Here is a 128,405-nt window from a genome sequence, read left to right as displayed (position 1 = left end):
GAGAGGTGGGGGAAGTAGGAATGGATATGGTGAAAGATGGGTGGAGGGGGTTGAGAGATGGGCAGTGCCGACGGTTCTCACAAAAGCAGCACCAGCACTACGCCCCTTAAGTGGCAAGACTGGTTCACACAAGCTCTTCTCCGCCTTTTACTGCTTCCTTTGTGTCATTCTCTTTCTCTTGCTTTCTCCCACTTGTTCACTAATTAGATGTTGATGTTTTTCATAGTTTAACATAAGTCGGATAATTTCGACTGATAGAAAAAGCTGACAATTCAGTGAAATCTGGTGATCCCCTGATATTCATTTCATTCAGCACCATTAGGTTAACATTGGCTGTTTTAAGTGAATTGTTACGACAACTATTGTATGGATTACCATACAGTCCAGTATTACTAATGATATTCTTAACAGCCATCAAATTTACTTTGTGTTTAGAGCAAAATGAATAGCAAATGTTAGCATGCTAACACGCTAAACTAAGATGATCAACCTGGTAAATATTACCTGCTTAATTCATGCAAACATGCTCACAATAACAATGTAATAGGGCTGTAATGGTTTGTGTATTAAACAGTCACGGTCAGATGCATGCAGCTAAACCCAGAATACATGGTATGTAGATTTATATGCAAATGTGGAACCAAAGTACACAAATAAAGCTTGAATTCCACCTGGAAACTTTTGCCTTTTGGGAAATTGTTAGTTTTGTGTTCGAACAGTGTACTACAGAAGTGTTTGAAATGTTCCCTGTTTTTTTTTTATAATGAAAATAGTTTACCAAAGTTGCCAGTGAGCTAAACACTCGCTCAGTCCCCAGCAAGATGATTTTGTCCCTTTGACACTTGTACTACTATCTGTTCAATAATAAATTAAAAGAAACGTATCCTTATGAATTTTGTTGAACTAAACGCACACAGAACCATGACTCCTAAACCGGGGTATGAACCGAACCGTGACTTTTGTATATCATTACACCCCTACAATGTAAACATGTTGTTGTTAGCATTTAGTGTACAGTCTCACAGAGCTGCTAGCATGGCTGTAGTCTTGTTTATATTCTACTAATATTTTGAGCGGGAAAGACATTCCTAAAATGAGATAAATCCTGCCTGAGATGAGAATAGGGATGTCACGAGAACCGATACTTGCGATACCATTTTTTTAACCACCGTAGGCACTGTTAGCGGCGATGCCAGTTTATGCTATGAGTAATGGTGTGTTTGCCCCTCAAATATTTTAATAAAGAAGTTCACGTTTCAAGTTAAAGTGCATGGAATCTTAGAATCTTAGAAAATCCTTTTTTTAACGTGGTATCGAAATCGGCATCGAGAATTGTGTTATTTTACTGGTATTGACACCGACTACTGAATTTTTGGTATCGTGACACCTCTAGTTGAGAATGGATACAAATTTGTCCGTAACTAAATGTCTAAGCTTCTTTATTAAAGTAAGCCTGCAGTAAAAACTGCTATATTTTGCTGTGAAATATATCTGCATTTGCTACATTTGGTGTGCTTGGCAGGATATATGCAGTCACTGTGTGGAGGGTTGCCAGTGCAGTGTCAGATTTTATATGAAGGCTTTGGTACAGCAAATGGTAATCCACACCGAAGATAGAGGAAGCCTACCACTCGCAGTCCATGAGCTGAAGGATAAAGAAGCCACAAATCCAGCATTTCACCGCCATTATTTTGTTGTGTTAATTTATTTTAGACTTAGTCTCTGTTATAAGGGCTGTATATAGAATATAAATGTTAAGAGAGCAGATACAGCCCCTGTAAGATGAACATCATCAGTATATTTAGCCAGGGTTGATAGAATTATAGCCTGATGGATGGAAATGCCCCAATTTTCCATCTATCTCTACAATGATGTAGAGACAAAAAAAGCTACAGTAGTACCTAGACATTATAAAGATAAAGATAATTATCTTCCTGCACAAGTCAAACCAGGACAGAGAGAATCCCTAATATAGCGTCATCATATCGAAACATCGAAATGAAAATGCACCAGTTCTGACCATTTATTCATGCTGGTTCCAATGTTATCCAACTGGTTTAAAAGGTAATAGCAACTCACAATCTTGTTGGAACAAGATCAGGTTGCACATTACCTCCCTCCGTCACTTAGCCTTAACGGCATTGATTAAAGCAGGAAATGTGGAAAGCCAGTAGTTCCAGTAGTTGATGTGTTCAATACAGTTGTCTACCTTCAGCCAGTGCATACTGATGATACCCCAGTTCATATTCAACCATGAGCTGAATTCCCAAGGACAGTAACATCCTCTCTGACTTTTGCTGAGGGTACTCTGAGTCCGATTTGGCAATACTTACAATTGGGACAATAACATGGAGTGTACACCTTTAAATAAACGACACATTCCAGTTGTGACTGATTATACAATTTCATATTAGCCAGTTTTTAAATACCCAAGTCATCATATGGGAGATCTGTAGCCTCTTTGCAGCTCCTTTACAGCTGGCTATGAATGTGTGTTATATGCATAGACTGTATAAAACAGGTTTAATGCAAACTGTTTAATGCCAACAAATGCAAATATACCTAACCCTTGTCCCGGATAAAGGAATGCTTTGCCAGGAGCCAAGTGGTCATCCACACTGGATGTAGCCAGCGGGTATAATTAATGGCAGAAGCACAAGAACATACAACAGCCTGATGTACTGTTGATTATTTGAACTTAACATAATAGTTTGACATTTTCAGAAATACACTTATTCGCTTTCTTGTTGAGAGTTAGATGAGAAGACTGATGCGACTCAATAGTGACAGTGGTAACAATCTTCTCATCTGATTTAGTATCAGATACGAACATTCTTCCAATTGTAATACAGATACCTTGTCCAGGCAGTCTCCATGGTGACCATGGCCACCGAGAGGTTGAGTCAACAGCCCACCTATTCAACAAAAGGTTCCAATACTACCTTTAAAGCTGGATTTCTTTCCCCTTTCGAGGTCAGGGAATTCAAAGACTTGAAATAGTTACTGCCGTACTATTAAGTGCAAAGTAGCAAGTAGTAAATATTACCATAAAAAACAAAGCAGTGTTTGACGAGTGCCCGGTTATGCTCTGGAAACATAATGTTCACTTTTTCTTTTGTTTGTGTTGCCGCAATTATGTGCCATGATCTTTTCCTTTGGCAAAATGTAATGATGAAGAATCTGTGCAACCTTCTGCAACTTTCTGTTCGTCACAGTAAGTCAGTCCAGTGTAGACTGTGTTTATTAGTTGAGCTCTTTAAATCTCTCTTTTATCTTCGCCTTTCCCTTTCTCTGTCTTCACCTCTTTCTTTAGAGTAATGCTGGCTTCCTCCCCATTTCTGTTTCGGTAAGACATGTTAAACTGGTTCTATGATTATCATAGTGGCCGATTTATGGTTGCATCTATAGGAAGGTTTCTTGGTGAGATGTTTTGAATAGGTGATGAGTAATGGTGTTAGCCCCTAAACCAACGTATATACCTGTCCTAACTACTCCCACCTCGTCCCAAACACTCACACCCCTGGGTGTTTATCATCTGCTGAGACCACAAATGGATAGTTTGGATATTTAGCACACCTTCAAAAGGAGCAACCAAAGCCTACACCTATCTAATATCAAAATAAAGTAAATCCAGGTAGTCTGATAACCGCATGAAGAGAAAGAGCAACGCCAAATATAGTTTTTTTCTTGGGTCCCCCAGAAGGTAACGGGCGACCTTGGAATGACAATTTAGGTCACTTAAATGTCTGGTGAAGTTTCTGCATGGAGTACATTGCCATGGCGGGACGTAGCCTACTGTAACGCCAGGCAAGACAAAGGCTGAAAACTGGGACCTATTGAGGATCATTCATTTTGTACACCCCCACTCACAGAGGAGGTGTAAGAGGTCAAAAAGGTGGTAGATGTTTGTATCTCGGGCATCAGGCCACATATGTTTGAACCTTTAAAAGCAAAGAGAGCTGCCAATATAGTTGGAGATGTTGTTGCAAACTGACACCTCCCACACACACACACACACACACACACACACACACACACACACACACACACACACACACACACACACACCTACACACCTCTGACCCACACTATTGTCTCTAGTTCTAGTTAGCTTGATGGATCAATTTTCACTCCTAACAGGAAGAGGTGGACATACTGTATATTTAACATGTAAGAATGAACATGAAGAACAATAGACTATTAAATTCCATGGGACCTTTAATAATTACAAATGTATCATGTTTTGTGGTAGTGGGGTTCAGTCTCTGTTGATCTGTTCATTTTTGTACTCTGTTCTGACAATCTGCCGCTGTCAAACAATCAATCTGTGGATAAAAGAAGAGCTGCAAAGATGAATTGATAAGTTGTCAACTATTAAATTAATCAGCAACCATTTTGATTATCGATTTATCGGTTTGAGTCATAAAAAAATAAGTTATCTGATTCCAGCTTCTTAAATGTGAATATTTTCTAGTTTCTTAACTCCTCTATGACAGTAAAATGAAAATCTTTGAGTTCTGAACAAAACAAGACATTTGAGGACGTCATCTTGAAATCTTGAAAACACTGATTGACATTTTTCACCATTTTCTTACATTTTCTAGATCAAACAACTGAACTGATTAATCGAGAAAAGAATCTACAGATTAATCGCTAATCAAAATAATCGTTAGTTGCAGCCCTAAATAAAAGCAGTGGCTTTACAGCTTTATAGCAATTTATATGGTTTAAAATGACTTAATATATTTCAAGGTAATTCACCCTCATTATCAACACAATTACACAATTTTAGTGTCATGTTTCTCTGTGTTTTGTTTTACCTGTTTCTATACTTCCTGTTGACATATTTAGCACCACATTTATATGTTTCTTTGTGACATTTTTCTTTTTCTTGATTTTTCTATGATATCTGAGCCACTGTGACATATGCTATTTAACATGATAACCCTTTAGTTGGATGCCAGAAGAATGAACTATTTTATTCTAAGAAATAAAAAAAGACCAGGACAGAACTTCACCGATCTTAGTCAAAATAACATATAAAACATGCTTTTTTCTGCTTTTAATCTATAAGCATCATGAACTTACCTTTAACATGTCTCTGTCAGAGCACAGTAAATGACCACCACTTAATGATTGTTCATATAACTATATTTACTGTTTTTTATCATTGTGTGGGGAGAGGAGAAGAGCCTACAGCATAACACAAAATCACGCAACACAACAAAAGCTATTCATAAAACAGATTCCATCACCCAAAACATTGCCCGCAAGCAGAAACAGGTCTCTCTGACAGATTTAGTGGATTGGATGGTCACACCCACTCCACAGGTGGCAGGATGAAAGCAACAGAAGCATGTGGGTGTACCTTAGAGTTGTTGCTCTGTGTACTGTAAGCCTTTTTCTTTATTTTATTCAAAGGGGGTATAGTCTTGTACACTGGACCCCAGCGTCATGTAAAAAAAAAAAAGAAAAAAACACCAGGTTTGCAAACACACTCAGAGACATAATTAAAAACCATGAGTCAAATCAGTGTTGGAGTTAATATTAATGCTTGCCGTAGAGAAAACTTGTTTATAGAAAATCAGAATTTGCACAAGATGATCAACTTTTAATTTGGCGAGTAATTCTAAATTCTCAAAAGTCTGCCTCTGTTTAGCAGCACTGCCCTTGATGTGTCTCCTCTTGCTTAAGTTTCTGAGAAGCCCCAGTAATTAACAGGGTGGTAAACCTTGCCAATGGATTTATGCTAATGACCGTGGACCACTGCATCATGTTGTTCTAAGCAGGTACAGTATGAGAAGAAGTTAAAGAGAATCTCAAAGATGTATGATTGGAGTTTGTGTGAACTTTATACTGATTAAAACCTCCGGTGCTAAGGCCTATAGGCCTGTATACGTTCTTATTTTATAGATTGTTATTACTGGGGTACTCAGTTTACAATGTACAGCTGTCATCCAAAAAATTATGTGAAACTGAAAAAAAACTTCAACATTTTGAGAAATGCAACACATTCTCATATACAGTATTGTATGAAAACGTATGCACAACAATTTGCATGATATCCTACAAAATTACGGCTGTTACTTTTTCTTTTCTACCTTTGTCATATTGTCATTTGATGAATTGTTCTAAAATATTGATCAAAGATGCTTTGAATGAGATTTTACAAGCATTCATTTTCCATAATTCAATTTTAAAATGGAAAAAAATCATCCAACCTTTATACACTAACACTGCTAAAGAATACAGTAGATATTGTCACTATTATGTATTTTTCTTTACTGGCCAAAAGTCACAAAATCACAACTTTTGTCTGGGTTATTAGACCCCATGGTGTCTACTGCTCTCGTATCACCTGATATGACACTTTCAGCAACATTTACATAACTGATTACACCCTCTTATTATATTCCCATTACGCTGCATTATGGGCTTCAGAGCAGCACAATGGTTCTTACGTCTTGCCACGTACGAGCTGGTACAGTAAAGCACACACCCAAATACACTCTCTATCAGAAAACCTTTCTTCGACTCTTTTAATTTCTACCCTGATATTTCTTTTGTTCGATACCTGATATGAACCCCTCTAGCTCCTGTTTGGCACAAGCAAAGACCCGCCCACTGGTTCAACCCTGCATTATACTGCAACAACCTCTTCCCCACTCGTCCCTCTACCCTGTTTGAAATCGTTCATCAGCCTCAGTTTGGCTGTTTTATTACCAGTCTCAGTGTTTCCAGCTCTTGCTCCTGACTTGGCCTTTGCCCGAGCTCTGTAGCCTCATCTCTGGTTTCAGAGCTTCAGGCCCTGTTCAGGCCAACCAGCAGCCTTTCAACCCTCCACCCCCTCTGTCCTCCAGCCCCAGCACCAAGGCTCAGCTCTGCCTATTCCCAGCCATAACCATACTACCCAGTCCAAGCTTGCAAGCAGGTTTTCAGGCTTGGCCCAGTGAGTGTGAGTGCGTGTCACTCCCCTCCCCTAAGCACAGGTGGACGTTGTAGGGAAAGCTGCCAAATACTTTTGGTTTAGTGGGAGGGAGGGGTGTTGGCTGAGGCTGGTGGGTGTAGCAGTTTTTGTTTTGTTGTGTTTCTTAGATAACCGTTTCGTGGAACAGTACCTTTACACTCCTCAAAATCACTGACACACCTTCAGAGCAAATTTGAGTCTCTGTCTCGCCTGCTCTCACTTTCACAAGTTTGCCAGTGCTGAGACAGTGTTGAGTTTCCTGACAGGGACTGAGTGAATGAGAGAGGAACTGAAATCAAAACTTCACTTCTTAAAAGGTCAGTTACATCTTACTGTCTTTTTTACTTTCCTTTCTTTTGTTTTTTTCTTCTTCGTTGTACTATTTCAATCATAATGAGAGGTTCATATTTTCTGTGTGTTGTGGCAAAATTTCAAAGCAAAGAGCTGTCGGCTACTCACTGAGCGCCAGAATCAGACTAAAAGATAGCTGACCTTTTGTAGAATCAGGTTCCCCTGTGTTCCCATTCTAAGTTGCAAATTGCTCCACGTCTCAAACTTTTTATAATAGGACATAGAGTAAAAAAAGGGATGTTCAGGGATGTTCAGCTATTCTCAGTGCTGTACAGAAACTTTCCTGTGTGTGTCTTGCAACAGATGTGCTCGCAATGAATGCCTCCCCCTTCACATAACAGCAAGCGAAAGCTGCAACAGATTTTAAAGACTGATATATATATATATATATATATATATTTTTTTTTTTTTTTACTTTTACTTTTTATCGCAGGATCAGCTTGTATAACTAATGATTTATTGTGCATTATCTAGATCTCTAAATTATATTTGTCTTCGTTATCATCACGATTCTGTCACCAAGAAGCTGCCTGAGTGGTTATAAGATTAAATGTCTCTTAATTGACATGGCAGTATTAAACTATCTGACAAACGGGATGACATCTGTCCTCCGGGAAACTATCTTGAAATTCACTTTTATTTTCAAATGAGAAAATCATAATCAGTTAGTGATTAATTTTATACTTCAGATTCAGTTTACATGTGGGGGTAGAGGTGTGACATTCAAGATTATTTCACTCTTCCTGTCTGTGACCCCCCCCCCACCACCACCAGCAACTAGCATGAGTAAATGTTAACCTTTAACAGTATAATAAAAGGATGATCATGTACCAGCTATTGCATTGTTCCATCTTCAAATCTGAGATATTATACTTGAATGGTTAGTAAAATTATCAAATTATCAATTATCAATCTTTTAGTGAGAATGACATTGTCTTGGAGCTTTAGTGCTGCATTTCAAAGAATCTGCCGATGACTACACATTTAAACTTTTATATAAAACAAATTTTAGTTCATGTAAATCATTTCAGTCCGCAGTTGTGGTCTAAAAACAGATACAAATCTGATAACACAGCTAAAAGGACTTTTACAGGACACTACATGTATAGAACAGACATGCTTCAGCCTGAAACCTTTATCAGCCTTTATCATTAATGAAAACACACACACACACACACACACACACACACAAGCAGAACCTACAGAGCTCTCTTCCTGTCACAGTGGCGGTTAGATGGGGATAAAGTGTAGAAGACACTACCACACCTACTCTCGCCACACACCCTCCTGACTACAGCCCTATGTCTGCCTCTATCTCTTTCCAGGATTGAACCTGTTCCTTGCAGGTCTTTTGTTACAGGGCTTCTCTTACATCAGTGCGTTCAACAAACATTACCTTCATGTTTGTACAATCTCACCTATAGTATACTGTATATGATAAGCCAATATTCAATATAAAGAAAACTATCTTTTCTATCTATCTCTAAATGCATCCTATAGTGTGTATAAATGTGTATGGAAGTGCAAAAGTACTTGATTGATAACACTTGAATGTGTCAATTAAATGAGGACGTAGCTTAATAATTGCAAAATGGTGCAATGTGTTCATTATGAGACTGACAGAGTGAATGAGTCCACCCGCCTTCTTCCCACCTGACAGCGTGTGGGCATGCCCATGTAACAGCATTTACACAGCAATACACAATCTGATTTTAACCCCCCATGACACAGAGTCATCTTGTCATAGTTCTCTGTAATCAGTCTCAAATGCCCTGCTTAAGTTCAGGTTAATGCAACGCATGCAAGTTTGTATGTATACAATGGCCAAGTAGCTGTTTTTTGTGTGCATGTGTGCGTGTCCACCCTCCTCCGTAGGATCGAGGTCCAGGTTTTGTGTGTGTGTGTGTGTGTGTGTGTGTGGAGTTGGGCTGGGTGAGTAAGCCGCCCCTCACAGATGAATAGAGGATGGGAGGAGGCTTGAAGAGGCTGCCGTGGGTGGGAGGCCTGAGCCCTGCCAAAAAAGCTCCTTCTGTGGGATTTGTGGACTTTTGCGTTCCTCACGAAACACAGCGCCTGGCTCAAACGACAAAGCCGCCAGGGAGGCAGGCACTCGCACTCCCAGAGGTCGGCTCGATCTCACTCTCTCTGCTTTTCAAGCTATATTCTTTCTTTCCATTTACAATTTCTCCATTTCCTCAATTCTCCTCTTTTTTTCCTCCCCCTGTCCCTGCTGCTGCTTTTCATCACGCGTCAGTAGTTTTATTTAATAACGTGATTGATTACATTCACATACTTTAACAGGTACGTCACCTGGGAGCAACATCCTGCTCCCAACTAACTCTTTAGCAGTTTTGAGAAACTACAGCCTGACTTTTGTAATATTAGACATATTATTAATGCATCAGTTTATAACAGAATCTTTACTAAATCACAGTGGATATGTCTTTTGCAGTGGTTTTTGTGTACGCTAACAGTGTCAAAGTCATCAGAAAAATATTTATTTGTGATGCATTTCAACAGCTAAAATGTCAGCGGCGACCACAATTTGTATTGTGCAATGAAGCATTTTACATATACAATGTGGGTGTTTCCTGAATGTTACCTAGATAATAGAAAATAGGCCTCTGTGTCCAATGGCAACCCACCTAGCCTCAGACGAGTGACAGTATAGAGAGACATGATTCTCAGCTTTGCAATCAGGCAAAATTATCACCTAGTAAATAAAAAAGAAAATGTAAGCTCTACTTTGTAGAACAGATCTGCAGGAGACAGAGTTGAATGTCATTCAGCATCAGGGTGTTAGATGAAGCAAAGAAGAAAGGGAAAAAAAAGAGAGCACGATTTCATAATGTCTAAAAGAAAGATATGGGTTGAATAAGTGGGTCCACCCACCTGTGTGTGAGAGGCAGCGAAAGAGAAAGCGGGGCTGGATGGCAGTTTTAGAGACATGAGTGTGTGGGTTAGGCTAGCTGGCCTGCTTATGCTATCTAATCACTGGGAGAGAAAGGAGAGCAGCATGCCTTGATCCACCCACCCACCCCAGACAAACAGCAGTTAGCCTGCTAAGTACTATATGTGGTCGCCCGCAGCTCTGGGCTGTACATGGGGGAACAGAGATAAAATGTGACAGACTCTGTAGGTAACAGACATTCAGCACAATTGTGTCTCATTCTGTGCTGGGGAGAAAGAGAGATGTGTCAATCTGGAAGCTACTATGGGTCACGACTGCATGTGAGAGACTGCATGTGAGTGAGTGTGAGACTCTTGGTATGTGTCGCTGGTGAACAAGTTGGCCATACTCCAGCAGGTTTCAGATAAGAATACAACTAATGATTGCGTTCATTCACTGATTTTGAACCCAAATTAGCCAAATTAGTTTGAACCCAACCGCTGAAAATAAGCAATGGATTAATTAATGAAACTCAAATATACACCAGTCAGGTAGCAAAAGGATACATGCATGTAAAAATGTTCTTTGTCTAGGGTTATTAGCAGCCTTGTTAACCTGAATTATGTTACTGCTTTGTTGATTTCATGGCTTCTCTTTTGTCATTTGGCACAGATACAGATTAGTTACCTGTGTGATACCCGAGTGGGTGGGATAAGATTGGGTGTGAGTCCAAAAATAGTTGACCTGCGCATCACACTTGTGTATTTGTCAGTATGCATGTGGTAGAATGTGGTCCGCCACCTTGTGTGTGTGTGTGTGTGTGTGTGTGTGTGTGTGTGTGTGTGTGTGTGTGTGTGTGTGTCATGACAGGCATCTGTCTCTCCTGCCCTGCAGCCTGACTGGTTTTAATTAGGAGGTGCCAGAGTGCCCGAGGGCTCTCCTGCTGATACACACACATACACATGCGCACACACACACACAAACATGCATGCACACACACACACACACACTACCTGAGGGCAGACAGAGGCTGTCCCGCCAAGGCTGTCCCGCCAAGGCTGGCCTCCTTCTCGTTATCACCATAAGGAGTTGTCCTCATTCACCCCACGACCCTCCCAACACGCAGACACGCACACACACAAATATTCACACCACGCAAATCAAATGAACACAACACAATACTGAGATTTATTCAGAAGCAGCAACGTGGAAGTGGTGGTTGGATGGTTTGACTCCTTTTACATTTAGTTTGTAGTTTCGCATTCAGAATACATTTTAACGTAGTAAACGTGGCCTTAAACATAAAGAATAATCATATTTGTCTTCAACAAACATCACCACAGACATTTGAGATATCCTCTCACACGGCAATGTTATGGCCACCTGTGAAACACTGTAACTCTGACTCTTTCAGTACTCGCAGCTCTAAATATGCAGATTGTGTACTTTTCCTCCCTTCTGGCAAAGCTTCCAATAATGATTAGGATGTTTGAAAAAAAGAGAAAATAGTAGATGGTTAAAGCACAAACAGACAGGTCAGCAGAAAGGAAACGCCCTCACCTCACTCATCCGAATGGCATGCTCCAAGGTGAGTTCTAATGACCTGACAGATAGGTGTGTGTCTTTGTGATTGAGAGAGGCAGAGTGTACAGTAGGTTGCACACAAGCCTGCCTCCCTCTCTTTGTGTTTGAGCAACATTGCATCTGTGTGTGTGTGTGTCTGTCTCCGTCCTTGGATTGGAGACAGGGGGTGTAGACCTGGGAGGCTGCTGCGATGCTCTATCTCTAGACTGTGGGGGGATGATTGCCTCCCTTTCCTGCTTCTCTCCCACACCAGGCCACAGCTGGCCACCGACACATCAGGGTAAAGGGCATAATTCGGGCTGGTTGTGTTTGTTTGTCTCTACTGTTATTAATCCAGGGAAGGTCTGGTATGAACTATTTTTTTCACGTTATTTTGCTATGTACACATTGCTACATAACTTGAAACCTGTTGTGAACTTCTCTCTCTAGTTTTTATTTTCATTACGGACACAGTTTCTGCTGCTATGGATGTGTACAAACAGAGTGCAGGAATACGAAAGCCTTCCAAGAGAGAATGTGTGAAAATATGTGCAGTTATCCCAACAAGTCCTTCAAATTAAACCACCAAATACAGTACGTAATTTGTCCATGTTGTAAAATACACCATATTTATAAAGTGCTATGGTTAAGCTTTGGTTAGGTTTAGGCACTAAAACGTTAAGGAAAGATCATGTCTGCCATATTAAAGTGTATGTTTTATTGACCTATCCATCAACCACTGACCTCCTATACGTAGACTTTGTCGCTTTATAAGCAAGTCACCTGACTTCCTTTGCTCTCGACAGACAAGACTCATAGTTACTACGGCCACTAGAGGGCTTTGTCACTTGAGAGTATGATGTAGCCTGTAGTGTGTATTCTCTGTACCCGAATCATAACATTTGATGCCTTAACTCCTTTGTGGATTTGCCTGCCCAGGGACTGCTGATGAAATTTAGCTATTGAGCTAATTCTTGGACAGTCAATTGTCCCAATAAACAAATACATTTTAAAATATAAAATAAACATATGTTGTTTTGGGGCAGTTCCTGAAATGCGATTCAAGCTCTACCGATTCCAAATAAATTCATAGAATTCCAAAAATCAATTCATTTTTTTTTTTATTGTATGTCTACTGCAATCACATGGGAAAAGTAACTACATTTACATACTGTGAATCGTTTTTGAATCAAAAATCGATTTTGAATCGAATCTTGAGCGAAAAAATCGATATTGAATCGAATCGTGACATTTTCTGAATTGTGCACCCCTAGAAACAACTGATGCTTTTTGGGAGGAAAGTCTCCATTAGCCCCAAATTTAAACAGTTATAGCTTCCCCCTTATAGAGTAGGTAGAGAAGGGAAAACCTTTTTCTAATAATATTACCAGCATTAAGAGATCAGCATTCAGGGATACTAGGTCTCTTAACCATCAAGGAACTGAATTCATAATACGACAAGCCTGTGAGTGCGTCCTTTTGTTTTACCGACACATAGTGCTTTATGGTATGTGGCTGTATTGCTGCTACAGTTCAGTTTGAGATATTCTAATCAGTTCTTTTCTGAGAGAAATCTTGCTGTTTGTTATATTGTACAGCATCAAAGTCTCCATGATATCAACTTCACGTAATGATGCTTCACACCCCATCCCCCCTCCAAAGTGTCAATCTGGTGTCCTGGAACGTGTATCCTGCTGGGCGAAGCAGGTGGCAGTAAACAGGTACGTTGAGATGCCAGACAGACAGACAAAACAGATGACTCTTACTCAGCCCCTTGAGTCCTCGTGTTTTGCGACTGTTGGCACTCAGACTGAGCGACAAGACACACCACGTCTTGGTGTAGCCTAAGACTCACAACAGACTAAGGGGGGAAAGGAAACAACATTTCGCTTGATGATTATATACTACAGAATGATAAAACACTGAAGCACCAAGATCATTTTTCTTGCTCCTTAGATAATAATGTAATGGATTTCATGGTTGTGTTACAATATATAAAACTGTTGCAAGCATAATCATCATGTAAATCTGCCCTATTAGCCATAAGGCATGCTGTACTGTGTGCACATTGCAGTTGGGCTGAATCACTTATGAATTTACACCCCAAAATGAGCTGCAGAGCAAATCAGTGTCTTTTACACATTGCATGTCTGTACCGTTACCACTGGTTTGTGCCTATCATGGCATAAGGCAGTTTGCAGTACAAGAGCCTGCAGTTTTAGAGTTAGCAACAAAGTAGTCCACACAGGTACCACTTACAGTGTGCTGCTATGACGGCAACGGCGTGTTTAGAATAGATAGCCAATCTTATAAGATGGCAAATGTTTTTCTGGCCGTCTGGCTGGCCTGCTAGCAGTTAGTGGCTAACCCTGTTTATATATACTAGATGCCAATGTGAGCTGGCCTCGGCTCTCACCCTGTACAAAACAGTGTAAACCACCAGGGCATGAACTGTGGTTTGCTTTAGTCCATGTTTTCCTCAAGGGGAAGTGGGCATAGCAGTCTGATGTACACTCTGATGTCTACTTGTTTGTAGAGGTTAACTCAACACAATTTGACTGCTTTCACAGTCATTATGATTTATGGATGGTTAGAAATATTTTAGTAGATTTGAAGGTCCCGTAACCACTAAGATAACAATGGCTGACTTCATAGTCTACCTATATGAATGAAATGAATGAATTGTTTGTTAGATTATTAAATTTAAATGTATTGTCTGTACCACATTTTATTTAGGTCTGTCAAACAAAACACAGTAATCTTTAAGTGTAAATGATATATAACTCAGAAGTTGAAACCTTCCTATTATTGAACGGATCAGCCCCAGCTTACATCCAGGACATGGTCAAACCATATACCCCAACCTGCCCACTTCGCTCTGCATCAGCCAAACTGCTTGCTGCCCCCCCACAGCGAGGGAGAACTAATCACTCAACCAAATCCAGACTGTTCACTGTCCTGGCTCCCAAATGGTGGAATGAGCTCCCCACCGACATCAGGATGGCTGAAAGCCTACACATCTTCCTTCGAAGGCTAAAAACACATCTCTTCCGACTACACCTCGGTTAAAAAAAAAAAAAAAAAAAAACTCTTTAACCTGCACTTTTGTTTATTTGTAGCTTAGCTTATTTAAAGCTAATGTACTTGCACTTACTACTTGTTGTCTAGAGTTTGGACCTTCTCAGTTGAATGCACTTAATTGTAAGTCGCTTTGGATAAAAGCGTCAGCTAAATGACATGTAATGTAATGTAATTATTCCTTAATTTAAATTAAGTATTACAAAGGGCGTGGTTTATTAATGTCACACAGGAAAGCCCAATGGCTGTGTCAGATACTGTGAATGCGCTAAGTCATAACATTTGGCCTGTCTGTGAAAGCAAAGGAAACACTCTCTCTTTCAGTTCTTTTGCTGTGTCACACACACACACACACACACACACACACACACACACACACACACACACACACACACACACACACACACACACACACACACACACACACACACACACACACACACACACTTGACACACAACCTGAGGAAGCAGTTTTGTAAGGCATGCTCTGTACCATTAGGTTTTGTTGCCACTCTCTCCACATTTTCTTGACGTTCAATATCTCCTCAAACACCTGCTAAACAGGCTTCCTCTTCTACACTGAAGTCTATACTGAATGGCTTATTTCTACACCTTTCTGCATTAACTTCCTCCTACTCTAGATAGAGGTAGTGGTGTGCTCACCAACTGTTACCCTACTTTGGTGGCTTTCTGACTCAAAATGAAGCTTCTGCTCTCTTCAACCTGGTTTTTGAAACCTTGGTTAAAAAAGAAAGAAAGAATAAAAAAACGTTTCAACAAAAAGGAAATTAAGTCTGCACACAGTCAGTCGCTTGTGGTATTTTTCAGCATTTGTGGTTCAATTCTGTCTCAGATATCGTCAGCTTTTAAGTAATATTTCCTTTCAAATTAACACCACTTACTGAATCAGCCAGTTTTAAAGGGTTCTGACTATAGGTGTTAATGTGTTTTCAGTAATTAGTCTGTTGTGTTTATGGAGGCTACACTTGCCCAGCGTGCGCCTCTTTGCCTATTTTTTACCCTATGTTGTCTGAACACACGCACAGATGTCTCAAAGACCTTGTTCAATGTTAGTTTTGATTATAGAATATACTTTTGGGTGCAACTGTATTTAAGAGAAAAGAGAATAGCAGGGCTCCATTTTAAACAGGTACAAAACTGAAACTAACTGGCTTTAAGTTGCAGTTCTTTTTCAGCTTCTGTGTGACTACTTTTAAGTCATGTATATCTCTTCATCTTAGCTTGAAACTAACCAACAGAGGTGCACAAAATAGTTTTTCAACTTTTCTCTCTCATTCTCCTTTCCTTTTTTACCCTGCCTCAGTCTCCCCAAACAACCCCTTCGAGTTTCTCTGCCCCGGTCCCTTTATACCAAAAATCCACTCTAACACAACTAAAAATTCATTTTGTCTGACCTAAATCAGAGGGTGTCTGCGCCATGGGCTTATTACACAGTGCGCTTAAACTTGTGTTGTGGAGGAGGATGGGGTATTATTATCTTTCAGCTACCCACCCTGCTATAAAAACTAGTGGTGCGACATCTCCTCAGCGCAGTGCTGCTGCCCTCCCTCCCTTCCTCTCACTCTCTCGCTCGTCCTATGAGCCACACACAACAGTGAGCCTGACTCTTAACTCCACACTGCTACACAGACAGACCCAAGAATCACACTCTGCTCTCCTCTGTTGCGCTGCTTTTGCTCCTCTCCATTGGATATTCCTCCTTGGGTGTTTTTTTTTTGTTTAAATGTATTTTTGTGAATGGGCATCCGTGGCCGGTGTGAGGAGCTTGTGAATGGACTGACTGCCTGGCTGACTGATTGACAGACTGGCAAAGAGAGAGGCAGCTGCGTTTCAATTAAAAAGGGCAATGCTGAGAGGTCAAGTGAGGAGCAAGAGAGCCTCTTAGTAGTCTGGAAATACATGTGACACGTGAGGGGAATCAAGAAACTGAAGGCACGGTAGGTGATGGGTGCTGAGAGCTGTGGAATGCTGGGGAACGTATCAAGACATGTGTGAATTTATGTGGAAGCCAGAGTTTTGGAGTATGCACCTGGGTGTGTGTGTATATGCGTATATGTCTATAATAATTTGTCACATTGTTTCAGAGTGTGGGAACAAGCTTGCACTTGTGCGTTATGTTAGAGTGAGCACACATGCAAGGCTTTGTGTCCTTTTTTGTGTTTAGAAGTGTTTATATGAGTGTTGTAGCCTACTGCTGTAGATCATAAAGGTCTTACAAGGTGCAAACAGGTCAATAAAGTCGCCTAATGACTCATGTAATTATTTACGCTGTAGTGTAAATATTGTGCTGTAAAATTCTGGAAATAGCATGAGCGTTTATAGCTTCACAGCACATCTTGGAAATGTCAAACATAGTAGTTTAAGTGGGCTTAAGTATGTGTTGAGTCTCCAACAGTAATTATACGCTGCAGTTTTAGATATTCCATATCTATACGACATTCTCCTTCAAATCCAAAACAAATACTCAGGTAATTTATAAAGATAAATGGGATGTTTGTGAGTTGGGACAAAATAAAAACATGTTATGGATTTGAGGCTGAGCTGTAAATTACTGTTTACAACAGGCTTTTTGTCAGCCAGCTTATAGACCTATTACCTCATGTAGTTACAAAATTCAATGACCAGTATTACCATTAAAATTGTTTACCAGTAGTTGTTTGTCATTCACGTATAAAGATTAGTTCGTACTCACTAAATTCTAAACTTACTAAATTAAAACAGTTGTTAAAAATGCAGGATACAATTCAGTGTAAGTGGGAAATAAAATACAGAAAATCAGCTGCATTTACAAATGTAAAATAAGGGTATACTTTATGTTGTATTGTATCGCTGCTTTATCAGATACTGGAACGTTTGTTAAGTTACTTCAAAAGAGTACCTGTAGTTAAACACCTACTCAACAGGCTCACAAACTGTGACAGGAAATTCATTAAAGATCAATGTCATACTAATAACGGGTTTGCTTAATCACACATTGTAACTCTGATTATATCTCATTAGCTGCAGTCAGTTTTCAACCTGCACCTGCCAATGTGTAGTGTACTAAAGGCTTTCAACTTTTTAATCTTCAACATCGTAATTCATGGAGCCATTTTAAAATATCAGAAAAATATAGATGGATACATTTTTTATCAAGGCTTAATTATAAAATTGCAATAATACTGTATTCCTCTTTCAAAAAAATATAATTTACTTTATATTATACCATTCTCGAATACAATTTTTTCTGTTCATTTGGGCGTCTTTACTCGGACCAAGCAGAGATGTAGAGACATATAAGTATGTAGAATAAAAAAAGAATCTGTCCGTTGGATGCAACTAGAAGCAACATTCTTTATCACTGAGCCGATATTCAGCAGTGAACCATAAACTTTTGTTTACTTTGGGGGTGAGAGAGATAATGGTGTGTAGCTGTGGGCCCCCCTGAAGGCTGGAGAGATGACACTTAGTGCCAACGGGCTCTTTAAGGAGCCGCGCGACTTAAATTGGTCTCCAGATCTCTTAAGACCAGACCCAGTGTTTTCTTCAAATATTTATCATACTTATAATACATATAAGTATTAATTAAAGGCATACATTATTGATTACCTTCTGAGGCAATTGTAGTGAACAATTTCATTGGTACACCTGTTGAAACATTTCCACAAGAATCCCTCTTAAAGTGAGGCTAATGGTGCTAGATTTTACGAAATGTATTGAACTCGCAGGCAGATTTTCTACCAAAATGATAATAACATTTAATATAAGTCAGTCTGTACTTACATTAATACCGTTGTTTTATAACAGTGTAAATGTGGAATAAATGTGCACCAACTCCGTGTAAACTTCCCATAAATAAGTTCCAAGCAACCCTGAACTTTTAAGCAAAACTTGTGCAATTAAATGCTCAAATTTGGCCTTGACATTTCATCATTACTGTAAAGATAAAAAAACAAAAAAACACAGCCCATTTTGTGTAACTGGCATTATATACGGTTCACCTGCTCAAGTTGACAGCAATTAAGATTAAAAACTTGCCCTCTGCGGCCTATAGGCTCCAGACAATTGTCATTTAAAACTCCAACCAAGGAAGTGTCTCCTGGAGAAACAGTGTTTTACTGGTGATAATGGACTAGCTTACACAGTAGGTCAAATGAATGTCTACTCCTAATAAGGGGGTGAATTTTGGCTGTCAATACTATGAATGATTGGCCTTGCAATTGTCCGTCTGTGACAGTTGTTTAGCAGGTGTTTGCTATGGGCAGTTGGTGACAGGGGTAAACTTTTGGCTGCTGGTGATTTAGCATGTGGGTCAGGTGGATGCACTGGCCTGACAGGGATAAACTAGGCTTTGGGTGTTGTAGCTTACAGGCCAAATGAGTGTCTGCCTGTGACAAGGGTTGAGATGGACATTAGCTGCTGATTTGTGGCCTGAGCGGTCAGGGCTGGGGACAAGTTAGCCACTCTACTTGGGGCATAATGATGATACAGCTGCAACAGGGACAGAGAGAGGAGGAGGAGGAGGAGAGGAGGAAGAGGAGACTGATTAGGTGGAGGAGGAGGTGGTGGTGGTCAGAGCCCAGAAAGCAGATGAAGTTCCTGGGAGAAAAATGACACTGAATGAAGGTGACACATAATTTGGGGTGGGAGTGCTGAGTTGAAAGTGTTAGTGACTAAGTGAGGAGAAGCAGGAGAGGAGACGTGGCCGGTACAGGCAACCCGAAAGAGAGACAGACAGAACGGCAAGACTGTCCATTAGAGGTCAGCTTAATAATTTAGCCGATATTGATCCCGGTATGAATAGTTTTTACGCATGGAACTGAAATGCTTGTTCAGTAAATTAATTCAGTGATGCATGTGTGATGAACAGAAATAGGTGCTATAGCTTATGATTGCAACAAAATATGATTTTCCATACGTATTTATTGAAAAATCGTGTCACCTAATAATGGCAGATTGTTATAGGCTGACAATCATTTACTGAATCTGAGTTTTATCAATAATAAGAAAAAAGTTGGGTTGTCCTTCCATGACTTTACTGGAACAGTAAGATGGATAAAGAGCCAAATGACTTAAACAGTAATTATCAGAGCCCTTTCACAAGGCGTCCCCACCCTGGCTGCTCAGATGGGTGGAGGGGGTCGGGGGTGGGGTGTAAAGGGTTAAGACTGTTTGGCTGATGAAATGTCGCTCCAGGACCTTGTGGTGGGAAAGCTGTGCCCTCCTCCCCTCCCTGTCTATGTGGCACATCCTCCTTAGATCCTCTCCACATTGTAATTAGGGGCCGGCCGCTAAGAGCTAGCGTTAGCTCGTGGCAGGCAAACAGTGGGACCAGAGGGGAGTGGTGCTCGCTGGGGCACCAGGAGAACAAACAGCAACAGCAGCACGTGTTTCATAGTTCCAGGAGTGGGTGGGATGGATCGAGAGCAAACGAATGACACTGGGTTCACCAAGCCCTCCCAGTCAGACTCTTTTTCTCTTCCTTTTATCCACTCTGTGTTGTTCCAAGCTCTGCACTATTGTTTGCCTTGGCAGGCTGTTACAGGGAGGGGCCCCTCCGCTGGTGTTTGTGCAACCTGTTAGGGAACTTTTAGGGCCATCTGATCGCTCCCTTGCTCTATCACTGGAGATTCTCTCACCTTCTACCCAGGCTATTACTTTTTATGGATGTTGTATACATGGCACATAATAGAAAAAGGATATTGTTCTGTCTTTGTAGAGGCAACATTTTTCCGCATAACAAAATCATTGAAAGAGGTTATAATGCGGTATGTGTTACCTGAGCTTATAGTACAGGATTTACATTACACTGTAGGGTTTGTATGAAATTCAGTACAGATAAAATCCCTTTTTCCATTCATTATTTCTGTTTTAAATATACAATTTCATCAGCAACTTTCTCTGTGGCTCTTTTGTTCCAGTGTTCCCATCAGGGTAGGTTGAGTTCTGTGTAGTAGGTCTGTGGGCCTATATCCTATACCACCACCCCCTCTATAGACATCTTAATTATGACCACACTGTATCAATGGCATGAACATAGCAACAGTTACCTAGCAACAAGATCGACAAGAATAAACTACATGTAAGATTGGTGTCCAAGTTGTATACCTGCAGGTGAACTAAAAGATTTTCTGAAATAGTTTTTTTCTCCTCTGGTGTAATCCCCTGCAGCACAAAAGCAAGACACTCGATGCGTGTGTGTGTGTGTGTGTGTGTGTGTGTGTGTGTGTGTGTGTGTGTGTGTGTGTGTGTGTGGCTTTAGCCCTGGCCCATTTAGAGCCAGTCAACAATGCAGCTGTGGTTAGTGGGCCCGCTTCAAAGTATTTATCTACACATGCCTCCAGTGACCACCAAGTGTGGACGGCTAAGTTTAAGCTCTATTCATAGATGTGAATGAATGAGCACCCTGCCAGAGGAAGTTTTATCACTGTAACTGTAAACAGCAGCACAGTGAATCAACAGGTAGGAACTCAGGCAGCTGGGGAATGAAGGTTTCAAGAAAAGTGAACAGAGACGTGTGTGTGAAACAATATCGAGCTCTTAAGTCACCGTGCTGTAAATCAAATGAGTGCAGAGAGGATAGACTGCATACGTAAGCGTTTTGACAGGATACAGTATCTAGAGTACAATCTGACCTCTTTTGTCGTGCTCTTCATTTCTCACCACATCCCAATCACACATCGTATTGTTCGAATGAAGGTATCAGCTTGCTCCGTGCTCATATCTGGTAGAGACAGACAAGAGGGATGGACGTCATCCCAGAAACTCTCACACTTATCACCAAGTGTCAAACAGAAAAAGGAAAATATTATTTCAAGAAAAGCCTGTTTGAAGTCTTATCAAGATGATGGGTTTCCCTAACTCACACAGTTGCAACACGATCCTACAAGAATTTGTGATGGCACATTTACAGTAAGACAAATATTACCCAATATAATGTTTGCTCAAAATGAGACATGCTGTATTTACCACTTGTTGCCTTTGGTGCACAGATGGCACACAAACAAGCATGCCTAGAGTATATTTCAATAAAGCGAGACTCACTCATTATTGTTAACAATATCTGCTTCGGTTAAGAGCCTCTATCTACTAAAATATCACCGCTTTATGAAAATACTTTATCTAGTGAATGCTGCTTGTTATCAGTGACACCGAGCTCTGGTGTCACTTCTAATGCACTCTTTAAATCAATGTTTTACATTAATGAACAGTTTCATTATTTGCTTTAAAACACCCCCATCACCTTCCTGTTGGCACTTCCTCCTCAGGAGAATCCCTGTTGCAAAATCAAGTGCAGCTTCATCCCTGCGATAACTAAAGTATTTATGATGCTGGCTCTTCATTTGCTGAGGGAGTGAGAAACCAACTATGTGGATTTGCTTTGTGAAAATTACTGAGACCAGCGATCATCCAATAGCAACAGGAAATCATAGAGAACATGTTCAAACGAATCACTGTAAAACATTCTGCAGGTATTTTCAGATTTCTCAAAGACTCATCTGTCCATGTGACAAAAAATACTCAATCAGCTGCACTTTTATTTAAGAACTTTTATTTTTCATCTAAACCGAGATGGTACCTTTTGACAAATGTCCTTGTTAATTAGTTAGGCTTTATTTATTCATGAAGTCTCATAGACAGACCGGAGAACAAATTTTATAACATCAACATTCTTTTCATATTTTTGTGTGCTGTACAAAATGTAGGAAATTAGGAAATAGTGTTGAAACTCTGGAAATGTGTTAAAAATATTTTTCAGTGTGTGACAGACTGAATACTCTTTTATCCTGACGGACTGAAGAGTCTGAAAGGATTTTCAAAATACCTTCAATACTGTTGTAAGTGTTAATGACGAGAGGCACAACACCAAAGACAAGACTGTTAGTAAAACAATACAAGTGAGGATTAATGGAGGCTTTGAGAGCAAAACGTGGGTCCCACAGAATGATGTATTTTTCAGTTTGACCTTATTTCACAGTTCACTGTTATTTCCTTCCATCTAGATAAGCAACAGAGTCAGAGAGAGGAGCATGGTTCATCACAGAGAAGAGGACCTGATCGGGATCCCCTTCCCAAATCACAGCAGTGATGTCCTCTGCAGCCTCAACGAGCAGCGTCGTGAAGGGCTGCTCTGTGATGTCATCCTCATCGTCCGCGACCAGGAGTACCGCACTCACCGCTCCGTTCTGGCCGCCTGCAGCCAGTACTTCAAGAAACTCTTCACAGTGGCCAACGCTGACGGCGGGGATCACCATCACACGGCGGCCGTGTACGAAATTGACTTTGTGGCTCCGGACTCTCTCACAGCCATCCTGGAGTTTGCCTACACCTCCACTCTGACCGTGACGGCGTCCAACGTTAAAGAGATCCTGAACGCAGCTCAGATGCTGGAGATTCCCTGCATCATCAACGTTTGCCTGGAGATCATGGACAGCGGGGGTGGAGGCGGCGGAGGGAGAGGGGAGGAGGGAGAAGAGGAAGAGGAGGATGCGGAGGAAGATGAGGAGGAGGAAGAAGAGGAGGATGAAGAGGAGGATGAGGGGTCGAGGAAGGACGAGCAGGAGGATGAGGAAGACAATGTCAGCGAGAGGTCTCTGCAGTCCTCGGAGAGCAGGGGGGGGCAGACAACTCCGGGGACGGAGGACTCGCTGCCTCCCAGCACCTCCACCTACCACCAGCAGTTTGACCTGCTCAGAGAGTCCTCGCAGTCACAGTCTCCAGACACCGGGAGAGGAAAACAGGTAGGTCACTGGATATTTTCTTATTTCTATTACTGATATTGTATTTTCAAGGCAAAAAAAAAATCTGACTTTAAAGGTACTCTAAGCGATGTCACGCGTTTTTTTAGGCTACAAGATTTTTTGTCACATACAGCAAACCTCTCCTAACTATCCGCGAGCTTCCGGTCCCCTGAACGCACTTTATAAAAAACGCAGTCTCTGTAGACAGCCCAGGGTCCACAAATGCCAACAACAACAGAGTGGCCAACCTGGACCACAAAAACATAACAAACCGTGTTCCAGCGTTCAGCCAAGAACCGACAAGAAGGATTTGGGGTGGGGGTTAGTTTGCTGAAGCACGGAAGGGAGGGGGAGGGGACGGGATGAGGAGGAGGGAGGGGCGGGCTAGTCTCGTTTTGTTTGAAAATACTCAACGTCAACAAGAATAATGTCACCTAACATCGCTTAGAGCACCTTTAAATGACTATTTCTAAGTTCAAAAGGCTGATGAAAAATATTCATGCATCTTGTGTTGCAGGAGAGTGTGGAGAGTCGGGCTTTGAAGGATTTCTCTATCGAGTCTCTCCTGCAGGAGGGTCTCTACCCCCGTATGTCAACACTGGACAGGAGGGCCAACTTCTCTCCTCTCCTCCCTGGCTTCTACCCCTCCATGTGGGCCGCCGAGTTCCCAGCCTTCCCCAAGCAGCTCCTGGACCCCAGCCACCACCAGCATCCCCACACAGGAGCCTCACAGCAAAGCAGGCTCCCCCACGCCTTCCCCAAATCTGCACCGCTCGAGGCCTCCAGGCCCCTCGATCTAGCTGTGAAAAGAGAAATCATAAAGGAGGAGATGAAAGAGGAAATCCCGCTCAGTCTGCTCCACGGCAACTTCCTGAAGGAGTTTGTCAGCTCGGGCCTAGGCAGCACCATGAACGCTGGGTCAGTGCCGTCAGAAGGTCACGCTCTGGGCCCGTTAAAGGATGAAGCCGACTTCCGGTCATACCTGAGCTTCCTGAGTTCCGCGTCCCACTTGGGGGGCCTGTTCCCTCCCTGGCAGCTGGAGGAGGAGAGGAAGATGAAGCCCAAAGCGTCGCAGCAGTGTCCAATCTGCAACAAGGTCATCCAAGGAGCTGGAAAACTGCCACGACACATGAGGACACATACCGGGGAGAAACCGTACATGTGCACTATCTGTGAAGTACGATTCACCAGGTATGTGAAGCAGCACTTCTTCTCACATCATCATTACTTCACTAAAAGGGTAATTTGTATTACAAAGCCACACAGAAATCAACTTGCGATCTTCCTGTTCCTGTGCGTTTTGACTTCAAACCACAAAGTTATGTAAAACTGCAGGGTTAACAGAAAAGTACCCCATGCTCTTTTGACTGAGGTTAATATTTTTTCACCAAATCTCAATATCAAAGAGCTTTAAGTGGAAAGCCCCCTCCATTGGTTTCTTTGCATTAGTGATGTCTCACTCAGCAACATCCTCCTGCATTGGCATAATTTCCACCTGTATTTTAGAGCAGAACTGCATCATCTTTACTGACTTTTAAACTCACTTGTACTAAACAAGATCTAAAAGGGCAAAGAAATGCAATGTCGCAATTTAGATGTGTCAACCTTTCCACCCACAACATACTGTATGAAAACGTGGTTTTGTTCTTTCCTCAGACAAGACAAACTCAAGATCCACATGAGGAAGCACACAGGTGAGCGCCCCTACATCTGCCTCCACTGCAACTCCAAGTTTGTCCACAACTACGACCTAAAGAACCACCTGCGTATCCACACGGGCGTCCGTCCGTACCAATGTGAGCACTGCTACAAAAGTTTCACACGGTCCGACCACCTACATCGACACATCAAGAGGCAGAGCTGCCGCATCTCCCGCCCCCGACGAGGACGAAAGCCAGCTGCTTGGCGGTCCACACCCACCAGCAACTTCCTGTGCCCCCCCACTGCTGCCACCAACCGGTTTGAGGAGAACGGGTTGAGCCCTGCATACCAGGGAGTCAAGAGTCACGGACTTGGGGGAATGCTCGGCAACAGGGGTCTGGGATTTAAGAGCGGGGACGGTGCGGGCAGGGAGAGCAGGGAGGAACGGCGAGCAGAGGGGAAGCATGTCGCAGAGGAGGAGAAGGCAGGAGCAGGGAGGCAGAGGGGAGTGTTTGCCTTCGCTCTGGCTGGAGAAGAAGTGCTTACCCACTCTCAATTTTACGCTGCGACCTCTGAACCCTGGACCATGAGACTGGAGCGTGCTCCACCCATCCCTGAGCCGGCCAAATGAACTGTGGTCTGTAGAAGAAAAAAAAAGACAAGAAAGAAAGTCTCTTTAATCTCTGCATCTGTTCTGCTTCAGGAAGCTAAAGCACCTTTTAAAAAAAGTGAAAGTAAAATCAACAAACTTTTTGAAGCCTGCCGATGTGGCAGTAGTAAAACAGACTTGTTTTTTTTTTCTTTTGGAAAACGCAGCCTAATTAAATAATTTCACAGATGTCATGTTGAATAATTGTTTACAAATATTTTGATAGCATTTAAGAGGAGGCAAACAGTTTGACACTGCTAACAAGGAAAACATATCGGAATGCTGTTCTATATATTATTTGCATTATTTATCTACAGGGTTGTTTAAAATACTATTAACTCAAAGACTACATAATTTTATGTCCTCTGAATTGAAGCAAGATGAGATGAGGCTTTTATGAAAAGTATTCATATGCAAGAAAATATAAATCTATAAATCAGAGCAGGACCTATTGCAGTTGGTAAAATGTTGAATTAGTGACTATAATAAATATAAAACAAATTACATGTACAAAATAATAAAAAAAATGTATTGTAGAAAACGGTTATTATAACATTTCAGTGGAGTAGACATAAATTATTACAATACAATTTAACAAAATGCATGAATAACCTTCATCCAAACAAATTACAGTGAGTTTTATTTTGGATGGTTGTGTTTAAGTGTTAAAAAAGGACCAGTGCTTTCAAAAAAACCCTAAAAATGGTTTATCACAGGAGGGCGTTGTCTGGCACATGTCCTGTACGTATGTTTGATCCTAACATGGTTATTTAAAGGTATTCCAAAACAAGGGGAACCCACTTGAAGTCTGATAAATCAGGACATTTGATAATGGGTTGTAATCCTTTCACTGCCTTGTTCTGATTTAAGATCCTCGTCTGCACTATTGTACATAGACAAAAAACTTTTTGGCCATGGTGGTGTTAATTACGGTTGCGTTGCTGATGATGAAAAATATATATATATTGATCTTAAAAAGGCATCTATCCAAAGATGTGTACTTCGATATGTCACAGACTTGAATACAACTTTGTTCTAATGTTTATTGTGTCTTCACATGATGTACATTTCTAAGTAATCAACTGCCGCTTTAGCTACAGTATGCTTGTGTTTTCTCTGCTGCAACAAATCAAGAGGGTTTTAGCCCTCTTAGTTTAGTTTTTCATATGTTTATCTTTGATTTGTGTATAAAGAAGTTCAAAAATGATTTGAATTGAAATGGGAAAGTATTTTCTTGCTATTTATGCATATTTAAATGAATGAGCCTTGGCTATATTTTGCAAATCTGTTTTATAAAGACACTAAATGTAAAACTTTGCTCTTCTTTGGTAGTATTACTTTCAGAAAATAACCAAGGTGTGTGTGTGTGTGCGTGTGTGTGTGTGTGTGTGTGTGTGTGTGTGTGTGTGTGTGCGTGCGTGTGTGCATGTGTGTGTGTGTGTGTATGTAGCCTATGTATTGTCCTATTTTAGTGAGGACCGTTGATAGTGGTGAAGGTTTTGAAAGTGAGGACATTTTGTCTTCACTTCTTTAAAGCATTGCTCGAGTTGAACATTTAGTTTTAAGGGGGTTGGGGTTAGGTATAGTTGTGATGGTTAGGGTTAAGAGCAAGGTAGTCTGGATCAACTGAAGTACATTTTCAGGACAAAGCCTGATCCGGCCCGTGGCTCACATGCAGTTAACTTTAACTCATTTAATATTAATATTTCTGTGGTGTGTTAATATTTTTTGCAGAGGCACGTTCGCTGTGTCCGGAATTTAGCACCACCCAAGACCATTGTGATTTTATTATAACAGCTGAAGACATGAAAGGGGAGAGAGAGGGGAATGACATGCAGCAAAGGGCCGCAGGTCGTAGTTGTACCTGAGACTGCTGCAACAAGGACTAAGCCTTTGTACATGGGGCGCACACTCTACCAGGTGCGCTATCCAGGCGCCCCAACATTATATATTTTAACAGATTATAACAGTTTGCAACTATTCTATATTTTAGTTTGGGTAAATACACACTGGGTCAAAATAAACCATTGTCTTGGTTCTGATAGGTGACCAAATGGTTTTCTCCCCATAATCAGTAAAGTTAACCAAGTATAGAGTTGGTACTATATTAAAACCAAACTGGGTCAAATTTTACCCAGTGATTTTTTGGTGTGGATTTTTTTCTTAAACTTTTGCATTTTGCATAAAACTACTACTGCTTCTTCTCCAAAATGATTTAGTGGTAAATTAACTGGTAGGTAATAATTTATTTCCTGGGATATATTTTGTCGTGGCTCACATCAATCTGAGAGTGACTAATACATATTTATTCATTCAATGTTATATGGAGAATAATATACAGTATATGTAGCATGGACCAATGCCACACACAGCATGTGTATCCCATGATGGGTCTTTAAAATACATAACACTCAACAAGAAAATACATACAGAACAGTACAAAACACATACATTGATTCAATCAAATTACGATAAATCTTAGTACTACATTCATTCACGACTACATGAACGATCCTTCCTTATAAGGTTCCACATGTTGATCTCCTGAATAGACAAAGGTGTCTGTCCAAAGGAGGATTTACGAAAAGGGCACCTTACAGCTCCCCATAGATGCCAGAAACCCTAAAAGGTACCAGCAAGTCACTGAGCACCTTGGTAGCCTGATTATTCCTGTGTTCAAGAAGGATTAATATTTGCAAATTAAATAAACATATTAGTTTCTTAACAACATGTCAGTGGTGGGATCTTATTGGCTTCCTAAGTTACACAAGAAATGAAATGTCCATGTTACAATAAAAGGATGAGTAAAATTAGCTTCAAGTGTATAAGCCTTGTTAAACTAGGTACACTACCTGCCACTATGCTGTATATTGTTCACACCCTCACAAATAAGACCACAGAAGGCGCCAGCTCCTCAGCTGGAGGCTAATAGGTAGGTATTATTTACTGTAATGTTAGGTCGCACAACAGCTGACATCCCTGCTGACATCCAACTCTGGATTTGTGCCCGTATAGTACGTATGAAAAAAGTGTCATTAATAATGATTGATAACACACAGAGAGTGTGGGTGAAAGGTTTGAGCGATGGACAGATGGACAAACAGGAAGTTGTAATGGATGGTAAATGTGACACAGAATCAAATACAGTAAAATACAAATAATTATCCACTCTTTCAGTGTTAGTATAAGTCAAAAGCAATATGTTACAAAAGTCACTGTTACAAGGTGAGCATTAGTCTTTTAGGGGGGAAAAATATTGACAAATTGCATATTATTACTCCAACAATATACTGTATGTGAGCTATGTATGTTTATCAGTGTTTTAAGCCCCCAACATCCTGGCAACGCTGTCTGGAAGGCACTAGGATTAGGCAATGATTATGGTTAGGGTTAGGGTTGGGGTTAGGTGCCTTGAAGTCAACGGTCGCAGCGCTGCCTGGAAGGAGACGTTGGGGGCTTAAAACCCCACTGAGCGCTATGTATGGCTGAATACTGTAACAAATTATTTTATTATTATTACATGATCAAGCTGAAGCATATTGGAACCAGGGTAAATAATGCATCAAATACATTATATTTCAATGATACAGTAATGTGGTTTAAAGAGGTGTATTGGATCAATACATAACTGAATACTAATGCTCACGCTGCTGAGACTTATTTAGGCCTGTCTGATCACATTTACCTTGTGGCTTTGATGTTTTATAGCTGTATCGATCAAACCTTTCTAGTCAGATCATTCACAGTGGTGCATTTTTGTTATTCACTAAGAGTGTATTTGTCTTCTAAGTGCGTGAATACCATGAAGCAAGTTGAAGAGCTTTTTTGCCCCAGCATTTGGTTACAACAGTTAACTTGTTTTCATGATTTAAAGTGCTAATTTCATTTGCTGTGCTTCACACAGTCCTCGTCTGTTTCTTTGCCCTCTAGTGGAGATAAGTGGTACTGTAACTGACCCTGTTTACATCTAACATTATATGTTTCATCTGACTATACAGTGTGACATTTTATAAATAGTTTCAATGCCTTAGATTAATGTTGAAGTGACACAAATACATATCTGAATATAAGATTAAAAGCACATGAAAAACTACTGCTGCTGACTTTTTCACCATTTTAAAAGATTTTCCAGCCAGTGGCTCATTAAAGTAATACAATCTCTTCAATTTGAAACATCCCTTCCATCCTGATATGACTTCATCCCTCTGGAGGGCGCCAAAGACTTAAGTTTGACTCTGACAGAATGGCAAGAATGAATTTGATTTAAGACACTCACAGTGAAATACATTGGGCTTGGAAGTCATTTTAAATTAATAATTCTTAAGTAGAATCAAAATAAGTCTGTTTTGAGGTGGAAGATGTGTTGCTTTCTTATTTTAAAATTCTGGTGAAATAATAAAAAAGCTATATAATAAAATAAAGAGACTGTGGTGGAAGCATTTTTTTTTTAGGACATATCCAGCACAAACCACATCCCTTTATGTGGGGCAGTGGTCTGCAGCAGCTGCCTCCTGATGGTTTTAGTTATTTCTTTGCGCAGGATTTATTGATGTTATAAATGGTTGCTGTGATAAATTTGCGCACCTACAGTAATGGAGTGAGCAGTGACCCATGTAATGCTACAGGAAGCAATAGCTTAAAGGATAGTTCTAGTATTTTTAAAATGAATTAAACGTCGCAGTAGAATTTAATTCTGTGATTGACTTGTTAGGCTGTCAGCCACTGTTAAAAAAAGTGTTGCTTTGAATGGATTTGAAACCATATTTGAAATTAGGTTTCTGCAATTTGGTTTTAGTGTCCCATCACTTAACCTTGTATGAACTAACACAATAGTCCTGTAACTGCTTTATAAACTACAGACAGGAAATCGATTTGACAAATTTAACAGCTCTGATTATTTATAGTTCAGGTGATTCACAGAAGATATTTTGGAAAAGGTTGACTTCATTCTCTCATGTTACTTTACGGACACTTATGCCTCTATTGTAAGTTTCTGTTTCTATTTGGCTGCGTATAAATCTGTCAAATGCCAACACAGGATTGAAAATATGTGTCTATAAAGTCAATTGTAAATTGTTGAGGTTAGCCTAAATTAGATTAATGGCACCTTGTGGAGTTTTGTTGTCAAGTTGTGTTGACATTCATATTACTTACCCAAATGCACTGTGTGTATCCTTGGGGTCTAGCAACCGTGTTGAACGCATTTTCTTTCTCATAAAACATTTGCAAAGCCAATTTTTTTTTACATTTTAAATCCTCCTGTTTGCATCCATGTTTAGTAGCTTGCAGTCTTCTTTAATGCCTTTGTTGGCACATTACTGTGTTATTTGGTGTGTTACCGCCATTTGTAGATCACGAGACAAATCTAATGAGAGAACTAGAGATTAAAAACACCACAAGTTACCTTTAATACAATAAAGGTTAATAAAATGGAATCTAGTGAAATTGATTAATAAAGGTTTTAGAATTAAACGTACAATATGTAACTTTCTGCCGCTAGGGGTTTCTCAACCAAAACAATGGACGGTAAAACTGGACTTTTGATGACGTTGTGAAGTTGCGTGGAATTATGGGAGTTTTTAGTGTTAAACACCTTTGCTGCCGGTTAGAATCATATATGTCAATGGTTAGAATGCATCAGTTCACGGACGAGTTTACCCATTCAAGTTTATTCACGTTACGTTTATTCATGTTATTGTAATAAAATAGCTGCAGTTTCCCCTACATAATTACGTTTTTCTTGATTAGATTTTTATTTGTAGCTGACCAGTTAGCTAGTGAGCCAGCAAGCTAACAGTAGCCAGCAGCTAGAACACAAAATATTTCACATATCAATGTCACCTTTTGGATGGTTTCAACACCGGGGCGGACGGGGTTTGTTGTAACGCTAGCTAGCTACTAAACGAGGCTCAGAGACGGGTGTGGGTGGGGATTTCCAGGGAAATATCCGCGACAGCGAGCCAGGACGTTCGATGCCTGTTGTGCAGCAGCAGAACATCTCCCAGCTGCCCGGAATTATCTCCCCTTCACTTTTCAGTAATCTTAACTTTTCGTTTTGGTGCTTAACTCACCTTTTGTCGAGTTAATTTAGCTAGACAGCTAAACGCAAAAGGGGGAGAAATTTGGCAGGGAGGAGATTTTCGGCACATACAGCGGTAGCGCTACAGACATGTAGCTACCGCTATGGATGGCCGCTGTTGTGACTCGGTGCTGGGTCTGATATAGTCAGTTTCCCGACGTTTAATTAAACTGCCGTTAGCGTTGTAAGCACCAGGCACTGGAGATGAGTTCTGGCCGGGGGGGTTGCTGTTATGAAAGTAGCTGGCTGATAGCTGACTGGGGGCTAACGGTAACTAGCTAGCTATATGTCTCGGGGCTGTTGTCAGCTGTCATCCCGACTGAGTCTCTCTGCGCCGGGGGAGTGAGGCAGACAGACCGGGGTGTGCTAGCTGGCTAAATTAGCATTAGATTAATCGTCTATCTATACAGCTAACGTTAACGTTACTAGTGAAGTTATTCGTGGGTTAGCTCAGTCCTGTTAGCTGTGGTCGAAACAGTCATACTAAAAATAACTATTAGCGTGTTGAACGATGTTGTAACCTCATAATGTTACCCACAAAGCATTAGCATCAACGTTAGCACATTGTAGTAACGTTAAGCTGGTATCGATATATTGTATTTTTTTTCTGTGACATTGTATGATTTACAATTACTCCTGAACGTATCATCTTGGGGCCAGAGTTCTGACAGAAGTTAGAGTAACTGGAGGGTGAAAGGTTATATGACGCCACTGACGGCGTCTAAAGGAAACGTGCCGTGTCTGAAAATAAAATAACAGATTTCTCTGGGTTTGACATTTGGTGGAAACATTTGGGATAGTGTAAGAACACAACTCATAAAAAATATATAACATAGGTATGGTCGTTTTTAGACATTTTAAAGCAGAAATGTTACATATTGTACCTTTAAGTTACCGTAACCAGAAATATACTGATTACTGTAAACCCCTGGAACTTTATTATTATTATTATTATTATTATTATTATTTTAATTAGTTACACCTGTGATTTGAAATTCTGCACAAGGAGGAGGCAGGTTGGGGTTGTGGATGTGCTAAACAAACACAGGACTGTCACCCAGGAGACTGGAGTTTGTGTCCTCTTACGTAAGTAAATGGCAAGTTTCTTTTTTTACTTTATGGAACTAACGGGACAAACGGAACTAGGTCATGTTCCACGTCATGTTGTCCAAGCAGTAGAAAAATAGCATCTGATTTGAACGCAAACCACAATCATCTTTTAAACTTAACTAGGTGCCTAAACCTAATCAAACTGTACACATTAACTGTACACAGTTAATGATATGTTTAAAACTATGACCTATATCAGTGGGGTTCTTGTTAACCTGAGTGTGAGTCAAGAAAAAGACTGGAAATTCTACAGACACAAGACAAAGTGTGTATTTTTATGTGTGTGTGTGTGTTGTGTGTGTGTGTGTGTGTGTGTGTGTGTGTGTGTGTGTGTGTGTGTGTGTGTGCACGCATACATGCATGCGTGTGTGCGTGTGTTTGTGCCTGTGTGTGCGTGTGTGTACATGACTTCCTGAACCCCAACCCTCCTGAGGTGTGACTTCCTGACCCATTAACCCGCAGTCCTGTCTGGGTTCCTCTCTCTGTACTTTCTACTGTCACCACCCTGATGATCCTCTATGATCCATGTTGGTACACACAGCCTTCGTTGCCGTTATACTTGCACACACAAAGTTTTTCTAATAGGACATCCTCTGAGGAAGCTGTGCGACAATGCAGCTACACAATGCAGCTACAAGTTAGACCAGAGGGACTGTTGGCGGTAACACGGTCTGATGTTCTCTGTGGGGTTTCGGAGGCGCTGACAAGGAAACACCTACAAAACAAAGGACCTTGGAAAAGCAACAGTTTGCCTGCGACAAAATCTCAAATACAAGGAACAATATGTATGACATAATTACAAAGCTTACTGATATCCACGTTAGTGGCTCTAAATTTACTGAGCGCTCCAAATCTTTCAATGCTGATCGAAGACATCATCGCAGTGTTATTATTATTTGAATAATTTATTTGTATAGAATTATATTGTGGTTATATAAAAAGAGGTCACAAATGTCCTTAAGGACTAGGGCTGAACGATTTTTGAAAATAATCTAATTGCGATTTTTTCCCCAAATATTGCGATTGCGATTCGATATTCGATTATTTTTTTAAGCTCTTTGTTTTCTGTATTATTCAACAAAGACAAACAATAAATCATTGTATAGTATGAACAACACACAATTACACACTAGACAGTTAAATAAGTAAAAACACACATATATATATATATATATATATATATATATACATATACATATATATATATATACATACATATATACATACATATATACATATATATGTATATATATATGTACATACATACATACATACATACACACACACACACATATATTTTTTTACAGTGCACAGAGAGGAGCTGCCTCCAGCCCCTCCCCCTCGTGAAGTTGCGTGCCGACACCGTCAACACTGCACTTGCTCAGAGAGGCTATCGTTACATTAGTTGCTGTGGTCTTGCCGTGGGATTAACTGTACTAATAAAACCGTTGAAACACCGCGGCCACGCTGCTGTGAAAGCTCCCCAAACCGTCATTTATCAGTCTGATTGTTACCCCTCTCAGTGGCAGCTCCTCCACCCATATCTTTATATCTTTATAACGGAGCTAACCGCTAACCGGAGCTAACCGCTAATCAGAGCTAGCTCGTTGCCAACCGAGCCTTAAGTTCTGCATGTATGGACTCGAGCCCAAACAAAACCCTTCATTTTATTAAAATGGCTGTAAAAGTTTTAAACTTCAACTCAGAACTGTTTGAATGACAGAGATCAGCTCAAGGTACAGTGTAGTGTTAGCGTGCTAAGTTGATGCTTTCTCTGCGTAGTGCAGACTGATTTGCTCTTGCGAGTCATCAAATCGAGACCAAATCGCAGCCTTTGCGATTAGGAAATCGCGTTTTAACATATCGCGATATTATCGCAAATGCAATTAATCGTTCAGCCCTATTAAGGACACAGGGAAGTGTGCACTGCCTGCCTAGGCGGCTCAAACACACCTCACTCACTTCTTTTTTGAAACATAAACATAAATGCACCTCAAACAAGGTAGGGTACAGTATTCAATACGGTTGTATTAGGCAGATAATACAAGGGCAGATGCAACAAGATTTAAGTCAGTTTTCACATATTTAGTAACTGTTGTTGAAATAACATCTGTTGGCAAGTGTTTATGAAATACATTCTTGCAGCAAGTTATTTTGAATAAAGAAGAACATTTGAGTTTCCTGTTTTTTGTGGTTGTTTGAGATCACAACTAAGACAAGAACACATAACACTGTTCTATGTGAGACATTTCCCTCCCTTAAAGGTCCCATGACATGGTGCTCTTTGGATGCTTTTACATAGACCTTAGTGGTCCCCTAATACTGTATCTGAAGTCTTTTTCCCGAAATTCAGCCTTGGTGCAGAATTACAGCCACTAGAGCCAGTCCCACAATGAGCTTTCCTTAGTATGTGCCATTTCTGGGTCTGTAGCTATTTAGGAGGAGAGGGGGGGGCAAGGTGGAGGGTGGGGGTGTGGCCTTGAACCATTGCCACTTTGCTCGTTTGAAAGCCATGATGTCTCTCTTTGTAATGGGTGGGCCAAATTGTCTGGGCGGGCAAAGCAGAGAAAGGGGAGGTAACCTTGCTCCTTATGAGCTCATGAGGAGCAAGATTCCAGATCGGCCCATCTGAGCTTTCATTTTCTCAAAGGCAGAGCAGAATACCCAGGGCTCGGTTTGCATCTATCACCATTCTAGCCACTGAGGGACCATAGGCAGGCTGGGGAAACTCATATTAATATTGAAAAACCTCATAAAGTGGAATTTTCATGCCATGGGACCTTTAACACATTACAAGATGCTCACCGCAGGTACTACTGCATCTTTCTCAGCTGCAGCTACAGTTTGTCAGCTGACCTCTAAGTCTATATATATATATATTTCTTTTTAGATTTTTTTTGCCATTTTAGGCCTTTATTCGACAGGACAGCTTAGACATGAAAGGGAAAAGAGAGGGGGAATGACATGCAGCAAAGTTGTGAAGGTTGGAACTGAGCCCGTGGTTGCTGCAGCGAGGACTGAGCCTCTGTATATGGGCAAACGCGCTACCAGGTGAGCTACCCAGGCGCCACCTCTCAGTCCTTTGTTTGTATGCACCAGATGATGACTCTGACTCCGAGACAATCCTATAGTCGTCATTGGCTGACTGTAGTAAAGTGTGTGTGTGTGTGTGTGTGTGTGTGTGTGTGTGTGTGTGTGTGTGTGTGTGTGTGTGTGTGTGTGTGTGTGTGTGTGTGCGCTCTGAGACGCCCAGAGTCAGGAAGGCACCAGTCATATGGTCTCAATGAAATATGTATACAGTTTGGGAAAAGGTATACACGGCTGAGAGGTTTTACTATACAAAGCATTTTCACCTGTAAGGTCAAGTCCTTGTTAAATGTGTCTAAATCATGACAGCACATATGCTACAATACATCTACAAGGAAACATCACAATAAAAAAAGAATAAATGATTCTGCTTTTCTGGTTTAGTCATATCTATTTTTAACAATGATTTGATGGAGCCACAATAACTGACAATTCTGTGTGAGGTATTGTTCCCTTACAGGGAACTAGGCCGAATGTTATCGCATGGCTAAAACTGGATTTTCAAATAATACAATTGGACATTTTGATCCTCCCTGTGATCCACCTCTTGCTGGAAACACACACACTCACAAACCACTAAAGTGCGGCTGAGGACCTCAGGGAAACACTTGATTGTCAGGTAAAAGAGTGTGCTGTGATTTAAAGTGACTATATGTAACTTTTACACGTTTCTGAAACTGTAATGTTCCATCTGATGATCATAAATTACCTGTAACAGGAAACGAGACTTATAGTGAAAAGAAGGCTATTTTTCTATAGCTTTTATTAAAGGAACACGCCGACTTATTGGGAATTTAGCTTATTCACCGTAACCCCAGAGTAAGACAAGTCCATACATACCCTTCTCATCTCCGTGCGTGCTGTAAGGCTGTCTGACGGCTCCAGCATTAGCTTAGCCCAGCACAGATCCTGCAGGTAACTGGTTCCAACTAGCCTACTGCTCCGAACTGTGACAAAAGTGACAAAATAACGCCAACATGTTTCTATTTACATGTTGTGTTTTGTAGAGTCACAGCGTGTACAAAAAACAACGTAACATGAGACACAGCCATCTTCTATCCGTAAACAAACCGGGAACTATATTCTCAGACAGGCTTGCTGCGAGCATATCACTCCGCCCAAGTACTATATTCTTCCGCCTGAGAATATAGTTCCCGGTTTGTTTACGGTTAGAAGATGGCTTTGTACACACTGTGACTCTACAAATCACAACATATAAATAGGAACATGTTGGCGTTATTTTGTCACTTATTCGGAGCAGTAGGATTACTGGAACCATTCACCTGCCTGTTCTGTTATGGGCTGATGCCGCTGGAGCCGTCAGACAGCTTTACAGCACGCACGGAGATGAGGAGGGTATGTATCGACTTGTCTTACTCTGGGGGTTACGGTGAATAAGCTAAATTCCCAATAAGTCGGCGTGTTCCTTTAATGCCTCTGCCCGGGTCCGATTTTCCCCACAAAGTCACAAAATGATTTACGGTAGGTAGACGGCGCTACTGAGCACACATTCTGACGGGTCACAGTTTTCGGTGTGTACACCAGAAAAGCCTATGTTATTGTATGCAGCCAGGTAAAGGGTAGCAGGAGGCCTAATTGTATTTTAATTTTATTTTCAAAGTTATCTGCTGTAGTTATGGCTGATACTGGGGCAGGACCATCACAGAAAACAAGGAAATTAAACGAAGAACAACTAAAAGCTAAAAGGGAAAGTGACAGACAACGGGCGAAATCAGAGACACACTCGGTTGGGCTTTCAACAATTACAGGATTGTAAATGATTCAAAAACGTCCTCGAATTTACCCTCAGGTATGTAATATGTCTATTTCATTCATAAAATAACTTGTGTGGTTGTATGTAGGGCTGGGCGATATATCGATATAAACAAATATATCGATATATTTTTAAATGAGATATGGAATTAGACCATATCGCATATATCGATATAGTTCAAATGTGATCCTTGCTCCCATAGATATGTCGCCGTGAGGTTCTAAACATACGTCAAAACCCGCCGCCATCTTGGAACAGGGGGCCGAAGCATTCAGATCAACGCTAAAGATGCCGGACTTTTGTACTGCTTAATTATGTTCGATAGAGGAAATGAAAAGAACAAACAGCAATGGATAACATTTAACAGGTGACAATTTTTTTTTATGATTATATATGCCGCCTTCGACCAGCAATCTGAGCTCCGTGCAGCGGAGGCGGAGAGCCCCCGTGCGGCCGCAGCCGTTTTCTTCCCCGGGCAAAAACACAGCTCTCGCTCGCTGGCTCGCGGTCCCCGCTGATCCAGATCGGACCAGCCAAAGACAGAGTGGTGATCGGTAGGATCTTACACGTAGTCCAGGACGAACTGTATGTCGATATCGGCGGAAAGTTCCACTAGGTTTCCGGGCGCAGGCGGACCGAAAGAAGCTACAGCGGGCAGCGACCGTCTGCGGCTGCAGGATCTGGAGCTCAGTGCCCGTTAAAATTACATGTAACGCATAAATACATACAGAAATAAATAGTGGAGGAATGAGCCTGGACATTTCAGTCTGTTTAAACTTCACCTTGAAGCAGAAACTCTTAGTTCAGAAGGGTGAAGTTTCCGTTTGGACTCAGATCTGTGAACCGATCATAATAAATTTCATCATCTTAAGTTTATTTAAGTGGAAGCAGTATCAAGTGGAAGAATGGGACTATAACCTAGGCTTACAGGCATGAGGCATTACATTTTGAACAAAGTAGATTATATTAATATCTAAAGCTTAATTGACCTTTGGAACGAATCACAAATAGCCTATGGAGCTTTGATTTCAAAAAAGGTACTCCTGTTATACAGTATTTAGGTTTACATTTTATTGTTATTTGAACAGCTGAGCATTTAATCATGAACCAGGTGAAGAAACCGGTTTATTATTTATTTGATTTTGCAACTGTTTCTATGAAACTACTTGTGACATGTCATATTTGATTTGGGCTTTGACTGAACATTTGCTCTCACTTCGCGGAAATAAATATCGGGATATATATCGTATATCGATATTCAGCCAAAATATATCGGGATATGACTTTTGGTCCATATCGCCCAGCCCTAGTTGTATGCCAGTAGCTTAGATTAAATTACGTCCCCCTTCCATTTAGCGCAGATGTTTTATTCCTTTTAGTCTGTGTTTGTGTTGGCCTACTATTTTCTATTCCCCCTGTACTTATGTCAAGCGTCCTTGGGTTTCATAAAATGTGCTATATAAAATTAAGATATTATTATGATTACGTTGGTTGCTACAACAAACTCCTAATGCTTTGGCTCCTGACACAGTGACAGTGATAACGTTACCCGGTTTAGCTCACGAGACATCCAAAGTAGGCCAAGTTTGTATGCAACACTTGAAATGCAACGAAGCATCTGTAACGTATTCTCTTATTGTAATTGTAATACAGCACCGTAAAGAAAAGACCTTTAGGACAGCAGGTGTGGTAAAAACACTACTGCTTTTGTCCAAATCCGCCGCTAGGATCAACACAAACTGAAAGTTAAACATAGCCACTTTAAATATTTGTTTACACAACATAATTTAAGTTGATGATAGACGGGCCAAATCAATCAATCAGATCAAACTCTTGCCGAAACAAAGCAAAAACATCTTTTCCTCCGAGAAAAGCCTCCAGTGCCGTTTTTTGCTCTTCTTTCAATGAAGGAATACTTTCTAATTCGGATAAAACTTGCGCGATAGCTACGGTCAGCTCATCCGTGGAAGCTGCCATGTTGTTTAGACTGAACCGTCGCTTCTCGTTGCGTCACACCTAAACCCGCCTCAAAACCAACGCTGATTGGTCGGTCATTTGGCGAACAGCTCCAAATTTTCTCTATCTCAAGATGCCAGACTGATCTGCAAGTGGAAAACCGGAGCTCGCGAGATCAGGACGGTCTCACGAGGCTAGTGTGATGTGTAATATAATGTGTTTAAAAACATTTGATAATGTTATGGTTTTGGTGTTTTGTCTTATTTTGGTAGTCTGTTTTCTGTGTTGTATTGTGCTCGGTTTCCTGTTTTATTTTGAAGTCTCTGGTTTTCTGGTCTTGTTTATTTTACTTCCTGTCTTGTGTTTTCCCACCTTTTTTGATTGCTCTGCCCAGCCTAATGTGTTTCACCTGTTTCCCAGCCCTTGTGTCACCTGTCTTGTGTTATCTCATTACCCTCTGTATTTACCGTGCGTTCATGGACATCAGAAAAAAGTTTTTCCGAGTGAAAACGTCACCATTCAAGTAACGTCCTGTGGGAATCAGAGGTGGGAAACTCGGGCTGGATTTTGATAACCGAGTTCCCCAGTTGGTGACACGTTGTTGACAACTGACGTTTGGTGGAGGCGACTTTGGTTCACTGAACATATTTTAATGATAATAAACTGTTTATTTTGGACAAATGCCTCTGCCAAGAAACATTCACAGACATAACATGTTTAAAATTATTCATAAATAGGCCTATGTATAAAAAAACAACACATTATCCGTGTCTTTTCCCATTCGTTGTCCTGCAGATAACACAAAAAAACACCTGGCGATGTGCTGTTTGGATGCTCGCATAAGAAAACAGCAGAAAATCTTTTTGTTATTGTGGCCTCCATGTTTGCACACACCTGATGCTCTAGGCTACGGCCAACCGTTGGTGGTAGTCATGCAAGAAGTTGTTATGCCAAATGCCAATATAACAGAAGAAGAAGAACACGCATCCCGACCATGTGAACGCTGCCAGTCGGAAAAACAATGTAATCACGGGGGCGGTGCCTGTTATTCCAAGGTGGCATGAACGCAGCATGAGTCTTGGTGTTCCCCTTGTCCAGTGTCCGATCATTTTGTGTGTTTGTGTGTTTCCCAACCGTGTCAGTCCTGTCTTCTCGTCCGTGAGTTTTGGTCAGTAGTTTCTGTTTTTGGATTTCCTTTGTTTTTGTTATTCAGTTCTTTTGTTGCTTCCCTTTGGACTTTAGTTTTTGCCTCCTTCTTTTTACACTTTTTGTTTGTTTCGCCTGCTGGATTTTTTGGACTCCCTTTTGTTGTTTCGACTCCTTATTTAAATAAATCCTCTACCGCTAACCTGCTACCTACCTGCCTTGCCTCTGCATTTTGGGGCCACCATTCCCTACTCCTCCTTGCTACACAATAACAGATAATCAGAGTTTGAAGAGAAAAACAAAAGAAATTGTGTTATGTGGATTAGCATATATTTCTCTATTACTTTTAGAGTCAATGAGTTACAAATACCACAAAATTATTTTACAAAGCTGTTCTCGTGTTAGTTTCTTTAGAGAAACATCCTGCATCAGCTGCAGCAAATGTGGCTAGAAAAACTACACCACCTGACCTGAGAGTGTTTCTCTCTTGTTTGGAAAGGTTATTGTATATGTCAGCAGCAGCAACAACAGAGCAAACTCCATGTTCAACTCAACTGCTTTAATGTCTGTAGATATGTGAGGTACACATACTGGCAAGCCTGCTTCTGGCATGTGCCTGAGTTTAGCCTAATGCACACCTACATTTAATCAGGCCAGCTATAATGGTTTCCTGTACACTTACTATGCATCTTACTGTAGTAATTTCCTAGATAGCTGAAGAGCAATTATTGATTCAACCGGAAGGAAGCAAACAGGAAGCAAACTCTTGAAAAGTCAGCGTAAATCAAACTAAAAATATGATTGATCTGAAATAAGAAAAATGTGTTATTCTGAGTTTATTCTGCAGACAGAAAAATGAAAATATTGCATAATATCGTTCAACAATACATTCTTTTACAACACCTGAGTGTCCAGTGGGCATTAGTGGAGAAACAGAACATTGATCTAACAGAACATCTACTTTAGATAATCTTATTATATAAAACTAATGTTGTCTGACTCGTGCAGATAAGCAATATGAATGTGTTAAATTAGGCTTTCGTTGGTATATTTTAGACATTTATGGTTTTGAATATGCTCTTATGGTTATAGCACTAAGAAAATTACGAAAAATTAACAGCAGTGATGACAAACATTGATTTGTAATGCATGTTAAGCCAAGTAAACTATTCTATGTAGCTTAGCTCCCCAGTGTTTGCTCACCTGCAAAGTAAGAGCTGAACTCTTGAGATATAGGTTTTGGTTGGTTTCATGAATAGTTAATGATTTAAAAGCTTTTGTTAGACAAAAAGATTTAATTGTTTAAACTTCCACCCTTGTATCTTAGTTTAAATATTAGTGTACCGTATGTTAACTGAAGCTAGTTGGAACATAGTTTGTCCTGCGATTACAGTGTGGTGATGACACCTACAGAGCTTTTTTAAATAACAATAGAGTTTTGTTATGCATCAGCAAAGACTGCAGAGGAGTGCAGGTGTAGGTTTGCCACCTACTGCCACAAATTTAGATGATGAAACTAAAGTGGAGCCGCTTGAATTATTGCCAAAACTATGAAAATTTAACCGAAAACAAACAGAATTTCCCTTTACAGTACTAAAGCATATATTGGATTACGTTTGGTTTAATTAAAAGTAATAAGGCAAAAGACAGGATGAGTTGTGGGGAAAAGCAACTGAAAGAAAGATCAATGAATATAATTCATGTAAGACAGTGATATTTGGAGTCGTACAGTATGAACGTTGCCCTCTGCTGCAGACTCCAGACTCCTCCTCTAGTTAACAATGACCTAATGGCCATCCATTCAGCGGTAGTTCAGGCAATGACCAATGACTGCTGGACTGTACATCAATACAACAAGGTCTGAGTACTACAGGTCTAATGGGCCTGAGAGAAAAGCCAGACCTCATGGTAAATGGACTATTACTGCACACTCACATTAACTGTCTGGAAGGCCAATGCAATTGCACTCAACAAAAAGGAAACGGTTTTGCTTGCAACCTAATGCAGTTGTGTTGTATTAGTCTGACTGACAACTTATCAGGGCCAACAAAAGTCTCAACGTAAGCTCATGACAGTCTCAGAATAAATACCAGGAACTGTGTTTACAACAGGAAGCACTGCTGAGAAAAGTCTCATAATCTATCTGACACTGAAGGGACCAATCAAATTTTACTTTTGGTCTAAGTACAACTGTAAGACATACCCATTAGTTCCCAAGAAAGCGGACAGTGGCAAAACATACACAGAAAGCTTCCTCATTATCAGACAGTCTTCAATGAGATAGCCAACTACCCTATAGGTGCATTATTACAAAACAGAAAGGAAAATATCATGCCAACAACCCAGAAACCCCAAATTTGTTTTTTTAAAGGCTTAACTGAGCTTAATGCATAAATAACAAATGTATTTGGCATTAATAAAGTTACTGTATAAACATTTATAAAGGGTGCCTTATAAGACAGTGGTACCAGAAGAAACACTCATTTCAAGATGCTAACACATGGCAAGCTTAAATGTTGTTGGTTTTGATGGTACTATATTAAACTATATTTCTGATATTTAGTTGCCATGTATGTGGAGGTAAGGAAATATTATGTGTGCTAACATGCAGCAGAGCAGGCAGTCACCTTGGCTGGGAACCACGCAATTATCACGGAAGCTTCAAAATGAGTCTACTACAGAAACACTGTGGCTTCTGGGTTTTTTCCAGGTCCAGTGTTAAGTGATTTCAGTCCATTAAATTTATGCTCGTACGGTAATGTCAGCCAGTTTGACACTAGATAGTCTGTTGAGGAGTCACTGTAGTATTATTGAAGTCAGACCCATTGGCAGAACTGAAATAAAACCATCCGGTTAATCTCTCGGCTGGAAACAAATGAAATGGAAAATGTAAAGCTATGCACTTAATGGTGAAAGAACTAGAGTTAAGAGTGCTAAATATCCCTGCAGCAAAAGGAAGTGACAGAACTAAAGACCTATTTCTGTTTGTGTGGCCTTCTTAAGTTGGCAGATCCTAGACTAAACTGTGCCACAGCTGAAATTATGCCTCAGTAACGTCTCCGAGGCCTTGTTCTGTTAAGTTGCATGCAAGAGACCGCCGTGCCTAGAAATACTGCCGCCACAAAGCCACAGGGCAGGAGGGGACTGTCCGCCTCAGATTTGTAGCCCAGACTCATGGGGTGTGTTTTTGCCTCAAAATGGCGATGGTGAAATTAAAGGCAGGGTTTTCATGTAATTGCACATGGATGTGCCCACTGCCCACGGCTTTGACCCCAGCTCTTGCACTCTAATGAAGGGTTGAGAGCTTGAACAAGGCAAACCCTGGCAAAGTAATGGCTAGAGTGATGCCGGCCAAATAGATTTTGTAATGTGCTTATAGTACTAAAGCACAGGGTCCTCATCTTTATTCCATCCGGCCATTCTCATTTAACCATTAGATCTCTTCTTTAAATGAGAGGCTATTATGCTAACAGTCACATACATTGCATAGTAATCAATTATGAATGTTCTCAGAATACTGTATACATGAAGGCATTTGCAAGTGCTCACTGCTTTTATATTGCATTATGATTAATAATAAATGGATGATTCAAGGAAAGTTAATTACATGCTTTATATTTATGACTATATCTACAGACAGCAAGATCCTGTACAAAAATATATTTCTATGTCAAATATCTCATATTCTATTTCATTTTAGCCGAAATCAAACAATGTCCAGCAATGGAAAGTAACTAAGTACAGTTACATAAGTGCTGTACTTTCAGGTACTTTAATTGAGTATTTGAGGTAGATGTTGTACTTTTTACTGCATTTACTCGACAGCTATACATTTTGGTTACTTTGCAGGCTAAGATATGAATATGTCTTCCAACCACTGACAATATCACACATAAACTGTATACTGTAAGGTCCAGGGCAGGCTGTAGCTGAACAGTGGAAACTTTCCCTGAGGAATGGTTTTACCAGCTGTGAGGCCAACTACTCTGAGGGAAGGAAGGCTTTATTGTACAGCAGCCTACTTTCAAATGAGGGGTTGCAGCTTGTAGGTTTAAACTTAAATAATATAGCATTATAATAGCAGGAAATCACACATAATGTGCATTGATGATTTAGGGGAGACGTTCAGCTCCTAATGGCAGCTACAGTATAGACAGCTTTAATTACTGTCCTGCTGACAAAGATGACAGGAAAATTCAGCTTCACTTAAACCAAAGAAGTGGTTGCTTATAAAGTAGTGAGGGTGGTCCTGCAAAAGTGAAAACCCTCCACCCATGCTCTTCTTCAGTAGTCTATGAATACACATAGACATAGACTCACTCTAACCACATATTATGGGTTTGTACTTGCTGATGGTTTCATATTTGGCTCAAAGTTTATGTAAATGCAGATGCAAGCCCCACATCACTGTAGTTTGCTGAAAAACCCAAGGTTTTTCCAACCATGTTCCCGGTCTGTTAATCCAGCTGCCTTTACGTAGACCCACTCTGTGATTGGTACCAGATTTGCTGCGGGTCCAGAGTAACTATTTGGCTTTTTCCCCAAGATTTTCCCATTGCTGCTGGCACAGTGTGACCTGCAGGAAATGACTGAGAATTGTGACTGTAACAATGCTAATGGACTAATGCCAGACCACAGCTGTTTATTCAACCACACAAACATTCCTCTGGGTTAATAACCACAGACACTGGAAGAGATCTGCTATTTAATGATTTGGTCTGTGAGACAGTACAATATGTGCTTAGTTTAGGGGAAACTGCAAGCAGCTGAATGTGTGGCACCAAGTGAAGCAGTAAAATTCTTAGCATTTGAGTCATATTCACAAACCCAGTGCACAATGCTCATGACTCAATTAATCTTGGTGCAATTTCTGGATTTTGTTTGAAAATCAAGTTTATTGTTTTAGTCACCTTTTGGTCATTTTATGTTTAGGTTAGTCTGGAAAGTCCTAAAATCTGTGCAGTGTAGATTCCACTCCGTCACATCTATTTTATTTCAAAGCGTCATCATCTGTCTTTCTGCCTCACAGACTCTCTGAGTCCCTCTCCTTGCTGCCAGCCCTGCCCATCCTTCCTGGATATGAGGTCATGACAGAAGGACCAGAACAAAGGATGGGATGCAGTCATCTTAACTTAAACTCTAACAGCATTGCTGTTCTTTCTCTTTTTAACACAGCAGGGAAAATCAGCTACTACTGTACGGAGTATAGGCTTTTGTTAAGGTTAGCTATGCTTATGATGGGGTGACCTCTAGCTCACCCAGTAAGAGGGTGAGCCCAATGTAGGCTGAGGCCTTTGCAGCGGCACAGGTTTGAATCTGACCTGCGGCCTTTTGCTGCGTGTCATCCCCCATCTCTCTCCCACCTTTCCTGTCTATCCACTGTCTCTCACTCTGAAATAAAGGGAAAAAAGAAACATTTGTTTTTGAGTTTTTTTCAGTGACCAGAGACGTAACAAACCCCGGGTAAATATTGGAGATGTATTTGAAAGATGGAGACAGCTTAGAGCCCAAAAGGACGCCAAGTTGAACAGGTAAGCATTAGCTTCAGGCTAATTTATCAAGGCTACAAGGGACAGGCTTTTTATGTCATTTCATTGTACTCACATTGAATTATATAGCTAGAGTACCCAAGTTGGTTACTCACAACAACAATTGAGACACAGCCAGTGAAGTGATCCCGACTGGTCCTGGCTAAAGCCGCCATGCTAACCCTGCTAACTGCTAGCTAACGTTACCGGAGGACCAGGCAAGTGGGCCACGGCTGTTTACAACGAGTAGCCGGTTAGGCAGCCGTAGCCGACAATGGTGAGCTATTTTAAGCCAGAGGGGGGCTGTAAATCGGGAAGATATGACCATGAGTTTGCAGTGTGTTTAGCGATTGTTGCAGTAATTCTAAGCCAATAAAATGTGTTCAGTCAGGTGGAGAGGACGGCAAGGTAGTGTTATTTTTAGCGGTTCTCACCTTAATTCTAAGCCGAGGAAGTGTGTCTGTCCGTCGGGTGGCGAGGACGGCGAGGTTGTTGTGTTTTTAGCGGTTCCTACCGTAATTCTAAGCCAAAAAAGTGTGCCTGTCAGTTGGGTACAGACCTCCACGTGAGCACGGGCATTTATGACTGTCAATATAGCCATCATCTAACGTTAGCTATTCCACTGTGCTGTGGAGTAATGTCTGGCTATGTGACACAAGCGTCTAGCAACATTGTTGTGGATGCTGTCTCAGCCTGGAAACCTCCGTGAACTTTGAGTCTGGGGAGGAGGGGCGGGGGAGACGACTCTCTCCAGTATTTGAATTTGTACTGCAGTAACTATTTTAAACACTAGCTGTCATTATTACATATTGCACCTTTAAGTTTCTGTTTATTTAACTATTTATATTTTTTTATGGAATTTTATTGTATTTTGTTTCTTTCCAACCTCATTTTTTTTTTCAATTAGAAATGCGTGTATCAATAAAGTACTGCAATTACTGTATCGGTCTATTTATTATTTCTATCCATTCTATATAGGCTAGCTATCTTTCCATCTAATGTTATCTATCTAGCCAGATAGCTAAAGGGCTAAAGTAATTTGAGTTAGCTAACGTTAGCTTGAATTAATTCAAGCTAATTAGCTAGCTATTAAATTATTAAATTATAATATAATTTTGTAACATGTCTGGGACAACATTATTGCAACATCTCTTAAAAACATTATGAGTTTCCACATACCTCCTGGCCGGCTTTGATTTGCTTCATGAATTGGACTGACCTCCAGCCCCGTCCCTGCTCTCCCTGCACGGGGTGAAGGAGGGGGGAGGTGGGGGTGTGACTTCCAGCCAACCGTCGACAACTCCAGAGTTTAGACTTTAGAGACCAGTAAAAGATGAGGAGCTGCTCTCTTCCACTGAGCCGAGCGAGAACGAGTTTAAGTTCGACATTAAATCTGGGAATCTGAGAATCGACTACTCAGCAATGAAATGTATGTCTTTCAGTGTGCGTTTCACTTTCAACTAAACCCTGACTGCGAGCATCCCACGGTAAGTTGTGTTAAGGCTGTCATTTGGGGAAACTGAACTGCTTGAATCGGCACAACCAAGCTAATTAAGCTGCATCTAGGCTAATTTACTGTGATGTGAAATCGATTAGGTCTACAGTACATGATTGTGATTACAAATATAGCTGATCTAATCTAATGTCTAAAAAGCCTCTAAGTAAAAATGTATTTGCATTTTTTTAATGAGCCCCTGGTAGTTTGGGCAATGGTCCAAGATTCCTATGTAAACAAACAAACTTGGTGTATTTTAGGGTGTAGAGACTGTATGTTTTTAAACGTTTTCTGCAGGTATTTGCTATTAAAGACCATTTGTTACCAAAGGAATAAAGAAAACTAGATTATTCAGTTAAAATACATCAGATAAAACCAGTATGCATAAGTACAATGTTTTGAACTATAAATTGGCTGCTTTCTGTAACAATACTCATGTTCCTCACATCTTCCACTGCAGTTGAACACGTGGATCTGCTGACACTGGACTCCTTGCTCACGTCTGACATCCAGTGTCAGCAGCCGGTGCTTTGAAGATGTTCAACCCTCAGATATACCTCCACTACAACTACACAGGCAAGCTGGACCACCGGCCCAGCGTTGGCACAAGCCCTGGCACAGTGGACACCAAAACCATTGTGTTCCTTATCATATGCAGCTTCATCGTCCTGGAGAACCTCACCGTTCTGGTGGTCATATGGAGAAACCAAAGGTTCCACACCCGCATGTACTTCTTCATCGGCAACCTGGCGCTGTGCGACATGCTGGCCGGAGTCGCTTACCTGGTCAACCTGCTCCTGTCAGGAGAGAAGACCCTGCAGCTCTCACCTGCTCTCTGGTTTGTCAGAGAGGGAAGCATGTTTGTAGCACTTGGCGCCTCCATTTTCAGTCTCCTGGCTATTGCTATTGAGCGACACCTCACTATGATCAAAATGAGGCCTTATGATGCCAACAAGAACTACAGAGTGTTTCTGCTCATAGGGACCTGCTGGCTGATTGCTATATCTCTTGGAGCTTTGCCTATTCTTGGCTGGAACTGCCTGGACAACCTCCCTGATTGCTCCACAGTCCTCCCTCTCTACACCAAGAAATATGTAGCTTTCTGTATCACAGTTTTCATGGTTTTGCTCTTAGCCATGTCAATCCTTTATGCCCGCATATACATCCTGGTCAAGTCCAGCAGCCAAAAGGTAAGCAAGCACAGCAACTCTGAGCATGCGATGTCCCTGCTGCGCACTGTCATCATTGTAGTTGGGGTCTTCATCGCCTGCTGGACACCAATCTTTATCCTGCTCCTGGTGGATGTGGCATGTGAGCAGCGTTGCCCTATCCTCTACCAGGCTGACTGGTTCATTGGCCTGGCTGTGCTCAACTCAGCCATGAACCCGGTCATTTACACTCTGGCCAGCCGCGAGATGAGACGGGCCTTCCTAGGTCTGGTGTGTGGCGTTTGCTTTAGGGGGAAGGCTTCTGTGAATGGCAGTGGGAACAGGCAGTCTCTGGAGCCCAGCCGCAGCAGGAGCAAGTCGTGGAGCAGCCAGAACAACCCCAACCAGAACCAGCAGAGCTCCAGACAGGCGGAGCTAGAAAAGGGGCAGGAGACGGACACTGCCCGTGGCGAGGTCTCAGTGGTGGCGGGAGGGGCTGCTCAGGCCGTAATTGAGATTGACAGAGGAGACTGAACAAAGGGAGCAAGATGTGTACAGTAGGACAGTAAGGGTGGTCCTAATGTGTAAGATCATGGGCTTGTGCAGTGGCCAGAATTGGTGACGAAAAGGAATATGAGTTGTGATTGATTCAGAATGATGGATTTCTTAGACTGCAGGGAAGTGGTTTCTCCTGTGTGCTTGATATTGATTTATCTGCATCATCCATAATTGGGAAGTGTATTAAAATGTCCACACTTGGCATTAGACTGATTAATGTATGAGGCCAATATGTTCAACGACACAATCAACACCATTTCTTTTGAAGTACAGGTCATATTTCATCACTGTCCAGTGAGAACCACGTATCTCCAACTTTGTTCATTTAACAGTTGAACTGAAGGATGAACTCTTTATTGGTCGAGAAGATAAACCATCTAAAAATCCGTTATTATGGATTATCTGGAGAAAAGAAAATGCATTGTCACAAAGCAGAAAACTGTTTTTCTTAGCTAATGCAAATTGGACATTTTGGAGGTACAGGGTTTTTCGCAGGACAATGACGATTTGTTAATGCATGGTGCTCTTACGCTTGAAAGAAAAACATTTACCTCCGTGGTTACAGATGTGACCAGATATGACAAAAAAAAGAAGTGAAAAATCACCTGGAATGAATTAAAGTGCAATTATAGTTCAGCAAAAATAATGAAGAATGACTGTAGGCAATGATTAGTCTAATGGCAATGGAAGTTATTTATTATTCTCAGTCTAGTCTGTAATTTTGTATTTACTCAGTAATACTACAGTATGCTGTGCAGTTACTGTAATGAAAACTGCATTATAAAATTGCATATGTGATGTCAATGAGATAAAAAGCAAAAACCTGCTTATATAAGCAGCATTGTGTTCAAACTGCTTCTGTTATCACCATACAAAGAATTGATGTGATGCCGTTAAATATACGTAGTTTAAAGTGATACCAGGGCTCCATCTGCTGGTTAATAATGGTAGTTATTATCCTCAATGTTGACTAGATATTTTCATAATATGCTGCATGTTCAGAATCTTTTCAACCCTCATTTTAGTACAAAAATGAAGTTGTTGTGAGCGTCTGTGTTTCATCTGATTATTCCAGAAGTCAACTCAATCATCTTTAGAAGCATGAGGTCAGTAAACTGAAGGAAGAGGCATGTGAAATAGTTATACTGACCTACATGCAGCTATTTGTATGATGCAAAATATTAGCTTTGACACAACAAACCTCATGTTTCCAGTAGAGGGCAGTTCTGTCCTTGTTATGTGCAGTGTCTTCCTGATTCCTTTGAGAAAATAACTTAAAGGTTCATTCACTCATTTACAAACACATATGTATTATGTACTCACTTATTTGTTGTAGTATCTAACCATGCATGTTTTTTTTTATTTGTCCAGGCTTAGAGATATCCATCTGTACAATACAATTAATGGATTTTTGTTTGTGTTGCTCACAACATTGAAAAAATACATTTTAAAATATTAAACAGCAACATCTTTTTTTCTCTCTCCAGAACAGCCCCCAATTCAATGGATTATCCAGAATAACAAGGACACTTAATGAAATGGATTGTTTACAATGCTCTCAGTACCCCAAAATAAAATCCCATTCTTAAAAATTATCTGCATGGAAAGATATCACGCAAATTATGTGAGAACATATATTATTATATGATAATTTGGATGAAACAATCCTTTAAAATAGTATAGGAAACTGTGAGGACACTGACTAAATGCTGCATCTACCATAAATTGAAATATGTTATCGGTTATTACAGCAGATACAACAGAGATTCTACACATTCACGGTTTTATTGCCAACAGTCATACAGAATAATGATAAACCCATACAACCAAAAGATTAAATCTGTAAACATCATTTGGACTCTTTTTTTTTTCTTTTTTCTTTTTTTTACTTTACCTGTTCCAAAATAGTGAGTTTCTGTGTGATGCCCTCTGACGAAGATTTATATTTAGAATCTGGAAATGATACATTTATAATATATAATAGAGAGGGAGGGAGGGTGGGAGAGAGACAGAGAGAGAGAAAACAGTAGTCTCAAGCAGCAACACGCAGCAGGGCAAAACACAACCTCTAGTGAACAGGCATGCCCCATTGAAGATCAGCTATTGCACTTTGAAAAGAGAGAGAAAAGAGAAATAAAAATACCATTTGTACAAATAAAAGGCACATTTTCATCAACAGAAATCTGGAAAGAAGCCATGTTCTTTCTGTGTCCCAGCGTGTTTGGTTGTATAATTTCTTTATGCCACACTGCTAATCATCACGTTATCGGAGAGATTCAAGTATGGAGTTGTTCCTGCTTTATGTGTATATGCTTTGTTCAAAACCTTTGCACATTTTTCAAAGGAGATTCTACAAATTTGCTTTTCAGAAATAAAGACTAATCACAAAAGAATCCTTTACATTAGAATACTGCTTTTTTTTTATTTAGCGTATTATTCCTTCTCCCAAGATATTAGATTTGATGAAATTATGTCACAAAGTTAAAGTTAATGATGGATTGTTGTAAAAAAAAAAAAAAAAAAAAAAAACCTCAATGATTCTTTGTACCATTTTCTTCTCACCAATCTCTCAAAAATGCCAGTATGTTCTTCTGCTCAAAGGGACACAAGTAATCAAGTCTGCTTAAACCAAAAGTAATCTGGGGGTGGATATTTTTCATTTTGATCCCAATACTGTTCTTTGCTAAAAATATGTGTTGTTGTGAGATGAATGTACTGTACACTCCCTCTTGCAGCAAAATACAGGCACGTTATATTACATTGCATCTGTCTTGTCAAACTCATTGAACACATGCTGATTTTGGTTCAATTGACGTGGTCCAGTGCATATCAAATACAATGCCCCAATCATTTGGTATCCATCAGGGTACTGACAATAGTAAAGATGAGAGCATTTTAAAAGTATGTTGCTAGAACTGCTGTGTACTATTTCTATTAGCCATTTCAATTGTTTGATTCCCACTCTACAAACAACAGTCTGTATAACACGAAATGCAGTAAACTGCTCTGAGGAATGATTGTGTACAGTGGACTGCAAAATGCAAATGAACTCTGACCCGTTGAGCAACAATTGTTTCCCCCCCTGTACTGTAGTACGTAAAGCAATACACAGCCTGCATCCTTTGCTACTAATAACACGACAGAATTAAAGTGAGTGTGACTGACAGGGGTAAACTAGTATTTCTGTGATGACATCTAGTGGCAATACAATAGTCTTGCCATAAGATATCCACACACTAAGAAATATAATCTTTTTGTTTAACATCAATAAGTGAAGGTCATCTAGTATTAAACATTCTGTATTGAGTGCACACTGTGTGTTTGTCTAATTCAGTCTCTTGAGTAAAAAGGGTATATTACATCTCGGTAATTCATCTTGGTACAACTGACACAGATGATCTAAGTGATCACACTTTCTGATTGTGCTATTTATTTGTGGTCATTCAAATAATAACAATAACTTTTAAAAGGTCACCCAAAACAAATGCTAAAATTAAGAATGTGAAAACATCCATTGCATGATTCAAGCCCCAAAACTAATCATTGACTACACACCTAAAAAAGAAGATTTCAGAGAAAACCAATTCAGAAATAATCACTGGTTGAAAAGCATAAATACTTTTTACAGTGTCAGCATACACAAGCACCTCTTTCAAATAAAGGGGTATCAAGGTCTACGAACAATGTCCACAAGAACAGTTGATTTTAAGTCATGCGACTGCAGTGACACGAGAAAATACTTCATAAAAAGTTTATCTTTAAAGCCATTGACAGCACTATGAAGGATGTCTGTTTGCACCCCAACACTTTGTGACTACTGCAAAGCAAAACACATTCAGTTCTAATCCCCAATAAAAGCAGATTTCATATAGTGACTAATTGAGTGAGCTGTCACGCTATAGGTGAGACGAAAGGACATTTTAAATAATTATAAACAGCATTTGTTGTCCAAACTGGTTTTTGTTTCGTCGACCTCTTAGCCAACGTTTCCTGAACGAGAAATGTGGTTGTGCTTGACAGACAAAACTAAGATTTCCGGTTTTTATTCTAAAATACTCTTGTTAACACCTCTTTGAGGTTTGATTTGCACTTCATCTAAACTACAAGAACAATTGTCTTTTTTATCTTTTAAAACACCAAATCAAGATATTATCTCCAAATGCACCTATGTCTTCTCAAAAATATAGCATTTCAGTCATCAGAACAAAATAATAACAGTTCTATAAATCTTCTATTTTTTTTCTTCAAATCTTGCTTCTTCCAGTGCCTCCAGTAATGGAACCGTGGGCCAATTTCCCAAAAACACAGTCAGCCCATAGAGCCTTCAAGCATCTTCTCTTCATGTTTCACCTTCAAGTTTCAGGATGGTAGGAGAGACTGTTCAGAGCTTCCCATTTCCCACCAGGCATTGCAAGCATCACTGTTTCCTTCCAACAGGCTGTAAGAGACACAGTTCACTCCCAGCTGACACAATCGGCAGATTGTTGTCGCGGTGATGGCCAATAAGATGGCTAATGCTGTCAAATATATGATCTTTTGTCCGTACCTTTGAAAAGAGAAAGATATATTAAATGTCTGTTGAAGTTTAATTTTAGCAAAAGTTGAGTTTTCTTCCACTTAATGCATTCCTACTCACAAATCAAGTCATTTCTATCTCCCCTAAAACACACTCTACATGTCCTTTAACCCCATCTTACCGTGCCCTCAGGGTCCACCAGCAGTAGGTGTTTGGCAAGTCCATTGTGCATGCCCGTCAGTACGAAGGACCCTGGGTTGGTAGTGCTCTTACGAACCAGGAAGTCCCCGTCTTCTTTCAGTAGTTTTTCAGCGTCGCGGCGGCTCATTTTGCCATGGTACCACGTCTGGCCCTCCAGCTCCTCCTGTGCCCGGAAGGCCACCGAGCGAACAAGAAGAGGGCTCGAGTTGTCCACAGATGCTTCCTTCTGAAGACTGAAGACCTGGGACTGGACTTGGCCCTGGGTCGGCGGATGGGACTGCGACTGAATGGCATCCTCGAAGGGCTCTGGTTTAGGTGAGGGCAGTGCCAAAATGATGAATCAAGAGAGCAATGATATCTGTAGTACAAGGTTTAACTTGACATGCTACAGCTGTCAAGACTCGTAAACTATGCTAATCCATAATTTCACCCACTATAATAAGTTTGTATAACAATTTAAACACTCTCGGAAACGCAAGATCATCATTGCTTTAACTTAAAAACAGTGTCTTAACTTCTTCATAATGGTAAAAGATTGTACCTAGATTATTAGTGTTATGGTAATTGGATAATCTATTCTATTTCACACTATTCCACTGATCGACAGGTGGCTGTTATACAGCGAGAAATGCAGAAATGCACTAGAAGAAAGGCAGAAAAGAAAAAAACTGCTAGTAAGTAAACATGATACAACAATGCAGGTTTTAAAACATTTAAAAAATTGGCTTCAGGATGCACACAATGCATATGGGTGAGCAACACTAAAAGAATCCTGACCCTCTGCCCTTCCTATCAAGTCAAACTGCCTGTCTACACCAACTGATTAACTAACAAACACTTTATTTCAACAGGATATGCATCACATTAAAGAAGTCTGCTGAGCTAATGGTGAAAATCCTCACTTTTATGACGTACTAGTACAGGCCAATTACATTTTCATCACTACAGTGCCTTGCGAAAATATTCGGCCCCCTTGAACTTTTCGACCTTTTGCCACATTTCAGGCCTCAAAAATAAAGATATAAAACTGTAATTTTTTGTGAAGAATCAACAACAAGTGGGACACAATCATGAAGTGGAACGAAATTTATTGGATATTTCAAACCTTTTAAACAAATAAAAAACTGAAATATTGGGCGTGCAAAATTATTCAGCCCCCTTAAGTTAATACTTTGTAGCGCCACCTTTTGCTGCGATTACAGCTGTAAGTCGCTTGGGTATGTCTCTATCAGTTTTGCACATCGAGAGACTGACATTTTTGCCCATTCCTCCTTGCAAAACAGCTCGAGCTCAGTGAGGTTGGATGGAGAGCGTTTGTGAACAGCAGTTTTCAGTTCTTTCCACAGATTCTCGATTGGATTCAGGTCTGGACTTTGACTTGGCCATTCTAACACCTGGATATGTTCATTTGTGAACCATTCCATTGTAGATTTTGCTTTATGTTTTGGATCATTGTCTTGTTGGAAGACAAATCTCCGTCCCAGTCTCAGGTCTTTTGCAGACTCCATCAGGTTTTCTTCCAGAATGGTCCTGTATTTGGCTCCATCCATCTTCCCATCAATTTTAACCATCTTCCCTGTCCCTGCTGAAGAAAAGCAGGCCCAAACCATGATGCTGCCACCACCATGTTTGACAGTGGGGATGGTGTGTTCAGGGTGATGAGCTGTGTTGCTTTACGCCAAACATAACGTTTTGCATTGTTGCCAAAAGTTCGATTTTGGTTTTATCTGACCACAGCACCTTCTTCCACATGTTTGGTGTCGTGCTCCCAGGTGGCTTTTTGGCAAACTTTAAACGCCACACCTTTTATGGATATCTTTAAGAAATGGCTTTCTTCTTGCCACTCTTCCATAAAGGCCAGATTTGTGCAGTATACGACTGATTGTTGTCCTATGGACAGAGTCTCCCACCTCAGCTGTAGATCTCTGCAGTTCATCCAGAGTGATCATGGGCCTCTTGGCTGCATCTCTGATCAGTCTTCTCATTGTATGAGCTGAAAGTTTAGAGGGACGGCCGGGTCTCGTAGATTTGTAGTGGTCTGATACTCCTTCCATTTCAATATTATCGCTTGCGCCAGTGCTCCTTGGGATGTTTAAAGCTTGGGAAATCTTTTTGTATCCAATCCGGGCTTTAAACTTCTCCACAACAGTATCTCGGACCTGCCTGGTGTGTTCCTTGTTCTTCATGATGCTCTCTGCGCTTTACACGGACCTCTGAGACTATCACAGAGCAGGTGCATTTATAACGGAGACTTGATTACACACAGCTGGATTCTATTTATCATCATTAGTCATTTAGGTCAACATTGGATCATTCAGAGATCCTCACTGAACTTCTGAGAGAGTTTGCTGCACTGAAAGTCAAGGGGCTGAATAATTTTGCACGCCCACTTTTTCAGTTTTTTATTTGTTAAAAAAGTTTGAAATAGCCAATGAATTTCGTTCCACTTCATAATTGGGACCCACTTGTTGTTGATTCTTCACAAAAAATTACAGTTTTATATCTTTATGTTTGAGGCCTGAAATGTGGCAAAAGGTCGAAACGTTCAAGGGGGCCGAATACTTTCGCAAGGCACTGTATATAATAACTTAGTACATATAGTACTGCAATTATTTACTTATTCAATAACTTTCCAAATCAAATCAACTACATTTTTCAGGGCGACCTCTAGCTCACCCAGTAGAGTGTGCACCGCATGTAGGCTGAGTCTTTGGCAGTGGCCCGGTTTTTAATCCGACCCGTGGCCCTTTGCTGCATGTCGCCCACCCCTCTCTCCCCTGTCCTGTCTTCAAGCTATCCTGTCTATTAAAGGCCATAAAGGCAAAAAAAAAAAAAAAAAAGATTGATCAAATTATGACTTTCTGTGCTGGAGTTGGTTAGTGAAGGAACAAAGTCAAATGTGACTGTTAACTTTAAAGAACTACAGTAGGTGGAGGATGACACCTGCACTCAGAGTTCATAGGAGAACAGTTCACTTTTTAATGTTATAGCTGCTGCTCACATGTAATTTGTGTCATGGATTCCTCATACATAGTTACACACATCTTTATGTAACTGACCGTTCATGTATAATAATAGCAAAGCTAAGGTTGAAGTTGAAAGGAGGAAAGAATAAAGCTGTACACTCCTCCTATTGTGTCCATACTGATATGGTGTTATTATAATGCCACGCCAACGTCACTGAGAAACAAAAAGCTAGGAAACCTCTATAATTAAGAACTCTGAAGTCATTACAATGTTATTCTGAAAGCAAGGCAAATATCTTAAATGAGTCCACTACTCAAATCATATGACCAACAGAAAGTGAAACTTCAGCACAGACCCGCCAAGACTTACTCATGTCAAACAGGTCCTTCTGTGGGCTCTCTTTGGCTGCAGCTGCCATGCCCTTCGTCACATTTTCCGCCTCGGCCTGGAGCGCTGCGAGCACCTGGGCGTCAATCTGCTGAGTGTTCACATAAGCAGGCATCTCTCCTGTTTTCGGGGCCTGACCTTTACTCTCGGGCAGACTGTTTATATCAAATGATCCTACAGTAGACATTTGGAGAAACAATCATAGCCACGGTGTTGAATTGATGATATTCTGCTAAATTAAAACATGTCCGATGTGTTTATAAAGTGGGCAAGCATGGACTTTCTTACCCTGCTGTATGAATATGGGCTTTCTTTCATCTCCCCAGTTTTCTCCACAGTGCCGCCCTTGGTAATATGTCTGATCTACTGAAACTGGGCCTATCTGATGACATGTAGACATACAGTTATCAGTTAGGAGATCATGAGTTAATATTTTTTTTAAAGACTCAACATTAATTATGTTATTGTGATTACGTCCACATGGAAAAAGTCAATCTGCTTGAGTTCCTGAGATCAATCCACATTAATTGAGTTGTACCTGGCATCCATCTGGCGCTACATTCTGATTGGTCAGCCTGGTGTCGATGAAGCCTCCAGGGGGTGGCATCTTGCCGGGGATGTTGTTATAGTAAGGATGTTCTGCTGACTCCTCCTCTTCCTCTGTCCATGGTAACTCCTCCATGTTTAATACCCTGAGGAAAAAACATGGTTTGATCATGAAACTCAATACTGCCTGTGTGGGTGCGTGTATTTGTGAATATGTACTTTTGTGAGGTGAAGTACCTGTCATGTGTGGAGGACAATTTGCTTGAGGGACACTGCAGGTACAGCTGGAAGCGAAGGTCAAAGGCCTGGCCGATGGTGCTGATGACGTCCTGGGCCAGCCCGTCAGAGCACTCCAGGATGTGGCATGCTGACGAGGGCCAGAGCAACACTTCTTAATGAGAATGTTGCGTGTGAGGAATGAGAACCTCTATAAAGTATCAAAGGAATGAACACCTACCTCTTCTGTTAACGGGGTCCTTTGCTACATAGGCAACATAATCAGTTGTGTCCTGAGAACAAAAAAAATACACATTGTAAACTGTTATAATACCATAATACCTTCATACCACAAATTTTGACTTTCTGGTTTCTGGTTATCAAATATTTTTGTTATGAAGAAGTTTAGGTTTGAATTATCACAAGCCATTGAGTTACTTACGGGGTCTCCACCTGATGCAAAGGAGATGGACTGCATGTGATGGTTGGCTATGATCTGACGAGAGCAAAATGAGCAAAGAGCAAAGAGCAAAATGATGCAGCACATATGAGTTAACAAACGTCTCTTTAAACACACACAGATAGATACAAATGCACATATGTGTAGGATTATTAATTATATATATATATTTTCTTTTATTTGGCACCATCTGCTGGCAGTGTCAAGAAAGACACCGGGGTAGACAGCAAATGCACACTGTGACCACTGACCCCCCCATCTACAAAGACAACTATTTTATTACCCATATAACTGGCTATATATAGTGATGTGCATAGGGAAAGTCTAGCAAACATATTCTGGTTATTCTAGCAACATCTGGAGAGGTCATATGCTCATGCTTGTCTTCCTCTTAACTGTTCTTTTATTAGATACACCTCCTTAAATTTGATCACTCTGATCACTTTTTTCATCTTTTTTAGTTGACTATGGAGATTTATTCTTGACCTTGGGGACACATACTGTATGTGTGGTAAATATTCTAAAAATCAAGGTCTACTTACTTAGCTACTCAATGAGCTTTCTAGCATGTCCCATGGCCTTCTTCATTGTTTTCTTAACACACACACGCACACATTTTATGTGGTTGATGGGGGGGTTTGTGCAGACTCCCTAATACAATGGTGCTGCTATTTTCTTAAACGTAGCACCGTGGCTCACATAATCCCATAATTGTTTACAAAAGTTGCACACCGACCTGTTTGCAGTCAGGGGCCATCAGGTTGAGGCTACTGGTGGAGATATTTAGGTTGATGGACATGCCAGCAAACTGCAGGTTGCTCTTCCCCAGGATACTGGACAGAGCTTTAGATGGTGGCTGAGAGGATCAGAGGACACAGACACAAATAAAGCAAATTGCAGCAACAAAAGTTCTTCTTTACCAATTAAAAAGTATATCTTAGAGGAATAACCATAGGAAATTACAAACAAACAAAAATCAATATATTCTGAGAGAGAAACTAGTCAGTGCTGATGTTGTGTTATATACTCTTCCCTGACATTTGAACAAGCTCTAGAGAGCAGAGTAATGCTTCATTTCACACCCCACATTAAGGCACAGTCTCCTCGCACACTGTGGACACACACCAAGCACATGCACGCACACATGGAAGACACACACACACACACACACACACACACACACACACACACACACACACACACACACACACACACACACACACACACAGCCTCCTGATCACAGATATTGTGCACTACATGAGTCACTAAGCACTGTGTGCAATGCATCGTGGGCTGGAGCTACGCCCACGCACATACAGTCCCATACCTCTCTATCTGACTCTGTTTTCCCTCTCTTTTTACATGAAGGAAGGATGAGAGAAAAGGAACTCACAGAGGCTATGTGCTATATATAGAAAGTGGAAGGGTAAATGAATATCTAATGCTGTTTCCTCTTTTTCTCGCTACTGTACCACTAACATTCATTTTCTCAGCTCTCTCAGTGTGGCAATCACTTCTCCCGTGACCACTCCTCCCTCCCTCTCTGTCCATCCATGTACCTTTCTCTTCCGCAGAGCTCCTTTGGTCCCTGGAACAGCCTCACACACCAGGCTGATGGCTTCCCTAGAGGGAGGGCGAGAGGAGGGTGAAGCCAAGATGGTGACCAGCCACAGAATCACAGTTATTTTGGCATTAAGTTAAGACTTTATAGTGTACAGTTTCTACTCATGATTACGCACTTTGCCAAGAAATGTGTTTTGTTATCTTGAAAGGAATAAGTACAGCCATGCTAGTGGCTCTATGATGTGCAAAGGCATAGCAGAACTCTCAGCTAAATGTCATCATGCTTGCATGCTAACAATGACAATGGTAACATACTGATGTTTAGCAGGTATAATATACCATGTTGAATGAGCATGCCAACATTAGCTAATTAATACTCATCACAAAGCACAGCTGATCTGAGCAGATTTAGAAGCAGATTGTATTTGAATGTGTAAGCTGGTGGTTTTGTTTTTTCTTTAAGTGGTTTCTAATTGTTATGTGATACTCTAATAGTTAAATTCCTTAGATTATTTTTTTTTTTACCATGAATTACTGCTAGTTACTGGACTATTTAGGAATCATTGAAGGATATAAGTGTTGGCTAGATGTACAGTAAGGGGAAGTTTATATATTGTTATAATGTTATGTTATTATTTTAACTTCATGTATTTTCATGTATAAATGTTTTCCTTTATTTAAAGGTCCCATGACATGGTGCTCTTTGGATGCTTTTATATAGACCTTAGTGGTCCCCTAATACTGTATCTGAAGTCTCTTTCCTGAAATTCAGCTTTGGTGCAGAATTACAGCCACTAGAGCCAGTCCCACAATGAGCTTTCCTTAGTATGTGCCATTTCTCTGTCTGAAGCTATTGAGGAGGAGAGTGGGAGTGGCAAGGTGGAGGGTGGGGGTGTAGCCTTGACCAACTGCCACTTTTCTTGTTTGAAAGCCATGATGTCTCTCTCTCATGGGTTGGCCAAATTCTCTGGGCGGGCAAAGCAGAGAAAGGGGAGGTAACCTTGCTTGTTATGACCTCATAACAAGCAGATTCCAAAACGGCTCATCTGAGCTTTCATTTTCTCAAAAAGGCAGAGCAGGATACCCAGGGCTCAGTTTACACCTATCACCATTTCTAGCCACTGGGGGACCATAGACAGGCTGGGGGAACTCATATTAATGTTAAAAAACCTCATAAAGTGACATTTTCATGCCATGGGACCTTTAATGTCATTATTGTTTTATTTTTGAATTAATTTGCTGTTGCTGTAATCTATTTTGGGTTTGTCTCTATGAATATATGGAGGATGAAATTTGACAACAAAAAACCCCACCATAAAACAAGTAAATTAATACACTAAACCAAAAGAAAAAAATATTGTATTTACAGAATGCCTGAACTCTACAGGTTGTTACACGTGAAATTAAATCACCTTGGACACAAGAGACCAGAGTCAAGATTCAATATGCAGTGCAGTGTTTTATATGGTGCAAATGGGAATATTACAAATGCAATGACTCTTGTGAAACCATGCAACTGTATCTGATATACAGCACTATACATCACAGAGGGAAATCTAAAACTGTCTTTAAGATGTGAACTGAACTGTTTTATCTGCAGCGGCCATCACCGTGCTGTCATTTTAATGTAAAAGACAACAATATGTGGATTAAATTGGGGCTAAAGATAATTCTTTTCAAAAAATTTTTAAAAAAAAAAAAATTTTTTCAGCAGTCGGTTCTTTTAGAAAAGGCAAAGTCTAATAATAGCAATAGCACGAGACATAACATTTTCTCTCTGTCTGTCTGTCAGTCTCTTTATTAGAGGGAAACAGAAACACACAGTAAGCGAGAGACTACTACTGTGTGGCCTTGCAGGCTAACGTTAGTCTGGACTGACTTCAGGAAGTCAAGCATAAAAGTGGACATGACACAATCCGATTCACTTTTGGCCTTTGCCTCACTGCACATTGGTCAACGATTTCAAAGATACACATGGAGTCACAAAAAAAAATCCATGCAAATAAATTGTGATAACGGCACCCTAAATGTACTTTAAATACATATAATGTCAAAATCCTATCACATTTTAAAATGTTTTTTTTTTATTAAACGGAGAACAAATTTTCTGCTTGTAATTATAATTTTTATCTGCTAAGGCATGAGAGAGAGCAGTGTTTTTCTTACATAAATAAATTGTTTTAATAGACAAAACTAAATGTATTATTTACTAACCCTTTGGTCGCATCAGATTTTCACTGGTCAATTTGAACTGATAATTCCTTTCATAAAGTTTTACTACAATGCAATTCTGATACTTTCTGTCTTTGCTCTACATGTTTTCTGGTGTTCTTTTCGGTTTCCTTCTCATCACTTTACTGCTCTCAAATTTTCTACTACTTGTTTGCCTGGACAAGCTCCAGAGTCATCACTGTCAATCTCTTCGTGACTAAAATAATTGTGCGTCTGCTGAAGTACACAAGTTGTAAACACACACAAACCCATAGGTAAAGTAAAACAAAATAGCCAACTAGAAACTTAAAGTGCTCATATTATGCTCATTTTCAGGTTCATAATTGTATTTAGTAGGGGTGCACGATTCAGAAAACATCACAATTCAATTTCAATTTTCAGGCTCAAGATTCGATTCAAAATCGATTCTCGATTAAAAAAACGATTCACAGTATGTAAATATAGTTACTTTTCCCATGTGATTGCAGTAGACATACAATAAAAAAATAATACAAAAAAAAGATTTTATTAAAAAATATGAATCGATTTTTTGAATTCTATGAATCGATTTTGAATTGGTAGAGCTTGAATCGCGATTCGAATGTGAATCGATTTTTTTGCACACCCCTAGTATTTAGAGGTTGTACCAGAATAGGTTTATGTGGTTTAATTTTCAAAAAACACCATACTTTTGTTGTACTGCACACTGCTGCAGCTCTTTTCACCCTGTGTGTTGAGCTCTCTGTTTTAGCTACAGAGTGAGGCATCACACTTCTGTTCAATCTTTGTTGGGAGTCGCACATGCGCAGTAAGTACTGCTAGCTTGTCAGTTCCAGAGTATGAGGGCGTGCCACGCTAGCAGCTAGGCGAGCATTATAATGCGTTACAAAGTGACACACGTTCGTCACAGAAGTAAAGGCTGGACTACAACAGAGCTGTTTGGAGCACTGTTTGTGAACAGTGTTTTCTGTTGGAGATGGTAAGTCCCTTTGGGGTGGACTTTGGGCTTTTTCACTTTGTAAACCTATAACGTGCACATAAAAGACATATAACACAATAAAGGAAAGGGGAAAAGCCAAAAAGCATATGAGCACTTTAAATGCATCGTAGATTTGTGCATGCTAAAAGTTCAACATTAATTGCTATGATTACTAAATTAGTCACAGTAACTTTGAGTTAACAATAATAATATTCATTCTTGCTAACTGACATTAGCATATCATTAACAAGCTAGCTAAGCTACTGTAGCATCGTAGCTAATGGTAAAAAAAAACAAAAAAAAAAAACACTTCACCAAGTTCATTCAAGAAATGGAAAATAAAAATACTGAAAAAATAAACTGAAATACAGCTACCTTATCTTATAACGTCAGTTCAGGATTTTAGTATTTTGAGTATTAGCTAAAATATGATCTTGTAGATTTGAGGTTTTAAGATTTGGTTTTTGGTTAAATAATCTAACCTTTTAGACCTGATATAAACATGTTTTCTGACGAGTTTTAATTCAAAATGTTTACGGTTTTTCAGTAAAGCTTTAAAAAACTGCTAAAAAATAACTCATACCAGTCTTATGCGTGTGTTGTTTGTGGGTTTAAACAATACTGATCCGATGGAATAATAACCGATTTGTTTTATAGGACATCTAGTGAACCATTAAAAGTCAAAATACCAAGTGTGGACGTACCTTGTAATTTGTGATCTTGTGGTGAAATCCAGGGATCTCATCGACCGAAGGACTTCTATACAGCCCAGATACTGGAAAGCAAAAATATCAAAAGTTACATGACTGGCACATCATCTTGTACAGAAAAACACGCCTGATTTGTTTGCGTCACCAATCCAAACCCACTAAATCCAAATAACTGTAGTCCTTTGTAAACTGAATCACTACAACGTAAATATAATATTTAGAAACCAAGAGGCTATTTCCAGAAAGGAAATTTCGACTCAACCAATTCATTTTTTGACCACTAGTAGCGTAGTCTATATCCATGACCTTCTACTTCTGGGATTGCTCCTTTGCCGCCAGAAATTCCGCCGGTACCTTACGCTTTCTTTGTGTTGGAATTTTAAACTCCGGCCGATTAATGAGGACTATGGTTAAAGCTATAGTGCGTAGTTTCTGCCGCCCCCCATGAGGAATTGTAATCACAACAACACTGTCGGCACGTCCACAAGCCTTCCGTGATCGCACAGCACCCCCACCCCTACTCCACGCAGTTGGTAGAATGCCAGGAGGACACAGAGGATTAAAAAAAGGATGATGGACTCTTCAGAAGAGGTCATTATCTTCACTCGAGTTTCTGCGCGTGAAAGTCGCCGGATGACACAATCTTCTGAACATAGCCACAATGAGAAATACAGAGAGCGTTGTGTGGCGCTGATAGTCTTAATTAGATTTGTAGCAACTCAGTTGGCAATGGCTTGAACGTAACGGACATTCATTAATATCAAAAAGACGCAACACACATTCCTGTCACTATAGTTTCAGGCTAATCCACTGATCGACAGTTGGTGACAATAACGCACCAAAGATACTTGTTTCAAGAAAAGGTGGCGAAGAAGAAGCTGTATACTAGCAAAGATAAATGTAAATAATGCAGGATTAAAAAAAATAAAAATGCTTAAAATAAAATCAACTTTGCAAATGTTTTATGAGGAAGAAAATGCATTCAACACAATGGTTTGGCCTCAAGGACACACAATGCATTTTGAAAAGAAATACTTAATGAAATGTTTACAATAAAACTCCACGGGGTAACTGTAAGTGGCTAATTTAGCTTTTTGGAATACCCAAAACTCAACCACCCAATGATAAACACTGTGATATGAAAAAACTAATGATTTAAAACTGTGCACATGTATATAAGAGTTGCACGCAGACCTAAACCTGTATTACATCAGCAAATGTGTATCATTGTTTTCTACTTTCTAGTTAAAACAGAAACATCCAGCAGGAGTTCACAAAGCCAAAGACTGAAATGAGTTGTTGCAAACTTGGAATAAAAAAAATTATTGTGATGAGTGATTTAGAAACTGCATCAGTGAGTTACTATGCCACGTGAGGTGACTGTTGTCCTCCCAACCCATTAAACCATCTTTAGTACCAACCACCTACTCACATTACAACACCTCCTCTAAATTAATATTGCACAGACTGAGAACATTTTGTGCTGACGACATCCTGTTGTTATCAGAATCACATTCATATTCTGGCTGTAATCAAAACAGACATCCAGACACACTAACGTTTCTATTTCCACTCCTTTTTTAGAAAGAACTAAGTTATTAGAATCATAACTTTCATATTATGAGGCCACCTTCTCTCCAGTGAGTGTTTTGCAAGCACCAGCATACAAATACCATTTTGTCAACATGACGTTTGCAAAATTTTAATGCTATCTATTTTCAGAACAGTGAGTTTGAAGTGCACAATTCAGCAGGGCCAAAAATATATCAAACAGTGCTAAAATTGGTAGAGACCTACAGTATTCTGAGCACAACATGAACACATTTTTCTCTCATGCTGTAGAACAAACAAGTACATAGTTCACACAGTAAAACTGTGCTTTAAAATAATTATGAAAATCAATGGGAGGCCAGTTCTGAAGAGCCCATAAATGATCCGAGCGAATAATGAGCATATGTTCTTTAACATGCAAAACTTCTACAGTACCAGCTACAGTTGTTTCTTACTGGAGGTTTGATGTTGTGCTCATGAATTCAAACATTTAGTTTATTTCCAAATGTAAAAAGTGGCTTTCATATCACTTATTTGCACTCAGGTTAATGTCACAAAACGTGTTCCATTGTGTACAGTTGTTACTTTAGAAACATTATATTATACAGTTCAGTTCTGTGCAGTCTAGATAGGATATGTCAAGTCAAGAGGATAAAGCACTTGTTCAATAAACATGATTACGTTGGCTAATGAAATAAGTATTGATACTAAATAAACATGAAACACTTGCACCAAATAAGTATGATAAACAGGCATGAGCAGTAAATAATTAAAACACACTAACCAACACAAAAAGGATGGTGATTAATATAATTAAAGCAGCTTTAATCAATATTTTTATAATCACAACAAATCCCATGACTATTTGTGAAAGGGGGGGATGAACCCTCAGAGAATTATCGCCCAAATCTGCAGTTCCCCTCAGCTCTAGGGAGCATTGTTGTTGTGGTTTGTAGCTAATATTAGCAATTTGTTGTGGCCTTTTTTTTTTTTTGCATAAACAAATATGGGCTAAAAGTGTGAGTGTAAACAGTGTCTCTGTCAGTCAATGTCCCTTTAGAGTAATGGTGCATGATGCACGAGGAGTGACCACATGACGCTAATTAAAAGTGCTGTGAGCATAACACCACGTTGAACTCAATACACACAGGACCTCAAACCACAGGAAAAGCAGAGGGTGGGGGAGCACAGACCGGACCCATTTTCCCTCTCACAGTGTGGATGCTTTCAGCAACATTGACTGGACAAATAAGCGCTCCCGTCCTTAATGCAGATAATGGAATGTCACGCTGGTCACAGATACTGTAGGCTTTGTTCAGGCAAGCTGTAGTAGGTGTCATATGATGGCAATCATACTGTGTAACTTGATTTGGAATATAACACATTTCACCTGGCAATGGCCTTCAGTATGCTCATTCAGCCCACAAAACTACATTTTACTTTTTGTTTAATGTGTTGCCTACATAAAAAGGTGTTGTTCAGGCAAATGCACACTTTACTGCTAACGTGGGTTCGGTGAAAATGATTTGTTGCATTTTTTTAATTCATTTTACACCTTGAAGAGCCAGGGCTCAGCTTGATCACTCCTCATAGTGACTCATTGCCAGCATGATCACATTCACAGCTCTCATAGTTCTGCACCAACTTGTGCCCTGTTTAAATGATGTATGATGGCTGAACAACATTAACATGAGATACGGATGCTATGAGACAAACATGCACTGTATGTATGTACGTTTTTTTCCTTCCTATTCCACCATTTCACTATCTGCAAGCTTAAACAGCCATAGAGCTCATAGACATGCACAATGTACAGAAATAACACATCACCATGGTTACAAAAGCATAACGCTGGGGCTCCACATGCACAGGACAGACCGTATAAATTGCAACGTTAACAGCATGCTCAAAATGACACTGATAATTGCTGTTTTTGTTTTTCCCATCACAGGTTTTTCTTATTTTTCCCAAAATTTTTTAAAATTTTTATTTTTTTTTTTTTTTTTTTTTTTGTGTTTTTTTTTTTTTTTATAGCCAACCTACAGTATATACACCCACTCAAGGGCATGTTGTGATGTGCCAATGAAACTACATTATCTCTCCTTCATCCCCCCCCCCCGACCCTCCCCTGTGCAGGTAGCTGGGCTTGAGTCATTGATTAGAAAAGAGAATGGGTAAAGAATGGAAAAGAGGGAGAGGGCAAAAACGGAAATGAGAAAGAAAGACCACCAACCTTCACAATGTATGTCACTCCTGGACCAGAGATCTTCTCGCTCGAGTGCAGCCATCCTCTGGAGGGTTTGCTCACCAGTCCACCACCTCCACCTGGATGCCAGTCCTCTCCGCCGAGCTGGAGCTCGTCCAGCCTGCTCTTCTTGCTCATGCTGACGGCTGGCTCTAGCTGCGAGCAGGGGGTTGAATGGGAGGCCGAGCTGCACAGAGAGCCGCCCACACCAGAGGCTGCTGCTGCCGCTGCTGTCGGCGCACTGGGGTTCGGGCCACTGGAGCAGCCTGAGCCCGATCCCCCACCCCCCTGCAGCTTAGACACAGCCAGGTCCTTGACAGCCGAGGGCAGACCCTTGATGCCCAGCAAGCTGCCTGAGTTGCTGAATTTCAGGCTGGACACCTTGTTGATGAGGGTACAGAGGGTGGTGCCTCCATCTTCCAGGTGGTCAGAGCCGTGGCTGGTGGGGGTGCTGGAAGCAGTGGTGGTGGAGGAGGGCTGGACCTCAGTTGGGGGTGTGTAAGATGTCTCGGCTGCAGACTGGGGGGTGGCCGAGACCTTGGGGTTCATGGACAGGCCGTGGAGAAGCTCATCGACGGATGTTACTGACTCATTCCTGAAGCGGTTGTATTTGGTACGGTGAAGCATACCCTTCTCTCTCTTGCTCTCTCCACCAACCGACACGCACAGCTTGCCTCTTTCACAAGTGTGCTGGCAGACGTGGCTGAGCAGTGCCGATTACCCTCTCCTGTAACATAGCAGCAGCGGTACAGGCAGCAAACGCCTTTAAGCAATCACAGGCCACCTGACTGTAATTTTCTCTATTGAGGTTACAGTGGTGGTTGTGTTGAGCTGCTGCTGCCGCTGCTGTCGCCAAAGTCCAATCTGCTCTCAGTCAAATCCAGAGCTGCAATCCAATCCGTCAGAGGGAAATATACAGACACAATCCATGGAAACACAGCACTGAGGCAGAGGAAGAGGATGGAGAGGAAAAAGGTCTCTAAAAGGCTGCCAGTGTTGTGGTGCAGCTTGTTTGGTTTCCAGCGGTGATGATGCTGCTGCTGATTTCTAGCCTTGAAAATCCCAAAAGTAAGAGAAAAAGGTCTATGTTGTCGATGATCACGGATACTGCGAGGGAAGAGCAAATACTCTCTACTGACTGCTGCCTGCCTGCCGGCTCAGAGCTAAAGCATGACTCACTGATCTGAGAAAACCTTCTCAACAAAAGGCTTGCTGAACACTGCAAATCACTTCCTGTTGGAGGGAGAGAGAGAGAAAAAAAAAAAACTCCCACTTACAGCACACTATAAGCAATCAATTTTTTAATTCCCCAGTCTGATATTTATTCTCTGTAATTATTTCCTTCCTATGTGTTTTTCCAAGAAAAGGAAATTAAGAATGAGAGCTTGCTTGAATATTTAACTTTGTAAAATGATGGAGAATAATTTGCTTGAATTCATGTTATCCACAATTTACATCTTATTAAATAGATGAACTGATAAAAGTTGTGATAAAAAGGATGATGCACACAATAAACTAATCACAGAAATGATAATAAATGAAATAAGTAATGAAACTAGTATCCATTTAATTGACAGCTACAATCCTGCCAAAATCTAAGAAAAATACGGTTGTTTTTAAATTCAAGAATAAAACCTCTACTTAAATGTTTCATGAATATGTCATTTTCCCCAAAGGATGTAGAAGCAACGTATACAGTGAATCACTAAAAGCAACAATACAGTAACATTTTAGCATGACTGGAAATACGCAACATCATTAATATATTGTCCATGTTAATTTAAAATAGCCGCATAATATGTGCAGACATCAAACCTGGTTCTCAGTTATTTACTTTCAAAAACCTATGACTACTTGTTGTTTCTGCACAAAATATTCATAATCAGGCATTAACGCAAAATTGAATAAAGCATTTCTAATGTGCAGCAGTATTTCTCTATCAGTATTCTGCAACAAAGGAATACAATTTCAGTTCACAACAAGGAAGCGGTCCAGGTTGAATTACATGAATGACAAAAAAAACACAGTAGGAACGACATGTTTCTCAGGCAGAGAAGTCAATGAAACAACCAAAAGGATAACAGAAAAAGCCCATGAGCCTCCTTAAAACCAGCAGCAATGAAGCATCTTTGTCTTCCCTGTAGCGGAAAGCAAACAGCCAGACACCATTCATGTAAAATGTCCTCAGGAGCATCTAGCAAAGCCGAAAGACTGACACTCATTCATAAGCAGCTTCCGCTCTCACTCTGCTGCAGATTTCGCACTGCAGTCCCTCCCAACATCTCTCTTTCCTGCCTGGCAAATATAGAAAAAAAAAAAGACAGCGCGTCTGCGTTCTCACCTCAGAAAAAAAAAGGCAAACACAGAAGCAGGGAAGAAAAGGCAGGCTCTCGCAAATCAAAAGGGGAGGCAAAAAGACAAAGGAGGATAAGAGCAGAGGACAAAAAGCATACAATATTTAGTCTTTTATGTGAATGAAATAGCAGGCTGGCATACCAATGTTTCTGTGAATGGAAGCAAGGCCTTTCTGCCTCTGCAAGGCAATCCCTCGGGACGGCATGGTCTTATCCAATGAGGAGCCGGCTGGATGACTCATTCAGGGGAGGCTTGCAGAATAGTGGAAGAGACCATTCCAGACACAGGTGTACATTTTGTTTTCTCTTGACTGTCTTTTAAAAATGATATGTACATCATCCGATATGAGATGTTTGCGTGATTTAATAAGATAGTGTTCTGTTTACAAAAAAAACAAACAAGAAAAATATCCAGGAAAAGACATTAGAAGTAAAAATGCCACCCCCCATGATTTTAATTGTCACCATTATCAGATTTTCTTCCCCCACATTCATGTGAACAGTTACCACCTAAACATTTCATTAACAGTTTACTGTTTATATATATTAGGGCAGATAGTACAAATGTACTAGAACTACAAATGTATTTTGGGTTTATAAATATGGTTAGACATACTGTATATTTGTACATTTGTCTTTTGAAAATACAAAATTAGCATCTTATTTGATTTGATTATTAGAATGAAGTTATGCATTCTAATGTATTTTTGTTGGGGATTTTAATCATATATCATCAAGTCCTAAATGTCATCCTTTGCAGATTCATTACCCTCTGAAACAGTGATCATTAACACATATAAATAAAATCAGCTTTTAGGTATTTGTCATCTCATTGTATTTTATATTAGTCTTACCTTTCTAGAAGAAATTTTTTTTTTTTAATTACTTGAATAAAGAAAGACTACACTGAATGTGTATTTGCTAAGTAAGTGCTGCACTACTGTATGGAGGCTTATAAATGGCAATATTCAAATTAAATAATTTTATCAAATTGAATTTCAATCAGCTGGTTTTCCTTTTTTCAAATTTTACTACTGCCAAAAAACTACTAACTGCTCTGTAAAATAATGTTCAGTGGTCCTGCTAAATAAACCTGTATAACCCTGCTCGTCCTATATGCTTTTCTACCATAAGTACCCAAACATGGTTATGTTAACAACATAATAGTCACTTTGATATCATGCTGTACTTTAATACCAGGGCACAAGATTGAACCACTGATAACAAACAGACGTAGCAACAGTAACTAAGGGCTCATGGAAAGGTCAGGATGAACCCTGCAGACTTTTCATCAAGCACCCCCAGCAGGTCAACATTTTTTTCTTTTAGTGAACTATCTCAATATTTCAATATATCAATTAGATGGATTCCAATGGCATTTTTCTAATTATTTGGTTTATGACCAAATACTTGCAATCCTAATAACATTACCAAAAGCCTCAGCTTTACTTTGTGTTTGGTGCTAATTAGCATGCTAACACACTAAACTAAAATGATGAACATGGTAAACATTATATAGTACCTGCTAAACATCAGCATGTTAACATTGTCACTGTTGTAATACTGATGTTAGCATTTAGCCCTTTAGCCTAACAGAGCTGCTAGAATGGCTGTAGACTCTTAGTCTTGTTAGTAGTGATGCACTGATGCCACTTTTTTTAAGATCAAGTACAAGTACTTACTTACGTGAAGTTTAGAAACAATGAAGAATGCTAGTTGTCATTCATGTGCATATTAATTAGCCATGTGGATTTACTGATCCAGCGGAGAGGATGGTTTGTTTACGCCAGCAGCTAAGTTTACAAGATTTTGTCCAAATTTAAAGACATGTGGCAAACTATAACAGTTAAAACAGTTAGAATACACACCGAGAGCTTTCGTTTTAGCCTGTTTGTGGGAAAAATAAAAAAATAAATCGCTATTTACAGAGTAGGACTGTGGTTGTCAAAACAGAGCTGTGTAGAAACTGCATGCAGACAGAGCAGATTGAAATATCGCTTTCTTCATGATTATGCCCGTTAAGCTGATGAGAGACATTGGGCTAACACCGCTAGTCCAAATATCAGGATGTGTTTATGGACAACAGGCTAATGATGTGCTTTTACACAAAGCAGCTTTGGAATCACGGTTTCTGTGATGTTGTGACGACTGGAAATCTCTCTGCTCCAGTACACTGAGAAGACGTCGAAACCCAGTATTATTAACGACTGACAATGGCTGGTCGTCAAGTGCAATCTTGCATTGGGCAAGAGCCTAGTTATTTTTTTACAGCCAAAAATCTCAAAACGGCTGGCATTGCTCCTCTTCCATCACCTATACCTGCTTGACGGAGAAGTTACTGTCACATTGCTATGAGGTGGTATCAGGTGTGGTAGTATCGGAGTCATTTTATGACTACAAGTACGAGTACATGCGCACGGCATCGGACCGATACCTGATACTGGCATCGGTATCGATGCATCCCTACTTGTTAGTTACTATTATTTACATTTATCACATGGCTTGGTTGAATACTTGACTCTGACTGGTCAATCACAGCAAAGTGCGGTCTGCTATTTCTGTATAACAGACCGTTGCCATGAATAGAGTTCTGATCATAGACTCTAGCAAGCTATTTCAATCAATAAAATCATTTTTAAATCAATATTTGTACTCATACGGATCTTATACTGCTGATCAGTGGATCACAAAGGGAGAGAGAGGGTGGAGGAAAGAGGGATAGCTAACAGCGCTAATGGCTACAGTGCAACCAGAGCATTAGTTAGCTCCATGGTTAGCTCACTCACCGGGGCGACCTGGCTTCCGCAATAAAGTTAACTGTCCCGCAGGCGTCATCAGTGGGTAACCTCTGTAGGAGTAGCCGTGTAATAAGCCGTGTAATAAGCCGTGTAACAAGCGGGATAATGTCGAGCAAGCCGGTCATTATTGCGAATAGAACCCCTTCAGGCTTATTCAAAACCCCTCTGCTTCGCGTTGTCCTGCATCACCCTGTCGGGGTTTTAATTTGCAATCATGACGGGCTCGCTACATTATCCCTTACATATCTAAAACATCATTGTTTTCCTAAACTATTGCACTATTGTCTCAATGTAGAAAGGAGAAAAGCCTGCTTACAGTACCCCTGGGTGCAGATCTACAACCGAATTGGGTCTTGTAGACATTCTTCTTTTTCTTTTAGGTGTAGATAGAGACAGTTAGCAGGTGTCCAGAGATGCTGAGGCACTGAAGGCCCACCCACTGTTACCCTGCCACTGAGTAGAGAAACACAACGGAGCTGAGTGGAATAGAAAAGGCGGGAATATCTAGATTATATGCTGCTGCTGGAATGACCAGGAGCGTTTCTAGGACTTAAGGAGGTTTGGGGCTTAGCCTGGACCCATTTTAATAAATGTAATGCAATGCAAAACAGCAATTGGCTTGCCCAGCTTGTTAATAGCCGGTCTATGTTCATTTTAGCTACTCAGTTTGTAGATGTTAGTTAGATAGCACTAACATTTGGCCTAATCATAACTGCCCTGGCAACCCAAAGGCCAATGTTTTTTTTTTTCAGATCTGTGTGGAAACTTATGATGTGGGGGGTCAGAAATTGTTTTTGCGTTAAAAACTTAATTTCCTGCATTCTGGTGAATTTTTATGCACTTATTTCTACCTTTTTTCTGAATCAATTTATGCTGAAAATATCTTTATGTAAAGGGAAACATAGGGGACAATTAAAAAAATAAAAACATAATGGAATATTTTGCAGTAAGGCTCTCAGGCTTTCTTAGATCAACATTTCTAATTATATCTGAGTCCGCACACATGTAGCCTACGCATAATTTACTCTTCCCTCCTCTTTGCGTCTTTTGTTGGGGAAGAAAACTCCTTAAATGTGCACATATGACAATTATTCACCTCAATGATACATTCATTCAATTTAATGAATTAATAAACCCCTGGACTGTAATATTTCAGATGTGTTTGAGCAAGATTTTAGCTCATGTTCAAAACTTTGTGCACATTAAAAATATATCTGTGTTCTCTGTGATTTGGAGGAGTTGTGATATTTTGAGAAAAAGAAAGTGATAATAGGCTATTACAATAATAGTCACTATATTTAAAAAAAATAATCTACATGCACCATAGTCTGCTGTGCATTACTGTATGTGATTGCTCTGCTGATATGGTAGATCTCAGACCTTCTGACTCAGAGCCCCATTTGAGACTCTGGTCTCTGAATGACACAAAGTTTAGCTAGGGAAGTGGCTGTACGCTGCTTTACATCGGAGGTGGAAAACCGAAACTACGGCAGAAATACACTGAGCACAAACGCGTCACATCTGCTGCTGCATGCCCACAGCAGAGCGCGTCCTTTATAAACCTGAAGCTGCACAGACCACGGAAGCCGCGCTGCTCATCTCTATTTTTACAGAGAGTGGACACTAAAGCGACGCACAGGTCTGCTTCAGTATGTGCAAAGCCAAAGCACAATGAAATAAAGCAACTTATGATTTTGGGGGTTTGCATAAGCTATGGTCCAGTTTCACATTTGTCAGTCAACTTTTCAAAATACATTTGGGGCTACACTCAAAACATTCGGGGCTGAAGCCCCGGCAAAATTGTCTGATGCCGCGTATGGGAATGACCATCGATGGCTGGTCACTGTGGGTGTTTCCTGTGCAATAGGCACAGCGTGGATCTTCCTGTATGATGGCGTCCATCTGTGGACACGTCACAGAGTGTAATAAATAATGGATAAGATGACACAAACATAAACAGGATTATCCTCTTCCAATGAGATTATTGTAACATTTTAACAACCCACAGGTAAATGCCAGGTAAAGCTTTCAAAATAAGAGTGCACTGACAACATGAATATGTCTTCCGCTTATTATATTAATCATGTATATTAATCATGCATATTAACTAAGAACTTTCACAAAATATACATATAAGTTACCCAGATAAACACCCACAGTTCTTAACATAAGTCCATAGACGTTAACTCTAAACCCATGTGTCATGTTGTGTAATATAATGTAATTTTGTTTTTTAGATATTTTTTTTTTTTTTCTCTTGGGTTTTTTAGGTTGTTTCCTTGTTATTTTGTTTTATACTTATTAGTTCCTTTTCTTTTCCTGTACGTGTCTTGAAACGTTTTAATATGGTCTGATTTAATGTTGTTTTGGACCCCAGGAAGACTAGCTGGCCGTCTAGGTGTCAGCTAATGGAGATCGTTATGATAAACTATAAACTATAACGTCTACTAGATGTAAGAATAACTACATGGTGTAAGTAAGAACATAAGTCCCATTGCAATTAAACATAATCAGATTATTGTCAGTTTTCTATCTCATTTTTCAGACATACATTAAGAGTGAATGAGAAAGGAGAGACAGAGGAAAAGAGCATCCATTGGCAAGGAAAGCAGCAGACACTTCTCCACTTGACTACAGTTGCCAGGTTACCAAAAACATTCAAAAAAGCAAGAGTTATTTTCAGACTAGCTAAAAGCTGATAGAGACTATTCTCTCACAGCTGTTTAGGTATCTCAGTGGCATTAGTAAGGCAGACAACTCCTCAAACAAGTTAGTTTTTCTCTCTGCAACACAGCCACATTGAAGGGACCCTATGAGGTACGGTGACAAAGTGCAACAAAGCACCAGCAAGGGCAGTTGTGAGAGACCCCACACCAGCCTGGCACATGAGTTAATAATATCCAAAAGACTGTAAGACATATTTAATGGCTCTTGTGCAGCACAACAATGTTTTTGACAAGGTATTTATGATTTAACATACTGTATGTGAAATGATGAAGCTGCTACAATCTGAGTGGAATATTAAAAGAAGACAAGACCTTAAGCAACTAAGTAGTCTACAGCCACGCTAACGGCTCTGTGCGGCTGATGCTGGTCCTAGATTAAAGTCAGGATATCGCCAAAGTGACCATAATTCAGCCTGAGGGACATGAATGTCCATTTAGTAGTTATTTGTTAGACATTTAACTTAAAAAAAACACACACAAATGTGAACCTCATGGTGTCGCTAGAGGAAAAGTCAGGGGATCACCAATAGGGCTGAACGATTAATCGCATTTGCAATAATATCGCGATATGTTAAAGCGCGATTTCCTAATTGCAAAGGTTGCGATTTGGTCACGTGACGCGCGAGAGCAAAGCAGTCTGCACTCCGCAGAGAAAGCATCAACTTGGCACGCTAACGCTACGCCGTCCCTTGACCTGTTGTACAATGGCCTCAGGCTCGACAGAAACTTTAGTCCCAAATAGGAACAGTATGTCACTTGTGTGGGACTATTTTGGTTTAAAAAAAAGAAGATGATGCTAACATTGCTACCTCACGGGGTAACACTACGAACGTGTATCAGCAATGTAAAAAAACAACAACACAAAGCCATCTACGAAAGTTGCATGGCTAAAATGCCAAACACCAGTTTGTCTAGTAAGCAAAATACCGACAGGCATCACTCACCGAAATGTTTGAAAGCGTAACATTAACTCCATATGAACGTACTTTAAAACAGAATGAGGAAATTACTCAAGCTGTAATGGAGTTTATTACCAAAGACATGATGCCCCTTAGTACGGTCACCAAGCCTGGGTTCACGGCTACACAGAGCGTCTGTTTAGCACCGGATAGGTAGACAGATTTGATGTGAGTATAATGTAAACTGACCGGAGCTGGATCGGAGCGGGAGTTGCTAATGGTGAGAAATTGCTTCCTGTGTGATCAGGATCACTATGGCTGGTAGTGCCTTTATATGCTATATTTTTACTTATTTAACTGTCTAGTAAAGTTCAAAGACAGTGTTTAAAAATTGCAATCCACATGTTTACATGTTACATGTTTATTACAGTAAATAATAATCTAAATACTACTAAGTGTGGTAAAGCCACATATTTGTTTTTATATTTCTGCAATCTGCACTTTAGTTTGCGTGATTTGTTTCTGACTTTCATACGAATGTTTACACCAGGCTTAGTCAGTGCTCAATATACTACTGTGACTGAAGTAGTTAAATAAAAGATGTCATTCATTTAAATTCATGCATCACCTAATTTCATCATCACATACAGGCCTGGCCTCCAGGAAAGAAAAGTTTGTTTAATATATCTAATCGTGTGTTGTTCATACTATACAATGATTTATTGCTTGTCTTCGTTGAATAATACAGAAGACAAATCGCAATCGCAATATTGGTGAAAAAATTAAGCAATTAGATTATTTTCCAAAATCGTTCAGCCCTAATCACCAAACTCTATCTGTACAAACTTTCATGGCAAAATAACACTTTTTTTGTGGAAGGAATGAGGATAACTGAATGGTTAGTAAGTCTGTGTACATTTTCATAGTTTTCTACATGATAGTATTAGAAAAGACTGCAGAAACAATTTAAAGAATTTAAAAAATCTCTTTGGTTTGCACTTACAAAACCAAGATATAACTTTTTTTACAGCCAGCATTATATTAGATTAGATTAGATTAGATTAGATTAGATTAGATTAGATTAGATTAGATTAGATTTGTATTTGACCTGGACATCAGTTACATTGGCAACATGGCATCATGACTTTGCGTAAACATACACGGCACTTTCCTAAAGCCAAATGGCGTGTTATCTGTACGCATTTTGAGCTATCCACGTGTATGTCTACGCTGTATACAGTGGATGTAAACATACACACCACGCCATGTGGTGTAAACATACACACCACCAAAAGGTTGGGTTTAGGAAAAGAACATTGGGAAAGGCTTTAGTAACACAAAAAAACGACAAAAATACGACAAAAATACGACTAAAACACGATGGTGACCAACGTCACACGCTTAGGAAAACAATAAACGGTTGGGTTTAGGAAAGAAACATTGGGGAAGGCTTAAAAAAATTAAATTATAATTTAATTAAAAATAAACAAAAAATGAAAAACGGTTGAAAAACGGTTGAAAAACACCACACACGGTACGCGATCCTGGCTCTCCTGGGTGAAAGTCCTGTGTTTTACCCATCCACCACCCCAACCAACTTCACCTCTACGGACTTATATCATTTCATACTATTCACTATGGCGAAAATTCACACGTAATGTAGGTCAATGGCGGCCGAACGGCGTTGATAAACACGCTAAAAAGCGATTATGCGTCTTGATAACACGCCAAAATGGCATACGAATTGGCGTGTCATACGTATACGCCACTTTATGAGATCAGTCTGACATTGGACAAACCAGATGCATTGCTTAAGTGTTTTAGCACACATGCTAATTTTCAACACCTGTCCACAGGAGGCTTTAAAAAAGAAAATAAATAAAAAAGTCTTATTAAAATATAACTGCAAATGATAAACGGTTATGTCCATTGCACCTGTTTGCTGCCACTCATTTGCTTCACTACCACTTTCATTAGGCAATGATGGCAACAAATACTTAACCCCATATATATTCAGTCTATTCGTATTATATGGGACAGGAACACCTCTATATTTGATAAAGATATAAATAAAAGTTACACAACATTTGGTTACCATTATGTTCACACTGAATGAAACTGAGTGTCATTATCTTGCCCTACATTCATGACTAATATGAGCCTGTTTGTGACCACATTTCAATAACATCACTGCCTGTGGTTACACAATTGTGCGTCGTGTTTCTTAAAAGCTCAATGAAACACAATAAAATGAATAGCCAAGGGAAACAATATTGATAGCCTATTTCAAGAGACCACAGTGATGTAAGAATTTCCTGTGTGGACAATATGTAGCCTTGAGAGCTCATTTTCATAATCATGTCTGGGGCATCATTTGAGCTTTCTGTGAATGGTTTATTAAAAAATCATCAGAAGCAGCGGAAGCACAAGAGGAACATATATGCATGAGTGCATGAGTGTGTGTGTGTGTGTGTGTGTGTGTGTGTGTGTGTGTGTGTGTGTGTGTGTGTGTGTGTGTGTGTGCGCCTGTAGCCCTTCCATTTCTGTAATCAACTAACCAAATACTGCTTATAAAACAAATAATGCAACCAATTAATAATTGTGATTTTAATTCAATTTCTTTAGGGATACAGCACACCTCATGAGTTTATTGTTAGCCTACTGTAATATTAACACAGTACAAGTGCAGTAAAAGACCTGTGAAATATGGGAAAGGGTACTAGAAAAGGAAGTATTTCCAAAAAGTGTATAAATAAACTAGTTGGTATTTGATTCTCTTTTTTTTCTTATGTGATAGTGAGGTAGTCTATATCTGCGTTGGTAATGTTTTAATAATTACATATATACTGTGACTAAGTGACAAGACCATATTTCCCATATTTTTTAAAGGTCCCATGGCATGACAATTTCACTTTATGAGGTTTTTAAACATTAATATGAGTTCCCCCAGCCTGCATATGGTCCCCCAGTGGCTAGAAATGGTGATAGGTGTAAACTAAGCTCTGGATATCCTGCTTTGTCTTTGAGAAAATGAAAGCTCAGATGGGCCGATCTGGAATCTTGCTCCTTATGAGGTCATAAAGAGCAAGGTTACCTCCCCTTTCTCTGCTTTGCCCGCCCAGAGAATTTGGCCCACCCATGAGAGAGAGACATCATGGCTTTCAAACGAGAAAAGTGGCAATGGTTCAAGGCCAGTGCATTTTTGGTATTTTGGCCAGCTGTCATTTACTGCCAAATATATCTGAGCATAAAAAAAAGGCTGCACCTTTTAGCGCTAACAACAAGAGTTGTGGTTGTTGCAGTTTGGAAATGCTTTAGTTTCGAGCTACATTGCCACTGAGTTATGTCGACTGACCTTGCGGACAACAGTTACAAATCGAATACTTTGTCTTTTTTACTTTTAGGATGTACTGCAGCTGCCTTTGTACTGTTGCATGCAATATGGATACGGTTGGGACGTAGCGGGTTATACTACTTCTTCATAACATTGCGCCTTGAACTTTGACCCCTGCACAAAGGATTGGGGGTCTGAATAGCCTATAGGGCTGCACAATTAATCGAATTTTAATCACGATCACGATTTTGGCTTCCCACGATCAAATTTGCGTGATCGAGCGATATTTAAAATGCGTCATTCCGTTCATAGAACGCTCCTTATCAAAGTTTTTGCAAAGCCAATCTATCTGATCACATGCCTCCATGAGCCAATCAGAGTTGTTCCCTGCACCGCGCAGCTTAGTTTCTAGATGTAGACAGTCACAGAGGACAGAGTAACGTGAGGAAAATTCCACAACAGGTAGCAGTCGGTCATCATAAGCCGGTCTTGTTTACCAGTTTACCAGTAAACGCAACATTTTGTCCCGTCTGTTTTTTTTTTTCAGACAACAGCAGTGACCAGTGCTAGTTTGTGTCTTTTAGCTCATAGCTTTAGCAGCAGACTGTTTGACGTCTCACTGTTGGAATCCTGTCACACTACACAGTTTAGCTGTCAGCATTTTAGCCGTGTTTATTCCAGTTACTACTGTGGCTAACGGTAGGCTAACGTTACCTGCGGTGTAACATGTTAGTGACATGCAGCGGTGTTTATGTTGCCTCTAACGTGGGTTTCGGAGCATCAGAGCGCAACGCAGACATGTAAGTGGCAGTGTAATGAGCCACCGAAATCCGCGTTGCTTTTTCGTCAGGTAGATACCTTACGGCAAACGTGCATGTATGGAAAGTGGTCGGACAACAGCTGAAATGGCATACTCCTTCACAGTATCCTTCAATAAAGGAGGAATGTAGCACAATATGGATGTATTAGCAGGAATGTAGCACAATATGGATGTAAAAGCTGTTATAATTAGCCTATGTGACAATAAAATTTGTTTTGGTTAAAATCAACAAATAATCGTGATAATTAATCGTGGTCTCAATATTGATCAAAATAATCGTGATTATCATTTTGGCCATAATCGTGCAGCCCTAATAGCCTACTACAAAATCCGATCAGATGCAGTAGGACATCATCGTATTTTTGGCATAGGCTACTGCATTTGACATAGTATGTATGTAAACAATACATACTATTATGCCAGAAAAGATCTTTTTCTGGTATGGTAGTATAGGTATTGGAACGCAGTAGCCTATGCTCCTAAAAACTACAACCCCCCAATAATATCATACATTGTTTCTCCATAAAAAAAAACCCAAATACATATTTATAAGAGGTCTTTTACCACATGAGACATAAGATTGTCATTATATCACTACTTTATATAAACTGCAGCTACACACAGAAAAGAGGTTATGTTAGCAATTACTCACCATTGAGTTGATGAGGGGATACATCATCCAATTCACCTAAAGGTTTTGTGCAAATTAAAGCAATGAGCTAAACGGGAGTTGTTGTCACTTTTGTTGTAGACTTCATCTGAAAGTCTACAACAAACAGACTTTATCTGAAAGTCTACAACAAACAGACTTTATCTGAAAGTCTACAACAAATCCCGCAACCAAATCGGACACGACTGCTAACTGTTACAGGTGTTACATCAAATATCGTTAATTTACTGCAAGCATAAGCTAGCGGACTGTCAGCCTATTTAATACGTTGTACGCATAGACAGTATATAAGAAGGGTTGTACGTTAACCAGACGTACATTTAAAAAAAATAAAAATCAGTTCCGATAAAGCATAACTCTCACCTTTGCGTCTCTTATTGAAGTTTGTTTTTGAGTGTGGGATTGTTGTCTCATTGTTGCCCCTTGTGTCCATTGGCTGTATTAACGTTAACATCCAGCGGGTGGCGTGGCGTTCGCTGTAAATTCATCAATATCAGAACAAGAAGAAGAAGGTGGAGCTAATGATGGGCGGATCTGGGCTGGATCTGATCAAGCCCCGCCCATTTGGCTCTGCAGCGACCACCACTTGCTCTCTTGCAGTCCGCAGACACTCTTAGATACATGGACAGACCATGGGACAGACCCGTCTCCTCACCAGGGTTGTACCTTAGACAGTAGGGTTGTACCGGGATGTCTTCCGTTCTCCGCCCTCAGGGGGCAGTACCTTATTACGGCTTAGCACACCCGTGAGTCAAAGAAGACATCGCACTAAAAAACGTACTCGGACAAGCAGCGAAACAAGATTTATGCTTTATCAGACGTGTTTTCAACGGTAGGCCTATGTTTCGGTTTTTAGAAAAGACAAGACAATGAAAGTGAACTGGTTGGTATGTCAAATCAAAGAATTTCTAATATAGGTCCATATATATAGTCCGTAGACCGGCTTTGGTCAAATGCACGTCCGGTTAACCATCCCAGCTCAGAGCGATGCATAGCCGCTTCCCAAAGGAACCATCCCGGGACGCGATATTACCTTTTATATATGTCAATGGATATTACCATGGATATTACGAATCCCACTATGGCCACGCCAAGACCCGCCCTTCAATAGCATTTATTGGCCAGGCGTCCATGAGAACGCAAGGTAACGTAACCCCATTTGTTCAGGTCCTATCCTCTGACCAATCAGCTATCCTAACCTTAACCACTCGAGGTGAAATGCCTAACCCCAACCAATCGAGCTGCTTCGTAGGGCGGGTCTTGGCGTGGCCATAGTGGGATTTGTAATTTTGCACTGACACCATAGACAGTATTGACGACACCACCACCACCACCAAACTAGGTTAATGCCTGTTAAACAGCCTGTAAAATCAACCGTCGAGCTGTAGCTGTAAGCATTGTGTAGTGCTGTAGTCTCGAGTACTTAATAAACTATTAACTTAACAAACTAAAATGCTAACGCTAGACTATACAGAGAAGTTTACAGAACATCCATCAGTCATGATGGTGTCTCTTACACTATCTGTAATTTTCAATGTATGGAATTAATACTGTCATATCTGCGTGAATGTATTATGCATATTTAGCTGCATGGTCACAATTGATACTACTGTTATTATTTTGGGGCTGACATGATCCTGCCGTTGCTCATCTGAAAAACAGCTCTTGTGTTTTTTTTTTTTTTTTATATATTTTTTTTTTTTTTTTTTTTTTTTATATTTTTTTTTTTTTTTTGTTGGTTTTTTTCTCCACAACACCACCCCACATCCAAAGTGCCTAAACTTGTTGAAATAATCAATAAGATATTTCTGGGTCTGATCTATGTTAAACCAGTTATCAGACATTGCCTTCTGAAAAGAGAACTTCATAATGTTTAGATAAATTTGCTGCCTTGACACTTGAGTCATGATGACCTAAACCAATGAACTATTTTCATGTTTATTTTATACTTTTCTGCCTGTGCTCCTTTACTTGGTCACATGAGGGCGCTATGGCTTCAGTTATGGTAGATGGCGCCATTAATAATATAAAGGTATCACAGTGCCATGCTGAGCTGCAGAAACTTGGCCCTTAAACATTTATTTTCCTCGCATTGCATTTTTTTTTGATACATTAAATGTCTTATACTGAACATAACTATTTAAGGTCTAACCTTTTTCTGGTTATTCCTAGTTATAAATGCCCATTCATCTATAAATCTGTGAGGCATAAGTGTCTGAGATTACGTCTGCAATCTACATCTAGAAAGGAAATAAGTTTTCAGTCAAGGATAATATTGTATCATTTGACAATGTCATAACTGGCTTCCAAGGAGAACTGCGCGGTGGAGGTCGCTTAATAATTCAGATGGTAGAACGTGTTCCTGTGGAAAAGGCCGACGTGTCACTGTGCCACTCTAGTTTTAATCCTGCAGGAGTTTAAACCTGTTTATAAATGGGTGAATCAGGTCTGTGAATATTTAATTGCTCATCTGACATAAAAAAGTGACAAATGTGCTTCATTCAAACATAGCAAAAAATGTGATGCATTGATGTTTAAGTCAATGTAAGCAACAGATATAACAAACTCACTTTATTTCTGCTTCAAAGGCAAATAGGTAGTCACAGTTTTAATGTGAAGGTAAACTAACTGCAGACAACAGCAGTAAGATACAGACTAACAAATCAACCTATGCCAAGTATGGCATTTTGAATGCTAGGTTTTATCTGAATTTCACCAATCAGAGGTACACTGTGATTGATAAGAACCCTATGTCCCACAGTAACCTGCTCCATTTCTGTAATCGAAATCCTGTGAATAAGCTGAATATTTGAATCTCCGGAAAGAAAATAAATAAATGCCCAATAAAAAATTAAGGACGCTGTATATAATCTCAAGTGAAAATGTCAAACAGCAAGGTAGCTTTGAAGGACAGCACTGGGGCTTTGGAAGGCGGTGAAGGTGTAAACATCTCTGGCCAGTGCAACCCACCCTAAAAATCTATTATAATTTCACCATTTACACCATAAATAGATGCAGAAAGGGCACAAACTGGTGCAGAAAAAAAATCACCAGAATATGAAGTGTTTGACGTTAAAATTGCAATCTTGTTCAAAAGTGGAACTCTCAATCCCCCTAATGTTGAACCCAAAGTAACGCCCTTGGCTGCACCAATAAATACAGATCAGTGCTCCTCATATACCATCAGCGTTATTGTTCCATACAAGCACTGCTTCAAGGATGTTCATTTGCATCAGGGAAAAAAGAAATAAATGCATATTTGGAAGAAAGGCAGCACGTCCTCAGACCTTCAATCTCGTCGTCAGTCCCCCAACACCATCATCACAGCCAGGTGAGCCCCCTGCACACGCCAGAGGTTGTGAAATCTCTGCTGCACGCTCCATCAAACTCCTACATAAGATATGACACTGAGACATTGTATATCCATCTGTTTATGTTTCAGTGTCAAAAGGTGAGGTCCACCTGGGCTGAGGACCACGTTCACAACCAGATACAGCCAACACAAGTGAAGCCCATGACGTCGTCACAGAGCTCAGTGGCCATCACAGCTTTCCTGTGGAGGGAAAAACAGAGTTGTACTATTCAAGCAGAGGATGTAAAAATGGATGAAATGTTAATAAAGGAGGTTAAACTAGCCTGGTTCCTGACCTTTGAATTGCTGCTCATATTTCAGATTGTATCAGTTATCAAATAATAATGGAACAAAATGGTAATTCAGTCTGAATATCACGCTAGAGTTAGGCTAGTTTACCATTTGGAAAATTGCAATGAGGGAGCTTGCATGTTTTTTATGTCAAACTTGCAATGCAAGCAAGTAGAACAAATTCATCCAAACTAAATGAAGAGACTGGATCTGAATCTTGAAACTTTTATGTTTATCCAAACTTTTACAGCTACAGATAGATGATAAAATGATACTTCAATAATTAAGTCCTATCAAAAGATCTAATGACATGCTCCCAAAAAAAGAAACCGTAAATTTAGTGAAAAATGTCACAAGACGTGTGTGCATATATCTTTGGAAGTACCCTTTAGTAATCCTTTTAAAAGTGTTTCGGTATCTTCAACACAATTAGCTGAATGTGGTCAATGGATCACGTGGAACAGAAAATGTGGTTAAATGTAATGCAGTTAAATGGGATGGCTAAAATTAGTTAACCAAAAAGCTGCAGGGACAGCTAGTAAATTAGTTGAATAACTGCATTTCACATTTTTTTCAAACCTTGATAAACCACTCATTCAGTAAAAAAGAATAAAAATATTTTGCATTACACTGAAACGTTTATTAAAGTTCATTTCATGGAATATCACACAGGTGACTTTAGCTTTGTGTCCCTAAATATTTGCCCCAAACCCCTTTCCTAAAACAAAACACGCATAGCAGGTTAAGACTGGAGCATGTGATTCCAGTCGATCCAGGCAACCGAACAATTATGAGGTTGGGAGAAAACACTCACATGCACAAACAGAGACCTACCCAGGCCTTTTCCCATCTTTTTAACAGTTGCTCATGCTCTGTGAGTGCACCTCTCCATTGGTTCAAATCCCTGGATGGAATGCTCTCCTCATCTGTCAAATAACAACATCTTCAATGGACATAATGGCAGCGGCATCGCTGACAACCAATCCCAAGCACTCCATTACCGCTCTACATGCATTACTCACATTTTTTTTTAGACATACTAGGTTTTAATACACATATTGTCAAGGAAGACAGAACCATAATGTTCTACACACTGGACATTTTTTCTCAGCCATACAAGCATCAGGTCCAGATACCTCCAATAGTGAGGCGGAGGTCCACCTCAGACACGTCATGTCCCGTGCTGGCCTCAGCGACACAGTTGTAACGTGCGTCCTTGATCAGCGGCCCCTCCCGGAGCCAGCTGCTCACTAGTACCTTCCTCTGACCCAGCGGCCGGCGGTACTCCATTATGGGGGTGTCCAGACTGTGCCCATTTATTAGCCAGTGAATGTGGACATCACTGGGACCTGAGGGACAGAATAGGACTTCATGTTGACCCCCCCTGAAGACCGAGACACTGACACACCACGTAGACATACTGTACAGGACGGGGAAATACTTGCCTTTGGTAGGTCCGTGTGGGGTTCAAGTTCCAATGAACAGTTTGAGGTGTGACTGAATAAACATGCAGTGCAAAAGTATACAGTATGTATAATGCCTGATCTCAGCGGTTATTGAACAGGCAGTCACTGATGAAACCAGAATTACTGAGTTGTGTGTAGTTTGCATAGAATTTATATAATTTGAATTCATCACAAGTAAGATTAACATTTTTCTGTATATATTTTCAGCATATGCAAAAGGATCCTAATGTTTGGGCCACATACACTAGTTTTCTTTAGTCTTTTTGCCATTATTATCCCTGAGTCCACATTGATTAAAAAAAAATAATAAAAAAAAGTGACGACTGAAGTCAAAAATGTAAGAAAACAAGCCAGTGTTGAAAACATTTGACAATATTTATTTAGCCTCCCTACCAAGAGCAATAGTCCCAAAATGTCTCCTAGATTTATGTACATCTTCAAATGGTATTTTTTCCATATATACAAATATATTTACACTTGTTTACAGGCACAAAAAAAGATCCAGATAAAGTATTGAGATGTAAGACATTTGAGCCTGCAATAACACCCTGGATAAAAATTTAAAAAAAAAGGATCCACTTTTAAATTGTACATGTTTCATGTCAGACTGCGGTTACATAATACTATACACAAAACTGTACCGTAGAATTGAGAATTGTGAGACAACCGGATCACTGAGAGTGACAGTTTTATATTGAATCGTAATACCAGACACCTAAAATGGAGATGCACAGTTCTCCGCGAGTCCCACACCTTGAAGCAAAGGGCTGGCTTATTTTAAACAAATCCAGAAACAAACACACACACAAACACACAAGATTAGCTTATGTTTGGGACATGGCAACATGCAACATGCAGAAAGGAGAGAGAATGAATGAAAAAAAAAGGAGGGTTAGAAAGTGAGAGGAATAAGTTTCCAGTTCGGGAGGTGTGAGCCGAGTCAACGTCACAGACACCACTCACCCAAGGCCAGGCAGAAGAGCAGGAAGGCCTCCTGGGCATGAACCCCCCAGGCCTGGTCCTTCAGCAGGGGAGGCAACAGTCTAACCTCTGCCTCCCGGGCCTCCACACTGTGGGGCTTGGTGGAGGAAGAAGTGGAAGAATAGGAGGAGGAAGAGGAGGAGGAAGGAAGGGCAGAGGGAGTGCTACTTCCAGAGGAGGACAGGGAAGATGAAGTGTCGGCAGGAGAGGAGGCTGTGAGGGAGGGAGTGATGGGAAAAGAGAGTATTGAGGAAAATAGGAAATCTAAACACGGGGTGACATGCAAAACAGACAAGAGGGACACTAACGGGCTAGAATCTTAATAAACTAATCTGCTGTAATAAATAAAATAAAAACCAATGAGGAAGATCACAACTACTTACACAGTAGACAAAACATTACCACAGATGTGACTCATCTTAAATAATAATTATCAAAAAAATTGTTTAAAACTGAAAGCTTCATTAAAAATACAAAATAAAATAAAGTTTAAGATGGTTTCCAGGGCTGGTTTAGAAAAAGAACAACCGATGAGTGATATTTTCAAGCATCACGTCGTATTTGTTATGAGATCACATAAGGGAAAAATGGCTAGTAGAGGTTAATCCACAGGACCATCAGAGTATCAATGTAGGAATGTCAACTTCACAAAAAAGAAACAAATGAAATACAGAGATACTCAACATTGTCACTTAAAGACAACAGGTTTGATTTATTCCAGCATTTTTCTATCATGCAAGTCGCCGCTTGCACACTGTTTTTTTCTGACCTTCAAAGCGTCTAGTGCCACCTCACTGGGTGAGAATAAGGCCCACATACCAGGTGCTGCAGATGGCAACACTGGACAACAAAGCTAGGCTATAACGTACTGAGCAAATCTTCCCTGAGAAATAACTGTAATGTTGAAGCATTTACCTAAGTCCAACAGCCGACGCGTTACTTCGAAAAAAAAAAAGATGCAAAAGCTTCAAGAGATTATATTTCACCCAGGCTTTACAAAAAACAGGACTCCAATTTGGAAAACACCAATGTAACTTACCAATTTGGTAAACAATGTTTCCAATTTGGAATTTAAGAAATAGCTTTTCTTGCTGGACTAAGCTGTGAGAGTGCAGCTTCTGTGAATACAGTTTTTGCATTATCATCATAAGCCCTACATCAGGAGTTAAATCTCCACGAACAATGCCTGGCTTAAGCCTTGTGATGATTAAACTTCATGTGATGCTGTACACTGAACATACTTCTATATAGGAGGAAACCATTTTGACTTGTAAGTTGTGGGAAGATGCAGCAAGAGAGTGTTGATCCCCTCTAAAATAGTCTCTATGCTGAGAGAAACGAAAGCTTCTGGCTAGCAGTAAGGTTAATCTGCATCTGCAAACTGGATGGGCTGAGATTCACATTCCACATCAAAGGGTTTCTCCTGGGACGGGCTGTCGTCTCCAAAAGTGCGAGAGGGGATTTGACCGTTGCCACACTCCGGCTCAGTCTCATACCCAGTGTCACGGAGCGCCCGGAGGTTTTGAGTGGTTTGGCTGCCGTTCTGCGTCGGCTGCTCCTTCATGTTAATTTTGTCAGTTGCAGATGCCTCCATCATTAGACCTTCCTCACAGTCCCGATACTCAGGCTGATCGGCGCTCTTGTGACTGCCCATCAGAGCAGCTCGCAGCCGCAGACAGGGAGCTGGAAGAAACTGCATGTAGCAGTTGTACGCCAACGCGGCCAGGAAGAGGAGGAAAAACAGGAGGAAGAGGAAGAGGAGGGCCATGCTGTTGTTGTGCTGCAAATACTCTGCCGCTGGGTCCTGGCTGTCGGGGCGCGGAGAGTTGGAGCTTGGGGGAAGACGCTGCTTTGACAGGAACTTGATTGTGCTGCTGAGCGGCGGGGTTAGTGATGAGTCAGTTTGGGGTGGAGAGGTGAATTGGACTGTGGCTGTGAAGCTGGGAGGGGCAAGGGCCGACGTTAGTAGGGCTCTGTCTGTCTTACCGTTACCTTCAGCTGCACGTGCGCTAGAGGTCTCCTGGCTGCCGAGGGTGGTGGTCACGTGGCCTGCCTGGTGCGGGGCTCTGGGCGGGAGGTCCAGAGTGAGGACATATCCAGCCAGGAGGCGGCTAAAGTTCTTCCCAGCAGCGGGGGCCCATTCCACTGACCAGCACTCATAGTGACTTTGATCCTCTGGACCAACGCTGTAAATAAGGAGGCCGTTTTCACCTATGAGGTGGAAGCGCGAGGCCTCGGTGAGCACAGAGCCGTTGGATTTCCACATCACCTGGGCTAGGTTGGAGCGGACCAGGCATGGCAGCTCAGCAGAGCTCCCTGGTTTCACGGTCACACTCTGGTAGTCCTTTAGAGACAGACCTGACGCTACGAGGCAAAACAGAGAGAAAGTAATGACTTTTGGGCCTAGCGAGAGGCTTAGTGTATCCTGCTCAGAACACATGTCCAGCAGAAGACAATCATACAACCTATCTTACATTTAGAATTGTGATATTTTATATTCATTCAGCTCAACTCAAATGTAGCCTTTAGGATAAAAACACAGCATTCAAGTTCTGTTATTAGGATAATCAGTATGCAGGGGTTTTACATTAAATTACGTGTTATTAGGCCGTACGTGAGCATGTTGAACCCTACCTGAAGGACACTTGTCTGCGTCACCATTGAGGCTCTGGATTAGCTTCCTGAAAAAACAAAGCATTATTTTCATAGCTATCTAAAATATGCCCACGCACAATGAATCTAGAGGCAGTATAGCAGGTCAAACTGGATGGAGTATCAGTAAAGACGCATCTCGATGGTGGTTTTGGTTTTGAGTACAGGCATGTAGAAAGAAAGAAAGAAAAAAAAAATAGATTACCTAAGCCGTTGGCTGGGGGCATCAAAGATATTGCCACAGGCAGCAGTGTGAGGGTCCCAGGCACAGTATGGGTCTCGAGCCAGGACACAGTCCTCGCAGGACAGATACCGGCCACAGAAGGCCGTGGGTGACTGGACTACACCCGAGTCTGAACCAGCGTACAGGGATTGTGTCTGTGGAAGCACAAGGTTGTTCATGTAAATATGCCAAAAAAAAGAGTGCATTACAAAAGAAATACACTTATAGATCACTCTGGAATTTTACTAGGTCCTCAACCATACACAAGTCTACACATCACTTTAAAAAAGGTAAATCAGCACAACTGCTGTCTGCAAAATACAAACTCCAGACAACGCATAAACACGCCGCAGTAACGATAAAACGTGCAGTCTCATCTGATTGACAGAACTGCTGGTCATGCCATCTTCTTGGTAAATTCCTATCCATCTTCTTGGTAAATTCCTATCGTGAGTTTTTTCACAGCAGAGTAAGCACATCAGAAAAACGTGTAAACACACACACTTGTAAGTATGTGTGAGGGTTGACGAACAACAACACCTCTCTGTATAATGCCTCACAGTTTAACAGCACCACCCTCCAAAATGATCACACAGTTGAATCAACACCTCAACAAAAACTGAACATTTGCATGACTGCATTAGACTGCAACGGTTTTAACTACGTAACTAAGTATTTTATCAATTAAACTGGCAACTGAGTGCAGTATACCAACACACAGACACACTGCCTGTCTATGTGCAGTGTATATCTGCTGATCTCAAAACACATTTTCTAATTCTTGTGCTGCAGGTGTCTCTTTGTACAGTTAGTATCTGTTAGAGTGAAGCCACTGACCTCAGAGGACAGCAGCAGGTTCTTGATGGACTCAGAGTTCTTCAGGAGCTGGATCTCCTCCACAATGTGCACTTCTCCTCCATACACCACTGACTTGTGCAAGACTCCCTTATCTAAAAGGTGAGAATGGTAAAATTTCAATCCTTCAGCCAAGGAAGAAGCCAGATTAGCCTTTTAAAAACAAAAGATGACAATACGGGATGTACTGAATTAGGTTAACACTTTACTTGACGGTATCTACATAAGAGTGACATGACACTGTCATGAACACATGAACTCTACCCTCTAACCATGACAAAAAACAAATGAGACTTAATGACAGAAGTGTTATCTCATAAACATTTATGACATGTTTATAATGTTTATGACACGTTCATGACAGTGTCATGTCACTCTTATGTAGATACCTTCAAGTAAAGCGTAACCCTGAATTATCAGTACACGCAGCCGATCAGTTGAATGGTATCCGATATACTCCGACTGATCAGTTTCTCTCCATTGTCTATTTTACCATATTATGCTAGGTCTATGCCAGCTTTCATTGGTGTTGTAAACAGACATTAACCACAATTATTTTGTGTTGAGACATGGCTTTTAAAAAGTTAATTATTTTGAACTTTAAAATGAAAAATTTCCAACGGCAGCTTAGATAAAATAAACATTGTACTGGGGCACTGTATCAGCACAAGAGTACGTATAAGTCAGTAACTCAGATTCAGGGGCTAATAAACTTGATGAGGAAAACCTTATTTATACCTAGACTAAATTTGAAATGTGTATTAATAACTAATGTGTTCTTACCCGTTCCAGTGAAGATGACGTCGTAAATGTTCCCATCGAGCGCACGGACCCTCTCCACAACGATCTGAGTGTAGTTGACGTCTTTGGTGATGAGGCGAGGCCCGTTGCCGATGGGCAGGACGGGGTCCTCCAGCAGGGGGTGGTCCTTAACAAACTGAAGCGTCTTGTCTGGCAGGTGGAGAGAGCTGCTGATGTTCTGCCGTCGCATCAGGTTGTTAATACACTGGTGGAGGAAAAAGGCAGGCAGGAGACATTAAATATTTTATTATCAAGTATGTTCACACCCGTCTGTCTATTAAAAACGACACGAGACAAGCACTGGAATAAACCGGTTTCTTCCCTATCTATTCATTTTCGTTTTACATCTGCATTGTCATTGCACAATAAAGCATTTCCTGGATAGTTTGCCAAGCATTTACATAAAACTGAGCTCAGGTCTTAATTATTGGAGCGGTGTTAAAAAGGTACTTACTGCTCCAGGACGTGGAGAAGGAGTGATGCCGTTGTACCGGACCCACTTGGTGTGGGACTGCTCCACTGTGGCCTTCTGCATATACTTGCCCTTGGAAAAGACTTCTTCCACAGCTGTCATGTTGTAAGCACACACTGCTGACAGGCCCACGTTACCCCTGGGGGAAGAGAATGATTTGGGGGAGGGAAGATGGGTGAATTTACAAAGGACCTGCATTATATTGACATATTTTCCCTTTTCTGACCCCTACTGATCCCTTTCTCAAGATCTTCAAATCACTCACCACTGGGAGGTGAAGACCCCGTAGATGACTGTGTCCCTCCAGTCTGCCCCCTTCAGGATGAAGACATCATGTACTACGTTGAAAACAAAGTTGAGCTCAGGCATGGAGCACACCAGCTTGGCTTTCAGGAAGGATGTCCATTTCTTCTGCAGAGTGCGCTGCCCCCCGAGGTCGCCCTGTGGGAGAGAGGTTTATCAGCACATTAGGCGGTGGAGAGAGAGAAGGAGAGGAAATAAGGAGTGGGAAGAGGGAGAGGGAATGGCAGGCGTAAGAATGTGTGCAAGGGTGTATTTTCCACTGGGGGATGCAGGGAACATGTCACCATTACTTTTCTAAATCTTATTTTTGTCTGAGCCCATTCGATTAAAGCAATAAGTGCTACGAGTGCTTGGCAGAACCTTTTTGCCCAGCCGATATAGCTTTTTGGTTAAAATCTATTGTTTACAGTTAATATTCTCCTTAAAAAGACGCTAAAATTGAACATTAGTTAAAGAAAAGACAGTAAAGCACAGAGCTCTTTGTAGTAAAGATGCAAATAAAACATCAGCTATCAGACAGTATCAAAACTATTTATTTTAACATTAACATTAACATTTTAAGATGGGTTAAAACATAACAACATAAGCTTTAGGGGTTTATATAGAATTTCTATTTTGTGTTATAACAACATTTAAACTAAATAAAAAAATGTTAGCCAATTTTACCTTTTGATAAATATAGTTTTTTCTTCACCAAACATACACCCTTGAGTGTGCGTACAATTGATTCAACTGCTGTTAGTCTGATATATGATGAAATGAACTGCTGCGTCTTGTTTCAAATTAGTCTCCTAGCTTTTACGGGAACATAAATTGTATCACAGTTTATTACTATTAGATCCTTTCTGGGAGTTCACAACAGTTTTGGCCATTAGTGGTGATATGGGGAAACATCCGATATAACAGACTTGTGAATAATGCCTGAATAGCTGCTCACTAAAACATCTTTAAGATCTTTAATTGGGACATTTTGCATAAAAATCCCTGGATTAGTAAAGTGAAATTATTCTTTTTTTTTTCTTCAAACAGAAGACCGTGTGATAATTATGATGCTCAGGGTAAATAGTTCCTGATGTAAGGGGAGAGATTGTGTGTTGAAGTTTGGTACAAAGTTAAAAATTTAACATATTGTCTCTTAAAAACTAAACTACAGTGTAGAGCCTTATGTGAAGCAGAAAAAAAGATCTCTTTGTGCTTTGTTATGTTACGTACACTACCGCTGGCTGTAGAAACAGGTAGTTTTAGAGACCAAATTTGTTTGTTGTGTGATTTAGGTGAGGCTGAAAAAATTATTTTCATGCCAACTATATAATTCAAGGGAACACACACACACACACACACACACACACACACACACACACACACACACACACACACACACACACACACACACACACACACACACACACACACACACACACACACACACACACACACACACACACACACACACACACACACACACACACACACGATTCACTGCTTCAACATTATTTTTCTAAGTCAACGTGGGCTGGGCACTTGTTATGTGCAGGGCACCATAAATAACATAACTGACTGACTGTAGTTGATTTGTATCAGGATATGAGCTCAGGTCAGATGAAGAGAAGAGATACAAGATAATGGAAGGAGGGAGAAGGATACAGACAGCAGGTGGACTGGGTCTAAAGAGGGTTGCTGCTGGTATGTGCAGATGGTACATGACGTGTACTGACCTTACAGACGCGTGCCACCCGGGGGATGAGCAGCTTGCCAAAGAATTCATACTCCACTGACACCTCGGTGAAGAAGTAGTAGATTTTATCGTCCTCGCCATCTACTCGGTTTCTCCCTTCACTAATCACATCAGCAAACACAAAACTGGGCTCTGCAAGAAAAGCAGGGAGGAGAAAGAGGGAGAAAAAGGTATTGGTAAAGAAAGACTAGGAGGATAGATCCGCTAGTGTGAAAGCCTCATTGTGTTCCTGCTGTGCAGGGTGCTATAACACACAATTCAACAGAAAGCTTTAGAAACTTATTTTGAACCCTAAACACCAGACACTAGGGATGACCAGATCGATAACTCCCTCTCACACACACCTTATTTTTCACGAGCTACTTGATCCAATTACTGGAGGTCTAAAGGTTAAAAAATATTACGTCTATGAGCTTCAATTATTGATATGAAAGAAAGTTTAACGGGAGAATTCAACTCCTGAAATTGACGTGATGCGAGAAGATCAGTCAGTCAACTTGCCGTTGTACCATGGTTATACATAGTGGAGAATTTTTTACCTCAAACAATTTAATATTGGCCCCTGATATACAAATGAGAAGCTACTACCTGAATGTTTTGTACTCTGGTCTCTCTTGTGCTCTTTGCTAATGAGAAAGAGCAAAATCTGTGTAATTAGTCGACCTCAGCGCCTGAACTCCGAGCCACCAATACCGGTGCGAACAAATAATTTTACACAGTCACACTGTAATTCTCACTCGCATGTGGGAGCGAAATGCTCGCACAGTAGGATGTCTTAAAAGAGGGCAGCCTGCTGCAACACCAGCAGGCTGAGGTGGACGAACACGGTGGAGTAAAGAAAGGATCAGATTACGGTTTTGATTTGAGCCAATACTGATCCAGTAAAACAAGTCTTGATCGGCCCAGATACTGATCCTTAGGTTCGGCTCGGGGCATCCCTACTAGGCACAAAATCTTTTTTCATCCGTTACTTTATTCAAGATGTTCACTTGTCACATATTGTCCCAACTCACCATTGAGCCATGATGTGGAGTACTCTGTCCTCAGCAGGGACTGGGATGGAGAGTACCTGGAAATAATCGGTTCACTGCCTAAGAAGTTATAAGCTGTCCCTGAGTACAGCTCTCCATCTGATGGAAAAACAGGGAATAAAAAAACAACAAAATGTTTCATTGTCCAGCGAGTCCATTTTGCCTTCCAAAAAAAACCAAGAGATTATTGGGGATTATTATGCATTTTTACAGCGCGGCTGACAACCACAAGAGCTCTTTGTGAAATGACATAAAACTGCCCCCAACTCACCAACCATGACGGTAGTAAAGCTTTGTGACGGATCAAAAGAGCACTTTCCCCGGCCATCTTCAGGTCGACCGCCCAACGAAAAGTCAGCGAGGTTCTGAAGGAAGTTCAGGATTAAGTTTCAGTTAAAAGGTTGCTGCGATGATTGGCGAGCCAAAGCACATGTTTATTTGTGGCCATGAGCATGAACCTACCAAGTGATCACACTGAGGCTGAAAGGCGTGCGTGCCGCAGACATACAGCTGCTCGTCGTCTACGACTTGGAGCACTCGAATGTAGTTTAGACAATCCCTCTGGAAAGCAACAATCAATAAACAAATTAGAACACACTGATATTTCATAATAGACTTATTTATATCACTAAAACGATTGACTCTGACACCGTAGTAATAAACATTAATTATTGAACAGACCTCTCTCGATTTTCCTTTTTGAGTGCACATCAACATGTGATTTTCTGCAACTGTCCACTGAACCTTAAAATGGTTCAAAAAGAAAAAAAGAAACTCTGAATTCAATTTTTACAATTTTAAATTTTCTCTGGTTTTCACAAATCTTATTCGCGTTTCGATACCTTGTTGTGTTTGACCGTCACATTCTTCTTGCTGAGCTCAAAGATGGCCTCCCTGGCGCCCACATACAGCGCATCTCTTTTCTCACTCAGCAACAGCGTGGAGTAGTTGAAGATCGCAGGCTCCGAAAACTCCATCAGATCTAAATCTGAGCATAAAACCATTGGAAAACATTCATTTAACATTTGTAAAAAGTTTTACTTAACATGTGTATTCAACGGTATTGAGAATTGAATTTAAAGCTGCTATAATAAATATTTTTATAGTAACAATGGATCAAATGACTATGTGTAATGTGAAAAGGGTCACTTGTAGTGATAAACCCACAGATAATTATCCCCTCCACCACAACCATAATATTGGTTTTACATTAATCAGGTGGCGAGAAACACGCTTTTCAAATGAATGCTAATGTTGCTACACGTCTGCTCAATGTGTATATGTAATTTCCTCATAACAACTTTATTAGCTAATAATATGTCAGTGATGGGTTTACAGCTTGCCCCCAAGAGGCCGAAAAACTGTTAATGCAGGTTTAAGTTAATTTGGAGTAAACAGGTAAATATCAACAATGTCAGGTAAATATCAACAATGTCAACAAAAAGGTGACAGATGTGACAGCCTGTGAATAAAAGACACCGAAACACAACTTTAGAGGCTGAATCCTCAAACGTAGATGTTTGAGACACGTTTCTGCCTCTCCGAGTGAGTGGGTCTCTTGTTATACTGAGTGTTGGGATTGATGGCAAACCCAGCGGAGCGCCTGTGTCTGGCAGGCTTTGGTTGTGCCAGGTGCAAGTAGGTTCGGGTTGCAGGTGCCTGGACATAAACACCACAATGATGAAAGCAAATACCCTCACTGATTGACTGAAACAGTGACTGTGCCACAGTGAGCGGAGAAAACTTTGTTAAGGGGTGAGCTGCGCTGGTTCTCACAGAGTTACTGGAGCCATTCATGTAAATGGCAGTGTGCAAACAGCACTTCCACCGGACGCCTCAACGCTCTAACTTGAGACCTGTGGAAAGACTGAGGTTAGTCTGAGAAAACAGTCCCCTAACTATCTATTGTGAAACTTAAGTTGAAAGAGTTCTATCTATCTATCTATCTATCTATCTATCTATCTATCTATCTAATGAAGGCTCAGTACAGTTGCATTGCTAGTGGAGCAACTGAACTTTAAGTTAGTGGCTCCTGTTTCTTGTTTTAAGATTGTGTATGCTCATAAATACCAAGTCAGACTAACAAGTAGGACTTCCTTAAACTGAGCGCCTGTAAACTCTCAGTCACTCAAGCATGGTTTCAATTTAAATCAGCCCAGGGGTTTCAAAAGAACATTTACCAGAAATGGTTTAGATTTCTGAGGATGGGGTTTACTGTAAAAAGGACACAGAAATATACAAACCTTTAATAATAACTAATATATTAAATATAAAAAAGAGAAGCAAAAGAATAACAAACGGCAATTCAGTTACCAGAGCCAAAATCTTTATTGTATTTTATGTATTAATATTAGTAGTAGTATAGGATCACGTGTGCCATTATTAGCAAATGTTTGGCATTTTTACCTAATGAATAGTGAAAACCTTAAACAAATTTATCTTTCAGTCAATTAACAGATCTCCCAGAAATACTGAATGACTCCCCAAGGCTTACCTTGGTGTCTCCAAGAGGTTCGAGGCACAGCGTGGGGTCCATGGGTGGAGACCTCTAGGAGCAGCCCCAGAAACACTCCCAGCACGCCAAATCCCATATTAGACTCCGATAACTTCGGAACTGTGAAGTTTCCTCTGCAAGGCAAAAAAGTAAAAGCAAAACAGTCAAACCTGACCTCTTTTACACAGATGTAGAAATAAACAAGTTCCTCACAGGCTGATGTTATCACGCAGCACAGACACTAAAAGGGGGCCGGCATCAAATCAACTTCCTTCATACTGAAAGCTGGCAGGACAGATTCATCCTCTTTAGTATCACTTAGGAGGTTAGTAAAGCATGTCACACGCATTTGAATAAAATCAATGGAAAAAAGATATTTGGGATAGAAACTGCACAATAAAAAAACCCACAATAAAAGCATGTGTGAAATTCATATTTCATTTGTGAAACAGATATTTTCATGTGAAGACATGTAAAAAATTAAAAGTTCTGACACTAGAGCTGCAAATATTAAGTCAATTGGTGATGACAACCGTTTGCTGAAATGAGGAACAAATGCTACTCATGTCCTTTCTCCTTATTGTTTAACACACCACAAAAAAATAAAGTAAACTCTTCGCTAGAGTTCAGAAACAGACTTCCAATTTCCATCCTTTCATTACAGTGTTCACATAAATGCTCTCAAATAAATGACTGGTTGCTTTTGGAACTTTAACATTTCAGAAATGTTAAATAAAGCAGGAAAACAGATGGGTGTGAAGTCCCATTTGAATGAAGAATCAGACAGGGGCAGTGAGGAACTAACACAACTTACAGTGGCAGAAAGACACACAGACACACACACGTTATTATGCAACAACTTGCCACCTCGGGAGAAAATCACTTTTTTGAAAACGTATTATTCTGCGCTGCACTATTGTTGAGACATAGTAATAGGTGTATCCGTTTGCCTCGGGTGATGATGACGACAATGACGATGATGACAGCATTCCTGGTAGCCATCAGCTCTTATCAGAAGCGGGTGTCGTTTTCCATTGATCCAATTTGTGAAGCATTGTGATCTTTTTGCCTTTCAACAGCTCTCTCCTGGTACATTCACGTCAGGATGCGTGCGATAAGGACTCCATTATGCTGCTCTGTGCCATTTGAGGAAGCGTTTCAGCGGATCAATCATGACATGTTATAAAATACAAAACAATGTCACTGTTGTCACAATAAAAATTTAGGACGAGTACATGACTTTATCTTGAAATGCTGTGCATTTTATTTTGGAAGTGATGCATTTCAAATATAGAAGATTCAGTCACTATAGCTAATATTTTTGTACTTTCAGTCACTAATTTTTATCTAAAATGGTGATATTCTCTGGTTGAAAAAAACATTTCAAGTCGCCTGTTTCAGGTCAGCAGAAAAGCTGGAGAGCTCATGCTTTAAAGCTTAAATAAAATATTAAAATAAATCTCTAAATCTGTTCTCAATCCTGCTTGCAATACATGCAAGGTTTGCCAAATTTACTGCAATGCAGGGCACATGAAAAATAATCTTTAGGTCAATTTTCATGGCCATCAACCAAATTCGTTCTAACATGGACAGAACAATTACCTTCTTTTGCTTTGTCAATATTATCAACAATGAAATGGTATTAACTCATAAAGTGATTAACTGAGATCATTCAATTGTAAGACTCAAGTGCTTCCTGTCTCTTGATCCAATCATGTGAAAGGGGCAGCATGGGACGTGTCAGCACAACTGCAGCTTTGTACCCTGACTTTTCTCTTGTTTAACACAACTGAAGTTATTTTTTATAATATCGGAGACAACTCTGAAGGCCAGGACACTCTGGTCAGTCAGCTGCATGCAGTTCTCTGAGGAAGGTAAAGTGATCTGGCACAGATCAGGTTATTCTGGTTTTCTACAACGTGCTCAAAAGCAGCTTAAATACCTGCAGCACACCTCCGCAAAATGGGTGGGCCGGCGAGACAAAGAAGGGGATAAAAGGTTATCGGATGTCTTGTAAGATGAGGATTTAGATAACAAAAGTTTTCTCTCACAGAAACCAACAGGCAGTCTCACTCATCTCTCTATCATATTACAGTAATATGGATTTAAGCATTCAAGCTACTGAAAGAACGGTATTCATTTAAAGTGGCTGAAGGAAGACCTAGTGAATAGAATTGACATAAAAGATAGGATCTTACAAGGAAAATGTAAAGTGTTTTTTTTCTTTTTTAAATTAGGTCATTTGTCCTCATTTAAGATTTTCTAACCAAAATTACAGAACAAACTATACGACTACAAGAAAAATAAATCATTGTCAAACACTTTTTGGTGACCTAGTGGCACCATTGTGGCTCATCCTACTCAAATATAGGTTAGTAATCAGTTAGCCAAGGGGGATATATATCATGTAGCACAGAACATTCAGACAGACAATCAATGAGGGCCACCACAGCTAGAGAAAAAGGGAGAGAACGATAATTCATTATTGATATGGTTGTAAATAAGAATAAATTACCCCAGAGGTATGACCCTCCTAACACCAGGAGTTTTTGTGAGGGTTTCCATCCCGGCTACAGCCCGAGCCATGGACTCCACTCTGCTAAAGAGCAGGTCAAACACACAAGGACCTATTGTTTGCTGAAGATGAGGGTAGCCTCCACTCCACCCCCATGCCCCAATCACATCCACATCATCACTGCAGAGTGGGCAACAATGAACAGACAGAGAGAGACAGAGAGAGACAGAGAGAGAGAGAGAGAGACAGAGAGAGAGAGAGAGAGAGAGAGAGAGAGAGAGAGAGAGAGAGAGAGAGAGAGAGAGAGAGAGAGAGAAGGGAGGGAGGACAGAGAACGAAGGAGAGAGAAAAGCATCACTTCTCCCTCTCATCCAGTTCTTTTACAGTCTCGCCAATCTAAATGCCAGGACAGCTTAGCCCTGAGCCGAGCCAGTGTTTTCAAAGATCACACAAGCCCATGAGATCTAGGTCTGGAAGCATCCCATAAAAGATGATCCATAAACTGTCTGATGACGGCAGGAGAAACTGTTAAACAGAGACAGGGAGAAAGAAAGGGAGTGACGTAGGCACAGTGTGAATAGAGGAGATAACAATACTGAATCCATGATGAAAACCCCAGACGGACTAAATTTCTCTCCGTTTTTGGCTTCTTTCCTATAGCTGCACGCTGCATAAATAAAAGCCTCAAACTAGATTCATCCCTCTATCAATCTTACCACACTGAGACCCATTAAGGGCAAAGCTTAAAAAAAAAAGCTTCAAACCCCTTTCAGAGTCAGTGTTACAGTAGCAGAAAGAGCAAACTGGCAGCTACCCTATACTGCTGAGAGATTTAGAGGAGTGGCCACACTAGCCTGGGATATTTAAGACGGTGACCATGCTGGCAGGTCTCTTTGAGCCCTTTGTGTTCCTCGCTCAGCTCCTTTGGCTGAGCAGGGAGGTTGACACCTGCTTGGGGCCTTGGGGTTCCCAGCACTGTGCTGTTAACTGGGCACAGACATTGGCAGGCTGCCCACCGAGGACAGGGCACAAAGAGGGGGGAAACTGGAGCTCTGCCTATCTGTGCACAAGAACTGAATGTGTTAGAGAGTATGAGAGTAAGAGAGAAAAGTTGATCTGGAAAGTGGTTTAATGACTTTATGCAACACAAATCATTAGGGGTGTGCCAACCATTTCATTTTAATTGAGGATGGTCATCAGAATAAATCACAGTATAACCAGATTTAACAGCTGGGTGGGGGGGTTTGCAGCTACGCACTCGTTTTTCCTTTCGGTACACACTGTTAGCTAATTAAGCATAACCACAATGACAATGAATTACCAAGGCAACCCACTACAACTAGTCTTCCCTAATAAGTAATTTCTGTACAAAAACAAATATATAGCCAGTTTTAAAGGAAACTAACATTTAAACTTTAAAAGTTTGTTTGCACTTCTTACTCAAGGCAGAGCAGTGGCCTTGTCCAATAATAATAATAATAATAATAATAATAATAATAATAATAATAATAATAATAATAACTATTTATATAGCACTTTTTCAAACAAAGTGCTTCACAAGACAAAATTATAAAAAAGATAGACTGGTATCTAATAGGTTTTGTAATAGGTGTACAACATGTATCTGCAGGATTCTAAGAAAAGGAGAAATCCTAAAGAAAAACACACTTAAAATGCTCAGCAAAATGTTGAGGCGGCACAGAAAGTCAACAGTGAGAACTGTGGTGAAGATGATTACGGACCATTTTGGAGTAAGCTAAAACTTTTAATTCCAAGCAGGTGCAGGAAATATTAAGGAGGACAAGCTGACAGTTCTCCTGTGTTGTATAAACCCACCCCTGCATGGCTTCACGAAAATGAATGCAGGGCTCAAGTCGGTCTGAACATGAATTAATTAAGTCATTTGATTTTATTGGTGCTGATTGCCATTCTGTTAAAATAGTAAAAATGAAAAGTGCTTATAGGGAAATAGTTAAAGTGGAATGAAGCTGTATCAACTGAACCAACCGTATGTGACTCAAGGATAAATTCTCTGATGAAATGTTAGGATAGCGGCTTCACCACTTGCCACCTTATTTCCAATGCAGAGAGTGCAGAAAAGAAGCTCCACATCCTGTGAGCAGAGATGCAGAGTGTGATGGAGGGTGATGTGAAGTAGTTGGACATTCAGTGCCTGCCAACAACTCCAACCCCTCGCTTCTTTTCCCCTCACTGGCTCTCTTTTCCATGTACTCATCAGCATCAATGCACAGAGTTGCTCTTCTTCCTTTTGCTGCAGCAAGCCAAGAGGCTGCTACTCATTTTCTTCTCAGCTCCATCTTCTGCTATAATACTAACGGTCCTAACCACGCACAAACAAAGTGTGTAATGGGAAATGTGCTTTAAGTAGTTCATTTTGTGGAAAGAATGTCTCTTTTGGCAGTACAGAATGACATTTCCATGCGGCGCTGCGCACTAATCTTTGCTCTTAGTTGCTCACATTCCTCCTAGTGAAAACAACTTCTGCGGTTGTCAAGATGCTGCTTCACACCTCCCTGCAAAGGTTTTAAACTATTGTAAATTCAGCACTTAGGAGAGGGAATTGTTTAACCTGTAACCATCGCAGGTCATTTATATCACAGAGGGTAGACTAAATAACTGACTTAATCAACAGGACCATCTGTACGACAGTACCCAGCCAGCTGTTGGAATGGTGATGAAACAGCACTGACAACGTATGCTAATGAGGGTGCTTAGCTGAAGGATTTCTAATAAACCCGTCACATAATTGGACATCATAACTGGTAGGAATGTAATGATCACGTGACTGTCAGTGGATATAGCTGGACATTTTTAATCAAGATCTAGATGAAAGCGCAGGTCACATTTGTTAAAAAAGAAAGAAATTGTGGCCAGTGTATGTCCAGGAAAAACCGATATATAAAAAATAAATAAATAAATCTGCTTATTTGCAGAATATATATATTTTTTTGGTGTCTCAAAGTACTGTTGGTGCTTCTTCCTACAACGGCACTACTGTAGTGTTTGCTCTTGTATTCTCCAAGGATATATTGTGGGTTATTTGGAGCCGGGCCTTATGAAAAAGTGAGTGAGCGAGAAAGCCTTCACTTGAAATAAAATACTAAGACCGCAGAGAATGACACACTGATGGGGACAGATGTCTGCTCCAATGTCATTTGCAGATTAATGGAGTTTGGCTATAGATGTGGCAGAGACTCAAGCATGCTCATATGTGTACACGATAATGCCAACTGGGGGCTTGAAATCCCTCTTATAAGACCAGACAGGGACCAAGACCCCTTCTTAAAATACTGCCAGCTGCACCAGAGTTTTGGGTTGTTTCTCCCCACAGGCTGATGAAATATTTTGGACATTTCGGGTTGACAACTGAGGCTTTACTGTCTCTCACTACAGTACTAAGCTACTGCTATTACAACTTCAGCTAACTATTACACTTCCATCTGATGGTCAGGGCTACAGCCTGTCTCCAGTTTTTGTGCTCCTATAACATTGGCTGTTTTGGAATCCCCCTTCTAGCAGTACGTACTGAGGGCTAGATTTATCTGCCTCTGAACACACTGAACACACTGAGGCGACACCGACTTGAGAAACGTAATACGTCTCCATAGTAGCAGGCGGCGCTACTCTGTATTGTTGCCCAAGAAATGAAAACCGGCAGCTGATAGGACAAATGCGTCACATGGGTTTGTTTTCTCCAGAAATTCAAAAGGCAGACTATCATGGCGGCTCGTTCAGAATACGATCTCATATTGTACTAAAATAGTTCACTGAAACATATTTCTGAAAACATTTTAAGCGAGAAATAGGCCATTCAGTTTCTGAATCTGTCTTCATTTCAGCTCAACAAAGATTTAAAAGATTTTCGTCAGATTTCGAGAGACTCTAGTCCGCTCATTCCGCTCGCCATTTCCGGGTGAGTCCCGACTGCCCTGCCTCCGACTGAACATGTCAGGTCGGCCAAATGAAGGCCGACAGCTCCTCAGACGGACGACGGCACGGGACACACCGAACAGACTCGAGTCACTGACCTCGCCAGAATGTCCAACGTCCAATTATCGGCCCGGTGTGTCTCGGGTTCAAGTGCGCTTAATTATGTATTCCGCAGTATTTACAAAGACTGCCACTAAGACCGCGCCTCTATTCTGCAGGGGAAATTCTCTGCCTCTTAAAAGCAGGCGTTTCCTCATATATGCCTCCTGGGGAAATGGCAGCAGTAATCCGAGCAAGTCGAAGATAGGCCAAGCTGAAAAGATTTTTGCCACAAGGATCACACTTTTTCAGTGGCGTGAACACAAATTCATTAAGCGTTACAGATCAAGCAGCCATGCAATATTAAAGTTACTGGAAGAAATCAAAGATGACATTGAATCTCCAATTCAGCGTTCACATTACATTCCAGCAGTTATTAAACTCCTCGCTACATTACAAATATTGGCATCAGGATCATTTTAAACAGTCATAGCATCAGCAGTGGGAATATCGCAGTCTGCACTCAGCCATATCATAGCACCAGTACAGATTTGCTACAGCGCAATTTACGGTATAGTGGGTGGAGAAAGGTGACGATTACCCAATTAACTTTTGATTTGGTAAATACGACGTAAACTGAAGTATCACAGCGTGCACTTTCTGCGGGTTGACCATGACGCTGATAATGCTACATTCGCAAATGTACGTAGATCTGGCCCTGATTTTGCCAAAACGTAGCATAAAGTATGTAGTATGCAAACAAAAGCTAAAATCTGCAGTATGCCAAAAATACTGGAATGTCGTACAGATTTAAAAAAACATCTTTAGTATGCATCAGACCAGTCTACATCGCCTACTGTGTCCCACAATGCAAAGCGCTAGAACGGACAATACTTTTGTTTTCCAAAAACGAAAACCGGTAAAGCCTGGCCTAACATACTGCAAAAATTAATCGATTGACCAGTTTTCATACGGTGTCCATTGGTAGGATGTAGTAGGTAGTTTTGAATACAGCCGTTGTCTGACTCATGATGGAGATCAAAATCAATACAGCAGAACCAGAGATGATATGTTTTTTTATTCAACACTTTCTTCTTCCTTGTCAAAACTTGGTGCCTACATTACTCACAATGCAACTCAAGCGCAAACAGTTACACCAGTAGCAGCTAATGTATCCTTGAGCTGCTAGCCTCAAACGGAGATGAAGAGCGGGCTACAGGGGTCTGGTAACCTCACTTTCCTCCACAAACCCAGATTTGTTTGTTTTCAAACCTGTAATCTTCAGTCCCAAACGACACCAAGTGACATCAGGCTATTTACAACTAGGATGAGTAAAATTGGGGAAGTTCCTCTTACTTTCAAGTCTTATTTGCTTAATTTCTCAAGCTGTCTGGATAAATCAACATGCACCAGTTCAGCCTGCAGCTGTGGTCCACGACCAAACCATCTGGAATTCACTTAAGATAGACATCAGCCTTCAGTCGTGAGGTGCAAAGCCACCGTGTCAAAGCCACATCATGTTAACACAAAGTCATCTGAAAGCCAGTGAACAGCTGACAGACCTGAACTGCACATGGGACTGTTCATACAGAGAAAATCATCTGAAAACTGCGACAGCTGATGCAGCCATGTCATGCCATGTCATTGTACATTATCCATGGTGAGCTCACTGGATGACAGATGGGAGGAAAACTTTTAAAAAGCCAGATCAAGGATTAACAGCATTATCCACTAGACTCATTAATTCACATCTACATTTAAGGCTGAATGATGACAAGGGGCACATGCTCATTTATGGTGCAGGCTGGACACAGAAACTACCTCTGGATATACTGAAATGAAGTAGGTAAAATTAAGATATAGGTAAACCATCAATGACAACCCAAATGTCTATTGAGGAAAAGAGCTTGTGTGAAGGCAACACTACACAGGGGATGTTAAATGGAAACCCTTCTATATAATTACTAGTTGTAGGGCCCCTGCTGAGCTAGCATGTCGACTTAAAGTGGCCACAGCAAAGGCAAATGAGGGGTCAGGTCCAGTAAAGGGTATATTTAGTCTGCCGATGGCAAGCGCTTAAAAACAACACGCCCTTTGCTCGAGTCACATGGCGCTGAAAGATCTGAAAAACGTCCCTATATAAAATACAGGCAGTAGTGAAGTAAGCTAACTAGAGGAACAAGGACTGCTGCGTGGTGTTCCCCTTCCAAGTACTGAATGTGCCTTTGTAGTCTAACATGAAAACATTTTGACCATGTGCTTTTTCTTTTAGTTAAAAAGGAGAAAAAAGTGGAGTTTTACTATTGACATTTGCATTGGCAAAAATAACAGTAAAAAGGAACTTAAGTTTTGAGCATCACCCAGAAAATAGCTGCCTTTCATGTCATCATCTTGATACAAACAGACAGCCACGTAAGCCGTTTCCTGAAGCCATTAAGGCATTATTAAATATAAGAATAATGTATTTGTTGCAAACTGTCAATATTACTAATAATGCACACACAATAGTAAATGGATTTTTCATTTTCTGGAGGAAGACAACCCAAACTTCCAAAACTAAGCTAGAGGAGAGCACATTGGTGACACTGCTTCACTGAAAAAAAACTTATCTTGGGGTGAATACTGGTACATTTTATAGCCTGGGGTGACATGGAAGCCACAGCTCACAGTAAAGTCATAAACCTTTCACTTGATGTAGTTTCCTTGAGGCTACTGTGATGCCAGCCAGGCCTTGGGGCGTATAATGTGGGACTATTTTGGGAAGCTGCAAAAGCCCAGCTGAAGGTCTTGTGGTCCCCAGCTGAAAGCCTTGCGGTCCCAAGTTAGTGAATGGTGATCACATTGGTAGAAGTTTTTAAACAGCAATAGCCAAGGGCAGGTGACTTCAGCTCCCGGAGTGTAATAAATCTCTAGTTCTGGGGTTCGAGTCACATGATGTGGAATATGAATATATGTGATATGTTTGACTTTCGTCACATTTCAAACATTTAACTGATGTTTTGGTGCGTTGGTGAAAGAGTATGATGAGATAAAGAAAGTCTTTCAAATGAAAGTTACTAAGCTTTCCCACCAGTCAGGGGACATTTGAAGGGTTGTAAACATCTAAAAACCCTGCTATATTTTCCTCCTCTCCTTTCTGCCTTTAAGGAGGACTCCTTTCTCTTCTTCTTTTCTCTCAGCGGGCACTGATTTCATGGTGGTAATTTTGGCCCGGCAGAGACAAAAACCTCCTCTGGAGTGCTGTGTGAAAACTCACCCTATCACACACACAGGCTGTCACAACACTAACAGTGTGTCCTCTTGAACTTGGCATACCAGGAGATAAAACACTAATTTCACAGTTTCAGCGCAGCAGAGGGAGGGATGAACAGCACAAAGCCAAGCCGGACACTTTAAAACACATATCAAAAGGTTTTTCATGTGATCTGGCAGGCCAATTTAGGGCACACTTCCGTCCTTGTGGTAATGAAAATAATTTAAGGCATTTAAGTAGATTAGGTCACTTAAAAGGGACAGTTCACCCCAATATCATTACCTGCAGTGCCATTTATCAATTTAGATGTTTGGGTGTGGTTTTGGTGTGGTTGCCTAGTGTTGGAGATAACCAGCATTATTACAATTGCATAATAATAACAACAATGGGCAACTGGCACCAAAACCATCTAGTACTGATCACTGGGAGATAAGGGTTGGCATCAGCTGAGCCTTCGCTTAGCCCTGCCTCCCTTAAGGGCGTTATACAGTAGCCACAGCCCAGCTGGCAAATGTGACGTCATGGAATCGCCGTGACTATTTATACCCGCGCTGGTGGTCGCGACACTAGTTGCAGTCTTCTCCTGAACAGCGGTGTTGCTAATGAGGAAAGGCTACGGACTTTCTACGGACTATAAGAAGAAGACAAAAGGGACTCGCGGACAAGCGGCGTTTATTTCCCCAATCGTTTGTTTAAATAACTCAACACATTCTAATTACACACATTAAAAGATTAACTGAAATCTGTGGTAAGAGATTGCTGGCGTAACAAGCTCGCTGACCGCGCTCTCACTCACATACACCGGGCATTTAGCTAGCAGGAAGAGGGGAGTTGCAAGCCCTGGAGCTCTGTCAGGGCAGGGGCATGTGGTTGTCATTAGCCCAAGAAACGGTGACTTTGCGTGGGTATGGAGTGCAGTGGGCTGCCAGCTCCAAGTACCTCATAGCAGGCCGGGGTCTGTGAAGGAAGGCAGGCCGGGCGGCGAGGCAGCAACACAGGCAGCACCGGCGCTGAACTCCGACACACAGTCGGACAAAAGTTGCAATTAGCCATCCATTTTCGTAAAGCGGCCCATATTTGAGCTTTACATAGTTGATTTCTCGCATAAAAAGTTTCAGAAGTGAATTTTGTAATGGAATAGCCCGATAAACAATGTATAACTTTGCAGTGTCTGAAATATGAGAGTCTCCCATGTGTTTCTATGTAGTTTGCTCAAACCAATCAGCACGTAGCTCATTCGGAATATTAATGAGCATACCATATTTGGAAGAAAAGCTCTTGTTCCAAATAGAGCCATATTCACAGGGTAGTTAAGGGCCTAATAAAATAGCATTCGGGCAATTTTCAGCCCAACCAATGTTACATACCCTATTAGGAGACCTTAAGGAACAGTGTAAAATACCCTATATAATCATTCTATCACCCCTTTAAATCCTGCCTTTATTTTACAACGAAACATTTCTCTTTTACAAGAGAAAAGGCTTTGAGGTTGAGGATTAAGCAATATATACCTTTTAGTAAACATAAGGCTATCTTGGGTAACGAGTTATTTAGTTGCAGGCGTGTAAACTTCCCCAAACCGAATAAAGAGCAGGACGGAGCTCCTATTGTTATCGTCAGCAACTTTGCTCTCATTCAGTCAACATGTTGCTCCTTAGCAGGGCTTTTTGTAATGTAATAAGTAACGTAGTTGGTTAAAGATACACTCCTTAGGTTAGCCAGAAATGCTAATATTGTAGACATACACACTGTTAAATCCATAACTTACACTTCTGCACATGTTCTTGTTTTTGAAAAGGCGATTTGACACTTGAGTTTAGAGCCCCATTTGCACTGCTTCAGCATTTGGAGCAATTCAAAGATGGACAGATCTGCTGTGCTTAAATACAGTTGCTAAGCTATGATTGGACCAATCACTTTTTGGGGGAGTGGTTTAGTGAACGGTCAATTGTAGAGCAAAGCTTCCTGCCTAAAAGGCCACTGAGTGCAGAAAGCTGCGCATGTGAACACCATGTATGTCACTAGGAACATCATAAGATCTAAAGAAGACATAGGCCATCAGCTTGCGTCAAAGCAGATATGAACAAAGAGGATCTCAACTTAAAGAGGGAAGGAAAACCAAATCACGTGGTGAAAGCAAAGGACAAAATGATTGGTAAAAAGTAAAAGTATCATTGCAAAGGTTTTTTCTTCACTAGCACCAAAGCCAAGCAGAATCAAATCATAGGTGGATTGCCCCGGTGTGGTCATGCAGGGGGAATGAAAAAAAGGAGAAAAGCCCTAAGGTGGGGAGGGGTTGGAGAAGCATGCAGCATTCGTGTTGAAGCATGCAGGCCCGTGAGCAGCTCGGTATCGGTCTGCACAGCATAAAAGGGGGGAGGGAGGGAGAGGAGTAGAGTTTCTGACCTGTGGCTCCTCACAAGATGCGACGCTCTTCCTCTGGAGAGAATTATAAAATCCTCAAGCTAGGGGGAGGAGAAGACAGAAAGATCAGACAAGACAGTTATGTAGTATGTGCCTACAAGAGGGAGGAAACAGTTTGTGTGTGTGTGTGTGTGTGTGTGTGTGTGTGTGTGTGTGTGTGTGTGTGTGTGTGTGTGTTTAGTTGTCTAGACCATAGTTAGACAGATATAATGATGAATCAATGTAAACACATATTGCACAATAAAACTGCCATTGAATAACATTTACAAAGACATGAATATGATATGAATATCAACCATTTGTCCATCCAAACACACAAGTGACGCAGATAATTCTTAGAAGGACAAAACAATTATATACAGATTTAAATATCCACTGACAACTAACCCGGTGATATCATATGATGTCTGTCAGGATACTGTGCTAACTTTTTATAACCAAGGACAAATGAATAGCGAGCAGCCAAATGATAAACAATATCTTGTGCTAAAACCATCAGGAGGAACCTGAGGCCTGCGACTGCTATATTCATTTCCTCTTCTTTGTCCACCACAGAGAACGGACTGTTCACTGTGGCTTTTCACCATTTTCCAGTGGAGCACAATTTTGAAGATTTTCAATTTGATAGTGGAATGCAGAGACATGTTGCATTATGCACTGGCTAAAATAAACTTCTTTTTCCACTTACATCTAGTTAGTTTAAATGTTTTAACACTTTTCTCTTTTCAACTGCAGATGGATGCAAACCACCTGTCATTAAGAGCACTCTACCTTAAAAACATAAAACCTGAAAACTTGCTTACAGAAGTATTTCTCCTAGGTCTGCATGTGCTATTGTTTTCATAATGAAGTAATCTGCAGATCATTTTCTCAATTAATCTTTTTGATTACCACCAACTAAAATTGTTTAAACTTTGACATCGCTCCCACAAAGATGATTGAGAAAATAGGTCTTGAGGGCCTTTAAAAGTCTGTACAGCTTCAGCAGCACTGGAGTTATGCATCACCAATGAATCAAGAGGAGATCAAAGACTTTAGGGAATAATCTGCATCAGCAGCAACAGCACAGTCAGCTGGAAAATTCTTTTGCTTTTATTTTCAGTGCGTGAAAACTAGATTTCATAAGTCAAAAGGGAGGGAAAGTAGAAATCTTCTTATTGCCATTGTGACAGATGGCTGGTCCTCTATTCACAACACTTTCCAGTCTGTTCCCTTAGACTGCTTCCCTGAGCAAAATGAAAACCTTTACAACAAGGCTGAATACATTCTCCCTGCACAAGTACACAAGCTTTATTCCCACAGTCCACTACAATCCAACTCTGTTTGAGTGAAAAACATGGGCTTACATATTTACTTTGCCTTGACTGTTCAGTTTGGGACTTTCTACTGGTACTTTTTAAAACAGGAAAGCAGTGGCGAATTATCTCTACATCCCAGAAAAAAAAACTATTGATGTATCTTTAAATAAATAAAGATAAACACAAGGTCAGTAAAAAATAACCCAAAATAACGGACTAAATCTGTTGCTGACAAAGCAACAAATACTGTCCCAGAACAAGGAGACAAGGCTTCCAGACAACTGAATTCAGGTCACCCAAATCAACCCAAATATGCAGATTCATTAGCATTTGCTTGGTGGGGTAAGCTACTGTAATGCAGTTACTGCTGCTCTACTGTATAAAAGAATAATCAGATTATGTTAAACAGAGGGGATACACACCAGACTACAAGCATGGGCAGGTCACTTACAACTGATCATATTTAGGCAAGACATAACTGCATGTTATCCTGTAATATCCTGTAATGACTTGGTTGCGGTGGAGAATATTTATCCATATTAAAAGATCATTTTTGGGGCATTTTTAGGACTTTATTTGGATAGGACAGCTTAGACATGAAAGGGGAGAGAGAAGGGGAATGACCTGCAGCAAAGGGCTACAGGTCGGAGTCGAACCTGCGGCCGCTGCGTCAAGGAGTAAACCTTTAGATATGGGCGCCCGCTCTACCAGGTGAGCTAACCAGGGGCCCATATTAAGATTTCTTATTGCATTTCTTTCAACTAATACAGATTTTAGCTGACTTTAAATAGCATTTTACTTCAGTTTCATGGTTGCTATCAGAGTCCCAAAGCCAGAGGCTGATTCTTCATGTAGATCAAGGTCAAGAGCCATGCTTGATAGTTGCAGTGAGTTGCCACTTTAAGCCTTTAAGTATCACCCTGTGTTTTTCCATCTTCCTACAGACTTTACCATTCTCCTGTCACTTCCAATCCTCACTCAAAAGACACACAAAGAAAAAAAATACACGATGTAGCGAGTCCCTGCCTCTCGCCTATCTCTGACAGCATCAATAGACCACTGGGAGAAGATGACAGTTGTGCAAGATTGATGAGCTGTAGGCCAAAGGGCGCGTCCCCCTCGACATCCTTAGGAAGCACTTTGACTTGGCTTCCCTCGGCCCCCACAAAACCCTGTGACAGCCAATACGGACTTTTTACTATGCACCCACAAATCCAAATGACATCAGTGACATCCGCGCCTTCGCGTCTCAATTCAAGAGGTCCTGAGTGGGTGTTGAGCCCGGGTGTGAGCCCAGCCGTGCCCCCAAACCACGCCCTTGGTGACACAACGGTCTGGAGAGGGCACAGAGGGGAAGTGGAGATGTCACAAGTCTGTTTTTTTTTTTTTGATGAGTGGACTTGAATGAGGACTGGGCAAAGCTGGTCTTTTGAAAACCATTCAAGCCAGAACAAATGTATTAATAGGCCCTACTTCCGAAACCCAGCCTATGGTAAACATACTGACAGGAAGGGCTATTGAGCTCACGCCACTGTGACACCTGATTTTCCCCCGAGCTGATAAAAGATCCCAGCTCAAGCTTTCATCTGTATCTAATGACCACCACAACTCAATTTCTCTTACAAGTACCCTATGTATTATATGTATTCAGTCTTCAAGTGTTTTTACTCTCAAGGGTGCAACTTCTAACCAAAACACTTTGGAATTTAGCAGATGTGTAACTAGAAAACATGTTGCAGCTTTGTGTAAGCGACAGTTAAAATGCTCTTAACCAGCTTCTGATGGTGGTTTTGGATCCTTGCCCCCTGAGACTGACATGAATACACACACACACACACACATGTGGCATCTTAACTGATACAAATACACAAAGCAAACAGATATACAGTAGACTGGGAAAAGGCCTCTCATCTCTATGACAGTGTGGTCATTCCAGTAAAAGCATGCACGCACACACCTTTACTGTCTATCTATAAACATCCCAAGTCTCTGACAGGGCTGTCAGCGTGCACCACCACAGGTGGGGGAGGGAAGGAAAATGAGAGGGACAGACGAAGAGAGAGAAAACAGAGTCTGCTATGAGAGAGGATATTTGAGCGTGCAAATTCATACAGTGGCTTAAGAGAGAAGACAAAGAGAAGAACTAGGAGAAATGAGTAGGAGGAGGATTGGAAAACAAGAATGAAACCATTAAAGGCTTAAGGAACAACACATTTTTCCATCTAGCTTCTGTTTTTCCCCCAAATAACGGGGGCACCCAGTTGAAAGTACAGTCCACAGCTTACATTTATAAATGTTTTTTAGAAAAAAAAAGAAAAAAAAAAATTATTTCCATATGACTATATTCTCTCTGTGCATTTGGGGCATTGACTTTCTGTCCTACTTTCATACATGATGCAATACAGTGAACCCTGCTGCAAATCATTTTGAAAGAAGCAAAAAAACAGGAGGTTGGAATTCCAGTTCATTCAAATCCTGGATGGAGGTTGCATGGACTCTGTACTTTCACATACACACATACACACACAAAGCAGTGTGTTGAAGAGGATTAACGCAGGCTTGAATTTCAACAGAAAGAATCCCTGTCTACAAGCACCACAGAGCAAATCAGGCTTTAGAAACTTTCCTCATCCCAGAGCATCCTGGTACAACAGGAGACTGAACTTAAAATCCTGCAGTTGAAACATGTTCTGTTATGAAGGTTGTGAGAGCACATTTTCAGCTGGATAATCAGCTCCCAAATCAAAAGAAACATCTGCATGGAAAACACAGCCCTTTCCTTTGTTGGAAAGTGTTACAAAATTACAAAAAGTATTTAATTTACTCTAGATGTGTTTGTGGGCTTGCGTGTATCTGGGAATACCAATTGGAATGCACATATCTAGGAACGTCCATTGATATCTCACTATGTGTAAATGTTTGCTAGAGGGAAAAAAGGGGGGCACGTGTGTGTGTGTGTGTGTGTGTGTGTGTGTGTGTGTGTGTGTGTGTGTGTGTGTGTGTGTGTGTGTGTGTGTGTGTGTGTGTGTGTGTGTGTGTGAGAAAATAAGTAGCCGTCTTCTTCTGCCTTTGTATGAATTTTAAGTAGTGCCATGTTGAGGGAGGCTTTGTTCGCCGTCACCGTCAGGGGGGCACGTCCTCCAACTTTTCCCCTCACTTCCTTTTGGCGTAACATTTATCATTCTTCCCCGATGAACAATCCTACAACATGGACTAGCATCTAGTGCACAATAAAATGCCACCCCCACCTTCTTTCTGGTTGCTCGGATACCTTTCATCCAATGGGAGAGCTTGTCAACCTCATCACTTACTTAGAAACTCCCAGCCTTCACTTAACTTCAGCAAAGCCATTTAAAAAAAATAGATATATATTGCTACAGCTCGTTTTCAAAATAAAGCTTCAAAGAACATCTTTTTTCTTTTCTGCCTTTATGTTGCATCCAAAATACTTAAACTAAACGTCTGGCTATGCAGAAATTGCAATGCATCCTTAAGGGAACGGCTGAAGTGGTACAACCTTCTAATTTGCAAGAAAAATTCCCCTCTGGGCAAATATAGCATTATCCGGCTCTACTAACCAATTAAGATGCACAATATTTTATACTGACATTATATAGTGCTGTTGTTAGCAGGGGAGCTATCCTGAGGCCTGTTTCTTAGAAAGACAGAGTGGCTCACCATATCTCCTCCCTTCTCTCTCTCCCACTCTCTCAAAAGGGTAAACGGTGCATTAATAAGTGGAGCGATGCTGGAGGTTGACTAAGTGCATACAAATAGTGATTCACATCAACCCTATTTCATCTATCAACACTACTTTGGAAACTTTACAGTATGCATATACATCTCCTCCACCTTTTCACTGAGTCCTGCACAAGCATACATCATCATTATCACCACAATTCATTAGAGTATTCTGAAAACAACCTGTTTCTTCGGTTTTGTTCTTGGCCAAACTTCTTTTTTTTTTCTTTTTTTTTTAAACTGCCCCTTTCATTTTCTGTAGTGAAGCACATAGTAGGCCCGGCCTTGTTAGGCCTTCGCCGTGTTTTTGCACCCATCCCTCTCAGCTGACTGGTCTGCACCACTTATTCCGCTTATTATGAATGCTGACAGCAGATTATTTTGCTTACTGCACCCTCATTCTCCATCCTCGATATAGATCAAATCCAAAAACACAGACTGAGAGACCCAAGGCAACGTTGACAAAAGAGACAAAAGGAGAAAAGAGATAGGGAGCAAAGAGACTGGGTCCAAAATGAAAAGGGGGGAAGAGGGAACCACGAAAAAAGGTGGAGAACACAGAAGGAGCAGAGGAAGAGGTAGTACGACCAAGGCTCAAAACCCTTTAAATGACTGTTTTGTCAGGGAAATAAAGACCACCTAACAGCATCAGCAGCAACATACCAGCACAGTGAACAAGAATGCAAATCAGCCCTAATGCAAATGTCATACGTCTTCAGGGGCAAAACAGACTGTCTTTATAACCAAACCCCCCCCAATACAACACACTTCTCTCTGTGCTACCAGAACCCCCCGATTCTCCTCCACTGCTGTACTGAAAACACACTCGCACAAAACACTTGCAGGAGACAATCTTGTGCAGAGCGAGAGAAGTGTAATCACAAGAGACAACATCGTCTTCTTACTTCACACAACACAAAAGGGACACAGAGTACAGTGGGCTCTTTACACAAATACAAACACTTTGAAAGAGATAAACTTACTTGTCTGTCATGGCGTCGGCTAGCGAATACTGATTCATTAAAAATCCTTTTCACTTTTCTTCACGCAGTTGGAAATCGTCGAGGGAGAGGCCCAGGGCAAATGTCACAACACCAGTCTACAAGAGAGGGGAAAAGCAACGCAAGTGTAAATCATTCATTCACACCTACAGTAAACAGACAGCTGCAAAAGCTGCAACTGACAATTATTTTCAATATCAATTCATTGTTTTGTCTAAAAGAAAGTGTCAGAAAATGAAGTGGTTAACAATGCCTGTTACAGATATACACAAGGTGATCTATATGCATGTAGGTCAAATAGCTAGATAGCCAATGCTCTCTGGTGGGAAACAAATACTATTTAAAACAAGCAAACCACTTCTCCTGCGATGATTACTGCACGACACGTCTGTGAAAATCAGAGACAACGAAAAAAGAAATCCCCTTAAAACAGGCCATCGACCAGGCTGGGACTACAGCTAACTTTGCAGACACGCTTCACTTGCTCACAATTAGCCTAGCAAGGCCGGTCTCTTCAACTGGGGGGATACTGTTACCATAGTTACCAAAGCAGCCGACCAGCCAGCTAGCTAGCATAAATAGAGTGCACCAAGGAATCCTCCGGGCTCCAATCCCAGATGAAGAAGGCATTGTGTGACTGGCAATGATGGCAGTTTTGGATCCGTGCAGCTGGTTCCTCATCCAGCATCAAAGCTTGCATAATCCATAAATCATCACTGATAAAAAGCTAATACAAATTATCAAAAGGGTGTAACAAATGCCAGAATTAAAAAAAAGAATCTATAAAACACACCTCTGCTAATGATGCATATTCCAGAGGGCACATAAATCAGCAGCTGTTCAATGCCAGCATTCAGATTTTTAATTTTTAATAAAGGAGACGATGAGACGAGGCGCATCCTCTGTCATGCTGGCTGATGAGCAACCTCCAAAACCCGGCATTAGCTCTTCCGCTTATCTGCCTTTAAAAGATTATGATAGAAGCACGTTAAATTCATAGTTTAGATCCGGTGTGTTAAAACACTGGCATAACACAGATTGTGACCTGCTAGAGTGGGATTTAGGTTCCATAAGCAGATAAAAGGTAAGATGTATACATAATGAACCTGAAGCAGAAAATGAAAGCTTTTAAATCATGTTTTAACTCAAAAAATATGTCTATTTTGGCTATTAATCCAACACTGATCAACAAACGAGGACTTAATGGTTTTATCGCTGACAGCTCCAACTGGAGGGAGATAGAAGAGTGAGGGTAAAGTCCACCCAATCCTATCAGCCCCAAACCCAGACAGACAGCCACCAGCCTCAGAGGCAGCCAGCGGCAGTCTGTCTGTGTGGGGATCTTGGCTCAGGAGGCTGCTGTGCCTCGTTTTCCCTGCTTTCCTTTTACTTTTTCCACATCCCTGAACTCTGAACGTTGTGTCTGCAAGACCTCTCCCTTTTCTGATGCACTTTGCTTTGCCTGTCAAGTCTGTCTGTCTGAAGCCTGTCTGATGGCGGAAGCTCAGTGAACGTTTGTCCAGTGCAGAAAGAGGCATTAGCTGTATACACCCAAGTCATCTCCGGTAATCAATTAAGTCCCATTTCCTCTGGTCTCTCAGCCACTGTGTTTATGAGAAATATTTTTATACGAAGGAAAGACTCCAACATCGCATTTCCCTTTGAAGGAATTTGACTGAATTGGGGTGAAATTTGAACAAATAGTGCAGGGCTATATGCCAATTCTATAGTTTTTTTTTTTATTCTTTGTTGAGTTAAAAGAGGCTCCACCAGAACATTATGGACCAAATGTCACCGCAATTGTCTCGAGAAGCACAATAAGTCCATTTCCATTCATATCCTTACATTACTGAATTATTGAAATATGCAACAGTCCATGCTTTCGCACAATGTGGCAATCCACCCCAGTATGACAGCTTTATATGAAAAATGTCCCATGCTCGTCCACGCATGCTGTTGTGATGATGTATGCTGCGTTTTCCTGCAAAGCCAGGAGTTTCTTACCCAAAGCCCAAAATTAAACTGTTGCCTTCTCACACAAACAATGATATAGTGCCTGGATGCTGGCGTTCAACACAATACTGAATACGGTGAACAATAAAGAACAGTCAAACTGTGCTGCAAGAAATCTGCAGCTGGTGGTTAAAAAGGTCATGTTAACGGATAGAATGGTTTCTACCAGTGCACGGCTGAGATAGAGATATACTCCGAGCCAGAAGAACAGTGCTCTTTGAAGTGGAGTGATAGCACTTGAAAAGACACATCAGATAGGTTTGATCTACCTGAGCCCAGTGCTCACAAACAAATCAAGCATCTTTGTTTTAAAATCAAGTGTTTCAATGCCCAGCTAAAGAGAACAATTTGTGGCATGGTGGAGGAAAAAAATGAAACTGAAATGTCCAAGCTGAAAGGGCAATGCCACTCCTTCCCCTCTTGAGGGGGATATATGAACTCCTGACAACAGCCAGCCAGGGGAAGACAAACCGTTTCCAAATCTAAAGCTTGGCAGACACTGTGCAACTTTGTTCTTGTACATTGGGTGTAACTCAAACACATTTCAATCTGTCATCAGAACCTGTGTCTTTTAGGTTCACACTGCAGACGGATCAATTTACCTGCCACGACTTGGCTCATCACACCACACGTAAGCACAGAACCGCTGGTTGGTTACGTCTAGTGACAATTGCAATAAAGTTGATTAAAACAAGATGGCTGCATCCTCAATGATGACAAAAGAGAGAAAGGCAAAGTTACTTTGTGCAATTTGATTAGAAAAAAGAAAAATGTAGAGCCACAGAAGTCTGGAAGATGCAGACAATATGGTCTAAATTTTGTTTAATATCACAGCAGTCTCAAAACTATAGTTGTAGCCACAACATGTAAAATACTACTCTAGTAATATTAAAATAAGCTACCCGCAGTTTGGAACCGATCTTTTGACAGCAGCCATGAGGGAAATCGGACTGTGGAACTGTTAAAACCTTAAGACAGCCGACCAGAATTTCTTATATGCCAGAAACCCATATGATTGTTAATCAGGCGTTGTGATCTTCCAACTGCATGCCAATTTGGCAGAAATTCAGCCCTATTCTTAAATTAGTCAGGGGTCAATTTGGACCGAATCCATACAGTGCCTGCCCGGCTTTACTTTAAACAAAACAGTAGACAACAGTGAAAATCTCTCTCTCTTTCTCGGCTCATTATAGTTAAACAAAAACCAGCCAAGAAGAAAAAAGTGGCTAATCTATGTCAAATGTGTTGGTATTTCCTCAAATGAGGCACAACATAGTCCCACTTACTGCATCATGAAAACATGCCATCCACCACAATACTGAATTATTTACCTCCCAAATGCAATTTGGGTAAAAATAGCATGCACTGTACTGGAGACGCTCTCCACTGCACATAGTGAGCATAAAAACATATCTGGTTGCTATGGCAGAGGAACAAGGTGTTGACATTGTGAGACGCCAGCAGTCAACACACTCACAGGCATCCACACAAGCTGTTTGCGATGTGTATCTTACCATAATCTGAGTGGGAAGATCCTGCAGGTTGAGAGAGAAGAACACTAAAAGAGGCTCTTCCAACCGGGCTCAGTCACACTGTTATTACTGGGAAAGTCAGCAATGGTTTGCATGACAGATGAAAAAGAAAATAGAATATGATCATCCAGCACGAGCGGTCTGTCACCTCCTCCCTCTCTACTCCCCGGTCATGCTCCTTCTTTCTGAACACTCCCTCCTTCGATCTTCCTCTGCCTCTATCTTGCACGATAAACACACACAAAAAAAGGGCACAAGAGGCTGCAAAGAGTGAAGGGATAGCAATTGCATTAAAGGGCTGTTTTACTTTAACGCATGTCAGTGGCAGACTGTCTTCGTCAGTGTGTAACAAAACACCCAATACCACCTTTCCCCTGTCACAGCAGTCAAATGCTGCTCGCCAGTGGAGAGCGACAGTGCAGAGATTGCGCTTCTGGAAAGCGTCAATGCACACAATCGCTGAGGAGGGGGAGGGGGATTTTGGGGTGGCGGTGGAGTCGAGGGAAGACAGGGGGGAGGGGGCTGAGATTAGGGTAGTGTGTATCTGCAGGGTTGCGTCTATTGTTGTGGGGAACTTTTTTTTTTTGTGAATGGGGACTGCAGGTCCAGCTGCTGCCCTCTCTCAGCACTGTATTTAGCCACTGCTACACTCAGTTAACCGTTTATTAGGTTCACCTAGCTAAAACTAATGCAGTCTAATACAGTTTCAACACAAACTGAACATAGAACACCCTAGAAGATATGATTTGTTTCATAGCTGTTGCATTACTTTTACCTAGAGCTGTACCTAATCTCACTCACACTCACACACACACACACACACACACACACACACACACACACACTTCTCACTATGCAAACACTAAACAAATCTAACAATGAGCGACAATCTGATAAAAAGGAAACCTGATTAAAATCAGCTGACTGTAAATTAAGTTTCGGTCATGCAACATCTTCTAAATGCAAAAATTACCACCTGTGCTGCTGATATTGCACAAAGACAGAGAGCACCTTCTCCATTCAGCTGAGTCACACGGGGATATCCTCCACAACAACAGAATGTAGGCCTTACTGTATGTAGTCCAGCATCCCTCTCCATTCCCAGCTCCCTGCTCTCAGCAACACAACGCTGGGAACCTTTTCAAAACATCAAGTAAGCTGTCAATAGCACTGCAGCAATGCATCAGTAAGCTTCCTGCACTCTCAGCAAAAGCAGTCATAGCTGATTTGAAACCACTGTTCAATCATGAGACAATTTTGCTGAGACATCTCTGGAATGCAGCAATGCATTATGCTTGGGTAGTAACACACATAAAGCGCCTAGACATGCCACTGCTGCTGATACGGAGCCAGATGCTTCTCTTTGCCAGTAGGAAATTATTCCAGCCTGAGGGTGTTGGGGTACTAGGGTGTGGCAGGGGAGGTTTGTGTGCGTTTCAAAAGGCGGTGGGGGTTGCCCCAGATGTCGGTTTCATAGACCCAGCACAGCACACCTCAACATCAGAGCACCACAGACTGGCCCTTGACCTTTACCCTTTAACTCCTGCAGGACCAAAACAAAGAGGTTGCTGCAAGACATACATCACAAATCGACCTTGTTTCCTAAAGCCCCCGAAACACCAACCCGACGAGTCGGACTGATCAGTTGACTCCCCGAGGTCCAAAAAGTGCCTTGGAAGACACCGAAGCGAAGCGTACGTTCTGCACGTTCCATACAAAAAATGAAAACCGGAAATGACAACGCGTCACGTGGGTCTGGCTTCTCCAGCCAATAGTAACGGCGGCTTGTTCGAAATACGATCTCAAATTTTACGAAAATAGTTCACTGAAACGTGTTTTTCTGAAAACATTTTAAGCGAGGCTCTAGTCACGCTCATTCCGCTCTCCGTTTCCGGGTTAGCACTCTACCAATCAGATGGGTCATTTGAGTCCGACTGCCGATTATACGATATATGTCAAATCGGCCAAAATGAAGGACAACGGCCCCTCGGACGGACGACGGCACGGAAGACACCGAACAGACTCGAGTCACTGACCTCGCCAGACTGTCTAACGGCCGATTATCGGTTCTGTGTGTCCTTTAGTGTAGATGACTGACTCCACTGCCAGCAGATTCCTGATAATTGGATTGCTCTCATGCAGCAGGGAACAATGAGGGGTCATGTGTGTCTGTGTCAGACATAGCATCTTTTACAGTGACCTCCACAGCAGGAGGTGAAGTGCTACTGCCCGGACCATTTACAGGTATTCCAGCCTTTTCTACCAGAGGAGACTGGCTTACAACCAAACCCAGCAGAGGGGACGAGAACAAAGCCTCTGAAGGGTCATGAATGGTCACCCTCAAATCCATTAAGAGTTTATTCAATTACCTGACAGGCACTCGCTGTAGGCATGTGAAGAAACGGGACATCTCTTAAAAGTCTCCTTTGAGGTGGTCAAATAATTGCATTGGTTTCTGAACGCGCACGCACACACACACACACACAATTTCAATGCCCCCAACGTTTTTACAAGAGAGAAATTTGACAAACAGCCAGGACTTCGTCGGAAACCCAAACAAGGCATCCAAGTAAATAACCCCTGACATCCAAAACAAGTGCCATTTCTGCACAAAGTTCAAGTTTAAAACAAAGCTCTCTTTCAGCCACGCAGTTCCCATCTCCCATCCATTTTAAATTGATTTAAAAAAAAAAAAAAAAAGGAATCTACAGACAGGCTTGCATGCTTATGTGTGGTTATCATACACAAGCCATAGTATTATGTGTAATTTCATTTAGCACATGTGAATCCTGTGCTTCTAATGAATGTGGGAAAAAGACAGTTCGGTTCTTTCAGTAATTGAATTTAAACAAATCAAACAGTCACACGTGTTAAAAATAGACTAATAAGCTTTCATGAAATTGGAATTCTTGGAAAACAACACGCATGCAAAGATTTCCTCCCATAAAAAGCAGGTAAGGGAAAGTCTGAAAGTCTAGAAAGAAAGACTACAGTTTCTTTATCTGCCAAGGACTATGAACAGCAGAGAAAAAGGGAATACACCAACCCATCTATTTGCACACAAAATAATCCATTTACCATATTTACCCTTCTTTCCCAAGGCAATTCCAAAACCTGCAAGAGGCAATGACAACTTTACAACGCAAACACAACCTCTAACCTGAGGTTAGTGTGACAGACCGAAATGCCTGAGCCTCTCAGCGGCACGCAGCCACTGGTTTAATGATTTGTCTGCTTCTGGTGAATGATCACACAGCAATATCCTGTTCTGGCTAGTTCTCCTGCCCCCCTGAGGGTCTGGCTGACATGATTCTGGCTTGCCCGGGTGCCACCCAGCCCATCATATTGACAAGATCCTGCTGGCTGCCCCCATGCCTGATATGACCCAGCAAAGGACCTGTGGAATCAAACTCGATGAGGCAGAAGAATTACTTATTGAGGCCGTGAGGGACTGGATGTCATAGCCCATGCATTTTGGGGAACGCTGAGAGAAGAGGAGGGGTGGTAAATGTCACTAACAAAGCAGTGGAAAACAGATTTAGAAAACACAACAGTTGTATTTAAAAAAGGGAAAACTAAATAGCTGGCATGTTACAAAATTCCACAGTGCTTATGCAATGTGAGCTTGTATATAATCAACGCGAGGGGCATTTCTTTACCGTTAAGTGAGGAGCGTTCATGCATTTCCAAGAGCATGTGGTAGAGAAAAATAGTGAAATTTCAAATCCTGTTTATCAGGAATAGGGCTGAAACTAATGATTACTTTCAGAATCAAATAATTGTCGATTTTTGGCCTAAAAAACATAAAAAATAGTTTAAAGAGGCCCATAACAATTTGCTGGAGCCCAAGGGGACGTCTTCAAATAGCTTTTTCGTCCAACCCACAGTCCTAAACCCCATAATTGTCAGTTTACTATAATGCAAAGACCAGGAGAAGTAGCAAGTCTCCACATTTGAGAAGCTGGAATCATCCGTTTGGCATTATTGCTTTAGATGAATTTTCTGTCGATCAACTACAAAAATCAATTTTTCCGGCTCTACACCGAAGAACTATGGCTTGTGAAGGCATCGGTCTCTCCTTCACTCTCTCAAAAGCCTGAACTTCATTTTAGGGTTGCTGAAGGTTAAGAGAAGGACCACGGTGATGATGGTGTAGATTGAATTATACTGCACTGAGCCAGGAGAGTCACACAGAGACACAGGGCTTCAGGTAACCAGGCCAGAGGGCGAATGGTGAGACAGAAAGTTGCTCCATAACTTCTTATTACTCCCTCCGGTCCACACCGACTAAGACTAGACATGCTTGCAGGTGAAAGGTTTAAATGATTATCCACTGATGACTGCCAGAGCAACACTGGCCTTCTGGCACAGGATGCTTTCAAGGCTGAAGAATTATTAAACTTCAGAGACAAAAGTGCATGCTGCAGGAGGTTATTTCGTTTGATGCTCCAAGCAGCTTTAATATAAACTGTAGTAACGTGGATATGTGCTTCAAGGATGTCAATAAGAAGTCTTTTGTTGTTGCAGTGAAAGAGAACCCTTGATTTATGCATGCCAAGAGTAGAAACCTCTGAATGACCTCTGGGTGCCAGAATGGCACTTTGAAAGTGCAAGGGGAGTTTAATCTTTAAAAAGATTTGTGTGAGCACGGCTGGTGAACACGTAATATTATATTCAGGAGGTATTTTTGCGCGTCAAGGACAGTGACAGCGACTGCGTAGACTCTTGCCGCAGTCGTCGGCTAACATCTTTTTTTTCTTTTTCCGCAATTCGGCTTTAAAACGTCGTGGGTAATAAGTATTTTAAAAGTCGTATGTTCCGTCAAAACAAATGAAACTATTTGAATTATAACGCTGTATTTTTCTTCTTTTTGTGTCTCAATCGGGGTTTTCGGCTTCAGTGCAACAAGTGCAGCGGAGGTTGAAGTCCGCGACAACAGCACGCATGAACACGACCAGCGGGGCACAGGCTGAAATAACTTGGCAATTTTGAAACAAGAAAGCCCCGACACTACTTAGCTAGCGCTAACTCAACTGTGCACTGAAGTAAAAATGTGTGGTGCTGCTCACCGTGGGGAAGTGTTCCTTGTTTGTCCTTGTGTGTACGAAGAGGAGAGTCGGTGCAGCAACAGCGTCAAAGTTTGGTTGGTTGGTTGGTTGGTTGGTTGGTCGCTCTCTCTCTCTCAGCTCAGCATGGCGGCTGGGGCTCGAGACTGGATTCAAACCTCTCCGGGCTGCGATATCAACAGACAGGGGGAGGGGGCAGGGGGCAGGGGGGCGGTGGTGGTGGTGGTGGTGGTGAGGAGAGACCCAGTGGTGAAAGAAGTAGGCCTAGGCCTACTCAGATATGAGTAAAGCAATCTAAAAAATACTCCGTTACAAGTAAAGGTCCTGCATTCAGAATTTTACTCAAGTAAAAGAACAGTAAGTAGCCTATAGCATCAAAATGTAGGCCTAATTATTGATGCATTAATGTGTTCATCACTTTAATGTTGCAGCTGGTAAAGGAGATAATGATTTTATATACTCCTGGTTAGCTTGTGAATGAATCAATACAGTCTCATCTTAACCTATATTAGCCTATATCATAATATATGAGTTGATTGTATTTTGTATTATTAATCTGAATCTGCAAAGTAACTACTAATTATCAAATCAATGCAGTGCATTTCAGAGTAAAATATTTTGCTTTTTACTCCATTACATTTACTGGAGTTGGATATATTGCAGATTAAAAATTAAAAGTATGATGCATTACTATATAAAACTGTACACAATATAAGTAGTAAGTTAAAATTAGCTCTGCCTCCCCTGGCTACAACATTGAAACAGTTTATATTTTAAAGTGGAACGTCAAGGATATAGACTAATGTAGTAATAGTCCAATAATATTATATATAATGATATAACACCCTGAAAACGGCAATTCTGCATTGCTCTTAAAACTTCTGTGCTTTTACTTTCTTAAATTTTGAATGCAGAACTTTTTCAAAGGTTTCTTTTTTTAATTTACAGGTATGTTATTTGGGTGAAGAATACTAAGCATTTTATTTTAACTAACTAATTAATCAATTAATTCAATATGTCGTCTGTGGTAGCCAGCTCCAGCCGTGGTGAAGAATCAGTATCTTAAACCTTTGGTTGAGTGGACTCTGTAGTTGAGACCAGAGGGTTTAAAAGGTCCCTGCTGGAGGTCAAAGGTTATACAACATTTTCATGAAGGAGAAGTGAATCAAAAACACAGTGAAGGAAAGACAGGCTGACCCTTGTCTCATTGTGCAGGGCAGAGAAGGAGAGAGAGGGGCTTTCCATGGCACTGCAGGCCGAATACAATACCATCTTTGAGTAAAAGACAGATTGCTGCTTGTGGACGATAGAACAGCATCACACTCTACCTCTGTGGCTGCTTTGTGGGTTCACTGAATAACAAATGTTGAGAAATTTACCTGCCCAATTGAGCTCGAGTATGTCTATAATGTCCTTTTTCTTAGCCGTATCCTTAAATATGCCAAAACCTCCAGGCATCATCCGCTATACCACAAATTGTTTATTTTCATATCAGCCCCTGGTGATTTGAGAGCTCAGGGTTAAAGGCTGGCTGGAGTTAAAAGGGGACAGTAAGTGCTGCCTGAAATGAATACGTAAAGCAGCTGGGTTTATCTTCACTCACTCTGTGACATGTGCTGCTAAGAGAAAACAGGTGACTGAGGAATGTGTGCTGAAACCCAAACGTAATACTGGTGCTCAAATAATTTGACGCCACTTAGATAGATCTGCATTTTTTTAAGTTTATTTTTATGGACTTTATGTAGGTTTTTTTTTATATTGTTTGCCCCCCTTTTCATAATCCATCTCTCTTTCACAGACACACAAATTCTACTTGTTGGTGGTTAATTTAATAAAAGAATGCCATCTTAATGTGTCATTTGTAGATTTTAAAGAAAGAGAGACACAAAGACACAACACAGTGAAGCTTATTTTAATGCTGCTCTAGATAAGAAAATCAGATAATGCCCAAAATGTAAATGCGGCAGGAACAGAGAGTCACACACACACACACACACACACACACACACACACACACACACACACACACACAATAGATGAGAAAGTATTAGAGTTAGGTGTAGATTTCCAGTGTAAGTATATGATCTTCATGCCTGAGTTCTACAGACACACCAGTTGGATATATTTAGAGTCCCTAGCTGGTGTATCCATGCTACAAGGCAGACCACAATGATTCACAATACTGGAAGGGCCAGCGCTGGTCTGAGATCAGTCAAGAGGGGACTGCATGTGTGTCGACTGATACGGGACAGGATAGACACCACAAGAGTCAGAGGTCAGGGCCACTCATATCAAAGGTAAATACATTTAACTCAGGAGTTTGAAATGAAACATTACCCCAGTGATTACTTGATTAACTATCAAGTATTCACAAAAATGTCTTCCCTGTTTTTTTAATCATTGAAGAACTGTAACAAAGAGTAATATCACAAAAAAGACAATAAAGGAATTTGTAAAATAATTACTTTTGTTTTAGTTTTTTACCTGCTAAGATGGCCAACTATCTTAAATTCCATTAAATAGAAATAATTCCTGTGGGACAAACGTACAGAAGTGCAAAAATGGCAGAAGTTTGGTTCACCTGGCTTTCTCACTTGAGTAAATGCAATGGCATATTTTGTTATACGTATAAGCTTAAATATTAGTCCACAACAATAATAGTGTAATATATAACTCTGGTCAGGTTGACTTCAAGAAATACCATCATTATTTTTGCAATAATGCATTAGGCCTACAGGTTGACTAACACCAGTGTGGAAAAGCAGCATCATCTAGTGGCAAATATCACACATTGCATGAACCGTTGCCCTTCGCGCTCACATTGCTGTTTCTTAAGCATGCACAGACCCTATATGTGTCCCGGGTGTCCCTATTTGTGGCTTTAGTTATGATGAAAATAATATATGCGTTTCAGCAACATATGTTTAAAATGTTCCATCAGACATCATGGAGGCGTTATGTTTTCACCGGAAATCCCGCCTCACATCTCTGCAACAAATCAA

At 40.8% G+C, this 128,405-nt stretch overlaps 4 protein-coding genes and 1 long non-coding RNA gene across 14 annotated transcripts; 3 read left to right on the top strand and 2 right to left on the bottom strand.

Annotated features, from left to right (window-relative positions):
- Positions 1 to 7,142: 7,142 nt before the first annotated feature.
- Positions 7,143 to 25,960, top strand: LOC120544958 (zinc finger and BTB domain-containing protein 7C). 3 transcript variants are annotated; one of them, XM_039778865.1, is made up of 4 exons: positions 7,143 to 7,284; positions 22,853 to 23,590; positions 24,108 to 24,781; positions 25,247 to 25,960. In XM_039778865.1, exons 2-4 carry the CDS (start codon positions 22,880 to 22,882, stop codon positions 25,860 to 25,862), a joined length of 2,001 nt encoding a protein of 666 aa, XP_039634799.1. In that variant the 5' UTR covers positions 7,143 to 7,284; positions 22,853 to 22,879; the 3' UTR covers positions 25,863 to 25,960. The 3 variants fall into 3 exon arrangements, with proteins under 3 accessions (XP_039634799.1, XP_039634800.1, XP_039634801.1); XM_039778866.1 differs by lacking the exon at positions 7,143 to 7,284 and adding an exon at positions 16,409 to 16,807; XM_039778867.1 differs by lacking the exon at positions 7,143 to 7,284 and adding an exon at positions 20,279 to 21,761.
- Positions 25,961 to 47,865: 21,905 nt separating this feature from the next.
- LOC120544960 (sphingosine 1-phosphate receptor 3) lies at positions 47,866 to 51,254 on the top strand. Its single transcript, XM_039778868.1, has 2 exons — positions 47,866 to 48,047; positions 48,516 to 51,254. Exon 2 carries the CDS (start codon positions 48,592 to 48,594, stop codon positions 49,735 to 49,737), a length of 1,146 nt encoding a protein of 381 aa, XP_039634802.1. The 5' UTR covers positions 47,866 to 48,047; positions 48,516 to 48,591; the 3' UTR covers positions 49,738 to 51,254.
- Positions 51,255 to 51,530: 276 nt separating this feature from the next.
- shc3 (SHC (Src homology 2 domain containing) transforming protein 3) lies at positions 51,531 to 82,472 on the bottom strand. Of its 3 annotated transcripts, XM_039778863.1 has the most exons (14): positions 82,278 to 82,472; positions 81,897 to 81,932; positions 68,302 to 69,546; positions 64,512 to 64,582; positions 60,614 to 60,677; positions 59,791 to 59,910; positions 59,037 to 59,090; positions 58,836 to 58,887; positions 58,616 to 58,745; positions 58,371 to 58,524; positions 58,121 to 58,214; positions 57,815 to 58,006; positions 54,459 to 54,784; positions 51,531 to 54,307 (listed from the first exon to the last, which is right to left on the bottom strand). In XM_039778863.1, the coding sequence occupies exons 3-14, from the start codon at positions 68,938 to 68,940 to the stop codon at positions 54,179 to 54,181; spliced, it is 2,025 nt and encodes a 674-aa protein (XP_039634797.1). In that variant the 5' UTR covers positions 68,941 to 69,546; positions 81,897 to 81,932; positions 82,278 to 82,472; the 3' UTR covers positions 51,531 to 54,178. The 3 variants fall into 3 exon arrangements, with proteins under 3 accessions (XP_039634797.1, XP_039634798.1, XP_039634796.1); XM_039778864.1 differs by lacking the exon at positions 81,897 to 81,932; XM_039778862.1 differs by lacking the exons at positions 81,897 to 81,932; positions 82,278 to 82,472 and having other exon boundaries at positions 68,302 to 69,867.
- A 1,216-nt stretch (positions 82,473 to 83,688) lies between these two features.
- On the top strand, positions 83,689 to 85,548 carry LOC120544961. The gene is made up of 2 exons (XR_005636610.1): positions 83,689 to 85,245; positions 85,357 to 85,548. It is a non-coding gene; the product is annotated as an uncharacterized LOC120544961 (long non-coding RNA).
- sema4d (sema domain, immunoglobulin domain (Ig), transmembrane domain (TM) and short cytoplasmic domain, (semaphorin) 4D) lies at positions 84,471 to 125,577 on the bottom strand. Of its 6 annotated transcripts, none has more exons than XM_039778860.1 (21): positions 125,407 to 125,577; positions 116,775 to 116,890; positions 110,735 to 110,793; positions 98,571 to 98,704; positions 96,919 to 97,064; positions 96,758 to 96,820; positions 96,539 to 96,637; positions 96,348 to 96,441; positions 96,059 to 96,175; positions 95,026 to 95,177; positions 93,273 to 93,448; positions 92,990 to 93,146; positions 92,518 to 92,740; positions 91,717 to 91,829; positions 90,862 to 91,034; positions 90,639 to 90,685; positions 89,991 to 90,368; positions 87,987 to 88,217; positions 86,694 to 86,906; positions 86,372 to 86,483; positions 84,471 to 85,467 (listed from the first exon to the last, which is right to left on the bottom strand). In XM_039778860.1, the coding sequence occupies exons 4-21, from the start codon at positions 98,665 to 98,667 to the stop codon at positions 85,395 to 85,397; spliced, it is 2,664 nt and encodes an 887-aa protein (XP_039634794.1). In that variant the 5' UTR covers positions 98,668 to 98,704; positions 110,735 to 110,793; positions 116,775 to 116,890; positions 125,407 to 125,577; the 3' UTR covers positions 84,471 to 85,394. The 6 variants fall into 6 exon arrangements, with proteins under 6 accessions (XP_039634794.1, XP_039634795.1, XP_039634790.1 ...); XM_039778861.1 differs by lacking the exon at positions 125,407 to 125,577 and adding an exon at positions 120,320 to 120,727; XM_039778856.1 differs by lacking the exon at positions 110,735 to 110,793.
- Between the last annotated feature and the right edge of the window lie 2,828 nt (positions 125,578 to 128,405).

The sequence above is a fragment of the Perca fluviatilis genome, chromosome 17, assembly GCF_010015445.1.
Source record: "Perca fluviatilis chromosome 17, GENO_Pfluv_1.0, whole genome shotgun sequence".
Lineage (NCBI taxonomy): Eukaryota > Metazoa > Chordata > Actinopteri > Perciformes > Percidae > Perca > Perca fluviatilis.
Note: the sequence above shows the minus strand (reverse complement) of the source record. Positions and strands in the feature narration are given on the sequence as shown.

Bases quoted from the DNA above. Each gene is read 5' to 3' on its own strand.
- sema4d (XM_039778855.1), bottom strand. From the start codon at position 101,156: ATGGCTCGGGCTGTAGCCGGGATGGAAACCCTCACAAAAACTCCTGGT. The intron at 97,065-98,570 runs GTAAGCCTTGGG...TTTTATGCTCAG, and splicing joins AACCTCTTGGAGACACCAAG to ATTTAGATCTGATGGAGTTT. The intron at 90,686-90,861 runs GTAATCTATTTT...TTGTTTTTTCAG, and splicing joins GCCCCCAGCCAACGGCTTAG to GAAGCTAATCCAGAGCCTCA.
- LOC120544960 (XM_039778868.1), top strand. From the start codon at position 48,592: ATGTTCAACCCTCAGATATACCTCCACTACAACTACACAGGCAAGCTG.
- LOC120544958 (XM_039778865.1), top strand. From the start codon at position 22,880: ATGGTTCATCACAGAGAAGAGGACCTGATCGGGATCCCCTTCCCAAAT. The intron at 23,591-24,107 runs GTAGGTCACTGG...CTTGTGTTGCAG, and splicing joins ACACCGGGAGAGGAAAACAG to GAGAGTGTGGAGAGTCGGGC. The intron at 24,782-25,246 runs GTATGTGAAGCA...TTCTTTCCTCAG, and splicing joins TGTGAAGTACGATTCACCAG to ACAAGACAAACTCAAGATCC.
- shc3 (XM_039778863.1), bottom strand. From the start codon at position 68,940: ATGCTTCACCGTACCAAATACAACCGCTTCAGGAATGAGTCAGTAACA. The intron at 59,911-60,613 runs GTACATGGATGG...TGATCCTCTCAG, and splicing joins GAGCTCTGCGGAAGAGAAAG to CCACCATCTAAAGCTCTGTC. The intron at 58,215-58,370 runs GTACAACTCAAT...ACATGTCATCAG, and splicing joins TAGCGCCAGATGGATGCCAG to ATAGGCCCAGTTTCAGTAGA.